The 136,751-nt window shown below is 36.3% G+C and overlaps 7 protein-coding genes and 1 long non-coding RNA gene across 15 annotated transcripts; 2 read left to right on the top strand and 6 right to left on the bottom strand.

The window, feature by feature from the left end:
* Nucleotides 1–25,693: 25,693 nt before the first annotated feature.
* Nucleotides 25,694–29,797, bottom strand: LOC108266045 (thyrotropin-releasing hormone receptor). Its single transcript, XM_017468999.3, has 2 exons — nt 28,921–29,797; nt 25,694–27,212 (listed from the first exon to the last, which is right to left on the bottom strand). Exons 1-2 carry the CDS (start codon nt 29,707–29,709, stop codon nt 26,796–26,798), a joined length of 1,206 nt encoding a protein of 401 aa, XP_017324488.1. The 5' UTR covers nt 29,710–29,797; the 3' UTR covers nt 25,694–26,795.
* A 2,980-nt stretch (nt 29,798–32,777) lies between these two features.
* On the bottom strand, nt 32,778–40,163 carry ocstamp (osteoclast stimulatory transmembrane protein). Its single transcript, XM_017468998.3, has 3 exons — nt 39,708–40,163; nt 36,049–37,057; nt 32,778–35,785 (listed from the first exon to the last, which is right to left on the bottom strand). Exons 1-3 carry the CDS (start codon nt 39,956–39,958, stop codon nt 35,318–35,320), a joined length of 1,728 nt encoding a protein of 575 aa, XP_017324487.1. The 5' UTR covers nt 39,959–40,163; the 3' UTR covers nt 32,778–35,317.
* Nucleotides 40,164–41,701: 1,538 nt separating this feature from the next.
* slc13a3 (solute carrier family 13 member 3) lies at nt 41,702–68,630 on the bottom strand. The gene is made up of 13 exons (XM_053680366.1): nt 67,988–68,630; nt 62,614–62,879; nt 59,255–59,418; nt 58,259–58,322; nt 57,327–57,506; nt 55,161–55,286; nt 54,896–54,988; nt 51,977–52,081; nt 48,852–48,949; nt 47,515–47,627; nt 46,526–46,687; nt 45,666–45,803; nt 41,702–44,969 (listed from the first exon to the last, which is right to left on the bottom strand). Exons 1-13 carry the CDS (start codon nt 68,093–68,095, stop codon nt 44,808–44,810), a joined length of 1,779 nt encoding a protein of 592 aa, XP_053536341.1. The 5' UTR covers nt 68,096–68,630; the 3' UTR covers nt 41,702–44,807.
* An 8,681-nt stretch (nt 68,631–77,311) lies between these two features.
* On the top strand, nt 77,312–78,415 carry mc3r (melanocortin 3 receptor). Its single transcript, XM_017467315.3, has one exon. The coding sequence runs from the start codon at nt 77,312–77,314 to the stop codon at nt 78,413–78,415; it is 1,104 nt and encodes a 367-aa protein (XP_017322804.3).
* Nucleotides 78,416–85,058: 6,643 nt separating this feature from the next.
* Nucleotides 85,059–100,979, bottom strand: LOC108265844 (uncharacterized). 5 transcript variants are annotated; one of them, XM_047155678.2, is made up of 8 exons: nt 100,628–100,979; nt 100,258–100,373; nt 96,701–96,923; nt 93,179–94,326; nt 92,343–92,488; nt 91,450–91,669; nt 87,247–87,428; nt 85,059–86,096 (listed from the first exon to the last, which is right to left on the bottom strand). In XM_047155678.2, exons 4-8 carry the CDS (start codon nt 93,207–93,209, stop codon nt 86,046–86,048), a joined length of 630 nt encoding a protein of 209 aa, XP_047011634.1. In that variant the 5' UTR covers nt 93,210–94,326; nt 96,701–96,923; nt 100,258–100,373; nt 100,628–100,979; the 3' UTR covers nt 85,059–86,045. The 5 variants fall into 5 exon arrangements, 4 of the variants coding, with proteins under 4 accessions (XP_047011634.1, XP_047011633.1, XP_017324081.1 ...); XM_047155677.2 differs by having other exon boundaries at nt 100,644–100,978; XR_008396469.1 differs by lacking the exon at nt 92,343–92,488 and having other exon boundaries at nt 100,644–100,977.
* Nucleotides 100,980–101,757: 778 nt separating this feature from the next.
* Nucleotides 101,758–113,415, bottom strand: LOC108265860 (uncharacterized). 4 transcript variants are annotated; one of them, XM_017468645.3, is made up of 5 exons: nt 109,203–109,996; nt 106,616–106,729; nt 106,388–106,501; nt 104,761–104,903; nt 101,758–104,400 (listed from the first exon to the last, which is right to left on the bottom strand). In XM_017468645.3, the coding sequence occupies exons 1-5, from the start codon at nt 109,219–109,221 to the stop codon at nt 104,308–104,310; spliced, it is 483 nt and encodes a 160-aa protein (XP_017324134.1). In that variant the 5' UTR covers nt 109,222–109,996; the 3' UTR covers nt 101,758–104,307. The 4 variants fall into 4 exon arrangements, with proteins under 4 accessions (XP_017324134.1, XP_017324133.1, XP_017324132.1 ...); XM_017468644.3 differs by lacking the exon at nt 109,203–109,996 and adding an exon at nt 113,323–113,415 and having other exon boundaries at nt 106,388–106,729; XM_017468643.3 differs by lacking the exon at nt 109,203–109,996 and adding an exon at nt 113,318–113,407 and having other exon boundaries at nt 106,388–106,729.
* Nucleotides 113,416–116,076: 2,661 nt separating this feature from the next.
* Nucleotides 116,077–117,762, top strand: LOC108265861 (uncharacterized). Its single transcript, XR_001812770.3, has 2 exons — nt 116,077–116,508; nt 117,658–117,762. It is a non-coding gene; the product is annotated as an uncharacterized LOC108265861 (long non-coding RNA).
* A 13,537-nt stretch (nt 117,763–131,299) lies between these two features.
* tcf15 (transcription factor 15) lies at nt 131,300–132,903 on the bottom strand. Its single transcript, XM_017467338.3, has 2 exons — nt 132,210–132,903; nt 131,300–131,684 (listed from the first exon to the last, which is right to left on the bottom strand). Exons 1-2 carry the CDS (start codon nt 132,690–132,692, stop codon nt 131,619–131,621), a joined length of 549 nt encoding a protein of 182 aa, XP_017322827.1. The 5' UTR covers nt 132,693–132,903; the 3' UTR covers nt 131,300–131,618.
* Between the last annotated feature and the right edge of the window lie 3,848 nt (nt 132,904–136,751).

The following is a 136,751-nucleotide window of genomic DNA, read 5'->3' as shown; positions in this document are numbered from 1 at the left end:
AAATGTGCATGAAAATCAATTCAGGCTGCCCAAGTGCAAAGCTGAAGCAAATGACACACTTTGTGGAAGTCTTCAACTAGCAGTTAAACAGACCGTATAACTAACGACAGTGAAAATCACCATGAGGAATTTTCTATAATATAATGACTATCACTTTCCCTTTTGACCTGAAATTAAATCCTTAATGCTTATAGTGTGGTCTAAATACCACAAATGGATTTCAATTAAATGAAATGTTTTAGTTTATAGTAAATAGACAACAAACTATGTTTGGTTTTGTGAGTATACCCCCCTCGGTCCCCCTGGGACCAATTTATTAACTCGAATGTTCTAGCTGAGGCTGAGAAACGGTTAAAAGCAGAATTCACAGATTATGCTGACAGTGTCGGCATTAAGGGGGGCACAGTAGCTTACTGGTTAGCACATTTGCCTCGCACCTTCAGGGTTTAGGGTTTGAATCCTGCCTCTGCCCTGTGTGTGTGGAGTTTGCATGTGTTCCCCGTGCTTCAGGGGGCTCCTCCTTGTACTCTAGTTTCATCCCTTAGTCCATAGACATACATTGTAGGCTGACTGACATTTCCAAATTGTCCATAGTGTGTGAATGTGTGTGAGATTGTTCCCTGTGATGATTTGGCACCCCATCCAGGGTCCCACCACCAGTTCCTTGGGATAGGCGCCAGACAGTGTATTCCAGTGTTTCCATATTTACTTAAAAACTCAACCACCAAAACAAACAAAACAACAAGAAAACAAAATAACCTACTGATTTAGGTTGCACCAATTTCAGGTTTAAATATGAATACAAAAATGGAAATTTGGAGATCTAAACAGTTAGAGATAGTGTAGTTATGTTCATTCACACATAATGTGTAATAGAAAACCACCTGGAATCCACAGTGATATGAAAGTAATTTTGATTTAACCGCCCGTCCCCAAACTTAGTCACCAAAAGTTGATTTTTAATGAAAAATAATGATTCAAGGCTATCTTTTTAAAGTTGCAGTCATATTATATTTCTCAATACAATTAAAAAAGCCACACACAAAAATCCATTTTTCTCCAGTTGATCTATTTTTGCATTGTTGATACTGTTTACTTGCTAAAGGTTCACATCTTTGCCAGCAGAGGCTGACTGATCCGGAAATAAAATGAAGGACATTCCTGTAAGACACATAGCGGTTACTTCACTGACCGAACACCTAGCTGATTTCTTTCTTTTGTCCACTGAAAGCTCACTCTGTGTTTACATTGTGGGTGGAAATGGCAAAAAACAATCGAGAATGCACTTTTTTTTTTATTGAAGCATCTCAATCATAGGAACAAAGCCATCATGGCTTGCTGTGAGAAATGAGAATTCTGTATTCAATATCAGCAAACTCACTGTACTTCATCATATTGAACACCTCGGAAAATTGTACAGCTCTTGCCAGTAATTGCAATACACTGTTTTGACAGCGATAGGATTTTCTTTTCAGATGTTTCTTTAATGTATTGTGCACTTGCTTCTAGTGTCTAATTTGCTGTGCTTTGACTTCGATCAGCTCCAGTCAAAACGCTGAACTATAACTGGGAATATTTTGACTGCTTCTTTAATTGCTGCCATCAGTTGCTAATCCTCAAGAAGGCCTATTGTGAAGTGCTTTTAAAGCTGTTTCAAAATAATGTGGTGCAATAGCTGAATTAATTATTACTGCTGACATGGTGCGAGCACATGGCAATTTTCTGGCTGGCCAAAATCTGGGAATATCTTCTTTATCAAAGCAGACATGCAGTCCATGAATCTGTAACTACAGTCATCTACAATTGTGCATGTCAAAAAAAAAAAAAACTCACTCAGCTGCAGATACAGCGTACCCCATTTCTCACAAAATAGTCTGTAATTTTCCAGATAAAATTCCTTTATAACTGCAGTGCTTTGTGCTATGCAGAGTGAGCGTAAGATTCCCTAGTGCACACATTTAGATTGGTGTTTCAAAAACTAAGTAATGCCCCCAGCTGCATCAGTATTTAGTAATATAGTGCTCCATAATTGGTTTTGAATAGGGATGTGTGGGGAACTGTTTTTTAATCCAATTTACACAGTAATTATTTTGTTGTACCTGCCAAGAATATATATATATATATATATTTTAAATTCCCAAAGCATAAACAAACTAGTAAGATAATTTAACCCACCATGACCCTGACCAGGCAGATACTAAGGATGAATGAATGAACTCTGTATATTAATGAACATGGTCTTTTTGTCCCATGATCTTCATATCTGAGAACTCACTTGCCTGAATAATAGCAAAACACTTCCTCTCATGCAACTTTTTGTTGCAACTCATTGTTGCATCCCATCCTGATGCACATGTCTAGGCTCAACTATTTGCTCTGTAGGTTTTTATGGCATGCTTTCAAAAGAAAATAAATAAATAAATAAATAAATAAATAAAATTTTGCATATATATATATATATGTTTGAATATGTTTGAATATTGTTGCCATTCTATGCTTATTGCCTTTGGTGTTCAATTACGAGCTAATGCCAACTGCTTCAAACTGTCCAGCTGAAAAAATCTGTTATGCAGAAAACAGATTTTTTGCTGTGATGTGCAAAGGTCAAAACATCTATCACTAGTGCATGAATTGAGCAAAAAATAAGCTGTCTGCATCTGTGTAACTATGGAAGTTACAATGGTAGCACAGTGATGATCAGAAGGTTGTGAGTTTAAATCCCAGCACTGCCAAGCTGCCATTGCTGGGCCTTAACCCTCAATTGCTCAGTTGTATAAAAAATTAGATAATTGTAAGTCGCTCTGGATAAGGGCGTCTGCCAATTGCCATAAATGCAGTAAATGTAAAAGTAACTAGAAAAACAAAATCCAGGAAATTTTTATATAGTAACTTGCACAAGTAGTCAGCCTCATTGAACTTTATCCATCTTAAGCCCATTTCAATTCCAGATTGTAATACTACAAAATGTGGAAAAGTTCAAAGGGGTGAACACTTGCAAGGCAATGCAAGGCACTGTACATCCCAGCCAGGCCAATATTTTAGGCCTCAAAATGACAGGACATCTGAGAAATAAGAGGACACCTCATCACCTGACTAACACATCAAGTAAGTGCTCTGTTTATTTGATATTGATCTCCATTGGTTTAGGAAGTGAGCTACGTGATGTTGATATTTTTAGCTTATCAGGGTTTTAATAAAATTTTGCTCTGATAGGAAAGTTTTTGATTAAGGAGAAGAAATGATTCGGGGAGTGACGTATCATTGCAATTCCCCTGCTCTGATGGTTAGATCCTTACCCTGGACTGTTTTTGATTTTGTTTGTAAGCAAGGAACAGGATTTGAAATCTAATGCAGGCAGCTATGAGAAGCCAGTGGAGTGATGCTGAACTCATTTTGTAGATTAGGTTGTCGGAAAGAGTCAGGCCCTTCTGACAACACAGAAGTCTTCTTCCTAATGATATCTGATGGTCCAAGGTTACGCAAAAAAAAATTCTTATAGTTAAATCCAGGGTGATCAGATAGTTCTTGAAGAAGACAGCATTATCAAAATGCGGGCTTGCATTTACAGGAAAATATAGCATTTCAATCTTATTAGGATTCATCTCCAGGTAATGTGCTGCCATATATGATGAGATGTTTGCTTGATATTCCTACTATAGATACGAGTCACAACTATCTGATGGTGGGAGAGGAAGTATCTGCAATGCACATATCCTGTTCTGTTTGTACTGTATAGTATATATATGGTGCATTGTAGCAAATGTAAAATGCACACAAAGAAATTGTACAACAAAATGGCTGCAATCCACAATATAGTGTACTATGTTGTGAGCAGGGAATGAATTCAGACATAGTTGAAAGAGCACTCATTCATGTGCTAACTGTTAAATTAAGGAAGACTTCTGTGTTGTCAGAAGGGCCTGACTCCTTCCGACAATCTAATCTATAAAATGAATTCACCATCACTCCACTGGCTTCTCATAGCTGCCTGCATTAGATTTCAAATCCTGTTCCTTGCTTACAAAATCAAAAACAGTCTGGGGTAAGAATCTGTTCTTCAGACACATAACAAATCACTTCTGTAAGTCGCTTAACTTAAAGGAGTGTTTGCCAAAATGTATGTATCAATGTTTTGTTAGTATATTGGTGAAGGTCAAGGAAGCCCAGGAAACATTCAAATGTGCCTAGAACCACTGGCATCATTAAATCAGCTTCATTTTAGGTCCTCGATTAGTTGAGTTTTCATAGAAAATTTCAAGAAAGTTGAAAATGTTTGAAAACAGCTGTACACTGAAAACAACTGGGAGAAACACTGGCTGAGCACAGTAGGCCTTAAATGGTCAGGACTGGCAGCTTTCTTCTTTTTTCCCTTTTAGAAGACACATTTAATCTCTTCTTCTGAGATGAGGACAGAGGGTGACAGAGGGGAAGTCGGAAGCCATGGGGCTAATGATGAATTTAAATTATTAAAGCATTCATAGAGCTCGTTAAGTTTAGTACTTATCAGCAGGATAAAACCCCTGAAACAGAGCACAGTATTTCTTCTAACATTTATGTTTTCTTTTCTCCTAATTGGCAGGTACCAATCTTTTTATTTCAAGCTGTTTTTCGAATCCGATTCATTTCCTTCCTCTCTATGGCTGTTCTCAATGAAACCATGTGAAAAGCCTTAGTTTAGAACACAGTATACACAGTAACTCTTCTCAGGCTCATCAGCCCTAATTCAAGAGCACGGGCATAGATTTTAATATTAATAATTAACCTCTCAACAAGCTCCGTTCTCAATTTTCCTGTTTTTTTTTTTTTTTGTAGTCAGGTTTCTTTGTATCACTGACTAATTCTACTTTATATCCTCCTCAGAAAAGAGGAGGACTTGTTCAGCTTGTTTATTAGCATCACAATGGTAAGATAATGGGGGAGCTAAAAGAGGCTGTTGCTACGAGACGGCTGACGGGGACTGTCACTGGGGCGGAGGTTTATTTCGCGTTCAACGGCCAAGGCGCGGGTGGAGAAGGACGTTCTGGCCTTCTCCAATTGGACATGAGGGAGGCACTTGGGCTATTAGTCACTGAGGACCACTACTACTCTCCTGAACCTATTTGCACACAGCAGGGTGCTGAAAAGAGATACTCGAGCACATACTGAAGTCTTTCTTTTCTTTCATATATGACACTATAATAAATATACTCTTATACACTATTGAGTCCTGTACCTCCATGAACTGCATCTACAAGAACAAAGGAATGACACATATATGCAAAACTGCTACAGCATTGCTACATAGACATATATATAAAATTACAGTCACATAATGATTATTCAGTCAAATTAAAATGCTAAACAATTAAACAATTAAAATAAACAATATAAGTTGTTATGTATGTCAATAACATCTAATGAAACAATATGTCTAAGTAGAAAAAATAGAAAGCAGTCAAGTCGTTCTTTATGTCACATCCTTAATGGGAATCTGATCTCATACAAAATGCACGGGTGAATGAAGACAAAATTATGACCACGGCCCTGACCCTAACCTTATTCTTATTCATATTCAGTATCTAGTATATGAATTATTTATTAGCTATAGTAAAAATAATTGGAACGATAAGTAGTTACAAGAGTGAATAAAGAAAGAGTATGAAAGGGGTTAATGTTGAGGTTGAGCACATGTAGCAGACAAGTTTACTTTACAGAAGTGTGCTTTAGGGTTTTGCCAAGTATCCAGTCTTTTGCTTCAGGCATGTCTGGACCAGGTCTCTCCATGGTGCCTGATGCTGGACAGATGTAATCTGCATTCCTATTTTTCCCCAGGTATGTTTGAGACAGACAGACAGACAGACAGACATTTTTACCATTTTATTACCTGTTCATTGTACCATAAATGACTCGTGCATTGTGTGTATGTGCATTAATAGTTTCAGAGGAACTGTTATTCTAGCAATATTTTTCCTAAGTTCTCTACAATATGGACACCACAATCAGAGATGACAGCATGTGTCTTGTGCTGACTTTTACACTGAATGATCAGTTTTCCATTGCTCATTAGAAGTTCACTTGCTTTATGTCCATCAGCTAACAACACAAACACAGTCCACAGATCACAGAGATTTAGTCTGATAATAAGGAATAAAACACATGTGCATGCTGGTATAGGAAAATAATCAACAACAGTGATGGTGGTGTGATGCAGCCAGATGTGAAGCACAATTTTTACTTTCCCAATATTATTTTTCTTATTCACTAACACGAGCCTATATCCTGAAGTGTTTTATTCCTCTTATACCACAGCATTTACATTTACATTTATTCATTTAGCAGACGCTTTTATCCAAAGTGCCATACAAATGAGAAAATACAAGCAAAGCGATATATCAGCAATTTGCCAATGATGACAATTTTTAATTTATTGATGGACCACACATTGTAATGCCATGTTGCCAAGAACCCAGAAAGCACTCTGCCCTCAAGACTTTCTAGTGGTAGAAAATTTTGTAACTGACTGTTACATAGCACTGACACTAGAGACTCCTTCCATAAATGCTATCATAAACATATTGTTACTATATAAATGTTTAGAAGAAGTGCGTTAATATAAACCGTGATTTGAATTACAGCAGGCACTTCTGTCCAAGCTGCTGTTATGAATTTTTTTTTTATCAACGCTTTCTGAGGAATCAGATTCAAGATTTGAACAGTGCTGTTGTATAAGAAAATATAGTGAAACAGCAAGGAATAGATAGAACATAGAAGGCTTGAAACATCTTATAGACCTGATAGAAGATGATGTTTGGTCATTATCAACAGGTTATTCTTGTATTTAACAGAACATTAACAGTAGAGAATCTTCAAAAATCAATATGCCTTTACAGGCAAGTTTGTGCTGTACATCATAAGTGTACAGAGACTCATACTCATCAGTACAGACAACAGTGTAAATAAAGGGAAAAAATGACATTTAACATAAATGTGTCATAAATGCATTGACCTTAATATAAGTTCAGTAAGTATCTGGCTGTGAATGTATGCCTACTTTTATGCTCATGATCTCAGGTGTGTCATTTGAGTCATCTGTTTATCTGTATTATGGGAAATGATAGCATGAAGTGTGTTAACACAAAGAGATAGTTGATAGGATAGATATAGAGATTGCAGCAATTGCAGCAATAGACATGCGGACACACACTGAGCTCCACACTGATTCCTGGCAACACATCACATTTGCTATTTTAATACATTTTGTCAATCCTGCTTTTTTCCCCGCTTGAAGATAGGAGAAGCGAAGAACTGGAGCAGCCACGAGCACTGTAGTGTACGCCTAAACCATGGAGCAGTTTTTTAAGCCCACTCATATGGAATACATGGAAGTAGAGCAGTTGGTGATCTTTTAGACAGAAGTGAGAACAAAACAATACTGGACCAATGGTCTATAACAATACATGATATTGATGTTGGATCTTGATTGACAAGGAGTTTGGAAAGTGTATAGACCTAATATGGTCAATATGTAAGGAATAAAACAATGTGGGGTGTGTTGTAATAGAGAAATAAGCAACAGCAGGATTATTGGATAGAGCCCAACACAAAGTGAAGTTACTGTTACCACCCTCAGATGGATTATTTTCTTACAACAGCACATCCCAATGTGCTTTATTCCTCTTATATCATTTGCTAACAATTGCAATTTGTAATTTCGTAATGAATGAAATGTCATACTTCTGCCATTTATAGTTACATTTAATGTTGTGGAGCATGGTAAATGGTCTGCACTTATATAGCGCTTTTTTAAACTTAGCGTTAAGAAATAGTTGAGACCTGAACCGTAACTGGTTCTCATTCACCCATTCACACACGCACACTCCCACACCAATGGTAGCAGAGCTTCCATGCAAGGCGCTAGCTTGCCATCAGGAGCAACATGGGGCTCAGTGTCTTGCCCGAGGACACTTCATCATGTGGAGTCATGTGGGCCAGGAATCGAACCACCAACCCATAGCATCTCCAAGACAAGTTAGTTCCTGTTATTGCTCACATTATAGCAGCATTTGCTCCCTCACCAGTGACCCCCCCCCCCACCCTTGAAGTTAATAAGACATAAAATAAATAAATCACCTTCTCATATTACTCAGAAACCAAAAATCAGAAATTTAAATAGTTTTGAAGAATTTCCTGCTGAGGAAAACTCACTAACTGTTACAAAGCGATAACACTGGAGACTCCATAAACTTCCAATACTTCTATAAATTTGTTTATTTTTAACCTTAGATTATGTGGAGCATCTGCTATACAAATTCTTCTGAATGAGCTGTTACTATAGAAATGATGACATATTAAAACTCACATTAATGTAAAGTAATCATATGATTTATAGCTGGTACTACTTTCTGAGCAATGCTGTTACAGAATATTACTCAATTCCTTCTAAACAATCAGATTTGAGGATTCAACAGTGCTGCGGTATAAAAACAACAATAGTAATACAGTCATAACATGATAATAAGTTGTGTTCTCCTATGCCAATGACTATTGTGCACAGATAGACTAGTGATGTTCTTGTGCCTCAAAAGAAAGGCACTAAAATAGGACACAAGATAAATATTTAATCAAAAGCACCCAGACACAGTACATGTATGTGACAACTTCCAACTGGATTGAAGTGTCTGTTGTACTGAAGCCTACATTGTCACGTGTCGTGACGTAACGGAGATAAGGCAGGATACAATCGCAGTAAAACAGGTTTATTTAAGAGAGAGAGACAGGCAGACAAATCCAAAACGTGATCCAAAACGTAATCCACAAACATGCAAGAGGTCGGGCGATTGGCAAACAGGCATAAAGGAGCAAGGCAGGGATCAAGGTCGCGGTCACGGAAATACAGGGTCGAGGAACAAAACAAGAAACATGAACTATAGCGCGGGACTGGTAGCGGAGGAACCAGCGTGAACTAAACTAACTAACCTGAACATGAACCTAAACGTGAACAGTGAACCAGGAAACATGACATAAACTAAGACTATGGTTATCTATCGTGAGGACTCTAAACTAAGTGACTGACTCATTCTACGATACTACAGCTTATCTATTCTAATATTCCGCGTTGTGTGCTGGGAGGCACGCCGTATGTAAGCGGACATGATCAGTGTCGTAATTGAATGTATGAATAGCATAATATTATGGAAAATATAGAAATGCTGTTAATTGTGTCTATACATTTTGCTATATTTCAGCCTACATACTTAAATATGCTACAGACTGAAACTTTTTCTTCCAAATAAATAAACAATAAATTGGAATGGATACTTAATTATAAGCATTCCTTTAACCTAAGTATTCAAGTAGCTGCAAAAGTTCACTGTATTCCTTCCTTCCTTACTTCCAAATTATTGGGTTGTAGCTACTTTCCTGTCACTCATTAGCAACTACTTGTGAAACATTTCCAGAATTGAGGTAAGCAATATTGGTATTTCTGCTGGCTCTCTTGTATTGGCAACAACCATGCTTGGCAAAGAAAAGAAGACCTGATATGAAAGTCTGCCAACAAACACGTAGGAAAACAAACAGGGGTCACTTATGCTTCAGAGCATTTCCTGTCAACATGTTCTAACTTGTCTGAGACTATGGAAGAATTTGCAACAGACTTTGCTTATAGAGAATAACTTGCATTGATTGTGATGAAGGTGATCAATAATTCCATTTGAGGTGCTCCATTTGTATTGCTTTGTTAGCTGGTTAAACTTCATATTTAACTACCTTTAGAAATATAATAAATCAAAGCCAACATGACACACTGCCATAGTACCAAAACACATATCAGTATACTGATGAACCAACATTTGCAGTGCATTTAGTAGACTATTTTGTTAAGTAACCTATGTAGATTGAGTGCCTGCTTGACTGTTATTGAAGTGGTGAGTCTTCAGTCTTTGTTTGAAGACAGCCTGTAACTCAGTTGTTTAGACAGCCTGGGGAAGTTAATTTCATCACCTGGATGCCAGCACAGAGAAGAGTCTTAATGAATGTTTCTCTTGGGTCTTGAGGGATGGTGGGTTGATTTGAGCTGTGCTTGTGACTCTAAGGAAATGTGGTACGAAGTGGGGATTGATGAGCGATTGCCGGTAGGTGGGGGCTGGATGACATGAGACTGCACAAACACTTAAGTAGCTTTTGTGGAGAGGAAAGGTCAGATCCTCTAGAGTTTATAAAGGAGAAATCTGCATGGCCAAGTCATGGTATCAACGTGAGTGGAGAATTATAGCTGGCTGTCATTTGTGATATTTATCAGACGTCCTCCTCCAGAGCAAAAAACAGAAGCGTTTTATAGTAGCTTTCAAAAACACATTATTTATACCCTGAGAGATGATGGATCCAGTCGAGCACTGATAAAGGTTTGGAGTGCATGTCATGCATATTGGGGTGTGATAAATGCTTTAGGGTAAGTGGCACTGGTCCATGGCTTTACATGTAGTTGTTTAAGTCAAGTTGTGCAGCAGTATTCTGGATTAATTAAAGAGCTTGGATGACGCCCAGAGGCAGACCTGCCAAGAGTGAGTGCAGTAGTCCACTGTCGAAAGGACAAGGGACTGAACAGAACCTGAGTGGGCTCTGTGGAAAGAAATGCCAGAATGGTGTTGAAATGAAGATACACGATTCTGTCATGAAGTTGTGTGAAAAGATATCACAATTAATTTTAGAGGGCATGTTAGACTTTGTACCATCTTACAACTTCATTTGTATAAAATTAATCATAATTTAATCCAACTGTCATCTATCATTCAAACTGGTCTAAATATATATAGCATTTCAGCAGTGAAAAGAACTGCAGAGATTCAGCCTTGGCCATTGAGAGTTAAATTCTGGGTAGTCTGGCTAATCAATGCCAACCTAGCCGCTATGATCATCAACCCTAATCATGACAAGCATTCCCACCAGGCAGTTTGTGGTTTTGTTCCCAGCCTAGTAAAAGAAAAACAGATCAGCTGTTTCAGCCCAGCTGAAGGACTCTCCATCAACAAACAGCCACAGTGAGGTTCCTCTTCACTAAACCCTTAGCATTGGCACTGTCCCTGTTTTTCATATGCGAACACTACTGGACACACTGTGAAAAAACAAGCCAATGCATATTAATGAGAGATGGTTTGGCACACTTGTCCAGCACTTCAAAAACTCTCTCCACACTCTGCACAACAGCATGATGTAAAGGGCTGTTAGTCTGAGTCTGACACACAGAGCTGCTCTCCCATAACTTAATTAGCATGCTGCCTTCTTTATATCTGTGAATTTAGCAGGGATACAGGAGTTTAACGATAATTATCTTAGGTTAGAGCAAGGTTTATGTGAAGTTATCTTTTTAGTTTAAACTTCAATGAAGAACTCAAGTGTTTTGAAAATATAAATAAAAATCTAATCTGAAAAATCAGTTCAGTTAAGTACATGTAGCAATAATAGCATTAGTAATACAATGTAAGGAGATTTGACAGGTGTAATTGACAGTTATTGCTTGTTACATTTTTAAAAACCCACATTATTCTTTGCATTTTCACCAATGTTTTCTTAGAACTCATTACGAACGAACTTCTTAGAACTCATTACGAACGAACTTCTTAGAACTCATTACGAACTAATTACTCAACTTTACTTGAACAAAAATTTATAAACCATAAATGCCTTGTCTCATGAAAAAAAAAAAAAAAATTTGAATAAGGCCACCAAAAAAGAGAGAAAAACCTAACCTTATCCCAACCACTAACCTTATGCTTTGTAATTTTAAAGGGGGGGAAAGGGTTCTAGTTTCAATTGTGGGGATCAATTCCCATGCAGAAGCAAGCACAATTTGCTGAATAACCTTGTCGTGTATCTGTCTGAATAGGAAACAAATAATTTTTTTGTGATGTTATGTTTGCGGTCATAAATAATTGTGCTGCATTTAATTAGTTGGAGTGATGCAACAGGGTGTGTAACATTCAAAATCTGCCCACACAGTTGGATTTTCAAACATATTTTGGTCCAAATATGAGCATGCACTAGGCTACCACTTCCCAAGAATCCCCCTCCACAGATGTCGTGATAAACCAGAATTTTCCTTACCTCAAGTTCTATACAATGTTTGTCCCATTTCTTACAATTAACTATTCATTATTTATGCCACCCATCTCTAATGTAAATAGGCAACTGTAATACTAGCAAAACGCAGCAGACTTAATTCACACGGTGCTATAATTAAATAACATCACTCTATTAAATCAACCAATTTATGATCACTGAAATATCCAGTAACTCTATATACTCCTAGGAATATATAGATATATAGAGAAAACTGCTGAAGCTGAACAAACAAACAAACACAAATGAAGAGAAAGATTGTATTTTGCAGAGAAACTCATCTTTACGTGTGCGGTTGTGTCTGTCTGGCTCTATGTATTTCTGGTATTTTTTCATATAGGAAGTTACTGTACATATGTCCAAATAACTTAAATTACACCATAATACTGCAGCAGTTGATCAACGTTTTTGTTTTTTCTTTTCTGTGAGGCACATGCAGGAAAAGACTATATAAAGCAAGCGCACACACAAATGGGGAAAAAATATGGACTGAGCAACTCAATGAAATGAATCACTGAAATAAGGAAAGTGAAAAAAGAGATCTCGGTTAACTTTATTCTTTTTTTATTATGTTGATTTTGCCGGGCAGCCATTTTTAATTAATGTGGTCAATAAACTGTATTCCCATATGTGCTGGGACTCTGGCCAACTCAAGTGAAAAATGCACAGTGATTACGGAGGTGAGGCCCCAGAATCGATGCGCCCTGCTCTTATCAATCTCTCATGCCATAGATTGATGGACATGGCCCTCAGAGGAGATTAGGCCTGAGGTTTGACATTTAGCTGCTCCGGTGGATCACAGAGATGTGAGAGGGGGCAGAAATATACAAAGACTTTCTTGAGTGGAGTGGATAGTAGTCATGGCAAAAAGGTGAATGTTAAATGCCATGCTGATTCTTATCATTTTTTCCTACCCTTTAGGTCATGGTAGTCATTCAGGTGGACACGGTAGTAATGTGTGTTGCTGATGCTGTAGTCAACACTGATTGGCAGCAGCAGTTTGATGAGTTTACAGAGGGAGAGAAAGGGATCATATGGGATTTAATCCATACAAGAAACATCTGTGTCCCACGTATTCCCCAAGTGTCTCGCTCTCTCTCTCTCTCTCTCTCTCTCACACGCACACATCAGCGAGATTCTGTTTGTTTGCTACTGCCATGCAGCGTTCAGATATTTGAATGTTCTCTTTGGGGGGTGGGGTGGGGTGGGGGGGTGAGGTGATGTGGTCTGCTGCTTTAGGAAAATAATCAATGCCAAGTTGGTTTGAACCTAGTTACTGGTTACTGCAACCATCCTGAAGTTCATTATTATCCTACAATAGCACATCCTGAAGTATTTTATTCTTCTTATACCACAACAGTTTGCCAAGGATTACAATTTCGAATTTATTAATGAAAAACTCATCACACATTTAAGTGTTTATAGTTACCTTTAATGTTGTGCAATATCTTTGAGACAAGTTAGTTCCTGTTATCACGTACATTAAACAGTTATAAACAGTCATTTCCACCCCAGCCTTACTTTTTTCTCACTCTTAAAGTTAATAAGACAAAAAAAAAACAGCTTGTCATGTTGAATACCTCATGTTGAATACCTACCAAATGAATACCTCCTTACAGAAATCATGACCATATAATTGATTATATGTTTTTCTTTGCTAATTAACAGCTTAATCCATAACATATCAGAACAAGTACATTAATAGAGACCTATAGCCATCATGATTGTCAGAGCCATTGTTCTAGAAAAATAATCATCACCTTCTGACCAATCAGATTTGAGAATTCAACAGTGCTGGACCAACATACGAATATAAGGAAGTGTCAACAGAGTAGACGATGCAAACAGTATATGCTGTTACAGACGGATGCTACACACGGTCCTTGTTTACATGTTTGCTTAAGCACCAGTAAATGTCATTTTCCAATCTGGCTTGTGTTTGCACAGGTTTCTGTCTAGGCAAGAGACCAGACCTCTCCATGGCCATAAATATGGTTACAAAGGTTCCAGTATCACTATAGCCTAATCAGCCGGAAAACTGTGCTTCTGTATTAAAGACAAACTTAGATTACAACAGAGGCAAAAGCAATGATATATGAAGCATATAGCATTTTAAGTACTTCATCCTTTCCACCTCAATTCATATTTGTCAGCTGCTGTCCTGTGGGATCCTAATTTCCCTACTCTAACATCTGGTTTAACTAATAAAGGCTTCATAATTAGTTGCTGAACTGAATCAGATGTCTAGAGGAAAGAAACATAACACATGGTGCATGATAGCTTAGACAGGACTGCATGAATTATTACATCTACATCAAAAATGTTTTATGGATTTTTATTACTTGAATTAGCTCGATTTAATTAATTCAAATAAATTTTGCAAATGTTTTTTTAGGGGGTTAGTTGGTAAATATGCAATGGGGGAAATTATCATATAGTCAAAAATAACACAAAATGTATGAGATAACATTTCCAATTACTGCATTTTCCAGACTATAAGTTGCAGAGTTTTTTTGGCACTAGTAAGCATGTAAAAGTTATCTTCTATAAAGGAATTACAGTTATAAAAAGCATGTGTATTTACTCAAACAAAATGCAAACATGTTCCAAACGTGTATTGAGTGAAGAATCTTTTCAATTCAATCTCTTGAATTCTTAATTCTTAATTCTTTATTTTGAAACATAAAAATGAGAAGATAATGTGCAATTGCAAAATGTCTGAAATGACAACAGTTTTTCTTACTTTGAATGTGGAAACAATTAGAAGCCTAGTGTCTTCTTTCCTATGTAGGCCTTTTCTATTCATAAATGCACATGCCACAGTTTCATTATCACATGTTGTTGCCATATGACAACACTGATATTTACGATTTAATAGAATACTCAAAATATATAAATTAATTAATTACAAAAAATAAATGCTAACTTATCTCAGATAGCATTTCAGTTTCTTCCTTTAAGTACTTTTGCAGAAATATTGAAACATTAAACAAAATTTTAAAGCCCTATGATGATGATTTTCACCATGCCATGTGATTGCAGAAAAGGAAGTGCAAACAGCACTTCATGAATATCTGACATGGCATTTTTTTGTTATGTCAAAGTTAACATTGAAGTTACACAGTTATCTTTAGTAACTACATAATCCTGGTCAGTGTCGAGGTAGATCCAATGCTTATCCTGGGAACACTGTGCTTGAAGTTGGAATACACTTGCAATGGGACACCAGTTCATTTTCTAGTGTCCTGGAAACAAATTACAACCATAAACCTTCATCAAAATATTACATTTTAAATTTTAAACCAAAATATTAAAATACATCTTATAGTATATATAATCAACAAATAATCTACAGTCTCCTCTGTAAGTATTGGAACAGCAAGGCCATTGTTTTCGCTATACATCAAAGACATTTGGGTTTGAGATCAAAAATAAATATGATTGATAGATGATAGATCAGAACTTCAGATTTAATTTCCTGATATTTATACTAGATGTGTTAAACAAATTGAAACGTGGCACCTTTGGTGGCAGATCACCCAATTTTTCAAGTGATCAAAAATATTGGAACATATTGGTGTTACTTGCTGCCTAGATGTGCCCTGTTAGATTTATTGTTTGTGAAGTGAAGACTGTGAAGACTGCATTTCTTGTTAAAAAGGATAAACCAACATGCAAATCAGAGAGCTGTCTATGGGGAAAAAGCAAGCCATTTTGAAGCTCAGAAAAGAGAAAAGAGCTGCTTTTGATCTCAAACCCAAATGTCTTTAATGTATAGCAATAACAATAAAATTGGCCTTGCTGTTTCAATACTTCCGGAGGGGACTGTGCACATTTGAGTGGTAGTTTATGAGTAATCGCTTCAGATTCCAAACAATAAATGTATGCTTTTCCACTATACTTTCTACAAACTTGCAACTAGTGGGGTAATATGGATTTTTAAGAGCACTTAAGCCTATGCATAATAGCTGTGTAAGATACACACAGATCTGTACTCAAAAACAACATGAAGCCAAAAGAGCTCTTGAGGCTTTTTAGCATCTTCATAGGAAATACAAACACTTTGAATTGTCAGTAGAGAGAACCTGAAGGCGTACTTGGCGACTGGGGATGCATACAAGGTGTTTGTTTCACAGGAAATTACTTCAAGCTGTGTTTACATTTCTCCACCCTCTCCTCTCTCTCATTCGATCTGTCCCATTCTGACCGTCTTGTTTTCTCTTCTCCTAGCTGGCAGACTTATAAATTCTGCATCTTCCTCTCTGCTCTTATTATATTCAAAACATATATCTGATGAGGAGCATGATCATCAATATTCATCCAGCGGCTATTGAGGCATTAATATTCATGGTGGTCGTGCTTCTTTGCAGATTTACCCAGCAACTAGAATTACTGTAGGAGGGAGAGCGGGTCATGCACGGGCATTCAGACCACTCTTCATTAGAGGTCCTGCGCAGGCGTGTATAAGCGAGCGAAACCTCCTGCAGTGGCAACCGGTATTTACTCTGTACTACTATTCTGACAGATGTACATAGAGAAACAAACAAAATGAGAAACAGCAAGTGGTCAGGGTTGTCGAAAAAGGGATAACACTTCAAGCAATGCAAACACTTATTGTGTGGTTATATAAAGGTTATATAAAGATGGATATGATAAGGAGCTTATGAAGTGTGTACAAGCATTTCTATGTAGATCTTCAGTCCTTATTCACTGCTATGGTCACTGCTGGCATTATGATTTCTGTTGTGGGAAATTAAATCCTTTTTTCATTTCAGTTTTTACTCACACAAGATCTGCTACATAATACACACTTATAAATAAGAGCTGTATATTTTTAACTACATATTAATTAGAGCTAATCGCAACAAAACCCTAACATTATCTGCTCAAGGGCAACTGTGTGGGTGAGGTAATGATGGCTGGTCATGATAGCTGGTCAACTGCTTGACAATTGAGCAATGCATTGTATGAAGGGATTTCATTGATGGCATAAAAATAATGATGTGAGGCAAACAATTACATGCACACACAAGGTAAATAGGCAGTTGCATTCATTATTTCTTTTTTATTTTCTTCAAGTCTGTAATGCCATACTGGTTTCCTCTGCATACCAATATGGAATGCAGAACTTGTAATGCTTTCATTTGAACCAAAACTCTAGACCACCAGTTCTGTCATCTGTCCTTTTGCATAAGTTGCTTTGATTGGACAAAGTCTTTCTGATTTTAGTTTCTCCTCCAAATGCATTTTGGGCATGAATGGATGATAGGGTAAATAATAATTTGGGTTCAAGTTCTCTGACTATATTTCACATCCTCCTTTTCAATAACTGCTCATAATGTGTTACAGATGTGTCAACACAAAATAGCCCTAATTGAGATGAAATGTAAGTAGTGCTTCATTCTCTGTAATCACCTGACATGACTGTCACAGATAGACTAGATGAATCTACAATCTGAGCTAGAAAGAAATCAGCCTTCTTTATTAGTAGTAGTATTATTGGGCTGTTGTTGTTGTTGTTGTTTTGGTGCTGTTGCACTTGCTTCCATAAAAATCCAAAATAATCCATATTTATCCATAATAATTTGTTAACAACAAACAAAATGTTTGTTAACAGCAAACAGGGGGTTAGCTGTACTAGCACATTTATGTACAGGTGCATCTAAAAAAAATGATTATCATGTAAATGTTCCTTGTTTCCATAATTTAATTAAAAAAGTGGAACATTTTAAATGATTTATTCTAATATTTTGAGATACTGGATTTTTGAATTCCATGAGCTATAAGCCGTACTCATCAAAATTAAAACAAACAAACAAAAAAAGGCTTGAAATATTTCATTTTATTTTTAATGAATCAAGAATATATGATTTTTTTTTTAGATGCACATGTATATAAGAAATATCTGGTGTAATGTTCCCAGCAGTGTAAAAAATAGATAAAAAAGAAAGATATATGAGCTGGGCTGAGTGGTACGTATACCGGTCAGCAGCAAATGAGGTAGGATTGTTAGTTTGAGCACCTACACTGATTACAATAGAACTGTATTGCAAGCTGGGCCGCAATAGAGCACAAGTGGCACATTTTATGTGACTGGCATGAAATCAGATCTACTCTGCTCCCATTTAACATCCTATTATTTTACACAGTGGATGGGTCCACTGTGGCTATAGGCAAATTAACCAGAACTAGCACTTTTTCAGTATTAGGGGTAGATGACAGTGGTTGTTACACAAGATTACTATCTTGTTGCAGTCCAGTTTCTCTGCTGATTCCTATTCATTTTCCGACTTAAAAAAAATCATCTTAGGAACAACAGTACTTGCTATGACAAAGTGTAAACTCCTACACTAAAAACCAAATGTTAATAAGTGCTGCTAGATAGAGTTTCAATTACAGCCACTGAAACACAAAGAGCTGAGTGAGCAGAAAAAGGTGGCTGACGATGTCATTTGGCTAATTATAAAGGTGTTTTCACACTTGGCCCAATCGTTCGTGTTCATATAAAATCTTTGTGGGAGGGTGTCATTATTGCATGCTCAGATAAAACCTTCAAACTGAATCTGCTTGCTTGTAGAATGTCTTCCCACACTGGACCTTACAAGCAATAATTTGATTCGCTGCCCAGTCTTGCAGGTGGATTTTTTTCACACACACCTGAGTTCATCACCATGTTCAGGTAGAGCAGAGAGCTGCTCCTGATAGCAAGCACAGCTTTCATAATTGGTGTCAAATGTAAATGTGTGAAAACATCTTAATTTGATTTTTTTTTTAAAGAGAAAAGAAAAAAAAAGCAGAAACTATGGCTTACAGTGTAGTGCAAAAGTGAATCAAAACAAGTGGACATGGGCATCAAATATCCATTTTTCACTAATCTGTAGTGAGCAAAAATACAAACACAGTCAGTGCTATGAGCAGGACTGTCATTACAACTCCAATTCCAAAAAAGTTGGGATGCTCAGTAAAATGTAAATAAAAATAGAATGCAATGATTTGCAAATATCATAAACCCTTATGTTATTCACAGAACAGAACATAGAAAATACATCAAATGTTTAAACTGAGGAAATGTACCACTTTAAGAAAAAAAAAGGTAATTTTGAATTTGATGGCCGCAACACATTTCAGAAAAATCAGCGCTCAGTTCAAAATCCTGCATCTCTGATGGTATGGGGGTGCATTAGTGCCTATGGAATGGGCAGCTTGCACATCTGGAAAGGCGCCATCAATGCTGAAAGTTATATACAGGTTTTAGAGCAACATATGCTTCCATCCAGATGCTTCCATCTTTAATTCTGAGAGACACTGCCTCACAAAGATACAATTTTTATATCCAATCATTGTACTGACCTGTTGCCAGTTAACCTAAATAGTTTTAGAATGTTTCTCCAGCTGTTTCTCTTTAGTAACACTTACTTTTTCAGCCTTTTGTTGCGCCGTTCCAACTTTCTTGAGACGTGTTGCTGGCATCAGATTCAGAATTACCTTATTATTTTCTTAAAATGATACATTTCTTCAGTCAGTTTAAACATGTGATATGTTTTCTATGTTCTATTGTGAATAACACATGGGTTTGTGACATTTGCAAATCATTGCATTCTGTTTTCATTTACATTTTTCATAGCGTCCCAACTTTTTTGGAATCGTGGTTATATTTTGCAGAAAAAAAAACAATTTGTTAGAGTGATTGTGGGCTTGAATAAAATCAATAATCTTCAACAAACTGTCCTATATAATATTGCTCTTATCTGACCACTTTACGCTACAATTATGATTCAGTACACAGAGATGGGCAACATAAGCCTGTCATAGATTATATGCAATTTCTGTCTCATATATCAGCTGTATATAGCTCTTTGCTATGTGTGATAAGCTGTCAGCTATGACCGCCAGGAGGTATACTTCTGTACAGTGTATTACCTCCTGTGTTCTCTGATAACAACCTGGAATGTCAATAAAGTAGCTGCACAGTATCCTTTTCAAGTGACTCACACATTGAAACACACAAAGTAGCATATAATACATTCATAAAAAAAAATGTACACATGAATTAGCGTCTCTATATTGTATGTAATATTCGTGTTTCATGTTATGGCGTCTTTGGCTTTTCACAGACCGTTTACTTCAGTGGGAGTATCATAAGACTCTAATGAGAAAATTCATCACCCTTTAAATAGACCTTTAAAAAGCCTCAGTGCTGGCAAATGTAGTAGGTCCCTTTTCAAAATGTACTTTAAGCTTTCATTTGTAAATGTAGTAAAGTGGCAAATCTACATTTTTAGCCTCAGTAGAACTGAGAAAATAAATGAACATTACAACAAAGCAACATGCATGCTGAAATCTTCCAACAACAGTATTTGCAATGAATAGCATCATCATACAACCATCTTTCTTTAGAACTTCTTGCCAAGCCAGTGCAGGTTCCAAAGAACATTGTTGGCATACATTATCTAAGTGTTTTAAACTGCCCTGGTAGTTTTCCAGGGTTCATAGCACCAGTTACATATATAGCATTCTGTTTTTGACCTGTGTAAAGGGCTAGTGTTGAACACAAGGATAATGTAAGACAATAATAGCATTAGGAACAGGACTCACCATAGTACTACCTTGAAAGGTTCTCAGAGATGGCTGCTTCTCTTACACTATTGTGATAGGCAATGTTAACCTTGTAGAATCTGGAGATTCTGAGAGTGCAAAATGATGCTAGCAATTAGTTGCTAATTAATGTCCCGACATAGCTAATACATCAAGGTCAAGGTAATGATGTCCACTAGTCAGTAGGACAGTCTCTGGTCCTATTGGGTACTCCTTTTGTCTGTCCTCCAAAGCTCATGAATAATTGTTCTCAGGATTGGTTGGTGGCTGTGTCTAAAATTTATTTATTTTTTCAAAGTGGGGTCCGAGGAGACATAGTATCCTCTTGCTCTTCTAATAAACTCGTTGAAATATGGCTGGCCATTGAACAGAGGGCTGTGTAAAAATACAAGCCTCTAGGGCCTATAGTCTTAGCTCCTAAATCACTGGTATCAGCTGAGACATGTCTGCCACAAAGTCATTGATTCATCTACAGGGTATCTCAGACTGTTTTCTGGGCTTCTCATGCTTATTGATTGTTGCCAGGCCTGGGCATTTGAAACGAGCAGATTGGTTGAGAAGCTTGGGCCAGATTCATCTCTATGCCAGGGTCCAAATCTATCAGCCAAGGACGCCATGATGACATCGTCTGCACGGTCAGTGTGGTGGATGTCCAAGTCGGAAACAATATCTTTGAGATGGGCAATATACTGAGGCATTAAGCACACACCTGACTCCCAACATATCTTTAGGTTCCAACAGATTAAGAGACCAGAGTTTCAGAGATTCATTGACCACATGTCTTGTAGAATGGTTATTTCTGACTATCCACTGATCCACTCAGTAACCACTTGAAAATGATTAGAATATAGTAGAAAAGAAGTAATTAGCAAACTGACGCTATGTATGTTTTGTAGTTCTTAATGAATAATAATCAGTTTGAATGGAGGCCTAATTCACACATCAACTCTAGACCTGAAAGTATTATCATTTAAGCTATTCAAAATTGTTAGAGAAAAAAAAAAACAGAACTGAAAGCCTTCTCCAATGAATAGAGCAAGTACATGTAAAGGACAGAAAGAGCAAAAAATCTTTTTGCATAAATGAACTTGAATACCCATGTTAAAGAGCAGTTTCTATCAGAAATTTAAATAATGTACGACTAAAAATGACCAATAACCATTCTTAGAATAAAATATGTTTTAAATGAAGAATCTGAGTGTGCAGCAGAGTTTTATGTTCAGTAAAAAGACCTACTCTGAAAAATTGAAAAAAAAAAAAGAATGCAAAATGCTCAGTTCAAAGTTATTTTCACAGAAAAAACAAGCCTGAATTGCATAATCATTTGCATAATCATTTGCATAATCATTTGTGGTCAATTGTCATACAGTAGGGGCTTTTCAATTATGTGGATAATAGAATATATAACTGTGGACGTTTCTGAGTTGTAGCCTTTGCACAATTTTGTATTCTTTTGTAAAAGCAAGTGACATTGCAGATAATATTAAAGACTATGGTTCCTGTTTATAGGATTCCTGAAAAAATAAATAAATAAATAAATAAAAACTTAATCCAACTTTTTTATTTTAGTTGTATTCATTTCTATTCTTATGCCAGCATCTTGTATTTGTCCTGGTTAGTTGATCGGTCATTTGAATCAGACATTTAAGTTCATTTAAGCCATTAAAGTACCAGGGTGTGATTTAGATATTCTTCTTAAACCATTTTATTCTGTAATTACAGTGAAACTAATAGGAAATATATTTTATGTAGTTATTAAAGGAAAGAATGTAAGTCTAGACCAGCTAATAAATCGTAATATCCTGTCCATAAATATCCTGCCAAATAAATACTGCTACTGTTTCTGATTTGTCTTTGTTTTTGTTTTTTCACTGATTAAAGCTATCCACACAAAATTGTCAAAAAGCTTTTATTCAATTGACACTTTCCATCAAATGAAAAGACACCAATAAAATAAACAAGACTAGAACATGACATTTCACAATTCATGTAAGATTTTAGGCTGTAACATAAACAACCTACTGTAGGCTGTAACAAAAATCCATGTCCATTCATTTTTAGCATAAAGTGTATAAGTGTACAATGGACACATTTTTTCATCATTATTCCCATTTCATTAATCCTTGTACATCTCTTTGTGCAAAAAATGTTCCGTCCTAATAGACTGTAAGTAAGATCATTTAGAGTCTTTCTATCAAAAGCAGATAGATGTTTGAGTACAACCCCAATTCCAAAAAAGTTGTGACGCTGTGTAAAATGTAAATAAACACAGAATGCAATGATTTGCAAATCTCATAAACCCATATGTCATTCACAATAAAACATAGAAAACATTTCAAATGTTTAAACTGAGAAAATGTACCATTTTAGGAAAAAATTATAAGGTGATTTTGTATTTGATGGGCGCAACATGTCTCAGAAAAGTTGGGCTGGGGGCAACAAAAGGCTGGAAAAGTAAGTGTTACTAAAAAAAAACAGTTGGAGGAACATTTTGCAACTAATTTGGCTGATTGGCAACAGGTCAGTAACATGACTCGGTATAAAAAGAGTATCTTTTTGATGGGATTTATGGCGCCTTTCCAGATGTGAAAGCTGCCTATTCCATAGGCACTAATGCACCCCCATACCATCAGAGATGCAGGCTTTTGAACTAAGCGCTGATATAAAAAAAAAGGATCCTCTTTAGTCCTCTTTAGTTTAGAGGACGTGGTATCCACTGTTTCCAAAAAGAACTGTGAATAACATATGAGTTTATGAGATTTGCAAATCATTGCATTCTGTTTTTATTTACATTTTGCACAGCGTCCCGACTTTTTTGGAATTGGGGTTGTACAACCACTTAGTTATCTGGCTTATAGGGACTCATTAGGCCTTTTAGTCCATGCAAAGATATTTTGGTGCCACTATTTCAGAGATAAACAATCAATTTTCTTACTGCACGCAACATTTCTTTTGTCATGTCACTAATATGTGCATCCTAAAATCCATGCATCTGTAGGGCATATTATTTATTATTATTAATAGTAATTGAAAATTCAGTTCAAAATGATAATCAAGGAAAATCAGAAAAATGCTGAACTAGGTAAGAATGAAGCATTCAATATCAACCACTTAGCATTGTTAAATTGCTATTGAAACATTTCCATTTGAAATTTTGTGAAGATATAAAATACATCACATCACAAAATAATATTCATGCAACATAACTTGCCACATTCTCATTTTGTTTATATTGCACAATGCAGACTGAGATATTTAATTTCACATGAATACACGTAGACATTATTAAAGAAAACAGAAAGTTCATATTGAATATATTGTGTTCAATACACAAAGTGTCCCAAGTACCGAATGTACAAAATTGATGATCCAAAAGTTTTATTTTTAATTAACATAAAACTGCAAATAGGATTTTGGATGTCTTCTGCTAATAGCTTTCCTGTTCTCGTTAGCTCTGTTTACAACAATTACATTCTGAATGCCATGTTGCATTTGTGAAATTAGGCAAGGATTTGCTATTAGATGAAAATATTGCATCAGATCACCTAATGGTCTGGGAATTTTAATGCAACCTCAAAGTAAAAGTGCCATTGATTAATATTATTATGAGCTTTGTCTTCTTTGTCAATATGATTGTGAATCTGAAAAATGTTTTTGATATTGGTCAGGTAAACTAATCTGACGATATAATTCTCTGACTGGCACTGATACTAGACATTTCACAGACAGTTTGTTAGCTCCTAAGCAATTCATAATGACAAAAAGTTCATAGTCATAAATAAAAACACATTTTCATTATAAATACTACATTATTTACACCCAGTTTGCAATTGTTACACAACTGATGAGAATCTGAACAATACCAAATAGTGGGAAAGTATTATTTTGTGATTTCCACAGAATCTACATATAATACATACAGACAGCACAGAGAAACTGCACGTAAGTAAAAGTATGGGTATTGTCTTATTAATCAGGGAAAAAAACATTTAGCAATGAATGCCAGGGCATATTAGCAATAAAAAAACTTAGCTAGCTAGCTCATTTAAGGCCAATTTACAAAACCTAACTACCTAGCTAATTTAACAACCTGAATTAAAAAACATTGCTAGCTAGCTAATTTAACTAGTTAAATTACAAATATTAACTCTCTAAATTAACTACATTAAAGTTATTTTAACATACTTATTTGGCTTTAATGGTGAATTTTAAAGGCTGATGTTTTTAAATGAGACACCTTATTCTGTATGAGTAAATAATTCCAGCAAAAGAAAACACCTTACCAAGAAAAAAAAGGTGTGTGTGTGTGAAATTGTCTCTTAAATTTTCTCTTGGAAAATTTACTTAACTATAAGTATCCAATTTCTATAATACATGAGAAAAATAAAAAATTACAACATTGTAAATGCTTCGTCATGGTTATGTGGTTATTTTCTATTTTCTTACAGCTAATTTTCATGTTGGCTTTTTTTTTTCTTAAGGTCACAAGCATGAATTACTTCATTTCAAGCTGTGCAGTCTCTTTCCACCAGTTTGAGAGCATCAGCTTATGATGATCCCATGCTGATTTTTCCTCTGTGCACTCAGGTGGAAGCTAATTTAATACAGCCAGAACAAACAGTGCAGATCAGCATAGCTCAGAACAGCAGGTGGCTTTTTTGTTGTTGGTGTTTGTTTGTTTGTTTGTTTGTTTGTTTGTTGAGCGCAGGGTTAGGACATTCGCCTCACACCACCAGGGATGGGGGTTCAACTCCTGCCTGTGTCTGAATTTGTGTGCGGAATTTGTGTGCTGTGGGGGTTTTCTCCGAGTACTCCGGTTTCCTCCCCCGGTCCAAAGACATGCATGGAAGGCTGATTGGCATCTCCAAAGTGTCCGTAATGTATGAATGGGTGTGAATGTGTATGAGATTGTGCCCTCCGATGTATTGGGACCCCATCCAGGGTGTACCCTGCCTTGCGCCCCATGCTCCCAGGGATAGGCTCCAGGTTCCCTGCGACTCAGTAGGATAAGCGGCATAGAAAATGGATGGAGGCTTGTTTGTTTGTTTTAAATGTGTACTCAGCAATTTGTAAGAAAAGGCTTAATATTGTAGAACCATTTTACATTGTTCATTTTACTTAAATGGGAATTTCAGCTTGAAAATTGCATTCAGTGTATGATCTGTCAAATTGCATAGAAATCTCTAGCTTTTTGCAGATTTCATATCTTTATTTTGTTTATGCTAGGCAGTGTTCTGTCACTGCAATACCCAGCATTCATTTTGCAAACACACTGTACCATTATTGAAAATCCTCCCTGCAGGCAACAAAGCCTATAACAGTTAGCATTAATGCTATCACTTTATAGTTCTGACCTTAAACTGAAGTATAGAAATATTGTTAGTGGCCAACTGGAAGGATGCATATGTATGCAGTAAGTGTATATAGGTATTTATAGATGAGTTGTTGTTGGATGCTAAAGACTAAGGGGCAATTGAAGTTCCATATTTCTTCCACACTAACAGATGCCACCTAAAGAAGTTTAACTGAGGTAAATTTGCTAGTAAATGTGGTATCTAGTGTCTAATTTACTTTCTGCTTTTTGTCACATTAGTAGACTTTTTTCCCAAGTAGGTTTATTTGTGTAACATATTAATTTTCCTTCATGGCTAGTTATCATTTTCCTTTTTAAATGAAAGGCCAATTGGACATTATTCACAGCGGAATAAGCAAATGGACTGAAAAAATGAGACAGCTTTTTTAAACATATAAATACTGTATGGATGCCTTGAGCAACTCCCATGCATGCACGTGTCACGCATGCATCTTAGTTTAATCAGACAGTCAGACAGCAAAAGAGCTCTTCCTAGCTGGCAAACAGCCTACTTAACAATATCTACCTTTAAAACACTTGTCAACTTAAAAAATTTTCTGCCACCTTCAAGAAGCTTGCATACAGCCAATTTTTAACTGTGACCTTTAATGTTTTGTTCCAATTTCCAAATGAATATTTGGACTAGTGAGATGCTGAAATATCAAACATTTCTTTAAATCCCCATAATGAATGCCATAATAACCTCAACTGCTGATTTGCAGAAAAACTAAGTGTCTTTTCTCATCTTTATTCAAGCAATGTTAAACATCCCCGGAGTAGTCGCTCTTCCAGTCTGGGTGGGAAAGTTCACCCTCTTGGCAGAGACATTGTATGTGCTAACATCCTCCTGCTCTGTCTCGTATTCAGGACTTGAGGAGTCTTTGATGACACTGTAGTAGACTGGGGCATTGAGCTTAGATGCCTTCTCCTTACTGGTGGGGCCCTTGCAGTGGCAGAGCTTCTTAAAAGCTGTGCGGAATTTTTGTGACATGGCGTTGTATATGATGGGGTTGATGGCACTGTTGGTGTAGATGCTCATGCGGCAGAAGAGCAGAAACCAAGTGTTGAGGTATGGAGGATCCATGAGTGAGTTCACCACCACCAGAGTGCGATAAGGCATCCAGAGCAGCGCAAACAATACCACGACCACCGCCAGCATCTTAGTTACCTACAATAAGAAAGGACAGGAATGTAACACCACCATAATATATGTGTAATACATGAAGAACTCCTGTATCAATGGCTAGCAATTATAATTGTACTTGAGACTAGAAATAAAACAGTTCTTTGTTTTGTATCTTATCTTAACCACTAAATGAGTCATTCAGGATAAGTTTTCAAAGAACAAAATCTTTCACACTTTTCTCATTTTTCATTTATTCATCTTCACTAACAGCTTTACCCTGGTCAATTTAGTGGTTGATCTAGAGCCTATCCCAGGAATACTTGCTGTGAGACAGGAATATACCCCGGATGTGATGCCAGTGCAGCGTGTGATGAGACGAGGCACCATGCGCACACACATTCACACCTAAGGGAAATTTAAAGTTGCTTGTCTACCTACTGGCATGCTTTTGGGAGATGAAAGCAAACTATCAAACCCAGAGGAAACACACAGCCAGTAAACTGAGCTCAGGATCAAACCAGGAGCTGTGAAGTGGCAATGTTACCTGCTGTGCCACCATGCTGCACAAGGTTCAATTCCATCCATCCATTCATTTTCTGTGGGTTGCAACTCATCACAGGGCACATTCGAACGCACACTCACACACCCATTCACACACTATGGACAATTTAGAGATGCCTAATCAGCCTACAACGCATGTCTTTGGACTCAGGGAGGTCACCGGAGTACCCAGAGGAAACCCAATGTTCAATTAGTCCAATAAAAAGGGAAATGCCTCAATATGTTTCATAGTACTTTAAATAAAGATATAGTTTATCTTTCAGTTTTCTATATAATGGGATCTGATGGATGTTCGTCGCACATCAATTTTTTTGGCATTTGAAGAATATAATTTTGTAGTGCTTAAGCTAATAAAAAGTCATTAGCTCCTTATGAATTTCATACCATGATGCATTTCTTTCACTCTGCCAAGCAAATCATCTGTTATTTCAGGGCAATCAATGAAGTTGATAGGTGGGTGAATCCTACAATGCATTGTAGCCTGCATAATGCCTCAGGGTGTACTGATTGAATTACTGAAAAATATCCACAATTATAAAACCTTTGGCAGGAATATTTTGGTAGTCTACCCTTAAGCAAAATTAGAAGTGTGCTGTTTGATGCAGTATAATTTTAGAGCGTGTCAGACAGTAAGCCTTTAAATCTCTTGCTAGAATGAGTGTTTCATGGTCACTTTGCAAGTGTATTATGGGTACTCCTTTAATTGGCAACAAAATGAGATCATACTTGAGATCATACTTGTCTCACACTTGCAGCTCTTGACAGAATATCATTTTTGTCCTTGCTTCTCAGCCTGCCCTGATTTCCTTCTCAGAAAATTCTGCTTTGGCTGCATTTATTAGATACAGTATTATTACAAAGAAGCAGTGGCGTTATTGAAACTCTGTATACAGCACTTGTCTTGAAATCAATATTTTTGACAGTGTATGCATTAGGCAAATATGAGATGGCACTAAAATTTCAATTGGATAATATGTGACAGGTGGATAATAATGTAAATTTAAAATTTTCCTTCACAGAAAGAAACAAAATTATTTGTGTATGTTTGTCTACTTAAGGAAATCTCAACACCTTAAAGCTATTCACGTGACAGCTGCCCATTAAGAGAGTTTGTCAATCATACCAGCTTTGTGACATTTAATGCTATAGGCTATTAGGTTCTCACTACTCATATAAAATAACAGCGCACCTGTTTTCTGGAGGACACTGCACCCTTATTTCGCTTGCAGGAGACCTTCACCGTGCTGTTCGTCCGTCCCTGGTGGACTGAGTCGTTTCCTCTTTCTGACAAGTTTGCTGGCAAAGGGTTCATGAACAATATTCTAGCAATCAACCCGTAAAGCACTGTAGCTACGACCAGCGGAATTACATAAAACAGCGTGAAGTCCAAAAAGTAAATTGGCATGTAGAGGTTCCTTGACACCCGATAACCACATCTCACAACGACACCATTGGCGTAAACCATCTCGTGTATATCGACGAGGAAAAACCACATGATGCAGTAGAGTGAGGTAAAAATCCAAACACAGGCGATGATCTTTTTGGCTCTGGATACAGTACATATGAACTGTGCCTTGATGGAGTGGCATATCGCGATGTAGCGCTCAACAGTGAAAGCTGTGATGGAGCAAGAGGAAACATTGATGCCCAGATACTGCAGGTAAGTGATACACAAGCAGCCAGCATAGCCATAGATCCAAGAAGAAACCACCTCAGAAATGTTGGGCAGTCCAGCCGCTAAGAGGACGATGAGGTCTGCAATGGCCAAGCTGACCAGATAACAGTTAGTTGGAGTCATCATGTGTTTGGTCCGGAGAACCACCAGCACGACCATGATGTTGCCAGCTATTCCCACCCCACAAATGAGCAGGGACAGGAATATGGTGATGACCTGGACTTCCACTGAGTTCTCTGGCATATTGCTCAGAGGTTCAGTATTGGTGAAGTTAGTCATAGCACTAGGAGTCACATTCTCCATTGTAACGTGACTATGTCTCCTACACTTTTGGGTTCTCTGGATAGATCAGAATAATTGCTTGGATTTATTTTTTTTCAGTATCAGTTGACACAATAGATATCCTGTAAATCATACACAACCAGAGGGAAGAAAATCATCTTATTCAAAAGTCTTGTAGTAATTTTTAGAAACTTTCAAATATTCTCATGTGTCTAGATAGTTATATGAAGACAATAAAAAATCTGTAATTTCCTACATGCATTTTCTATCAAAGTGGTAAGGAAGAAAAAAAGAGATAACTTACCATGATTACATTTTGATTCATATAACTGGATTTCCTCTGGTCTTGTAAAACAGAGTAGTGTGTGTATGTATATGTGTGCATGCAGATATTTATTTCAAAACAGTGTTCCTCAGCATCTAAAAAGGTGGCAGCACGCTACAGAGTGCCAGCACTCTCGATCAGCTTCCCTTTTTCCTTCCTCCCTCCTTCTCGTGCTATCTCTCGCACAGTCCATTGGCCAGCCCCCCTATTTTACCCCATCTCTCTTGTTCATCACCCTCACACTCCCACTCTTTTTCCTCCTGTCACCACCCTTTTTCCTTCCTCTGACTCCCTTTTTAATAGCTGTGCTAATTTTTTTTTTGCCTTATTAGAATCTCAGTATCACAAGCATACTAACTGCTCTTTGCCTATAGACACATATACCTACAGCATATTTCTAAGATTATTATCGTATTCTGCTCTATTTTTGTTCCTAAATAGAAGGTGTTTGGACTGAAAGGAGTGACAAATTAAGATAATTCAGGTAATGCATTTGACTTTGGCTCCAGCTTTAGTCTCCAGTGAGCCAAGTCTGTGACGATATGATCATCAGTCCCCAGAAAAGAACAGAAAATGCTCCCCTTGGACTGATTTGTGAGGCAAAGACCTTCAGTTCATTACTTGTTAGATAGCAAAGATGTATTACATATATTCTGTTGGTAGTAAATCCATTCCTTTGTACTCCCTCTTTGTAATCACAGTTATTACTCATAATAAGCAGATATGAATGATCCAAAATCTAGTTGCACATTTGAAACCTCGTAAATGAGAATCTGTTTATTTTGGCAAATGATGAACCGATTAGTCTGTCAGTAGCTACAGCTCCATCATCTCCACTTCTTCTTCTTCTTCTTATCTCTCTCTCTCTCTCTCTCTCTCTCTCTCTCTCTCTCTCTCTCTCTCTCTCACACACACACACACACACACACACACACACACACACATCATCATCATCATCCTCTTTGTCTTACTCTTCACTGTCTGTCTGTCTATCTTTCTATTTTACTGTAATGTCTGGTTTCCCGTGCCACCAGCCACCACTTTTGCTTGCATTTTGTGTAAGCTGATAGTGATAAGACATGACAAAAGCCTTTCAATTGTTCTGCTGGAGGAATTTGAAAAGGCCTCCCTAGCTGATTCCATTTACTGTGTGTTATCTTTTCCCTTGTCAATTACTCTGAAACGCCACACAAATCTACTTATCTCAGATGAGAGTAAGAGGGGCAGAAAATGTCAGTCCATTGTTTACAAACAATTCAAATATAAAGTCAGATAAAAAAGCCTCTTTGTGCAATTGACTGCTGGTTTATTGCACTCAGTGCTCAGAAATCTACAATTTGCAACCGAGAGTGCTCTGTAAATTACAGCAACGAATCAGATCTGAGTGAAACAGACACCTAGAAATTAGAGGGAAACCAAGAGAGATCCGGGCAGAGACACAATATGACAGACTTTGAGAGAAAGGCAATTTGTGTCAGAGAGAGAGAAACAAGGTGATAGAGAGGAATTTTAGGTGGAATAGTTTTTCCTCTGCCAAATATCGAATGTGAACAAGCACTTTTTAAATTTTTTTTTTTTTTTTTTTTACCAGTCTCTTTTTTCAACATTATGGAAAATTTGGTGATGGAGTTTCTCTTAGGAAGATCACACTTTATCCATTATACAGTTATCCAATGTAGTAGATACCTTAAATCTAGTACTTATATATTGACAACTTATGTAAGGTAGATTCGATGACAGTATGCCTTAAGCCTAGTTTTGTCCCATATTGATCTGCAAAACATATGCCATGTTAAGGGGTCAAATCTAACACCATAGAAATAATTTTAATGACTGAAACAGTTTAACAACAGCAGGGCTTGGGGTGGGTTGGTGGAGCACAACTTTCTCAAAAAACTGGGAAGTGGACCATATACAAAAAATGTTTTAATACTTCTGCCAAGGATAAAAAGTTGACAAAGTAAAGGGGTAACGTTAGGTAAAGCTAGCATGGACATAGTGATCATATTAAACCATGCTATCTTCATCACTTTATGAGTAACTTAGTATCAGAGAAACTTTGAGATGGTTGTTTATACTGAATTAATGTAATTGCTTCATGTGCCTCTGAAGAAGCATGTGTTTGTTCTCACAATCTCAGCTGTCATGTAACGAGGAGATTTAGCTGGCGGGTACATCCAAAAATAAAATCTTGCCACTGAGAAATAGAATGTATTTTGGAGCAAGATTAGAGAACTTTGTAATACTACTAGTACTGTAACCCTAAGTAAAATTTATTTTTAGGAAGTAACTAAATAAATCTATGTCTGAGAGAGGGAAATGAAATCTGGAAATAGTACCTGACAGTAACTTCTGAATTTAAGTGTTATGAGTTTTTAAATCAAATTAAATGTTGTGTGATAATGTGTACTGCTTATAAAAGTGTTTACCTAGATTTATACAAGAAATTATTGTAAATAATACAACTGTAAATCAATTAGTCTATTGTGGCATTTAACATTTATTCAGTGACAGGAGGCATACGGACATTTGAGACTTAAGCTATGACTAATAGAGTTTGAACATGATATAATATGAGTATTTTAATAATATTACTACATATCTAATACTTGTTATAAAGAAAAGTGCATTTTATTTTTGAAATTCAGTGAACTTTGTGTTGTTGTCCTATCAACGCATGTTGTTAGTAATTAAAATGTTGTTAGGGTTTGCAAATTTGTTAATTCTGTATATGTTACGAAATGAGTCTATAAACAGAAGCAAGCACAGATCAAAGTCTTTATTCTCAAACAGAAGTCAATAAATATGAAACGCGGTCTAGACTGGAAGAGATAATCAAGGTTTAAACATGAAACTAGATTCAAGGCACGAAACAAGAACAGGACACGAAAACACGACCGCTTGGCATACTTAAACATATTCACCTATACATTAATTCAATACTGCACAAAGTGCACAGCAACACGAGGGCTTTAAATAACAAACATAATCACGCTTGAATACAGACAGCTGGGACCAATAATGACACACCCTTGAACATCAACCAATACCTGAACAGGAAGAGAACCAAAACCAAAACAAAGGCACGTGTCCATAGGAAAGTCCTCTTTACATAATCTCATGCACACACGCACTCTCCAGCTGTCCATGCACGTCACAACCTCAGCACCATCTGCCGGCGAGAGCCTGACAGAATATTTGAAACAAGATGTTTAGGGTGTATGGCTTGGTAGAAGAACATGGTTCATCTTATAAATTCTTTTATATATATTTTATATTACATTTTTATATTAAGTTAAGGTACAGTAATGAGGTTTCTGAGGGGGAAAAAATCCCAAATTAATTGCGTGGACAAATAAACATCTCTATGAAGCAAAATTCACATGGCTAATCTTAGAGACTTGCCCTTGATACTCACATATATCAAGCAGGCATTATTATTCACATTCTGAAACCAAATCATTTGACTGCATTTAATAAAAGGATTTCAAAGGATGGTAAGAGCATGGACTAAACTAGCAAACCCCTGAAAGATGAATGCACATATATCCTGTATTTTTGGACAATAAAATGCTCTGCTCTCAAAAGGGTTTTTGAGCTCTGTCCAGAAGATACCGCAGTGCTTCAGTGCCATCAGAAATATGTGAGATAAGAAAAACACACTAGAGGCTTTTAGTAGATCTTCACAAAAGCGGAAGTGTATAGAGCTGAGAGATGTTTTGATAAATTTGAAAGAAGGGGCAATGCCCATGATATACAAGTACTGATGAAGGTTAAACAAGGAATAAAAAAAGTATTTTTAAAAATGAATAAATTTTTAGTCAGTTTCAAAATTTTAAAACATATATCTTGTATGTTGAATCCAACCATTCAACTAAACAAATCTGAACAAAATGTGACATATAAATAACACTTTATTACTACAAGTTAAACCATTAATACTTACCAGGAAAAAGAAATATCTAGCATGTGACTGCTGTATAGAAAGGGCTCATAATTGAAACCATTTTCCCAGTTACCTGAATAATCAGTTAAAAGGCATGGCTATCTTTTCATTAATATCCTGTTTTCACATATCCTTTTATTCTGCAGCATGTGAACAGGTAAAGTACTTTGCATAAGGCCTGAATCTCTTTCACTGTTTCACAATGACAGTAATCAGCAGTCTGAGACATAATTTGTAAAACATGACTAACAATAAGGTACAGGTCTGTCTTAAATAACACAGAGATGGTGTATTACTGAGAAATTTAAAAGTATGTTTGTGCAACGCATTTAATCAAAGCAGCATTGCTGATATCTGGTCAATCAGCCAGACACTAATATCTATATGGTTAAATAATGGAAAAGTAGATTTTCATTATTGTTCAATAACAACAAGCATTTTATCTCTTGATGATCTTAATAGACTTCTATGCAGGCTAACACTTCAGACCTCTGCAGGTCTTCCACACACATGCACAAATGTATGCATATTTAAATGTATGTAGTATATACACATGCATACATACAAACACACACACACATGCACACACCCACCCACCCACCCCCCCACACACACACACACACACACACACACACACAGAAATTTGTCACTTTAAGTCCTAGACACCATTATTCATGCACAGCCAAGCGGATTTAAATCTGTTAGGCTACTGACATCAAGTGGACATTTAGAGACATATCATCCTTTCCTTGTTCTACAGAGATGTGGAAATCATAGAGTATACAGTATTATGTGTTACAATTCTTAATCAAAACAATATTTGTAATAAATATTATTTAATAGTAATAAAACAACAATAAAATGTAAGGAATATAAATATGAATATTTATAATATTATGATTGGATCAAATTACAAGGTTTTAATGTAATAAAATTGATTTGTGCTAAGCATAAATGTGTTCTTTTCTTTTCTTTTTGTTTCTTTTCTTTTCTTTTCAAAAGCTACACTGGGCATGAGGAAGTAATACGCTCTGGATACGACACCAGTCCATTGCAAGGCACCATGCACACACACTTTCACATATTAATTCACACCTAAGGGCAATCTAGAGTAACAAATACACCTACCAGCACCTTTTAGGGAGGTGGGAGGAAACTGGAGAACCTGGAGCAACCCACACAGACACAGAGAGAACATTGCATAGAAAGTAACCCGAGTTGAAGAATGTGGAGCTGTGAACCAGCAATGTTACCCTCTGCATCACTGTACTGCCTGTTCCATAATTAAGTCTACATAAAATATTTTGCAGTATTAATTAATATTAATGGAGCCATCTTGTCAGTTTCAACCAGTACAGTCAGGGATCTGACTCCTGGTTATCATCAGTATGCTTGACCGCATTGTCTTTTCTTGCAGGAAAACATGCATATAATCTAGCAAGAGGTAAAAACTTTAATAGTCTCTTATCATTTCCCTGCATCCTGCTCTCAGTACTTTTAAGTTCTGCTTGTTTGGCTTGCTTTCTCTTCTTCTTGGTCACAATTTGATCTATAAGAAATGTGATTCTTTTCTCCTCCTGCAGCTGGTAGAAAGAAGAGGCCACTTTCCTGCGAAGGCGTCGAGCGTAGACCTCTAGGAAAGTGAGACAGTAACTGAGGAAGTAGAGCAGGAGCAATACAAGTATCACACCTGCATTCAGCTTGCTTGGCCTGGTCTTGCACTGAGTCACATCAGAACTAATGGTGGCATTGTACTTTCTGATGAAGTTCACCAATTCTGAGGGTTTGCAGCCAAATATCTCACAGGCGTTATGCTTATAATAAACCTATTAGGATTGCATGGATAGCAAGCAAAAAAAGAATGTTAAGATGGGAAAGATAAAAGATATGGAAAATGACAGTTTTTACAATAACTTCAAGGGTTAATGGTAGTTCTTGCTCAGTAAAACAAACAAACAAAAAGGTTCATAACGTCATGTTTCATGTGAAAATGTTAGGTAATTTTATGTCATGACAAGACTTGTAGCCATTAATGTAACTAGAATTAAGTCAGAAATAGGCAAGTCATAAGAAATGTTGCAAAACTTACCTTAAAATGGATGTCCATGGAAATGTCAGTTGGGGGAATGTTCAAAAGCCAAGGCCCGCCTGTTACCACAGCATAATGCACTATATGGTCAAGTACTAGAAGCATGATCGTCATCAGCAGATACAATGTGATCATGAGAATGGGAAGTAAACACTTAAGGAGTTCTTGTTTTGACATTCTGAAGCTGGTGACGTTCACTCCATTTTTCACATCTTTTGCCTCCACTTGGATTCCTCTATTGTCAGCATTTTTTTTTAACAGCCCTGTGATGTAGACATTATCAAATCTCACAGATGTCAGGTATGACTTCAGGTAAATGGATGAATCCATGAAAAGGTAGATCACCAAACCAGCAGCAAGTATTCTGCTTGAAAGGAGCTTCAGTTCCTCTAGTTGATGTATCGCCTTGGAAAAATCCTGCCCGACAAGTTTGCTTAAATTTTTCAGATTTTCTCTTAGACCAGTCACGTCAATGTCTGTGCGGTGGTTAAAACTACTTAGCTGCTCCACAAACGTCCCAATACCTGAATCCTGAATATTTTTAACTTTAGAAACCAGATCACTCTTTATGATGTTGCCTAATGCTGATGAATTTAGGACACTGTGAGCGACGTTCTCTGATGTGCACTTCATGAGGTGTGTAAGTGCAGCTATGTTAGTGGCAATGTTTGGCAGAACATAAATCAGCACAATCAGCACGCACAAATAGAGAACGATTTTGCGTCCCTGTTGGGTGCCCAGCGTTGGAAACATCAGTGTGAATGCACAACGAAAAGGATGTATAAGAAATGAGAAGATTAAGATGGCTACTGTGTAAATGCCTGTGGCAATGCCCGCAGTCTGTGGGTGATACCTTAAGAGCCCACTTAGCCAGTGGAAGAGTAGCGCACCAGTGCTTGTGGAGATAAACAAACAGAGGAGAAGGAGGGTGAATATTTGTTTGACACTCTGTGGAGTTGGAGTAGAGTAGGAGGACCAGATGAACCCCAGGGCATTCCTCAATGACATTCTGGAAGGCAAAATTTTGAGGTTAGGAGATGCAAGGAGTGGGATTGTAAACCACTGTTTCTCTTGACTGTAGAGCTGCCCCCTTCACAAAAAATCTAACAAACTGTTAGGGCAAATACCAGTAAAAACCAATAAAGCTAATTACACTTCAGTTTCCTGAACTGCTGCCTACACACTACACCAGGAAACATGTCAGGGTTATGCCAGAGTTTCCCAATTGTGGCAGTCCAGTACATACAGTTATATTGAGATTGATGCTGTGCTTCCCCTTTTTAATGAGACCATGAGACAAGTTAGGTATTTTAGGAGCAGCATAAATATTAAAATGTGCGTTGCATGGAGACTGCAAAACACTGACCTACTAGATGATGCTGATTGAGTTGCAATTCCCAATTAGACCACCAGTAGAGAATGTGAAGTTACATCAGGATGTATAGTATGTTGGGGCAACATACCCATTTTGTATGGAATACTGTATTTGTTGTTATTGTGAGCTTAGTATTATAAGGTTCTATTCAGGTGACATTTTGAGATAGGGGCATCAATAATTTGATATTTCATCTATCAAAACTTGAATGTACTCTAATCTACATGCAAAACTCAAGTTTACAACAAGCTTCCGGGACACTTTGAAAGTGGATCTTTGAACAGGCACCAAATACAGATAGAACCATATTATTCAGTAAAATGGAATATTGTTTGTATGAGGTTCCGTCTGCCTGTTAGTCATTAAACAATCATTTATCTTACTGAATAACTAATAATTGGCAGAAATTCAGTAGAGGTTGACCATTTTAAGCCAAAATTAGATTACAATAATAAACATTTCTCCAAATATAATTATTCTAAGATCTGAACTTTTCTGTAAGCAAAACTTTTCACCTGATTATTAAAATGTATTATTATTTTAAAACATTTAACAATATAGGCAGGTTAAAATACAATCAAGTGTGTATAATTCTGTCAAACCACACACAAATTCTATTAGCTGAGCTTCAGTCCCAGTTACACTGGAACATTCCATTTTGTATGCGTATTGCATGTAGCTAGCTAACATCTGTAGTATTTAACATTAATGTTATTTGATATTAATTACATATTAGCTTCCACTGCATTGAATGTGCAAGAATGTTTACACACTATAAGATCAACAAGTACTGTACAGTAGACCAAAGATTTATATACTTTATATATTTGCATGCATTATATTAAACTCATCACACAAACAAAACATTGAGAACTAAAAAATGTCTTTCTCTTCCAGCTCACAATACTGAAGCTTCAAGTCTCTTCTATCAGCGTGTAAGTAGACTATAGATATTAATTGGCTATCTCTGCTTATATTGGGTGTTCAGCCTGGATGATGATTGCCTATCAGATAGAATTTTATAATACCAAGATTTTCTGTGAAATTGAAGGTAGAATTAGGCTTAACTTTTTTTTTAATTTTATTTTATTTTATTATATATATAATAAAATATATATATATATATATATATATATATATATATAAATATATATATATATATATATATATATATATATATATATATATATATATATATATATATATATATATATATATATACTACCAAAATGCCATAGGAGAGTAATCAGTAAAGTTTATGTGGTTAAACCAAAGTAAAAAACATAATACTGTGGTCAGTGGCATAGGGGAGGGGCATGCAAGGCTCACACAAAGTCTACTACAAACAACATGAGTCAAAAACATTTTTATGCACTCCCCCAACACCCCACCCCCAAGAATTTTGCATTACACCCTGACTGAGGTCAAGTTATATTAATTAAAAAAAGGAAGGTTCATACCAATATTTAGCTATCTCTATAGGCTCCAATTGATTTTTAAGATTTACACCTATACATAATATGGGATCATTTACTATGAATAGTTATGTGTGGGAATATAGCACAGCATAACTTAAATTTAGCAATCATTTTAACCCCTGCATAAACCACACCATGAAACATTTTGTGGTATAATACAATTTAATTGAAATAATTGAAGTTAACTAAATTAAGATCAGTTTGTAACTTTAATATTGTGGTAATGGAGCACAGTGGAGTCATCACCACACACCACTCCCATCAAGTTGAAAAATAAAAAATGCCATGAGGAAACAAGTTACCAACTGTGTATAAATAAATGTACTGTAGAGTATGAACAGAAGTAAACTTCTGTTTTTAAAGAAGACTTTTTTGTCATATGACTTATTATTTTAAATATCATTTAACTTTCATAACTATCTAAAGTAGACACAAAATATGTTCAAATGTCATGAATGGTTGTAGTCAGGGTGACATTTACTGAAATACATCGACTTTTACTGTTTAAAAATTGTAAAACTTTGTAAGATTTTGACAAGCCACATACTGTATAGCCTTTTGAGACTGATCATTTCTGTACTTAAAATATTTACAAACTTACATACATTAACCAGCATGATACATGTATCCTTACTGTCCTTACCAGAATGTTCTATTAGAAAAGTTCTAATAACATCATAAAGTCAAAAATGTATGCTTGAAAGGTAGTATCTTATTCTATATTATTTTTACTAGTAACATTATATTTGACCTACATTGATAAAAACAATACTAATATATAAAAAAAAAAAAGTTAAATGACAAACCTGAATGCGTGGCAGTTACTCTTTAGGAACATTTTGCTGTGTGTAGTAAATATACAGCTAGATAGTGAAGTAAATAGAAAGATGGACTGAAGGACAAGGATCAAGATGGTAAAATAAGAACAGTACAGTTTGTCAACATCATATGGAAGTGGAAACTGTCCACACAAACATACACACACACACAGTGTGTTTAAATGCACAAAGCACTGAGTCATCATGTTGCTCAAATTCACATGATAAGCATTCAACATAAGCAGACATTGTGTCTAGTGTAATGAAACAGAATATATCATTCTCACTCCATGGACTTGTCATGAAAATAATAAAAGATATAGTTGCTGTAATGATGCTCGTTAGTGTGAGAGGTTTATATGAACAATAATGAATGAATACAGAAAACAAACCAAAAGACACTAAATAAAAAGACAAATAAACTAAATGAGAATAAAATGGTTTTTGATTACAGAACCACACACCCCTTGTATGTATGTATGTATGTATGTATATATATATATATATATATATATATATATATATATATATATATATATATATATATATATATATATACACTTTCATACTTTTATTACAAAATATTTTTTTTCGAATAGCCTTTTAGAACGCCTTTGACAAAAGAAAAACGTATTGAAATCATTCTCATGGCTGGATCGGGATGCTGTCAAAAGGTTGCAAAGGACTTGAACAAGAAACATGGCAAGCACATCACACACGACACAGCTGCCAAACTTATTAACAAATTCAAAAAGAGTGGAAGGGTTGCAGACCAGCTGAGAAGTGGACATCCACCAACATCCACTGATGAAAGCACAACCAACATGGTGCTGGTATACGTTGTCCCCTTATGTATGGAGACTTTTGGGACACCTTGTATATTATTATGATATGATATGATATGATATATGATATGATATGATCTTATATAATATAATATAATATAATATAATATAATATAATATAATATAATATAATATAATATAATATAATATAATATGAATGGGTATGTGAATGTGTATGTGAGTGTGCCCTGTGATGGATTGGCACCGTGTCCAGCGTGTACCCCGCCTTGTGCCCGATGCTTCCTGGGATAGGCTCCAGGTTCCCCATGACCCTGAAAAGATTAAGCGTATAGAAAATGGATGGATGAATGGATAATATAATATAATATAGGGCACACTGTGTCTTAGTGGTTAGCACATTCACCTCATGCCACGGCCCTGTGTGCGCAGAGTTTGCATGTTCTCCCTGTGCTGCAGGGGTTTCCTCTGGGTACTCCGGTTTCCTCCCTCAGTCCAAAGACATGCATGGTAGGCTGACTGGCATGTCCAAAGTGTCGGTGGTGTGTGAATATGTATGTGAGTGTGCCCTGTGATGGATTGGCACCCCATGCAGGGTGTACCCTACCTTGTGCCCTATGCACCCTGGGATAGGCTCCAGGTTCCCTGTGACTCTGCAGGATAAGCAGTATAGAAAATGGAGGGATGGATAATATAATAATGTGTTATTATTATTACTATTATTATTATTATTATTATTATTATTATTATTATTATTATTATTATTATTTAAAATAGCTCACACTAGACCCAGATATTCTTACATTATCTCACCTCTTTACAACTTTCTAAGTATTGTTAACTTATCATGAACGAGTTAACAACAGCAAGTGAGTTACACAACAGTTTTGCATATCAGAAAAGGGAACTATGACACATAAATGCTGCTTAAAATATTTTCCTTCTCAAATCAAAAATGGAGATTGTTGTGCTACATAATTCTGTGACGCAGTCTTATTATGGTAATGTAAGGTTAGCGAATAATAGTGGTAATGATAAATAAGAGGCATGTGTATACTTCTGTTTATACAGGTGATCAAAGTCTCATGTTTTGTTTTTGTTTTTTTTAGGAAAGTTTATGTACAATTTTACGAATGAGTAATTTGTTGTGTTTTGAAAGACAAAAAAAAAGCAACCAAACAAAGGCCCCATGATACATTTTATTCAATTCACAGTATAGATTGGTCTTTCTATAAATCTGATCGGCACATTCCATTTTCCAGTGATTAACCAGACGTGTAAACATTCACTCCATCCTTAAAAAGTTATAACGGGGTATTTTGCATGGTATGTCTGAGGAAATAGTGTTTATTTTGGCACTAAATAACTGCCTGTTCTCAGCTCATACTACCATTATACTACCATTTTCTGAATGCTTCATTTTAAGAAAATGTATAATATAGTGTGTTATAAGTATACTATATGTAACCACGGGTCCTCTATTACCATATGTATACCTTCCTCCATCAGTTTTAACAATACAGCTGAATTCTGACAGTTAAAACTGAATCCAGTGCCAACAATACACACTTTGTCCATTATGTTATTGCACAAATCATGATTTACAGGTTGCAATTACAGTTAACCCAGGGTACCTACAAAACACAAGGATAATCATATACATTCCATTACATTTACAATCAAACATACATTCCATTACATTTACAATCAAACAATACCTAAGGAAAAAGAAAGAAAGAAAGAAAGAAAATCTTATGTGATCATGTTAAGCCTATAGTACAAATGGTCAATTCCCCATAAACTAAAATATATTTCATTTTTAAAAAGTTCCTGGACTTAGATGTGTTATATATTTCTATATGTTATATATATATATGTTATATATTTTTATATGTTATGTATTTATATATTATATATTTCTGTATATACAGCTCTATACAGGTTTTACATACAGTTTGCATTCCTTGTGTGTAAAAAAGAATGTTGCACTTGTTAAAGAAGCACATCTTAAAAATTCTTCAGATTCCATTAACATATATAGGTATATAAATCAAAATAAATTATAATTATTGCTTAAGGATTGTGTTGTACATAGAGTTTAAAGAGCCTCTGTATGTATATGTGTGTGTGTGTGTGTGTGTGTGTGTGTGTGTGTGTGTGTGTGTGTGTGTGTGTGTGTGTGTGTGTGTGTGTGTGTGTGTGTGTGTGTGAGAGAGAGAGAGAGAGAGAGAGAGAGAGAGAGAGAGAGTTTGAATTCAGTAATCAGTGGTCAGTGGCTCACTGACAGGTAGATTTTGGTATACACAGTGCTTTTACTGTTGAATAGAGGATGCTATACGCTATACTACTAACAATTATGCATCCATTCCCACACAGTCCAATGACTTTACTCATGTATTACTCAAAACAGTAAGTTCCTGAATCAGCTGCTGTCACCCCCTCATTTATGCTGACTCTACAAAATATTGTTGAGGAGTCTGCATGTTGAGAAAGAGATTGTATGTAAAGGAAGTAAAACATGGAACCATATACAAGATGACCAATTTGTAAAAAAAAAAAAAAAAAAAAAAAAAGGAACATGGAATCGTTTCGGTTTTAAAATCCGATCGGCTAATTCACGTTCAACGATGTGGTAAAAGTCTTGATATACAAACACCTATAATTAATTCTGTATTAATGTGCCAGATTTTAAACCAATCAACCAGTTACACTTAAATCATTGTTCTGTCCATGGAATACTCTAATATTTGGCTGTTATATTTCTTAGCACCAAAGCTTTCTGTTAACGGACTACATTGTGTGGTGGAAGATTTGTTTATTATTATTAATAATAAATTGCATTATTTACTGAACACTGAATTTTAGTATTCTGTTTTTGCTGCCATTAGGAATAACATAACATAACATAAGTAAGGAATAACACAGGGCAAACCATGCTCTTATATGGAAATAATGTACATTGGACTGCCACTACCCCCCTTTTTTCTAGACACTAACATTTTTAAAATCATAGAATTTCTCATTTTTTATAGCCTAACATGGGATTTACATTTATATAATTTATAACAATTTGTATGAATGATTGTTCTTCTGGTTCATTTTGGGTTTATTCACTAGGGGGCACCATTCTTTTTTAAAGTTTAGGATTCAAGGCTCCCCAGTCATGTAGTGTGAGCAGAGAATATAAAGCTAAACACTTCTTTAACTCATAATCATACTATATTACAAATATAAGACAACGGGCTGTGCAATATATCATTTGTAAATTATTACAATAGTTGACATTGGAAATACTGATCACAAAGAAGGTGGCTATATGCAAATTAGCACTCTAATACATTCATAAATATTTTCTTGTATGCTTTGAGCAAACTGACTACCCTTGGATGTTCCAGATGCACATTTTTGTGTGGGGTTTGATGATTCATAGCATCCGCATAATCCAAGCAATGAATATTAACTACTGTAAAACCAAACTTTTTCTGTAACATCAAGAGTTTATCTCTGTTTTATATTGCAATATATTGCAATATTCAAACAGTGATGAACTCTTGATATAACAGAGATAAATAACACAATTTTAATATGATGGGAATAATCAAGTTTTATCCATACTGTACTGTTCCTACATTTATGGAAGTTGACATACATTCTGTTTCAAGTCTGTCAAGGTTTCTGGGATTTCAGAATTTTTAATTTTACTATTATTATTATTTTTTTTAAACTTTATATTAGAAAGTGTTCATACAATGTTCCTGCAGCATTTTAGTAAATACAGATGTATCTATATTGTTATTTTTGTTTAACAAGGAACATTATTGCCATAAATGTTTTGATAACATTGCAGAAACCTTCCCGGAAGCTTACTGAAAGTTCTAATAATGTTCTGTGTTAGCTGGGAGAATACTGATCCAGTGAAATTGCTGATAAAAATCTAAAAGTCATTTGCAGTTATGCCTTCATTTTGACCTTCTTCGTTAATAGTGATAGTTGTTGCTATGGCAGTAACATAGATAGGAAACAACAAGAAAGAGCTCTTCTACACTCTGGACATGAAAACAATGAACACTTTTCCAACATCTCATCTCACCTCAGATATTTAAATATTGTATATATATATATATATATATATATATTGCATATAATGTATATATAAATATATATATATATACATACATATATAGGGTATATTACAGAACCCATTTTGGCAGCTATAAATTTGCCCCACTTTGTGGGTATATGAGTGTTTGTTGTGTGTTTATGAGTGATTGGTGTGTGTATGTGTCTATCCAGTAATGTTAAGTGCTGGTACTGTAAATTCTGTTGAGTTTAGTGGTTTGGCCCAGTCCGGGTAGGTGTCTAAGTTGAACATTTGCAGCCCCCATGTGTTCATAGCCAGGGATACACACATAATCCCCAGAATGTTCATCATAACTCCTGTTTTTGCCTGTAAAAAGAGCAATATAAAAAGGCTGATTTCTAAAGGAGCAATGACTTTCCAAAGAATAGGAAAACAGGAAGAGAAACTATGGCAAATATGATTTCTGGATTTCTCCAAAGCTGGTTTAAAAACATTTTTACTTATTTCACCTACAATGCATGACAAAAGCTCTATTGTTAGGTTTGCATTATTTTTTTTATGAGGATCCTATGAAAATGGTTGTTTTTGTTATAATTATGAAGCTTACAATATGCATGCAAGTTCATTGAAATGTAATTTCACAGTATTACAACCTATTCTTGAGATGTTTTTTTTTACTGTGCTTTGTCAAGTTTTGAACTTCAACGCTGTTTTGAAGTTTTAGTGCTTTAGAGTGCTTTAGAGTGCTTTGTTAAGTTGTTCCAAGACCAGTTTGGATATGTGTCATTTTATGACTTGGATAAGAAGTTGTGTAGGAGAACTTGTTCTTACATTTGACTAATTTTACCCAGAAGAAAAACTCAACAGAACTCCAGAGGGGTTTGTTGCTATAATGGAAACTTGACAACTTTAGAAATCATTAAGGTCTTGCAGTTTGGAGTTTGTTTAGATACACTATAAGAGTATGATATTTCTGCATGACCAATTGAAACATGATGCCAATATGCCAATGGTTATTTGTGGATCTAATTTTCTCAATGAGTCTTTTGTTGCATTACTCACCATGTCTTTGACCATGAGGTGTCCAGAGGCAAATGCGATGGAATTGGGTGGAGTAGAAACAGGAAGCATGAAGGCATAAGAGCAACCTACAGTTGCTGGAATCATAAAGTACAGAGGGTTCACCTTCACATGGATGGCCTGTGAACAACAAATATCAGATGAATGACCGCTGCTTCTATTACAAGTGCCACAAAAAGGGCTGGATATCAAGCTGGATATAAATGAATTTATTTGGAAATCATTCATAAGAGCATTCACACAAGAAATATATGGTATGAAAGGTATTAACTTCACACACAAATTAACTTCAGATCATGTAATAAGCATGTGTTTTTGCAGTTCTAATGTACGGATTACATTCACAAGTTTAAAATGGCTTATTTATTTCAATTACACACATGCATTTTGTGAAAATGTTGTTAAAATAAATATGTAATTTCATATGAGTTACTTAGCAATCCATAAAAGAAGCCAAATAAGACTAGCTATTCAATGGCTGAGCTGCATTACTGTAAAAAATTATGGCACTCCACACTGATAGGAGGCTCTCTTAAACAGTTCAGTTATCATTTTGGAAATTATACTAGTAGCTGTCTGTAAGATTTGCTTATGTCACAGGTGATTGGCATTTTTAATATAGGTACAAGGAAAAATCTGTTTCATTGAAAAAGTTGTAAAGTTTTTTGTAAACAAAAATTTTTTGTTCGGTGTTGGCTATGAAAATGTTTACAGGTAATTTTACTAAAAAGGTTATTGTTGGAATTGTACCATTCAAACCCAATTGTCACTTCCATCTTTGAAGTACGCTGAAGTGAACTTGTTAATTGCTGTAGGTTTTAGGCAATGATGCAGTCACTCACCAGTTCAGCAATGACCGGAAGGAAGATGATGATGGTGGCGGTGTTACTGGCGAACTCCGTGAAGCAAGCAATGAAGGCAGTGATGAGCATCACAGCTACCGGAGGAGGAACCTTAACTAACGGCTGCAAATGTCTTCCGATCCACACAGCCAGACCAGATTCCTGTCAAAGAACAAACGGAAACAAACAGAACTGAGCTTGCATCAGTGAACTGGAAATGAAAAATAGATACACTACCAGTCAAAAAAAAAACTTGACTGAAATGTTTCTAATGTTTTGTAGACAAAAATATAATTGTGCCAACATATTAATTTCTTTCAGTATAATACTAACATTTTAGTTAAAAAAAAAATATTTTATTAAATGAATGACTTGGAGCAAACTATTCCGAAAAGCAGCCAATAAGAGTCCAGCCTAGGTGGGAACTCCTTTAATACTGTTTGAAATGCATCTCAGGGAAATTCCTCAAGAAATCAGCTGAAAAAATGCCAAGAATACATTTCTGGAAATTCTAGGTAAAAAGGGTGTCTAAATTATTTTGATTAATTTTGGATTTTTTATCACAACATAATTCCCATAGTTCCATTTGTGTTCTTCCAGAGTTTTGATGACTAAAATGTGGAAAAAATAATGATAAAAATAAAGAATGAGTGTGTCAAACTTTTGACCGGTAGTGTACATGACCTGACATGAATGCACTCATTGAATGCGCTCACCTGCATGTTCTTATAGGTCTAAATAATTTTCTGTTCATTACGTAGTAAGCAATGTCCTGTGTTATTTTGATTTTATAAAATTAAAAAAAAAAAAAAAAAAGTTTTCTTTTTTCATTTTTTTAAAGCCAAGTTGTTTGAAAAATCTTTTATGGACTAAACATTTTAAATTGGCCATTTGTAGCTGAAATAAAAAAGTGCTTGAGAACAGAAAACATGTTACTACTTAGTAAGTCAGTGTGACACAATGGGAGCAGGAAAGACAGGTAAATATACCTCACAGCCTTTAGCCATTGCAAAGCCTCCACCCAGCAGAAGGATAATGTTCCATGGTACACATTCTTGAACTCTTTTCCAAGACAACAGAGGCACATAAGGAGTGTTTGAGGCTGTAAACAAAAGTGGTGGGGGAAAGGATTCAGATAAAAAATCAAAATGCTGGAATAGTTTAGCTATTTTTTATGGCGCTTTTTTAAATGCCATCATTTTTATGGGCACTTTTCCAAACAATTTGGTTTGGCAGTGAAGCACACTACATCCACTGATTATTTCATACTAAACATACTCACATTATTCAAAAGAAATGGACTTTGCATTTTGCTTTGTCACAATAGTTACAATTTAAACCATACATGTTAATCTCAAAACTTTCAATGAGTAAAGAAAATAACAACAGTCACATGTTTAGTTCAGTGGTAGCTCAGTGGTTAATATGTTGGACTCATGAGTTCAAATCCCAGCCCTGCCAAGCTGCCACTGCTGGGCCCTTGAGCAAGGCCCTTAACCCTCAACTGTTCAGTTGTATAAATGAGATAAATGGATCTCGCTCTGTATAAGGGTGTCTGCCAAATGCCATGAATGTAAATGTAATTCTCAAACTGCTGCACAAAAGGTACATTTACTTGAATGTTTTAAATTCAAAGCTAACTCAGCATAATGGTGTAAAATGGTCGATTTTAAAGTATACCAAACTGGAAGAGTATTATGAAATGTATAAAGAAGTGGGCCACCTTTGTGTGAGATTACTGTAATCTGTTAGGAACAGTGGCATTACAGTGTGAGACCTTGGCAGGACATGATAAGCTAACTCATTAACATTCCACATCTTATTTACTGTGGCTCCCAATGCTGCTCTCAAACTAGCCCTCTGGAAGAACATCTAAAAACCTCGAAACTTAAATCTACTGTGCTAGATTGTCAGTCAGCATTCCACTGAGGCAAGAACAAAGCTGTGAAAGTATTGTAGCAAACCTACTTTTATTCATTCAGAAATCTGCATTAGTATAACACTGTGATTTGTACTAAAACGCACACTCCTGTCAGAATTGTGCAGTTATAGAACAAAAATCACCTTCTGGCCAGTTAGATGAGAAAATTCACTTAACTATTTATATACCACAGTACTGTTCAATTTTTTAATCTATGGGAGAACCATTGGTGTCAGAGCTGTTTATAACAGTGAGTGATAGCAAGAATTACCTTGTCTTGAGGACATTCCCTAAAAGGTGAAAGGGTTAAGAGGATCCTAACTTTACGATGCTTTTAAGAAACAAGCCTGTTTTACTCAAGCTATGGCTAAGGTTACTTGGAGCTTGTCTGGCTTATGTTCTGACCTCTAGTGTTCAGCCACCAACGCAGCGATGGACACTTGGAAGGGAAAAAGAAAAGGATGGAGATGATGATGACTCCGGTAACAGCATCCGACACATAGCTTTAACCATGAGAGAGAGAGAGAGAGAGAGAGAGAGAGAGAAGGGTGAAAAACAATTTACATAATGTTATTTTATATATATATATATATATATATATATATATATATATATATATATATATATATATATATATATATATATATATATATATATATATATATATATATATATATATATATATATATATCTCTTCAGCACACAGGCTGTTTCATAAGCACCGCACATTAATGGAAACCTGACCTGTTTGGGTCCATCTTGATTATTAAATCACCTGAAACACTTTTGGTGCCATTTCTTCTACCCTTTTCCCTCTATCTTCCTGAAGAATAGATGATGAGGCTGGTCTTTGTTTAAGGTTACAGATTTAGTAACTCATATTAGGTGCTGAAATGTTCAAAATACCCAAGATTAGCTGAAAGGATCGTAATCATCAGAGTGTGCTTTTGTCCTGAACCTTTTATTTCTAGCTAACCTCAGTACACATGCTGCGCTCCAGTGTTAATGCAGCTGATGTTCCTGTGGAGACACTTTTGTTCTCTTCCTTCACTATCATCATTCATGTCTGCGCTTCTCCACATTTTTGGCTATTTGTTTACATTTAAAAATGCACTGGTTTCGTTCATGCTGGGTTTAAATAACAACATGCCCATTTTCATAAAAATGTCTTTATACCTATGTTCTCAGACAAAAAATAGATGATACTCTACATTGTTGCTTATCACCTTAGTCTACTTGAGTCGTGCTTCTTTTATACTTCTCATTTGGATCTTTACTTGTTAATGTATTTTTCAGAACTAATTAGAATACAAACTGTTAGAAGTGCTGTAGTACACATTTTATATTATTCAAATCAAATATATAGACTTGATCTTTTGTCATAGTAGCATATATCAGTGCATATCAAAGTTAACCATTTACACTACTATTTTGTTTCCTTTTTAAGTAATAAAGCACAAGGCATGCTGTTATGGGAAAATAATCAATGATGAGGTGTTGCAAAGGTGATTATTTTCCTATAACAATATGCCCCATTGTGTTTAATTCCTCTTATACTACAGCATTTTGCCAACAATAAAATTTTTTGAAGGGCAGCACATCATATTTGTAATCCATTCTTGTGGAATGTCCACAGATCAAGTTCCTATTATCACTCACACTATAAACAAAAATTCCTTCTTGTTCTCTTGAAGTAAATAAGACAGAACTTTTGTACTTCTTTTGCATTTTTAGTGTGTATCATGACTTGGAATAGTGTATGTAATAAATCTTTAAAACTAATTAAGGTACATTTATGGTCACTGGGTCACAGTATATACTGTATATACAGTATACACACTCGCCAATGGCAGCAGAGCTACCATGTAAGGCGCTAACTTGCCATCGGGAGCAACTTCAGTGTCTTGCCAAAGGACACTTCGGCATGTGGAGACATGTGGGCCAGGAATCAACCCTATGGTTAGTGGACAATCCGCTCTAACAACTGAGCCACAACCGCATTCTTTGTGACAAATACAAGAGCAAATATAAAAGGCCTGTAAAAACATGAACGTCTAGCAATGAGGAAGTCTAGAGATGGTGTTTGCGAACATGAAAATAAATTCAAAGCCTTTGCATTATAAACTGTAACTAATATAATAGCTTTTATGTTGTGTTATACATGTAATGGATCTACATAATAAACCCATGATATTGCAGTCCCAGAAATCAATATAGTTTACAAAATTATTTACAAATAAAAAGAGTACAATTTGTGATTGCATATTGTATTCACCCCCACTGCTATGAAACCCCTAAATATGTTATGGTGCAATCATATGCCACATAATTAGTAGAATGGAGTGAGCCTGTGTGCAATTACAGTGTCATGTGATCTCAATATAAATACACCTGTACCTGGAAGACCTCCAAGTTTGTTAGCACCACAAAACCCAAGGAGCAATGAAAACAAGTTCAGGATTCTAATTTAAGGGTTTCATACCAAGGGGGTTTAATACTTATGCAAATACAACTTTTACTTTTTTTATTTGTGAATAATTTTACAGATTGATCTGTAAAATTAATATTATGGCCTATTTTGTATAGATTTTTGGCTAATATTCCCAACTAGTCCATTTCAGTTCTAGGTTTTAACACTACAAAATATTTATTCAAGGCAATGTATATAGTGAAGAGCCTGAAACTTTCTCATTCTTGTTTTCTTCTCTTTGTCTCTGCCCTGAGTCTTCTCTTTTGGTAAATCAGGCAAAGTGAGTGTGGACCGACACCCTGCTGTCAGAGAAAGGCCAGTTTATTGGAAACTATATGAGAGCTGGACCCCTGCACGTCCCTGTCTCTGTTCATTAGTGTGTTGGGGAGAAGAGAAAGTAAGGCGATGAGGTGATAGGTGATTGACACACTCTGTGAACTATTCTCAGATCCTTTCTCCATGATATCGAAATGTGGTCAATTTCCAGTCATTTTGCAACATGAAGTTTCAGCTGATTTTCCCAGGTTTAGTCATAGCAAGTTCCCAAAACAGAAGAACCATGAACTGCCTCTAATCTATCATAGATTATGTTTTTTTCTTCTTACAGCATGTTCACTCATTATCTCTTTTATATAAAATGTACCATAATAATTATAATAATTATAATTCTAAAAATCTTCCAATCTTTCTAATATGTTAATCAAAACAGCTCTGGGTAACATTAAATGTGAACTTGTGACTGGAAATACAATGATTTTAAAAAGTGGAAGCGCACAATAATATGCCATAATAAAAAAGTCATTTTGCCACTTAAAAGACATAACACATCTAAAAGATGGATGAGTTAAAAAGAAGGAAATAATTTAAATACAAAATAATTTATGTAAAATAAAATATTGCAGAGTTTTTCATGTGTTGCTTGTGACCTTTATCAATGACTATGGATATTGAAATTCACTGTGTGAGATTTGAACTTTCAAATCAAATAGCTAATTATATAGTTAATATGTTTGCAAAATAGACTTCTATTTTCAGCCCTAGCATTTAGATTCTGTCTTACTCTTTACTGAAGAATACGGACCAGCCTCTGACAAATTTCGGGTCTCTGGTGAACAGGAGGATAGCAAATAGGATGAAGAAGAAGGAGATGGATTTCTCTGCAAAACTGGGGAGGAAAAAAAGATATAACAAATCCAAAAAATGATGGGCTTGTTCTACAGCAACATCACTAAGAAACATGTAATACAATGAATGATATGATGGTATGATATTTGCACAACCACAAATAGAAATACAGGGGTCTATTCCAGAAAGAGGGCTTGAAAAAATCTAAACCTCATCTTGAGCTAATTTACCCAAATTTCAGCCTACGGAGTTTATGGTGTCAAAGAAGAAATTATAATTAGCTAACTTAATCCAGTATAGTTTGCATCAGGTTCATACATGTTCATGGACAATTTTGAAAACAGTCAATAACATAGAAAATGTGAAAATCTATAGATTGAAAGTGGAAAGAAAATATGATGAGAAGACAAAACAAGTCAATATGTAAAATTTCACATTTGCGTAGCCTAGTTAGCCAAAGTGAGGTCCTATAAACTCATGGGTGCGATGATGAATACATATTGTATTTCTGATTAAATTGGCAAAATATTCAAGTGAATTACAATACAAAAAAACACATCATAGAGGTACAGTAACTATTTATTTGCATATTACAGATTAAAAAGGATTTCTCAGTTTTACTTTGCAGCAACTGTAAGTAGCAGTGCGTTCCCACCACCATTTTTCAGCCTGAAGAGCTGGCTGTGATCCAGACATAGGCTGTTTATTTAAAACAAACTGACATGCTACTGATGTGTGAAGCTCTACATTATTAGAAAAAAGGTCATACCTACCTTTGTTTACCCTCAGTGGAAGTGGTGTAATGCCTCTCTCTGAATCTGAATCTTTAGTGCTCCAAATATCCGTATCTGTATTCAGATATAAACCCATGGGCATGGCCTAAAGCAGAAGGTTTTTGTTTTGTTTTTATAATATGAACCCTAACACTATGTCCCTGGAAATAATTAAAAACACTTTTTTACAAAAAGTAGAAATGCCAGCACTGGTGGCATGGTCTGTGAATTCTGACTTTGAGGTTGTTCCTCAACCTCACTTTCATCACTAATACATAATTGTATACTAGTACATAATTGGTCTCAACTAAAGATGTATGAGGGACTGTTTTATATATATATATATATATATATATATATATATATATATATATATATATATATATATATATATATATATATAAAATGGCACACTTATATAGCGATTTTATCCAAAGCTATTTTCTATTTAAATTCTGCTTGCAATGTCATTATTTTGTTTGTGATATAACAAAGTTAGTTAGCTTTAATTCCCAAAATATAATCTCCCTGATCCTGACCATGCAGTTACTAAGGGTCTTGTAACTGCATTGCACATTCATGTAAAAAACACAGTCTTTTTTTGTCCTGTGAGCTTTTTTTTAAAATTTTGCATGAAAGTAAAGACCTCCCACTCTTGTGAATTTTATGCTGTGTTGTAAACCTTTGAACCTTTCTGGCAAGCTTTATAAATAAATAAATAAAAAACAACACAAAAGGAGCCTACTACTGATATCTGTAATTGAATCCATTTACAACACATTACCTGTTCATTCCAAATAATGTATTTGTATTCAGTTATATGGGGAACCTGCAACAATGTTTCTCTATCACTTTCAGGACACTAACAATGGTTAATTATACAAATAGTATAAGTACCTTTACAAGTGCTTATATTAATGACATCTTTTTATGTCCCAGAGGAACAAAGAAAAATAAAGCTGCCACTGACAAAAAAACACAACATAAGATGTTCAATGAAAGGAACCATGATCGGATCTTTTTCGCCTTTTAAACTGCAGACATGGCTGGGTTCAACTCAATCTAACCTGCCATTTCTCAGGCTAGTTTCAACTGTCTAGGTAAATGAACAGGACTTCATCTAATCCTTGCATCTGCAACAGAAATATCTGCATTGTCAGGAATTTCCAGCTACTTGATTTGGTTAACTCACAAATCCTGTTTTCAGAAACAGACCCCAGAAGATTACAATACAGATAAAGCTGGTGGTATGCTCAAAAAGAATGCACTGTTCCAAAGACACCACAGTCCAACTTGTTTTCTATTGATTCAAAGGTCAAAGTTCACATAGATAAAATCAGCACAAAGGAACCACTATCAGAAGCAAATGCATTTCATGTCCTTTCTGTTTCAGTGAAATGGCATTTGTGCTGAAGGTATTTTTTATGTATTTGGTGTAACCACTACTTTGTTTGAAAAAGCAGAAAAAGCCTAGTTTTCAGGCGACTGCCATATCGTTGTAACAAGGGGTCAAAAAAATTAATTACACAACTAAACCAAAAATATTGGCACCTCTAAATATTTAGGTCAATTGCAGAGGATGGTCTCAGAACAAGAGATGCTGTGTTTGGGAGTTCTATTTGGAAGCTTGTTCACAATGTGGTGTATGAACTTGCTCAAAAGATGTCTTTTTGAGTCTAAACCTTTTTTTTTTTTAATTGTTTGAAGTATACTGCCAGCTTGAGGTACCAGTTGCTTGATATTAAAGCACTTTATAGTGTAATACAGAGTAATAACTACACTAGAAGCCAAACACTGGAAAGCAACTCCAAAAATATAATTTCAGCAAGTAATGGACTTAATTTTAACGTTGGCAGCAGCATCATACAACGGATTCTTTGTTTTTTCCTTTTATATTCAGCTAACATGGTGTAATTAACTGATCAGGGTGTGTATGAATGAATAGCTAAATAGGCAAATATTTTACAATTACTGTTAGTTTCCATGTTTTTGGCCTGTAGTGTATCCCTAAGCAAAAAAAAAAAAAAAAAAAAATCAACAGTGTCTGTATCTATTTAGAATATCCCAGCATGCATTCTTACGTCATAGGTCCCAGCTTTTTGTAGTCTTCATCAATGACCGCATTGGCCTTGGCTTCAGCAGCTGCACGGTCATTGCGTTTGTTTATACACAATCTAAATACATAAACATGCGCATGCATGCATGCACACACACATACACACACACACAGAGTGACACAATAAATATATAATTAATAATAAATGGAATACATTATTGCATTCAGCTCAGACAAACACAGAATGAGCATTCATGAATTTGTGTGTGGTCATTTGGGGTTGATTGTACCTTGTGGTAATTCCTCCATACAAGAAGGCAATCCAGATCCATGAGACGAGAAGGAAGATGAACATTAGTGGGAAAGCGAAGATGAACCACGAGCCAAAGTTGATCAAGTCACACTCTGGGAAATAACTGCAAAATGGTTCGGTTTCATTTATTGACAAATAATTCACATTAAATCGCTTACTGACTCAATTTTAAGCTGGAAAGTATTAGAATTTATGATTCTTAAAATTTAGGAATACTATCTTAAACATCAAATGTATAATGTAGAATATTAATCTAAACTGTGTACTGTGATTTAAATGAAGGTTTCATTCTATCTTTTAGCATTGTTTAGCTTATTTTCACTAAAACAGAATATAAGCTCAATCATTTTGCTTCAATGTTTATAACCCTAGATTAAGTGAATACGTATAATATAATAAAATTAATCTAAATTTAAATGTAATAAAATTAAATATAATAAATAGAGAAACTGTTATAAGCAAAGACAATTTCATTTGTGTTTTTTACGTCTCTTCCTCATCCTTTTCCATTGCTCTACAATACTAAACTGTTCCCATGCAGTTCCACTGTAAATTATGGAAGTGCAGATTTGCTAGTTTGCAATTTTGCCTTTGCAATTTTGCCTTGATTGTGCAAGCAGTTGAGAAAAATGAAAACTGTCTGCTTGTCCATGTGATAACTTTGTACTATGCTCCAAACATGTTTTTCTTAAAAGAAAATATATAAATAATTGGCTAGCAGATTCTAAATGGGGTGCAACATGCTGCCATAATCCGAAGAGTCTGGGCCACCATCTGCATTATCATTTTTCAGGAAAAAAAAAAAAAAATCATAAAACATTTATAGATTTATATTTTCTACCTCACCCACAGTATAATTTATTTTCAATATTTATACTTTTTTCTTTTTAGAATAACTGGCAATTTAATGTTCTCATGCATAATTTAAAAAAATGTATAAAAACATGGGTTTGGGAATGACACCTTTGAAATGGGCAGCTAACATTTCATTCTAAAACGCCAACATGAACTGGTTTATTTTCTGCACAGATAGGGAAAACAGTAAGCCAAGTTATTTATTGTTGGATACAAAAAAAAGCATGTTGATCATGTCAGCGCGTCCATGATTACTCACCAAAGAGGTGCTAAGGTTAATAATCTCTAGGGATGGCTTAAGAAGTTATTCAGTCTTCTTGAGCTTTTTCCAACATTGTTACTCAAGAACAAGGTAAAAGTTCTCTCTGGACTTTGTCATTTCGATAGGTGGCACTGTGAGTCAATTACAATTTCATAAAAAGCCAGCTAAATAACAGTATGAATGCTGAAATAGAACTACTCACCATTTGCTTAATGAACAATTAGAGATATCCTTCTTCCTCACAGTATTTAACATCATTTTAAACCATATATTTGTAAACCTAATATCACTAACATTAGCTAACATAGCTAGCAGACTAGATGATTGTACTTGCCAAAGGTCAGCTTGAGTGGGATTTCTGTATGATTTGCATTGCCCTGTTCTCACTGGTTTGTTTATTACAAACAGACACCATAGCAATTAAAGTGTTATTGTTCATCATTAAAATAAGCTGAATTAGCTACCTAGCCTAGCACACAGGTAAGAAATTAGGTTTTGCGTCATCCTCTAATCTTGTGACTGGTTAAAAACCATATGTGAAGAATATTTCATAACCTGTCTAAATTTGCATATTTTGTAATGCTTCCTGCTTAAGTATTATTGGAAAAGTATGCCTTTCACCATGACCTTGCTGAGCTTCTGATTTATAAATAAATTTGACCCAAACACATCTATATATTCAGAATCATCTGACCAAGATGAATCAACTGCCTCAAACTGAGTTCATAAAAAAGGTCATTCAGTAGATTGACTCAGAATTGCTTAATAAAGTGTTGATAACTGAATGAGCTGTTGTTAAATTAAAGTGTTCAATGTTAGGGACTCACATGAAGGCTTTTCCATGATGGTATTTTATATTGCAATGACTGATTCTGATTATATGACTGGTGTTTTGTTCAATTTTGGAAAAATCCTCTTTGTTGGACAGTAAATGTGGACAGTAAATGTTGTTGGGCAATAAGTGTGTTTTGTTGTATTGGTTGTTGTGTTAATGCTGCAGTCCAGTATGAGTCTTCTCACACTAACCTCTTCAGCTGTCCGATGAAAATGAGGTTGGGTGCGGTTCCAGTGAGAGTGGCCGTTCCCCCAATGCTGGCTGCATAGGGGATACAGATGAGAAATCCTTTCCACACTTTCAACTGGTATTCTGCCTCTTTCCTGGCCTCGTCCTGACTCTTCTGCTCTATCTTCTCTATTCCGTCAGCGCTATGATGTTAGCATAGAGTTAGCACAGATAGATTCATCCCCGTCCCACCACCCATTTTTCTCTCAAGGTTGGTCACCTGCCAGTTCCCACTCACTCACCAAATCTCCCTTATCATACAACAACTACCAACCGAGAAGGGTGAGGGTTAACACATGCTCCCTCCAAGACACATGAAGCCAGCAAACTGCAACTGCTGCTCATGCTGCATTACAGGGAAGAGTAACAAACTTGGAGAAAAGTGTTATCCACACTCTTCCACAAACATGACCTCTCAGACATCTGCTATTGTATATTGTCTCTGTGATTGATAGAGGACTGACAGTATATCATCCCTTCACCCAGAGACATGAACAATTTTGCTCCTTTGGCTCCTGGCCACAGATGGTTGAAGGACAGACTGATTCTTGATGTCTCATGATCAGATTTGTGTCAGAAGTGAATGAGATTTTCTAAGGCAAGGATCAAATCACTCACTAATGACTTTTGCAACCAAGTTACACTTTAGCCACAATTACTGATTACATTTCATGACTTAACATTTAGTGATGATTTGCCATCTTCATGCAAATACATCTTGACATCTTGGTCATCAATTTTTATATTATTATCTAGTCATCCTGACTTGTCTAGACTTCATGGTATTAGACTGATGAAGCTCAACTCTCAATGAGTAAACCCATCTGTTAAATTAAAGCAGGTAAACTGTTTAATATCTGTCGCAGGTTTGCAGCACTATTCTTTAGTCCGTTACCTGTCAACTGCAGTCAGAGTGTGTTTTTCAGGTAGCAGTACATGCAGCTTCACCTCAGACTGGGCTGCAGAGGAAGAAAACAGTTGTTACTATCAGAGTCATATCTGAAACACTTCAACAGCATTCAGAAAATAACTTCTGTATCCTTGTACATTCTCAAATGTGGTTTAGTTTTTTCTCAATCTTGTGTGCTTAAAGAGTGACATTATGCTGCTTGACGTAAGTCAGTGATCTTTTTGGGCAGAGATGAGACACAGCTTAAAAATTATATGACCATTTAGCTTAGGACTGCAGTGTGTTGAGTGTTGAGAGTGTCATTATGTGTATTTGTGTAAGAATGTGTATGATTAACTTTTTTTTTTTTTTTTTTTTTTTTTTTTTAATATGAAACAGTTCACCTGGAAACATTATTTTAACAGTCATTACATGTTACATTTACAATGAGATAATTATAGCTTAGCATGGGAAGAATATTGAATGGGAGAGCCTAAGTGTTTATATACTTTATAACGTTTATATACTGCATAATATACAGCAAAAAAACAAGTCTATTAAACCTGCTGTCGTCATCATCTTTATGTCAAAGTGAGTACATCCTTTGAAAAGACTTGGTTGGATTTTCAGGGTAATTACATAATGGACTGACACATCAAACTAGAATCTTTTAGCAAGGAATAAAACAGCTGTTAGGCGAAAATAATCCTCAACAATGGTGTGGTGTGATATGACCGAATGTAAAGCCAATAATAGCATGTCCTGATGTGTATTATTCTCTTATCAGGACATGCCATTATGCCATTGGTGAGGTGGTTGTGTTTACCTTCTCTCATATTAAAACTAAGACTATGCTAATACTGAAGAACTTCAAACTTTCAAATATTTTAATAAGTCAATATCTTTGTCCTAAATTGCTAGTTAAGTTATTATAGGTGATTTGTGGCAACTGATATTTGTACAAATAATTAATGATAATTAATTATTTACTCTCTTGCATACCCTCAGGGTCATCTGTGATTTTGCACCTCTCCTTAAGTGATTCCAGGTCTCCAAACAGGCTTTCCAGAATGGCATTAGCAATGGGCAGCATCATGGCAGTTGTAGCAGAGTTACTTAACCACATGGACAGGGAAGAGGACGTGATCATCATCCCCAAAATCAACCTGAAGAAAAAGACACACCTGTTTACTGGTGATTTGGCAGGGGAGGCCAACACAGCTGCACAATCTAATAGAGTTACACTGCTGACTCACTGATCAAAGATAAATCAAAGAACAAAGTTGCTGGATGCCACCTCCATAGTGACATGGACTGTTAGTAAGGTGGGATAAAAAAAAAAAAGTCTTTCTACAAAACAACCCACAAAATGTAATTTTTTGGGTATGCGCACCATCAGCATGTTTGGTGACAAAACTGGCTGCATAGAAGAGAAATCACCTGATATCATGGTGGTGGCTAGTAGTTGTGGGGCTCTTATAAAGATGGAATTATAAACCCTGGAATATTGCATGCCAAAACCTAGTTGCCTAGGGTTACCAGGAGGTTCAGACTTGGTCATAGATAGGACTTTCAACAAGATGCTGAGATAAACACACTCTTAAATCGACACAAAAATGTTTTGCAATGATGCTCTTTGAATATGAACCCTACTTAAAAACATGTAGTCTAAACTGAAGAAGGAAGTCTATATATTAAACCTCAGAATATAAAGCTACTTCTGCTTGATCATATGAGGCTAAAATCTCATTTTTGGGGCAGGCATACCATTAAAATTGGTGACAAATGACAACTACATGCAAGGACCCCCCACCACCAAAAAAAAAAAAGAAAGAAAAATCTTGTGGTGGATCATTGATATGTTAGAGGTGTTTTGTGCCTGGATTATGCTAAGTACCAGGCTATTAGACATGACACGTTCATCTTTAGCAATTAGTACCTGACCTAAATCCTTTGGGAAATGGATGACCTTCAAAAATGCTATAAAATATACAAATCACTACAATGCTATTCAAAATGATTTTACTGCGAACGTCACCATGCACAGTTATCACAATTAATACCGAGACCATCAAGGACTGCCAGGAAGTCTAAGTAAAAAGAAGTTCAGTGTAAAAAGAATGTTCAATGTAATGCTAATGCTACTGTTTATTTTTGTGCTGTGGGGCCCAGATTAGTGACAGAGAACATGGTCAATATACAAATTGCACATTAAATTCTTGGGGGTTTTTTTGTTTGTATTTTTGGAAGACTTTGCTGTTATACTCCTCATAATTGACTACATAGTTCCAGATAAACAAAAGTTTTCTGTGATAACCATAAGCCATCTTGCTGTATTTTACAGAAATCTGACTGAAAAGTGACACTCCTGGTTCACACTGAATGGATTCACTGTCTGTGCATGTACATAGAAATATAACGTCTAACTGTGTGCAGTGATAATAACATGTGAGTTGGAGGTTTTTTGTAAATGTTACATTACACAACCAGGCCACATGACTGCAAACCAGATGCAGTTCCTCTATGTTGGACTTACATCCTGTGGGACTTTTCACATGTTGTGCTGACATTACAGCCACAATGGAACTTCCACTATAACAGCACCTCAAGCCATTAGCAGAACTTGTTCACTCCACCTTGGCAGTGTTTAGACACTGAATGCTGGAGGGACTTCATCTCGCACTGGAGTATTAGCTGTCGTTTAATATCAGCAAAAAAACAAAAACAATGGAAGACTTCCCATGTGAGACACAGGGCCAGAAATCACAGAGAATGTGTAGTTCCACAGGTACATGTTCTGTAGATTCATATAAACAGTACAAGAAAGACCACTGTCAGCTCTTTTGCATAGTCTCGAGTCATTCTACAGATGGGTGACAAATTAAAAGAAAAACCAATATAAAGTGTTTTAGTAAGGCACTGGGCCTCCACATGCTGCCATTCAAACCATTCCAGAAAATCCTGCCATAGCATAACAGAGCCACAGTTTTTGCCTTTAATTTGTCATACAAATGAGCTTAACATGGATGATTGCAGACTTGCCTACTGGCTATCATCCACCCACATCTAACAAGAAGTCTGATGAATAAAACACATGTCCTAGTCATGTAAGATCCCATAAACACCCAGAAACACCATGACCAAATATTACAGTCTTTGCAACATGTTGGAAAGAAATGTGTCACAGTATGTGTTCACTTGATAATTTACCACATGATGCTACATGATCTGTCTGCTTCAGGTGGGCATTTCAATACCCCTTTCAGTGGATTAACATGGATTTGTTTATGGCAAATTCAAGTCTTGTTCTTTGTGAGGCACTCGTCTGACTGGCAAAATGTATTCATTTGCATAAAGCTGACCTTCGCAGAACACGTAGCTCCAGTCACCAGACTGCTAGATCTCCATTTCCCCTAACTGGTCAAGGAATTTGAAAGTTGCTACATTGTTCATGAACTGTTTACAATCAGAATATGCCACCTTTGATAAATATTCTGTGCTGCAGATAAGTTTGTTCCCTAAAATCGACCAAAATCACAATGGGACTGTAGGCTTCTGTTTAAACGTGTAACACTGATATATGGGGACATCACAAGTTTACAGATTCTTCTTGAAATGTTGCCATTTCAAATGCATCAAATATATCACAGCTTTGAATAACGCCACCACTGGCACATGTCGAAGGTCAATATATCTTTACATCCTAAGGTGTCTTAAGCCTGATATAGAAGCTCAAGTGGCCACCAAATGCCAGAACAGAAATTGTTCAATAGCTGTGAACAGAAATCAAACATCTAAAAATTCCAAATAATAAATGGTCAGTGGTTATAATGTTTAAATATATTCACAGATAATAACTGAATTGGCAAACATTCCACATACTGTAAGGAGATCCTTCTTGTACTAGCAATATAAAGGGAAAAACAATTCTCATTTTGTCAATGGATCTAAAAATAAATGTTTCCTGATATTTTAAGAGTTACTGAAGTGTGAACTACTTCATTTAGGATGGTTTTATTATGTTGGAATTTCTTCAGTGTATGCTGACCTCGGTTCCTTATGACCTGTTCTGCTCTCCTGCTACAGTACTGCCAAATAATCTCTGGTCATAGTGTTTCTTATATAACCATGTTAAGCACCAGCAAATTGACACCTTGCTTGCTTTTCACTTGACATATTCTTGTACTGTTCCTGTCCTGTGTAACTTACTGAAGCTATATACATAACCTGAATGTAGAATTACACTATACAGAAAATTGTATATGACTAAAGTGAGAGAATATAAAATGCTTATATAAACCACTTATTAGTAAATGACTATTATGTGTGATTATATTTTATTATTAGACTGTAATTCTTACCAGGCTGGTTTCACTCCAACAATCTTGAGCACTCTGAGGGCGATACGTCTGTGCAAGCCACACTCCTCGATTGCAGTTGCCATTACTAGGCCGCTCAGGAAGAGGAAGTTTGTCTCTAGGAAGTATTGAGGACAAACCTTCTTGGAGGGTAGAATACCCATGGTGGGGAAGAGGCAGATTGGTAGCAGGGCAGTTACAGCAAGTGGGAGAGCTTCTGTACACCAGTATACTGCCATCAAGAGCACCACATATAGACATTTACCCTCCTGTAGGGAAGAGAAAAGAGGGTCAGACAATAAGAATTTGGTCGATAAATATGGATGGGTGGATGGATTTATAGAATCAATTGATATGTTGGGTGGATGCATGAATGGGTAGATGATAGATGGATATTTGCTGTGTAGATAAGATAAAACTTTAAAAAACATTTTAGGTTGCATAACTAAATTATTTTGATAACTTGTAATGTATCATTGTAAATTGAAACAACAGGTTTTTTTAAACCTCTCTCTCTCATTCTCTCTCTCTCTATCTAACTCTAAGTTAATAAAGCTTGTTATGTTACAGAGAAACTACAAAGCCCTCCAGCATGAAGATTTAATATGTCAGAAAACTTAAAGTTACATCTTTCACTATGTTACAAAGCACTAACACTAGACATTCCTTCCAAATCTGAAAAATACACATCCCCCATGGAAAACTTCACCATATGAACAACTACACAGTTTTTGTCTTTCTATAATGATGTCTACCTTACAAGTCCCTCTGTAAGTCATTACTATTGAAAGGATTAAATATCAGAACAAGCACATTAATATAAACCTTGCAGCTGGAACTACTGTCCAATAGAAGCTGTTATGTAAGGCAGTGGTTTTCAAAGTGGGGGCCGGGCGCCTGGGGGGCCTCAACAATTTGGTGTGAAAAATAGATAAATACATGATTTTCTCTTTCTCACTCTCAGACAACCACACACACACACACACACACACACACACACACACACACACACACACACACACACACACACACACAATCAATTCCTAATGTAATGTAATGTAAATATGTAAGATGTAATTATTAATAAAAAAGGGGGATATACTCAGAAGTCTGTATTTTTAATGTGTTTTAAAGACATCTTGCAAAAGGGGGGACTCGGTTAAATGTTAATGCCATTTGGGGGGCCTTGCCCTGGAAAAGTTTGGGAACCCCTGATGTAAGGAATAATACACAACAGTGTATGCTGTTATAAGAAATTAATCAATGCTGAGGTGGTGTGATTCATTTCTAATAAAATCACATCACAACGTGTTTTATTTCACATAGCACTGTTAATGAGTCACACATCCATATTTTAACTTTTTCTTGTTAGAGTTTATTTCATGTCATGGGACATCCATAAAACAAGCTGCTTTTTTCAGGACCTTTCAAGGTACAATATATGCTTTCTCAGACACACCAAGAAAAATGATAAAAATTTTAAGTTCACTCACTCGACATTTAACAGTGTTAGATGACATGAAATACAGCTAAGATGAACAATTCTATTTGTTCAAACCTTGTGCATTCCTCTTGGGCTCATGTAGGGTCAAACTCACACCGAGTTCAATAATTCACCTCTAAACCTCCTGGACTCACATTACAGTTTTTTTTCGATTGCTTAAGCACGATTTTGAAAACAGGGCCTATTTTGTCAAAACACTACACACAATTCATACAAACACACACACAAGTAGCAGAACACCTCAGATTTTCAAAACACTTCATTCAAAACTATACAATAATTTATAAAACCCCGATTTTGACAACGTATGGCGCACACATGGTTCATATGATCTGATTCTGTTTGAACCATTTACACACTACTGTGCTCACTCTAAAACCCTTTCAACATTTCTCCTTTTCTAATGATATAGGTTAGATTTTTTCAGAGATATTGTTAGGGTAAAGTACATGAATATATTGGCCAAACACAACACACAAGATCACTGATGAAAATATTTATGCATTTCCAAAGGTTGCATTTAGCACTGAAAATCAGAATAGAACATGTTCTAAATAGAATACAGTGCATAAACACAGCACAAACATTTGTGGAGACAAAAAAAAACTAAGCATCATCTCTTCGTCTAGCTGGATCTGGCCATAGCACTTTGTCCACATCACAGGCTTTGTCCTCTCTCGCAAGACAGCGAGGGAAGAATCTTCTTGAATGGTGAATCCATCCTTGAACAGACCCTGCATCGATTAGTCGCAGGCCTCCTCCATCGCTTGAACGAGGGGTATCCTGACATAGGGCTGGAGATCGTAAACCTTCCACCGCCATGCCGAAACAAACTCCTCAGTGGGGTTAAGGAAGGGAGAGTATGGTGAGAGGTATTGGAGTGAAGATTGTGTTTGCTGATAAATCCAGTTTTGGACCAGAGCAGTGGAACGGTGGAATAATACACAAAGTCTCAGATAGAGATACACAATTGTCCAAGATAACAATGTATCTCATCTGCTCTGCATCCCATTGGTCTTCTGCTGTGACGATGTTGTGTAGTCTGTCTAAAAACGTGAGTATGTGGGCCGTGTTGTAAAACCCTAATTTGGCATGGCAGTGGAGGACCACATTCTGCATGATCAGTTCTCTCTATGTGATTTGCATCCATGGTCCAAATGTAACCTCTTAACAGAAGTTCATATCTGGTAAATGTTTGTGACCCCAGCTCTTTAAACTCTGTCTAGTGTTTCTCAGATTGTTTAGCATGCATGCAGGTCCATGGTCCTGCCAAGACCTCTCAACAGAACCCCATATCCATTGTGCTTGGGCCCGAGCATGCATAGTATGGTCTCATATCTTACTTTAATAAATGGATGGTGTATTCCGCAGTGGGCTTCCACAACTATATAAGTCTCGTCCCTCTTCCTTTTGCTGTAGGGTAATTTCACAGACATCAATTTAGTATCGATTTAGTCTCCTTTAGACCTATGGATGACTGCAGACATCCAGCTGTGATGGACACCATCAAGTCCATCACAGGGCACTATGCACACACATTGACATGTTCATTCACACACACTTATTTACACCTAGGGGTAATTTAGTGTAACCAGTACACCTACTGGCATGTTTTTGGGAGATGGGAGGAAGCCAGGGAGACCAGAGCAAACCCACATGGACACAAGAACATACAAAACTCCACACAAATAGTGACCTTAGCTCAGGGTCAAACTATAAAGCTCAATAAGAAGTCAGAAACTGTGAGTCACCATACATGAAGAATGATGATGGATACATATATGAATGTACAGTGTATTCAGTGCATCTCCATTTGGCATATAAACATCTTTTGAGCATCATTTGAGATACAGTATATTTGACTGACAAAACACAAGAGATTTCTTCACAACGTGAGTCAGTATGAATGTGTTCACATATTTGACTTCTCTCATTTGATTGACTTCAGATTTATACCTCATGTATGCATGTTGACGATTATTCTCTTTCACACAGGCAAAACATCTTACCATTATCAAATGGTGTGTGTGTGTGTGTGTGTGTGTGTGTGTGTGTGTGTGTGTGTGTGTGTGTGTGTGCATGTGTGTGTGTTAGTTAAAGGTGCAATACTATGTACTTTTCTCACTTGTCACTCATATGTCACATATTACTGATCACATATTACATATTACTAGTCACATGCTGACCTGCAACAAATCCTAGTGACATATTATCATATGGAAAAAGAGTCTAAAAATAAAAAACACAGCCAAACTGTGACATGAGTGTAAAATTCCAGAAAAAGGAATTTTGAAGAACACTCCCACCCTTACACTGTCATTACCATCAGACATAATGGCATATGATTCAAAAGATAAAATCTCTACTCAAACATGAGTTATGAAGCATCACATTTACTGCTTTGCACATGTACCAAACATCAAACATCCCAAGATCTGTTAACTTTTTATTACAAGAATATTACAAGATAAATTTTTAGTCTATTTTTGATGCAATCAAAAAGAAGGATTCAGAAGGCCATATCGGTTATTTTACTGTTTATGATAATGTGGCTGCAATAGATATTAACTGAGTGACTTCACTATACCCTGCATGAAACATCGCGGTTGTAACATGGTGTAACTTTCCTGGATACAAACATCACAAATTATCAAAAAAATAAATAAATTGTTGTTACTAAGGGAAAGCTTGTTTTTATTAAAACAGTTTTAACGTAATCTATGTAGACACTAACGGCTACATTCGCAACGTATTTTAAAAGACCTAGCACTCAAAAAGGGCTGTCACAATGAACAACCACTCCCATAGATAACTATCAAGTAGACTTTATTAGCTAAGGTAAGGAATGTCACAATTTCTGATACTAATTAATGTTCGCCTCACACCTCCAGGCTTGAGGGTTCGATTCCCAAGATGGCCTTGTGTGTGCGGCGCTTGTATGTTCTCTCCGTGCTTCAGGGGTTTCCTCCGGGTATTCCGGTTTCCTCCCCCAGTCCAAAGACATGCATTGTAGGCTGATTGGCATGTCCAAAAGTGTCCGTAGTGTATGAATGTGTGTGATTGTGCCCTGTGATGGATTGGCACCCCATCCAGTGTGTCCCCCGCTTTGTGCCCATGCTCCCTGGGACAGGCTCCAGGTTCCCTGTGACCCAGTAAGGATAAGTGGTGCAGAAAACATACTAATCACTAAGCCATCAAAAAAAGGAAAATGTGCAACATCTTGACTATTCAGTATTCCAGATTTTGCACATTTTCTAGGTCAGTATTTAAGTGTAAGCAAATGTGTGATATTGACCATGTTAACCGCTTTGAACAAAATGTCAGATTTTCGGTAAGGCTTATACCTTCTAATGAAGCTCGTTCTGATTCTGATTCAACAGTTTTTACAGAAACTTGTGACATCTGTGCCAGCTGGAGCGCATACTGTCATTAAAGCAAAAAAATAAATAATAATAAAAAAAAAATAAAATAAAAAAGAGGACCCACCATATCCTAAGGAATTCTGAAATGTATGTCAATATTTCTAAGATTCTATTTTTCACTCAAGTTATTGCTGATAATCTCATTTGTAATTAAAACCTTTGTGTTAAATTGAAAAAAATAAATAAATAGATAAATAAAAACAACCGGAAGCATTTTCCCTAGTGCTGTCAGACTTTTGGAGAAGACTTTTTTGTAATGTTCCCAACATTTGTCATAATGGGCCGTCGACTGTGCGCCTCCCCAAGGAAGCTACAAGGCCACACTGGCAAGCACGGACTCGTGATCTCTAAAAAAAAATAAAAAAAAAAAAAAAAAAAAAAACCGGTCTAAAAACCGGAGCAGTGACATCTACCGCAAGTCTGCTGTGATGGTTGAACGTGAGAGTCCTACCTTTTCTGGCAGAAGGAAGAGCAGCGGAAGCAGTAAGCCTGGTGTGATGAGGAGAACCAGCTGCTTACGGACGCACCAGAGTTTCTTGGCAAACTTCAACAAGTCCATACCGCGAGAAAGCAGTGCTTTTTTCCCCTCCTTTTCTCCAACCGACCTCTCAGTCCGTAGTCTTCACGCCACCGATGATCCTCCTCCACTTTTTATCACGCTTTCTTTGTTGATTTATTTTTTTTAGCACCGTGGGAGAAGATTAACTCTTGGATTACTCGTTAACTCCTCGCGCGTAATAAATGGTGAAGCATGCTGTCGGGATACACGCATACAAAGGTTACAGGTTCGACCCGGGGCACTTGAGTGGGATCAGCGTGGGAAACATTGATTACCGGTGAAACTAACTGTTCGTTTACACAAATAAGCTTTCTGTATGGAGCTCTATTGTTTACCTAGAGGTTGGGTCGTAGAGGAGTATTGCGGAATACGCGCTTGTAGAGATAAGAGGAACAGGGGTAAAAGGATTCGCGTCGAAACTGAAATATCAGTCTGCACCGATCCTTTGGACATCTGATCTCTACACACTGATACACTCTAGATAGCTCATCGCCTATGATATATAGGAATATATAGTTTAGGAACAGGTTCCTCCCTTTCCACGTTGACCCACACACACACACACACACGCGCGCGCGCGCCTCCAGGCATGATTGAAATTCAGAATACCAGCACAGAATTCTTAGAACGTTTATATAAGTATTCGGTTATAATAAGTTCCACACATCAAAGACATTTTGTTCCAGTTTTTAATAAAACAAAATACAAGGTCATATTTAATTGATGAACAACATCTTCATACACCCTAGTAAAAGATCAGAGTTTATTAAAAGAACACAGTGAATGTGTATGTTTGGTAATTTGGGTGGTTGAACTTTTTCTTGTTGTTCGTTATAATGGTCATTAGGTTGTTCAACCAAAAGTGGATGGAGTTCTATCAATGATTCGTAATCAGCCTTGAGGCCCTGGTCAAAAAAAAAAAAAAAAAAAAAAAAAGAGGAAAAAAAATAATCAACCAGAACAACAGAACACAGCTGTACTCATGTAATAACAAGTTTGAGCAATGTTTTTGCAGGTGCAGGTTAAGGATGGTCCTCTTCAAACTAAAAGAACCCCATGGCTGAATCCTTAAACCCAGTTATGAACATTTTTCTTTCCATAAATCCTGGTCTTTTCAAAATTATAGCCAATGAAAAGAAGGCAGGCAAATTGGTGTTTATAGTAAGTAAGTAAGTAAGTAAGTAAGTAAGTAAGTAAGTAAGTAAATAAATAAAACTCTATTTCCATGTCAAATAATGAGGCTTTTATTCTTGGTTAGCTTACATTCTCCCTCAGTGTGTTGTCCCTTAATTTTTTGAATCCATCTTTTTATTGCTCAGCCTTTCTATCTCACATTACCTCTATGAAGTATAGCCTGTCAACCCCACTGGTCTGCTTTTACATAGGAAAATATAGATTATTATTATTATTATTAATAATAATAATAATAATAATAAATAGAAAATAGTACAAGCATTGAACATGCCCATTTCCATAAGAAGTTCCAGTCAAGTGGAAATGTTATGAACCAACCTGGAATCAGACATGTGTCTATATTGTCTCAACGCACTATGAAGGGGATGGCTCGAGTGGCCAAAAAATCTCAGAGGATCACAGCTGGAGAATTGCAGAAGTTGGTTGTGTCTTAGGGTCAGAAATTCTCCAAAACTACAATCTGAAGTCACCTACATCACCACAAGCTGTTTGGAAGGGTTCAAGAAAAAAGCCTCTACTCATCCAAAAACAAATTCAAGAAATGTTAGAATGCCACAAAGCTTCAAATGGGTCATGGTTGGATCTTCAAGCAGGACAATGAACCAAAACATACATCAAAATCAACACACAAATGGTTTACTGAACACAAAATCAAGGTCCTGCCATGTCCATCCCAGTCCCCTGACTTGAAACTCATAGAAGACCTGTGGGGTGAACTGAAAAGGAGAGTCCACCAGCGTGGATCTCAAAATTTGAAGGATCTGGAGAGATTCTGTATTTAGGAATGGTGTCAGATCCCTTACCATGTGTTCAGCTATCTCATCATGCACTAGAAGACTCAGAACTGTTATCTTGGCAAAGGGAAGTAGCACAAAGGGTGCCAATAATTGTTGCACACCTATATTTAACAAAAATATATATTTTTGAATAAACCTGTGCTTTGTTTGCAATTGTTTGATATAAACAAGAGTAGAGTAGTTTTGTGATTTTTTTAAACAAAAGACCAATAGGTTAAACAATAAAGACAAATATTCACAGGCTTCTTTGCTCATATTTACCAAGGGTGCCAATATTAATGGCAATGTAGATTTTTGTGCTGACTGAAGGATCACCGATATGACATAAAGCACATTCATTCTTATTATATTACAATGTGTTTATGAGAAATCCGTTAGGGAAAACCTACTACTTATTATTGTAAATATATGGATTTATATTTTGCTCTATATATTAATACATCTACATTTCGTAAGGGGTAGAAATAAAACAATTTAAAGCACAGCACATAAAATCTATAAAAGAAAGTACAGTATGTAAACTATGTTGAAATGTTGTTCGACCTGCAAATTATTTACAGTATAACCTAGAATTGTAAGGTTTGGTGCATGGATTAAGCTGCTTTTAATTTTTTTTTATTTATACATTGATATATATATATGTATATATATATATATATATATATATATATATATATATATATATATATATATATATATATATATATATATATAACCATGTCCATATTTGGCCTAGAACTCTGTCAAGACCATGGCATTTACTTTAAATACCACAGTCACAGGGTAAATGTTGGATACCTACACAAGCTGTCATCTTGCATGTGCTATGTGGAGGAGAATAAATAAGCTGAAGGGAGCATAGACCTCTTTTCAATTAAATGTCAAGTACATGGCTAAAAGTTTACATCTTAACTACACTACACAGGTAGGAATGAATGTTGTGAACTAGCATTAATAGAAATACAATTAGGACATGCTGTAAAATTTTAACATGCTCAAACAGCACCACCTTTTGATAAATGTTTACAATTTTTTAGTTTCCTGTTAGTTGCATGATCTAGATAAACATTTTGCAAAGCAGTTATACGAAATGTATAACTGGAACTGATTTTTAACCAGGACTTTGACTAAACCTATTTGATAGCTTTCACTAATATACAGTCGGGTCTCTGAAAACAGTAATAATTTAAAAAAATATATAAATAAATTAATGATAAGAATAAGAATAAGATTAAGAATAAGAATAAGAATAAGAATAATTCCTGCCTATCCTGGGATTGGTGGCCAAACACTAAGCATTTCTGACCAGACTGGCTTATTAACCAATAAAGAAACTTTTCTGCAATAAGGAAGTTCTGTATATAATTTGGTATGTGCACAGCCTGAGAAAATTAAGTATGCTGCACAAAATAAAGCATCCAGGAAGCAACAGAACTGTGCTAGAGCCAACACAACAACTGTGTGTCTTTTCAGGGCTGAAGAAACTTGATTATTTGGCATAATTTGCTTCTTGAATTAAGTGTGCATCTGTTTGTGTGTAACAAAAGTATGTAACCAAGGATTGTAATGCTACATTATGATACCACTTGGGGATGTACTCCTTTATTGAGTGGCAGAAGGTAGTGGGAACTTTTAATATCACTTACAGCAACTCCTATAGAAATGTCTAATGTATAACTTTAATTCACACCCAATATTTAACCCAACTCTATCGCCTTGAGCTAATTGGGGTAGTGAACAGAGCAGTTTGCTGCCAACCGAAATTGCTGCTGTACATATCACACACCACACACTGTATATTGATCATAAACCGTAATGATCATTTAGAGAATTGCCATAAATTGAAAGAATATCACAAATACACACTAAAGCAAAATTTTGATTGCTTGAAAAGAATATTTTCTCAATCCTGTCCTCTAGGGCCCAGAGCAGTTCATACTGTTGTTCAATTCAGTCTTTGAACATAACTCATCCTGATAATCCAGGGATGCAGAATTGCAAAAATGTGAACTGCCTGAGGCTCACGAAGGATGGCCTTGAATTTGACTTTAAATGGATTTTATGAAAGAGAATAAAAAACATTTCATTTAAAAAAAAAATCTATCAATAACTTTAACACATTACTTTCATAACTTTCACAAAAAAATTGCCTTTCATTTTAAAAGCCATTTTAAAAATTACCTACATATAGCATATATATTAGCATATAGCACATACCTACATATAGTATATACCTTAAAAGGAGTTAGATTTACACAATTTTAATAAGTTACTTAATAAGTTCTAACCATAACGCTATGCACTTGTCATACATTAAATAACAACATTTTGATTAACCAAATATTTTATAATATTACATAAAGATGGGTGTGTTTTTACATTACAAAAAACATTTTGAGTGAAATCTATTTCTTGTGTTGTAAATTCTTATAATCATGAATATTATTATAAGAAGAAATAATCCTATTAGGATTTGTTTTTCAGCATTAATGTCTGTAAGTACAAATGTGTACTTAATAATACATTCATATGTTAATAGCAAGACATCAGTGTGTGTGAGAGAGAGAGAATGAGTGTGTGTGTGTAGCCGAGTAGACTCCAGGAGTGAAAAACAACCATTTTACTTGCATTTATATTAAATTCAACATCCTTTGGATACTGTTTCTTTAGTTGCTTGGTGATGCCAGATAGCGTTTGGATTCTCTGTCTCTATCTTGAAATGTTAAATACTTTAGATTTAGTACCATTAGATTCCTCACGAGGAATTTATATGGAAATGGAAAAACAAAATTTATATGGAAAAACAGCTGTACTGGAAGGGTAAGGTGATCAACTGTGTGTTTAGTCTATAGAAACGAGCGTTCCTGAGAAGCCTATATATATATATATATATATATATATATATATATATATATATATATATATATATATATATATTCAGCAAAAAAAGAAACGTCCTTTCACATTTAACATGTTTGAATATTTGTATTAACATAAACACATTCAACAACTGAGAAATAAACTGAACCTTTCATAGTTACAAAGTTTCACAGACATTTGACGAACAGAAATGGAATACTGTGTTCCTGGACAAAGGGGGGTCAATATTAAAAGTAACAGTCAATATCTGGTGGCCACCAGCTGCTTTAAGTACTACAGTGTATCTCATCCTCATGGACTGCACCAGATTGGTCAGTTCTTGCTGTGAGATGTTACTTCACTCTTCCACCAAGGCATTTGCAAGTTCTCAATCATGTCTGGGGGGACACACGGTTACATGTAATTTTCCACTGCAAGAACGATCAGCTGTCCTTCCTGTCATGTTTCTGTGGATGATTTTAACAATTTTCGTCCCATCTCAAATCTTCCGTTTTTGGCAAAAATACTTGAGCGTGTTGTTGACTCCCAACTCTGTACTTATGTTACAACCAATAACTTCTTTGAACCCCTTCAGTCAGGTTTTCGTAAATTTCACAGCACTGAAACGGCGTTGGTCAAAGTCACCAATGACTTGTTGATGTCCTTTGATTCTGGAGCTACCCCACTTCTTATTCTTCTTGACCTTAGAGCTGCCTTTGATACTGTGGATCATAGTCTTTTAGTTACCCGCCTTGAAAGTGTTTTTGGTGTGTCCGGGACCATTTTAAACTGGTTTAAATCCTATTTTACTGACCGTTCCGTTTATTTCAATGTGTGGCTTTAGGTCTGACACTTGCTCGGTGCTCACTGGTGTTCCTCAGGGTTCAGTTCTAGGCCCTCTACTCTTCAATATTTATCTATCTCCACTTGGGCATCTGCTGCGATCGCTTGGCCTCCATTATCACTTTTATGCTGATGATACCCAAATCTACATTCACTCTAAATCTGGTGAAAACATTGATGCTTATTATCTTTCTGACTGTATTTCTGAGATAAAAACATGGATGAACAATAACTTTCTGTGCCTGAACAGCGGGAAAACTGAGGTTATGCTTATAGGTTCCCGTCATCAAATTCGCAAAGCGGCTCCACTGTCTCTGTTTGTTGATGGCTCTGTTTTAGAGACCCAAAGTAAGATGAGGAACCTTGGTGTAATTTTTGACCCCAGCCTCACTTTTGATTTTTTTGTTCAGGGCACTGTGAAGGCATCCTTTTTTCATCTCAGAAATATAGCCATACTATGCCCAATGCTAAACTCATCTGTCACTGAAAAGTTGATAAATTCATTTGTTGTCACACGGCTGGATTACTGTAATGCCGTTTTAGCCGGAGTTTCTAAAACCGCAATAAACAAACTGCAATATTTTCAGAACTCTGCCGCCCGGATCCTGACGGGAACCAGGAAATGTGACCATATTACTCCAGTTTTGAAGTCCTTACACTGGCTCCCGGTCAGGTTCCGTGTCGATTTCAAGATCATGATGGTGACATGCAAGGCATTACATGGATTGGCTCCGCAATACTTATCTGGTTTATTAATCCCATACACCCCAAATCGCAGACTGCGCTCCTCACAGTGTAATCTGTTAACTGTTCCATAAACACACCTAAAATCTATGGGTGACAGGGCTTTTTCTGTGTATGCTCCTTCACTTTGGAACTCTCTTCCTCCTGAACTCAGGGAAGCCCAGACTTTTGGCATTTTTAAAGCTTTTCTCAAGACACACTTTTTTAAAACTTGCATTCGACTGCTGATGTCTTTTTAGATTGTTTTATAATTATTTTTATTATTAATGTTGTTGTTTTTGTTCTTGTTAACTTATTAACTTTTATTTGTTTTATTTTTCTGTGGACTGTGATTTTATGTACTGTACAGCGCTTTGAGAAGCTGCTTTAAAGGTGCTTTATAAAATAAAGTTGTTTATTATTATTATTATTATTATTATTATTATTATTATTATTATTACTGTCTTCCTGTAGCACTGTGTCAGACTGAATTTTGTGTTTTTTGGAAATTTGGGTGTTGGCACAGTAGTAATGGTGTAATTAATTTGCAGCAGAGTTGGTTAAGGTTTCAACTGTGTGTGTGTACAGTGCATCCGGAAAGTATTCACAGCGCTTCATTTTTTCCACATTTTGTTATGTTATAGCCTTATTACAAAATGGATTAAATTCATTATTTTCCTCAAAATTCTACAAACAATACCCCATAATGACAACATGAAAGAAGTTTGTTTGAAATCTTTACAAATTAAAATAAAAATAAAAAACAAAAAAACACATGTACATAAGTATTCATAGCCTCTGTTGAAGCACCTTTGGCACCAATTACAGCCTCAAGTCTTTTTGAGTATGATGCTACAAGCTTGGCACACCTATTTTTGGGTGGTTTCTCCCATTCTTCTTTGCAGGACCTCTCAAGCTCCATCAGGTTGGATGGGGAGCGTCAGTGCACGGCCAATTTCAGATCTCTCCAGAGATGTTCAATCGGGTTCAAGTCTGGGCTCTGGCTGGGCCACTCAAGGACATTCACAGAGCTGTCCTGTAGCCACTCCTTCGTTATCTTGGCTGTGTGCTTATGGTCGTTGTCCTGTTGGAAGATGAACCTTCGCCCCAGTCTGAGGTCCAGAGTGCTCTGGAGCAGGTTTTCATCAAGGATGTCTCTGTACATTGCTGCATTCATCTTTCCCTCGATCCTGTCTAGTCTCCCAGTTCCTGCCGCTGAAAAACATCCCTACAGCATGATGCTGCCACCACCATGCTTCACTGCAGGGATGGTATTTGCCAGGTGATGACTGGTGCCTGGTTTCCTCCAGACATGACGCTTGCCATTCAGGCCAAAAACTTCAATCTTTGGTCAATCTTTGGTCTAAGAGTCCTTCAGGTGCGTTTTGGCAAACTCCAGGCGGGCTGTCATGTGCCTTTTACTGAGGAGTGGCTTCTGTCTGGACACTCTACCATACAGGCCTGATTGATGGAGTTCTGCAGAGATGGTTGTTTTTCTGGAAGGTTCTCCTCTCTCCACAGAGTCACGCTGGAGCTCTGTCAGAGTGAACATCGGGTTTTTGGTCACGTCCCTGACTAAGGCCCTTCTCCCCCGATTGCTTAGTTTGGCCGGGTGGCCAGCTCTAGGAAGAGTCCTGCTGGTTCCAGACTTCTTCCATTTATGGATGATGGAGGCCACTGTGCTCGTTGGGACCTTCAATGCTGCAGAAATGTTTCTGAACCCTTCCCCAGATCTGTGCCTCGATACAATCCTGTCTCGGAGGTCTACAGACAATTCCTTGGACTTCATGGCTTGGTTTGTGCTCTGTCATGCATTGTTAACTATGGGAACTTATATAGACAGGTGTGTGCCTTTCTAAATCATGTCCAATCAACTGAATTTACCACAGGTGGACTCCAATTAAGTTGTAGAAACATCTCAAGGATGACCAGTGGAAACAGGATGCACCTGAGCTCAATTTTGAGTGTCATGGCAAAGGCTGTGAATACTTATATACATGTGCTTTTTTTGTTTTTTATTTTTAATAAATTTGCAAAGATTTCAAACAAACTTCTTTCACGTTGTCATTATGGGGTATTGTTTGTAGAATTTTGAGGAAAATAATGAATTTAATCCATTTTGGAATAAGGGTGTAACATAACAAAATGTGGAAAAAGTGAAGCGCCGTGAATACTTTCCGGATGCACTGTATGTGTGTGTGTGTGAGAGAGAGTGTGAGAGTCTATGCCCTTAACTCATAATATCTACCGTGGCTAAAGTGTCCTTACCTCATCCTGTGAGCTCTATTAAATAAGCATTAAAGATGTCTGTGTTAACCAAAATATCTCTTACTTTATCATTTTCTCTGAACCACTCACACACACACAGAACCAAGGACAGACACTTTGCTTTTCTTTGGAAAGTGTATACAACGATTTGAGCACACACATGCACAGACACGTCCATGCACACGTAGACAGAGAGAGAGAACATCAAGTGGAGGCAGTGCAAGTAGCAGAATCAGGCAGTGAGTCAGTTTGCTCTGAGCATCACTGAGAGAGCTCATATCAGACAACAGCACGAGAGGACTCTTAACTAACCTCTGCATCATTATCTGACTCATTCATTCACATTTACTTCATGCATTTTGTTCTTTTCTTTATTATTCTATTGTGTCATCTGAGTTCAATCTCCCTCTTAATCTTCTTGTGTTCTTCTCTGTTTCACTCCACATCTCTCCTTAATAATTTAAAAATCACTTTCTCTACCCCAGTCTCTTTCATTTTCTCCATTTTCCCATCCATTTTTCAGTGGATACTCATGAACGGATCTTACCATCACATGCTCCTGCGGGACAGCTCTCTGACCAACCTCACAGAAGAAACAGAATACGAGAATGGGAGCACTTCGCTGTGGCTGTCTAATGGCAGTGTTGCTCCACCTCCATCAGGGGCGCTGTGCCAACAGGTTCAGATCCAGGCTGAAGTTTTCCTTGCGCTTGGGATCGTCAGTCTGCTGGAGAACATCCTGGTCATTTCTGCAGTGGCGAAAAACAAGAACCTTCATTCGCCCATGTACTTCTTCCTCTGCAGCCTGGCAGCGGCGGACATGCTTGTGAGTGTCTCCAACTCCCTGGAGACGATTGTGATTGCCATTCTTAGAAACAATGTGCTCAAACTCAGTGATTTTTTTGTGCGTTTGATGGATAATATTTTTGATTCCATGATCTGCATTTCTCTGGTAGCATCCATTTGTAACCTCCTGGCCATTGCCATTGACCGCTATGTCACCATATTCTACGCACTACGCTACCACAGCATTGTAACAGCACGGCGTGCATTAAGTGCCATTGGCATCATTTGGCTCACCTGCATCATCTGCGGCATTGTCTTCATCATATACTCCGAGAGCAAGATGGTCATCATTTGTCTAATTACAATGTTCTTTGCAATGCTGGCACTGATGGCAACACTCTATGTTCACATGTTTTTGCTTGCCCGACTCCATGTCCAGCGCATCGCGGCGTTACCAGCCGCAGCTGTTGCCGCGGGTGATCCGGCACCACGGCAACGCAGTTGCTTGAAGGGAGCAGTGACTATCAGCATTCTCTTGGGGGTCTTTGTGTGCTGCTGGGCACCTTTCTTCCTCCACCTCATCCTCCTTGTGGCATGCCCACGCCACCCACTCTGCCTGTGTTACATGTCACACTTCACCACTTACCTGGTGCTCATCATGTGCAACTCAGTCATCGACCCCATCATCTACGCCTTCCGCAGCCTGGAGATGAGAAATACCTTTAGAGAGATCCTCTGCTGCTTTGGCACAGGCTGTCCATCTCCGGGTTGCGAGCGAGAACGAGAGATGGACCCGGAGAGAGTGAGGGAGAGACGACAGGAACGGGAGAAGGAGAGTGAGACAGAGTGAGATGGAAAGGTAGACAGCCAGGGGAAAAAAGAGAGAGAGTATTTGGGGAGGGGGGGGATGATGTTGGAAAGATGAAGAAAAAAGAGGGGAATTAGTGCTTGGATTATCAAGGATGAAGATAATTAAAACTAATTATGTTGTGTGTGTGTGTGGTGTGTGTGTGTGTGTGTGTGTGTGTGTGTGTGTGTGTTTGCTCGCGTGCGAGTGTGTGTGTGTGTGTGTGTGTGTGTGTGTGTGTGTGTGTGTGTGTGTGTTACAGGTTGTAGTAGCTTTGTAATTATGTATATGTGGGTGTTTCGGGAATTCAGGATACTTATAATTATATAAAATTATTATATGATTGTTATAAAATTTGACATTTTAAAAAACTATGATTTATAAAAGCTATTATATTTTTTTCTACTCATAGATTATACAGTACTTATTAACTTGCAGGCTTCAAAAATGGCCATCTTGCTGTCTGTACAATCTGATCTGTTCAGGAAAAAAACTGGTATTATCCAGTTCACAAATCACCACGAGTCTCACTACAATATATATATATATATATATATATATATATATATATATATATATATATATATATATATATATATATATATATATATATCCCTACTAATCTAACTAAACCCTTCGATCACATGTTTTTGAGTTACATTGTGTTCAGAATGTCTCTTAGCTGTATACTGTGCACTTTGATTGTTAACATTTTAACTAATTCTTTGAGTGAAGGAATGAAATCTGGGGTCTTGTATTTAGCTTTGTCAGATAATTTTCCCATATTTCATTATTCTTTAATTAAGGTTAATCTAGTTAAACATACCAAAAAAAAGTATTGCACAAGAGAATTACAAGCAAGTCGAATATTTCTAAATGTAAAGATATGCTTGCTAGTAATTCATGGGATGATCTATACGAAGAACAAAATGCTGATGTTGCATATCAAATACTTTTGAGAGTTATCAGCTCTAGTTTTAACAAGTATTTTCCAATTGGTAGTTCTATTAAAAATTGCAATCAAGGCTTCAATAAGACTTGGTTTACAGTTGGTCTATTGAAGGTTCTGAGGAAAAAGAACAAATTGTATAGAAAATATGTTTTAAATCCGACTCATTTCACCCATGGTGTTTATAAATCTTATAGAAACAAATATATTAATTCTATTAGACATGCAAAAAAAATTTTAAGTTAATTTAATTTTAATTAATTTCAAACGATATTAAAACCATGTGGAAAGTAACCAATCAGTTGTTGCAAAGAGAGAAGACTACTTCACAATTACCTTCTGTCTTTTTGGATGATGAAAATTGTTTTAATAATCCATTTGACATAACTCGAAAATATCATGACTTTTTTTGTTAATATTGGGTATAAATTAGATAATAAAATTTCTGTTTGTCATTGTAAACCATTGGAGTATATACCAAGAACCGTTCCCATTATCTCTACTTTTAAGCCCCCTGATATACAAGAAATAAGTGATGTAATTGATGAATTAAAAACATATTCAGCTGGTTATGATAATGCTTCTGTATTCCTTGTCAAACAGGTGAAACAATCATTATTGCAGCCACTTGTTCACATCTTTTCTCTGTCTTTGAAAACAGGTGCGGTGCCAGAGGATGTAAAAGTAGCCAAAGTCATTCCTCTGTTTTAAAGCATATAAAATTGTATATAATTAAAAATTATATACAAAAGGATTCTTTTTCATATAGATTTTAATTCAATTATTTACAAACATCAGTATGGATTGCAGAAAAATCCCTCCACTTATATGGTTCTGTTTCACCTGATTGATAAGGTTACGTTTGCACTTGGAAAAAAAAAAAAAAGAATTTGCTTGTAGTATTTTTATAGACCTGTCAAACACTTTTGATACAGTTAACCATCATATTCTACTGGAAAAGCTGTATAAATATGGTTTTCATGATACTACATATGAAATTATGTCTCCAATAGAAAACAGTTTGTTTGTGTTAAGGATTTCTATTCCAACAAAGTCAGATTACTCTGTGGGGTTCCTCAGAGGTCCATTCTTAGACTATTATTATTTCTTATTTATATAAATGATTTGTCTAATGTTTCAATATCCTTACTTCAATAATGTTTGCAGATGACACAACCCTAGTTCTCTCTCATTCAAATTTCAACTCATTAATTAAGAATGTGAATATTTATTTAACTGCGTACGCTACATGGTTTCAATTAAGTAAATTATCTTTGAATATAATTCTAATTCATATAATATCTCCATCCATCCATCCTTCTTCTACCGCTTACCCCTTCTTCAGGGTCGTGGGGGAACCTGGAGCCTATCCCAGGGAGCATCGGGCACAAGGCGGGGTACACCCTGAACAGGGTGCCAGTCCATCGCAGGGCACACTCACATACAGACTCACATTCCCACTACGGACACTTTAGACACGCCAATCAGCCTACCATGCATGTCTCTGGTACAACATATAGGGTTAGTCATCTTGTGTACCAGAAATTTTCTTCTTACTCTTTATTATAGTTTAATTTATCCCTATCTTTCATATAGTAATATAGTCTGGGCAAGTACTTTTCCTAATACTCTCCATAAAATTTAAGTTCTTCAGAAACGTTTTGTTATGATGGTAACCCGATCAGAGTCATATATTTCATCTGGTCCTTTTTCATAAATTTCAGAAATTTGTACTATTTATGATATTAATATTTTTCAAATATGTTTTTATTTATAAGATACATACGATACAAGTGAAGGGAATATTCCTGAGCAATTTAAGTCTTACTTTAAAGAAAATAAAAAGGTCCATTCATATTCAACTCGTCAGTCTTTGGATTTTCATTTTCCTAAATTTCTCACTTGTAGAGATCAATTTTCGATAAGATTTACAGGTATCAAATTATGGAATGGCTTTTCCCACTTCTTAGAAGAATGTTTGTCTGTAATATGTTATAAAAGATGTTTAAACAATCATTTAATTGCTGCCTTCTAACTGGTTTTCCTTATTTATTCTTAACTTCGTGTTCTTTATGATATTGTGAAAACTTAACATTGATTAGGTGGACGCTTTAAATAAGCCCTCACGGGTTTTCTGCCTCCCCTGCACTGTTTTTTGTAGTTTTGCTATGTCTTTGTGTATATTTTAAATAGTGCAAAACATTAAAAGAACAAAAATAAAGAAAGAAATAAAAGAACACTTCGAGCACAAGTTCATGTACTTCATCATTATACTTCACAATGACATAGATCGTGTGAATACCTTTTATTATTATTGAAGGTCAATTCAATACTTACGGATGTGACATTAGCACTCACATTGGCTGATAAAATCTCACAGCAAAGAAAGGCTTAATGAGCCAGTTTGCATATGTTGTCATTTAACCTTTTGTAGACAATGCAGACAAACCTTTAAAATAAAACCTTATGTATTCATTTGCATGTTTCAAATACATAGGAATTTATCGGCATTATGAATGTGACGTAAAATGGGCAAACCTTTGTGTGAGTCTATACACATTTTAGCGAAATGTATATGTTTATTTGATTTTTCATGAATTCTTTATTCATGTGGTGTGATTATTTGTGCTGTAATGTTCAAAATGCTGAATATGGAAATAAAGTTTGCACACTTGGATGACAGATACTCTGTGCTCAGGTGTTTCAGTGCCCAACATATTAGTTTACTGCATTCTTTTCACAGTACCCCACAGTATGTCACACTGAACGGCACACCATTTTGTTCTCTGTAAGCACACAAATGGAATATAGCTGTTAACATGGGCATGGCACTGATGTTTAGCCCATTTCAACCCATCTGACCCAAACTCTCCATGTTTGCTCCGAATTGCTCTTGAACACCATTCATTAAAAATAATTTTAATTCCGCACTGACTCAGTGAATGTTGTTTTGAAGTGACTTTCTGCAGCCGACCTATGTCACTGGATTTTTTTCTCCACGTAATTAACAATCAGACCAACTCTCTGTGCTCTGTTAGTGACTTATGACGCAGGGCACCAATTCAGCTGATTCTGGCCTAATGAATTGTGTGGATGTTCCATTTTTCATTTCTTTGCAACTTGTTTTCAAGAAACATTTGCTTGTGAGTATGAGGAAGAGCCAGAATGTGCTTTCCTCAGTAATGACATTAGAGATCAGATTTTTAATTTTTTTTAAACAAGGGAGCCGAATGAGAAATATCCATGTTTTTAACCTTAAGGAATAAAACATGATGGTGTGTGCTGTTTTAGGAAAATAATCAGCACTGCTTATTAATGCCATTACCATCCATTGATTATTTTCCTATAACAGTACATTTTGAAGTGTCCTTTTATACCACAGCAATATTGCAACATTTACATTTTTTTTTTTATTAATTACTTAATTATACATCATGCTTTTTAACCATCTATAGTTGCATGTTGTGGAGTGTCCAGGAATCAAGTTAGTCCCTGTTATCACTTATATTTTAGCAGCTATGTACAGTCTCTCTCTCACCAGCCTCTCATTTTCTCTACTTTTAGGTTAAAAAGACATAAAACTTACAGAAAATGTATTGATCATTAGAAAGTGCTGAAACTGGAGAGTCCTTAGATAGATAAACATCTCCTTACAATAAACAGCTCCTTAGAGAAAGCTTCACCAAATCAACGATTGCAGGTCTTTGTTAATATATATATATATATATATATATATATATATATATATATATATATATATATATATATATATATATATATATATATATATATATATACATATATACTGACAACATCTTTTGTCTGTTGTTAGTCTGAGATTATGTGGAGTATCTGCCTTACTATGATCGAGTTGTTACTATAGAAACAATAACATTAGAATAAGGACATTAATCTAAACCATTAACATAAATCATTTGACAGCACAACTGTCAGAACTGCTCTTACATTGTTTATTAGTCAAGATTTGTAATATGTTTATTAGTCAAGATTTGTGAAATTGATGCTTAAATTAACATATATTGTGCAATTATGAAATAAATTACATTTAATTGTACATAGGTTATGTAGATTATAAAAGCACAAACATCACGTATTTCCATGCTATTTTATTTATTTATTTATTTATTTTAAAAAAGTGTTAATATATGGTCCACAAAACAATACAGTTCTTTTCATGCCTTAAAGGGGAAGAAAATTATTTAGTCCACATCGGTTTGTTTCCATTGGGCTTGCTGAGTGCATGGTTTCTGGCAGAGACCCTGGTTACAGGAAGAAAAAAAAATTACTATAAATCTGAAATGGCAGAAGTTTTCATGAAAATTATTTTGACTTGTATTTTCGAGAACAGACTGAAAAGTTGACAATCTGAACAGCATAGAAATAACAGACTCATATGCCAGCATTTATTAAGGAGGCGCTTCCTGCAGAGATGCAATATTACTTGGTGACTCACCCAAAGCACTACAGTCGTGATTGAAATAAAACCACAGGTTGAAATTACCCGCTGAACCATTCATGCCTTTGTATTTATTTATTTTTATTTTTGGATATTTTTATGTGATCATTGCTGTCATTAAGCACACCTTAGCCCCAAGCAGTTCCTTAACTATGTAAAGCAGCTACATTAATATAATATATTGGGAGTTACTGAACCTGGAGGGAGGCTGGAATATAAAGAGGGTTGCTAGTATATACAGCTAGTACACATTTTTATTTTAGTTCAATAAAATCTTCACATCCAGTGTAATTCTTTTATCATTACAAAACCAGATAGTTCAATAACCTTTCTTATGGAGTTACAAAATTCTTTGTTAGATAAAAAAGTAACTGCACATCTTGATCTAGTAGCTATGAGCGCTTTATTTCAATCTCTAATTTTCAGAAAGAATTCCAGATCATGAAAATGTAACAAAGATCAGAATTTTTAGATTTCCAGTATAGATATAGTATGTTGTGGGTAATGAGGAATAAGATGGTTTCTCATAAGGAAGTAAGCTAAGAACCTCATAACAGTTTAAGGTTAAAATATTCAAATAGGGACTGATTAAAAAACAAAACAACAACAAAAAAAAAAAACCTCATCAGATGACTTCATAACATAGTGACAACGGACAGACATGAAAAACATTACAAATTATATATATATATATATATATATATATATATATATATATATATATATATATATATATATATATATATATATATATATATATTAATGTACTGTATTTTGTTATATATAGTTTTATAGTTATATATTTGTAAATATATAGTTTTTGACATCATAATTTTCAAATGACTTCTCATGTTTCCATGCTCCAATCAATTAGAACCTCTACAGTACATCATTTCACACATTGGTTCCGAAGTTATACTTAAGTGATAGTATAAATAAAGTGACCAAATCTTGTTCAGTTAAAACTGGAAGTATCCAGCCAAAATACATCTATGAAGTAATTATTGGAGCAAAAATACTGAACACCTGTGACGGTGGAATTTGTACTTCATTTTTCTCCCTCTCCCACAAACACAACACAACAGTTACACCTTCTCAAATTATTCTCTCAAATCCTATTCTACAAATCACAAATTAAGAAACTCATATGCTCACATTTTTGCTACAGCTGCTGCAGTGAATACTGTGCAAAATGCAATCACACACCCGTATCAAAAATGTGAAGTCATGGACAAATTTTATTCATCCCCAACTCAGTATGTAAATTCATGCAATGAGAGTTGCACTCCTGTAGAATATTTTGTCACAAATATATTTTTCTCTTGGAAATTTTCTAGCACAAACACAATTCAATAACTACAACTGCTTGAATCTGCCACTATGAGTCTGAAATGCTGATTATTCTCTCACAAATGACAAGTTCTTTGTGTCAAATTCATGTAAATATTTTAAATATGTTTCAAAGATTCTACTTTTCACTCAACTGAAATAACTGACATAATTTATAATGAAAATTGTTGTATTAAATTAGAAAAGAATGCAAAAATTATTTTCTAAAACAAGCATATATAGGGGTGGCTCAGTTGGTAGCGTGGGTTGTCCAGTAATTGTAGGGTTGGTGGTTTGATTCCTGGACCGCATGACTCCTTGGGCAAGTTGCTCCTGATGGCAAGTTAGCACCTTGCATGGCAGCTCTGCTACCATTGGTGTGTGAGTGTGTGTGAATGGGTGAATGGGACACAGTGTAAAGTGCTTTGGATAAAATTGTGCCATTTATATATATATATATATATATATATATATATATATATATATATATATATATATATATATATATATACACACACATGTTAACCTGCAAATGTAGAAATTTTCACAATTATTAAGTTATGTTACACAGACATATTGAGGAGAGTATAGTTTAGGCTACATAGGCTATAATATCCTTAAGTGTTAGCATAATAAATGTAAATATAAGTAAATGAAATTACTGACTAATTGAAATATCAGTATTTTGTACAGGATAACAAAAACACATAATTAAACTGGATTTATGATAGTCACTTCGTACTTTCTCAGTGAACAAACAAGTTATATATGATTGTGAACATCTATTATTTATTCAGAATGACCTGACTTAAATTAATAAACAGTCTTTGAACAAAATGTAGATGTTTTATTATCCTCAGGTCAGGACTTCTTTTCTCTCACTTGGCCCATAATTTTCTTCTTTGGTGTTCCTTAAAGCTTGCCATCCCCTATTAAAAGAAAGATCAGTAGTGTATCGTTAATGTCAGTCTATGAAGTTTAAATTAGTCTGAATCTTGTCATGGAAATAATTTAAGAAAACTCTTCTTGAATCGCTTAAAATGAAAACATATAATTCCACATATACTGGAAAAATTCTTTCTATTGTGGGTGTGTAAGGGTTAAAGTTACCATTAATCAGATTTTAGTCATCACAGCTACTCTGCTACTCTACTACCTACTCTGCTATGATTATGAAAAAAACTTGTGAAGACATTTCTGCACAGATGCCCCCCCCCCCCCCCCCCCACACACACACACACACACACATACACACTTATGTCACACAGGATGGAAAATAGAAGCACAGAAAGGTCAACTGAGTGTAGCACTACATAAATTGAAGTTGTTCAGACTGCTGTGAAATGAAACTTTGTGCTATGTGGTTTCCACAGCAGAGAATGTAAATCAAGCAACATTAAAACCAAAAGAGCTTATATGCAATGTACATTATTAAAATGCATCATACTGATGTATATACAGTTTATTTAAAAATATATATATTTTAACATTTTACATTTGAGGTTTTTTGCTTCTCTCCCCATTAGAAACCATCACATTAATTCTAATGTTGTCCAATAGAAATACCATTACAAATCTTCAGCTAACCATAAAAACCATTACCATTACCATTATTGGTCCTTAATGGTACCCGTTAGACATAATATGCCAGCAATAGAAGGCAACAAATTTCCATTACAGTTTCTATTAAAACAAATACAATTTTCATTATAACCATTAAACCATTACAAATTCTATGTTTTCTATTGGGGTTTTTCAGCAGGGCTGTGTGCCATAACCATAATTTAGCTTGGAAAATTCTACACTCATTTCACCAAATTATACTAAAGAGTGGATTTTGATTAGATGCACCATCTCTGCCATGTACTCATTCATGATCATGATTGATTGGCTGGGATACTGAATACAAATTTAGTACACATTCAATTCAATTAAACCATGGTCTGGTGCCTCATGTTGTCCCATGTTAATTCTAGCACCATGAATGATAATGAAAGCATACTTGACAATGAAAGCTATGAGATGTTATGAAATAAAATTGCCAGCATTATAAAAAACATATTAATACAAAACACTTACCCCCACACACACAAAACAGAGTAGAGCTTTGCTCAGACTTAGACTTAAGAATCCAATCAAGACAGACAAGGGGCTCACGTCCACTGGCAGAACCAGACCGACCATAGAAAAGTTCAACTCAGTGGAATGATGAACAAACTTGCTGGTGACATCCATGGTTGGTGTTGTCTCAGTAACACTCTCTATATTGATTTAAAAAGGACAAAATGAACAAAATGTTTAAAATTCTGATAAATTAGATTTTTTAAGGTCTTGCTGGGGGTTGGGAATGGAAAAAAAAACTGCAGAAATCCAAATGATCTGATTGAAGTTCTACTTCCTTATGTTTCGGATTGCAGGGTGGTTTCCTAACTAAATTCCAGAAGGCCATAGGCAACTTGCTATGAATGATTTGTTGTATGCACAAAACAACAACAGTAAGAACAACAACAACATTTATTTATATACCACATTTAAAAACAAAACATTTTGACCAAACCGCTTACATGCCATACAAAACAAATGCAAAACAAATAATATAGTTAAACACACCAAATACGATCAAAAGCAATAGAAAATAGATAAGTCTTCAAATAAGATTTAAAACTATCAAAAAAGTGAAAAATTTAAGCTACTGTGTTGGGATTGTGGCAGGAAAAGAAACAGCCAGAAGCTTCTGCTACTTAGACCTTGTAATGGGAAGAGTAAGTGCCTATACAATGTTGGAATGAAGAGATGCAGTGAGAGTGACTAGATCCGATCAACAAATCTGATCAATCATAAAACATGCATGTCCACATTTCAATTGCTGTAGAATAAAAGCATATTTTCCACTTCCACATCAACAGAGTGATGTACCCTTCTCTTCCGGTTAAATTTGGTAACCAGGGAGTTAGAGCCCCTTCGAGTACTTGCAATGCCATGGTTTGTGCATACTCATTTGGAGCATAGGCTGCTGGGTGAAAAGTACCAAAAACTCATTATTTCTGTATCCAACTTTTCCAGCCAGGTAACATTTGTACATCCCTGCTTGTTAAAAGTTAACCTTCTGCAAGACTAGAGAACTTTCTTCTGTATGGGACACATCTGTACGATTCTCATAGTTCTTATATAGCTGTGGTTAAAAACAACACATGTTGATCAAAGTGCTTTATATGCCAAGGACATAGCAATACGAAACAACTAATATGGTTAAACACACTAAATACAGTCAAAAGCAAGAGAAAAGAGGTAAGTCTTCAAATAAGATTTAAAAACCTCAAGGGTAGTGCAGGTTCTAATATGAAAAGGCAAACCATTCCAGAGACATGGAGCCACAACAGAGAAAGCCCTTTCTCCTTTTGATATTAAACGAGACTTAGGAATAATTAAATGTAAACTCTGCAATGACCTTAAAGATCTAGAACATATACTGCTAAAGGAGTTCTGCAATGTAGGGAGGTGCCAAGCCATTTCAACCTTAAAAACAAATAATAAAACCTTATATTCTGAACTTAACTGGGTGTTAGTGGAGAGACGCCAACACAGGTGATATACTAGCCTGTTTCCTAGTCCCAGTCAAAACTCTAGCTGCAACATTTTGGACTGACGGGATAATGAGGCATGAGAAATACTATAATACAATGAATTACAATAATCCAATCTGGAAGACATAAAAACATGTATAACAACCTCTCGAACCTTGAAAGACAAAACACGCTTCAATTTTGCAACAGCCCTTAGTTGAAAAAAATAACTTTTTACCACAGAATTTATATGAAACTTTAAATTGGAATCAAAAATCACACCAAGATTCCTTAACTGATTGTGTAATATAGATGCAAGAGTGCCTACTTGATAAATTATGGATTTGGTAGAACTGTGGGGCGGGGGGGGGGAAGCCCCCACCACGTCAGTGAAGAAAATTTGTTGCCTCCATTTTTTTATCTCATAAAAACAGTAAAAGAGTGAATGTAAAACAGAATTGCCCCTGGCTTTAAAGGAAGATAAAGCTGAGTATCATAAGCATAACAACGGTAAGATATATTGTGTTTTTGACAAATATGTGCCAAAGGAAGCATATACAAAGAAAATAAAACTGGGCCCAGTATAGAACCTTGTGGAAATCCACTGGTAATGGATGCAGAGAAGGAAGAAACATTACCCAATTCTACAGAGAACGTTCTCCCTTTAAAATAAGAGGAAAACCATTCAAGTGCAGTCCTTTGAATTCCTGCCCACTGTTTCAAACGCACTAGCAAAATTTTATGTCAAAGGCGGCATTAAGATCAAGAAGGACTATGGTTGCCCAATTTCCTGATTCAACAGCTAGCAACAGGTCGTTAGACACTGAAGGAGAGCAGACACTGTGCTATGTTGTGACATAAATCCAGGCTGCAATTTATCCAAAATACCATTTCTATTTATAAAGAGAGAGAGAGAGAGAGAGAGAGAGAGAGAGAGAGAGAGAGAGCTGATGATAAACAACCTTCTCCAGGATTTTCGATAAAAAGGACAGTTTGGAAATTGGTCGATAATTATTTAGTACTGCCGGATCCAGACTGGGCTTTTTTAAAAGAGGTTGCACCAGAGCATGTTTAAAGCAGGATGGCACAGTACCACTTAACAAACTGCAGTTCACTATCAACAGTAGACTTAAGCCAACAACATCCATAACTTGGATAAGGAGGCGAGGAGCTATAGTATCTAAAGAACATTGTGCAGGCTTCATTTGCTGGACTAAATCCACTAAGCAAGAGAATGATACAGGTTCAAACTCACATAATAAGCTAAATCATTCTAATTGAAATATAATATAGGCAAATCTACAAAATTGTGCAATACTGATGAAATAAGTCAGAATTTCCCAACCAATAACCTTCACATAAAATAATTTAGTCCACTGTCTATGAATTGCGATTTAGTTTGATGAGCCTAGCTGAGTTGCCAGTTCACAAGAAAATATAAAATCATAAAACATAAATCATGATTTCAAAAATGGCATGCAAAAAGAAGAGAGAGGCAAGAAGTAGTGAAAGGGCCAAAAGGATAACGAGCATCTTCAGTAACCACTTTATCCTGGTCTGGGTTGTATTTAGAGCACAAGGTAGGAGAATTTATACTGAATGGGACGCCAGTTTATCACAGGGCACCATTCACACACATTCACATGCTCATTCACACCTATGGGTAATTTATCTTAGCCAAGATAAATTACCCATGCATATCTTTGGACACTGGGAGGAAACCAGAGTATCTGGAAAAAACCCTTGTGAACACAGGGAGAGCATGTGAAACTCCACACAGATAGTTACCTGAGGTCAGGACTGAATGCAGAACCCTGGAACTGTGAGGCAGACTAATATTTTTTTTAATAAATTCATAAATTTATAACTTGGCTGTGAACTTTCCCAACCTCTTGTATTCTAGGTCAGGATGGTGAGCTGTTTGTTTGCCAAGCCTCCAGTGGAGTAGGCTGATGAACAATAATCAATGCCCCAATTGTCTGAGACCAAAGCATCTTTAACAAGCACTTGCAGAGCCTTTCCCTTACAGCAGCATAATAGCAATGAACAAACCTCGCAGGCTACATAAACACTGCCAACTATTTATCATCCTTCCTCTAACACTGCTGGTCAGAGCAGGAAGTGAAAAATGTAAGCTAATGTGTTGGATTTTGTAGCAGAAAAGAAATAGCCAGAAGCTTCAGCTACTTACACATTTGTAATGGGAAGAGTAAGTGCCTATACAATGTTGGACTGAAGAGTGGTAGTGAGAGTGATTAGATCTGATCAACAAATCTGATCAATCTAAAACATGCATGTCCATATTTCATTTGCTGTAGATTAAAGGCATATTTTCCACTTCCACATCAACAGAGTGATGTACTCTTCTCTTTTGGTTAAATTTGGCACCCAGGGTGTAAGAGCCCCTTTCAGTACCTACAATGCCATGGTTTGTGCATACTCATTTGGAGCATAGGCTGCTGCGTGAAAAGTACCAGCAGCAGATGATAAGCCAGAAAAAAACATCTTCGTCCCGGATAAGGATGTATTAGGATAAACAGTCAATCATGAAAAGAGCCACTTGACACTGGAACATTGAATTGAAAAAAAAAAAAACTTGTTAAGGTAACAAACAAACAGGAATACTCCACTAATTCTGAAGAAAACCACCCTGTTTTCCAATTCCTCACAGACCGACAGTTATATACATTTTCAAAAGCCATTCACATTCATAAGTTACCTGTTACATTCAGTATGACAAATGACTCATTATTTCTGTGTCCAACTTTTCCAGCCAGGTAACACTTGTACATCCCTGCTTGTGAAAAGTTAACCTTCTGCAGGACTAGAGAACCTTCCTCGGTAAGAGACACATCTGTACGATTCTCGTAGTTCTTATATAGTTGTGGTTTGCCTTCTTTGGTTGAATTTCTAATAATGCCCTCTTTGTTTGGGGAAACCTAAAGAAAAATAAATAAATAAATATTTTTAGTTGGTGAAAATCCATCTATTTTCTGTACTGCATATCCTACGCAGGGATCCTGGAGCCAGAACAGGGTGCTAATCCATCACAGGGCACAATCACACACACACACACACTCATTCATGCACTACAGACAATTTGGAAATGCCAATCAGACTACAACTTATTTGTTTGGACTGGAGGAGGAAACACAGAGAAAATATAATCCCCAACGCAAGGGGAGAACATGCAATGCGCACACAGGATGCAGGCACTTATTGAACCCCCAACTCCGGAGGTGCAAGGCAAACGTTCTAACCACTAAGCCCCCCATATGGTAAAATATCTAACATTTCCATCTGTATAAGAAAGGTTTTATTTGAAACACGCAAGCATTTCTTCTTTGATGCCTGAAACAGAAAAACATCAGGGTACATGTGTATCACTCACACAGACAACTTAAGTTATAAATTATAAGTTATTTTAATGTATACAATTATACATATATTTATTAGATTACTATATTATATTTGTATATATGTAGTATATGTTTATATATGTATAATATGTAATTTCACTTACATATACTTAGTCTATGTTAAAATAATCTGATAAAATGGGAAATGGGGTTAATAGGTCAATTCAAAACAGGTAATAATATTGCATTGTACCTTGTACCAGGTGAGGGAAATGTAATGTTTACTGTAAGACAGTGCAGGACAGGGCAAGAAGGCGTTAGTGTCGTATTCTGATTGGACTGTGACAGTTGCTTCTTCATTGGTGGTACACAGAGCTGTATATATGGCCAGACACAAGGCTGGAGAAACAGTCACAAAACTCCTTAACTATTCACTTCCATTTAGTTATCTGCAGCTAAAATAAAACTTCAATACATAAAAGCCACAAGCAAAATTAATTAATTAAATAAATAAATACCTCACACAATAGACACACTTTATATTTCACAAGCATAAATATATATCAGTTTTTGAATAACAGTGCAAGTAGGAAATTGTTGTCCACAACAAAATGCAGCTTATAAATAATGAAACCAGTCCAAATAGACACAGTTCCCTACAGAGCTATTAAAGCATCTCAGTCATGCTTTCTATTGCATGGATTCTTGTTAAAGAATTGTGATTTGTGCCATTCTATTATGAGAGCCATGAGTACACCTCAGTAACTACCTGAATCACAGACTTAGTCTGTGCAAATATTGGATTCATCTTAACATTAACAAAAGTCATGGATTTAAAAAAAACAAAAAAACAAAAACAGTGTTTAAATGTCCTTTAAATAAACACAGAATAAAAATGTCAAACCTAACAAAGAGAATCACTTTCATTGTCTTGTCCATATCTCACGTAAGCATATGAAGCTTTGATTAGACATGGTCATCAAACTTTCGTATGTCCTTAAGCTATAAATATTTTTGAAAAATTCATTGTAGCCTTCACACTTGATATAAAAGGTTAAAAAAAATAGTAGAATGAGAATATTTGCTTACCCAGTATTCTAGACAGTGTGCGATTCTTCATATTTCACCAATGGCTAATCCTACTTTGTCAAGTTCAGCTCCGACACCAAGTGAGGAAGTGAGAGGCATGTAAGGAGGGGAAAGTAAGGTATGCTGCTGTGTTAGCAATATGTATTTTGCACTGTGCAGTTCTTGTAAGAGTCGAGTAGATTTATTTCTAACATTTGAATAACAACATAAAGGAAAAAAAACATGACAAAATGTCAGTTCATGTAACAAAAACACAAACAGCTTGTTCTGGTTTTCCATCATCAAGTTTTCTGCACCTCATTTCAAACTTTAAAGCTGTCACACTGAAATAACAATTGTTAGGATGAGACCAATGTTCAGATAAGGATGATTATTATGATTGTTGTTGTTATTATTATTATTGATACTACTACTACTACTACTACTACTACTACTATTACTACTACTACTACTACTAATAATAATAATAATAATAATAATAATAATAATAATAATAATGGTACCCTAAAGTCAGTGTGCCCTTACATATCATGATAATGTTTAAATCCTTCAAATCAATTCAATTTTATTTATATAACACTTTTAACAATGGACATTGTCAGAAAGCAGCTTTACAGAAACATATAAAACTTGGATACAAATCTTTGAATATGAACTCACAGAAATTAATGTAAGAAAATAAAATTTTCTCTGACATTTTCAAAAATGAAAGAATTCCAGAAGACAGGTACAGTATAAACGCAATGTGTGTTTTTCTTTTTTTTATAGAACTATATACAGTAAACAGTATAAACCATGAAGTACACTTGATTAATAAAATAATTTGCTATTTACAATAATAATACATATATAATAACAACATATCATATTCTAGAATCTATAGACTGTAAGGTTGAGCAAATATATAATAATAAAAAGAAAATGGAAAGTTTCTTTAAACTCATTATCACATGTTTACATATAGTCCATATCCTGCTTTGCCTTTTTATTCTGCATTATCTTTTTACAGCTGAGGTAAACAATCCCCATATTACCAGCAGCAAGCAAAATTGAGATTGCAAGAATTACAGGAACATTAAACAAAGTCAGCTTGGTCTTCTCACTTGGAATGGTCTTAATTTGCTGATGAGGTCTTGAGCAACCAGAGTCTAAAATACAAAAACACAAAAACATATTAAAACATTGCATCTGCATATACTGTATTAAATTCAAAATAGCTACCACTTTAGGTTTTGTAATGTGTTTGTGTTATGATCTTAGTCCTAAAATTAGATATATGCAAAATAAGCTTCTTCTTCACAAATCCATGTTATAATAGGATGTCCTTCTTAATATAGGAATAATATATTATATCTTACAGTATCTTATCTCAAGTTAGGAAGTCGTTAACTAGTACATACAGTAATCTGGCATTACCTAGATATTTGTTACCTAATGACAAGTTGCTATTCATATTCAGTTGTTCGTATTCAGAGCTAAAACTTAAGTCCATTTTTTAGGTGTGGCATTCAGATTATTCAGACTATTCGTGTATAGTTCATGCCTCCACTGTTGCTGGATTTTTCTAATATCTACACTGCCGCCCTTATACATAAGCCTGAAGAAAAGATGGATGTAATTTATGCTATGATGTAAAATAAAAGCAAGAGGTTTTTAAAAAATAAACAGACAATGATAATCACATTCATGACTGTGAGTTTGGTTTAATTTGTCAACATGGCTTTTCACCCTCATTATTCAGAAATTTATAGATTAGCACTTGATCCAGCATATCCTATTATTTTGCTTAAGAATTATTTTATGTTGGGCACAGAAAGTTACACGTGAACACACACACTTAGGGGGACACACTTAAGGGGACGCACTTAGGGGGATAAATTGGCTTAGTGGTTAGCAAATTTTCCTCCACCTTGTGTTCATGGAGTTTGCATGTTGCTTCAGAGGTTTCCTCCAGGCACTCTGGCTGTCTCCCCCAAAGACATGCACAGTAGGCTGACTGGCATTTTCACCAAATTGGCTGTGATGTGTGAATGTGGGGATTGTGGGATTGTGGCCTGTAATGGGTTGGCACCCTGTCCAGGTTATAGGCTTCATACTCTCCCATAACTCTGTGTAGGATAAGCGTTCAGGAAAATGGATGGATGGATATTGGCCTCAAGTTGCATTTTTAAAAATGTATTTATAACCCAGAACATTAATTTCTGCATGGCACATTATGCTTACATCAAACTGTCTGACAGTGGCCCTGGACTTAATATTGCTTCTTGCTCAAACCGATACTGTTCAAGAAAAAGATTGGTTCAAGGTCATAATTGTGTGTAACTGCATACTTATTAAATAGTGCTCAAGTTCGTAGTTATGACAGTGGTACTAATATTTCAGTATTAAATCCTCAATAACTCAGCTCTGAATCCCTGTGTGTCTATTTTTACAGCTTACAATGTAAATAAATGTAACACCATTATGCTAGTTGATGCTAGCAGGCAAGCTACTCTTGTGTTAAACAGTTGTCTAACAAGTAAAGAAAACATTCTGTCTTCAAAACATTAAGCCATGTTTAGGGTAATCCTAATGTTAGAACATGTTCAGGGGATTATGGCAAGTTTGTATGCTTCTGTAATCCTAAATAGGAACTGTTATTCTCTAACAGCTATCCTCCTAAATGAGAACTGTAGTTGTCATGGTTACTAAAGAGCTATGATTTTACAGCTATTTCTGTAATATGGCCCCAGTTTTGCAGGATGTTAATTGGAGGTCATAAGGTTCCCTAACTTGTTCGCTATGTTACCCTTGTATTTTCCCTTGTACCCTCATTATTTTCAACTTCTACACATGCATCATATGACATTTTTTATGCTTCAGTCTGCAGTATCGGTGGTGGCTGTGTGGTTTAAGTTTCCTATTTGTGCATGGTTAGAGACATCACTTATTATTATTTTTTTCAGAATGAAACCTAGTTTCAGGAATGAGCAGCCAAAAAATACTTTAACATCTGAATAGAACAAGATGCCGAAGATAAAGTCCAACACCTTTAACAAGGCATCAAAATGTAAAAGAAACCACTAAATAGCTAGTTAAATGGCACTTGTGATATTTACATATTACTGTTATTTGATTTCAGATAGATCTACTGATGTGTTATAAGTGTAAATACTGTAAATATTATAATAAAGCCTCCTATTTTTTTGTCCACTAAGATTTCTGTCACTAAACTGTTGCACAGAAACCATCGAAAGGAAGCAGAAGATTTAACAGGAAGCATACTTAATTTTATTTGAATTATTTGATGAGAAGTCCTGATACTTACTGATAATGTTCCCTGACTGTAAAAAGAAAGCTGTATAATTATGTCACCTTCAGCATCAAATCATATATCACCTAGACCTAAAATTGAACTATGCTTATCTTTAGTTCAGGAGCACACGTTTGGAACGGATGTGTTCAGTTGTACTAATGATCTTTCAAAGGATAATAATGATAACAGTTTGGTGAAATGTGGAACTGAGGATAAGTAAAAATTACCTAATGGATAGTACTCGTAGTCACCATCCTGGATGTAATGGCCCACCGGAGGCCACAGAGTGCAGCGGTAACGGCCACAGTCCGTCTGCACAGCCTCCGGGAGTAGCAAAGAGTAATCATCTTCCACTTCATAGGACTGGTTAGCAAATTTATAGAGGACAGTTTCCTGCGTAAGCAGGTCTTTCATTACAAGACCAGTTAACACTTCAGACCCCAATTCTACCTGTAAAAAAATTCAATAAAATATAAAAATTAAAAAAAGAAAAAGGCTTAAGTCCTGTTCACACCAGGAGGATTTTCGCAGCATGAAAATGGTACGTTTAACGCCCCAGTGGGTGTCATTGAGAGTGTTCACACCCAGGCATGAAACGCATGGCATAAAAGCATACATACAGTTTTAACGTACAGGGGTTAGGTTTTATTTTGACACGCCGCATCAAAAACTAGCCTACCAATGAGATTCTCGCTTTTGTTCACATGCCCGGAGCCGCTGAACTTACATAAAAGTATGACTTGACGGCGCTCAGGTACAAAACTGTCTTACTGACGGTGAAGCCGAAAAAGAAGAAGATGCAAGCACCCACCATTTTAGTGAGAGTGCATCAGTGACATACGCGAAATTAAATGCTCGCTGCTAATAAATCCTTCTGCATACACACATAAACAAGGTGTCCACTGAAAGCACTGATTCAAAATTACACACTAAATATTATATAAGTGTATTTATTATGTTGTGGCTATCTTCTTGATGACACTGAAATGCAAGCATATATTCTAAATCTAAGTAGCATTGCACCTGTCATACATATGCATATAAGTATTCTTGGACTCTTATTCAAATAGCTAAGTGCCCCATTATTGAGTCATTGTATTATCATACTGACCACAAAAAAAGACTATTCATAGTCAACACTTCATCAATTTGAAGGAACATTAACATTTCACAACTCCCCAAATAAATTTGATTTAAAAAAATAACATAATCTGGGTTTTCCCATAAGTATGTGAATGACTTTGATAAAATTCACATCATTGATTATTTAAAAAGTGTATACTGTTTAAAATTAGAAATTTAAGGACTTAGCTTTAAAGAAGTATTTGTTGCAATGGCCAAATCACCAAATACCTCACAATTCCATACATAACATCCATTTTCAGTTAGCCAGTTTGCAAAAAGTGTGTAAACAGCTTTTTGCAAAAAAAAAAAAAAAAAAAAAAAAAAAAAAAAAAAAAGTGAATACTGGCTCTCTTCTTCCTCTCAGTAATAAGCAGGTGTCAGAAATGGGAAGTTGTGCAGTGCCATCTTTTGTACCGGGGTTAAATAATAAAGGGAGCTACTGTACGACAAGCACTAACAGAGGCCCACTGTGGAAAACATCATGCTGCCCCATGCTCAATTTTAAGTGAAGAAGAGGGTTGCCAAAGGTCGTTGTTTTATGCCAAACTGGACTAATTTTACAAAAAGTATTTTTAATAGAAAATAATCAGAAATAAAAGCTAATAAAAAAGACGGAAAGGTTGATTATGAAATTGAAAATTGTTTCCTACTCAAAGGCTGAAAAATAGGAAAATGTGTCTCTTTCCAATAGCTGTTGATTTTGTTTTTTTGTTTTTGTTTTTTGGCCTAGTTTCAGGTTTAGTGTGGCCTTTCAGAGAAAAACCACCAACCCTGGTTAATGATAAATCCATGCTATCAGCAGTTCTGTGTACACCTCGCACACTTGCAGCAGGAAGCACAGCTGCTGTATCAAACATAATTGAATAAAAGTGCAGCTAAAACCATTCAAAATGAGCTGCGCGTTGCTGGATTGGAATTATTGGGGAGAATCAAATAAACATACATGCTCTAGAGTTCAGTTAACTCAACTCCATTTTCTGGGTCTATGCAGAACAAAGAGTGCCATGGTGAGGATTTTTGTAAAGCTGCTTTAAAACAAAGTCTAAAATGCTATATAAACAAAATCGAATTGAATGTTGTTGTTGTTGTTGCTGTTGTTTTTTGGTTGGTCTCTGAAGCTGTTGTGAGACTTCAGTGTTTTTTCTATATTGAAAGGTGCCAGATTGCAAATGCTTAGTCAAGCTGAATCAAGTGAATGAGCTGTTCAGACTTAACAACAGGTCATGGCAGGCATGATTATGTGCAGATCATTAGAGGGAATCATTTTTATATCTAAACATTATTATCATACAGTGTAAAATATAAGAACATATTTTACAGAGTTTAAAAAATGTAAAGTATTTGCCCAAAAGTAGTATTTGTTGACTACAATAAAGAGCATTGTGCAGGTAAGCCCAATTAAATTGTAGAGTTATCCAGTGGCAAAGTTCAGTTCCATTCCTAATTTAATCCAATAAACTGCTCTATAAAGTTTTTACAGTATTTATATAATGTTGGATTATTTGTAATGTCAAATACCTATTAACAAATAAAGTTTTGTAACCTATGGCTATGTGCATGGAGCTAAAATGTTCTGTACAACACCAATTCAGTATTTATATGCTTTTCTTGCCACAAAGTAAATGTAATTATATGTGACTATGCATCTCACTTTTGTGGGCATGTGAAAAGAATATAAATTACATAAACACATTTACAATCATTTTGGCTTAAGTGCATACATTACATACAGTTGTGTATAATTACGTATATATACTAAATCATATTTATGACACATGCTGAACTTTTATCAAATCTGTTCACTGTTTTATGTGTGTAATTAGTTACGTCACATTTAAAATGATACATTAATCCGAACTGGCAAGTATAACCTGAATCAAACTTTGATTTAAAATATTACAAACAAAACGTCATGACTTTTTTTTTTTTAGCTCGGTCTGGAGTCAAGCTCTCCTCGTCAGAGGTTAAGTCCGCCTGCACCACCCTGTGGCTCGCGCATATCAGTTGTGCTGCGCTGTTCTTCAGTGGTTCTCGCGCATATCAGCTCTTTAGTGGTTCTACTCAGTGGTTCTTGCTCATATCAGCTCTTCAGTGGTTCTACTCAGTGGTTCTTGCTCATATCAGCTCTTCAGTGGTTCTACTCAGTGGTTCTTGCTCATATCAGCTCTTCAGTGGTTCTACTCAGTGGTTCTACCCAGTGGTTCTTGCTCATATCAGCTCTTCAGTGGTTCTACTCAGTGGTTCTCGCGCATATCAGCGCTTCAGTGGTTCTACCCAGTGGCTCGCGCTGGTATTTGGTCTGCTCCGCTCGGTTCTTCCGGATAGCTCAATTTTGACCAGCTTTTGGATTGTTTGGCTTCCCATAGCCGAGCAAACTCAGACTTGACGTGCACTTGCGCGCATAAAGTGTATACAGGCTTCTGTTGCAGCCTACATGAGTGTATTTAATGCAAGCATTTACATTATATCTTGTTTATAAAACTACATGCTCTCACTGATTCTTTGTAACGCGGATGATTTTTTTAAACAGTTTGTAAGTATGCTACAGGCTATGTGAACTTCCTGGTATTCCGGGTGACGTATGTTTTTGTTATGATTTGATAGGAAACCTGCCAGTTAAACTGTTGTTGTGTCTCTTTTCTACTAACATGTTTATTACCTTATACCAGGTGATTCTCCTGTACTGAACTTCTGATTCACGTTTTGCTTGGCATGGGATTGTAATGAAGCTCTGCTCATCCCGTACCGATATGGACAGCTCAAGCAGATTAACAACTGAGAATAAAGAAAGAAATACTGTCAATTCATTCAAGCGACACACTTTATTCAATGCTTTAAGTTAATTATAGCACCGATTATACGTTTCTTTGCAGTCTGAAAACTGAGTCCACATTTGGTTATTGGTTGGTTTGTGTTTATTTTATTTATTTATTTGCTCTTTTACGTTCGCTTTCATTGTTTACATTCTGTCCATAATGGAAATCCCCATTTTTTCCTTAACCCATCTCTTTAACTGGAAATGCACTTACTCATAGCAACACTTACACATAGCAATGCTCAGTCGCATCATTTTTTTCCGTTTGGTGATTGTTTTTTCGTTGTTGCCGTTCAGGGTTTGTTTTTCAGCAGCTCCAGTACTTCTGCACCACTAGTTCCTGCACGCACTTTAAATAGGCGTCTGCTGCTGAAACAGCCTACACTATATAGAAAGCCTACCAAATTAAAGGTACCAATAAAAACTATCCATCCATCCATCCATCCATCCATCCATCCATCTTCAACCACTTACTCCTTTTCAGGGTCGCAGGGAACCTGGAGCCTATCCCAGGGAGCATCAGGCACAGGGCAGGGTACACCCTGATTAGGGTGCCAGTCCATCGCAGGGCACAATCACATACACACTCACACACCCATTCATACACTACGGACACTTTAGACAAGCCAATCAGCCTACCATGCATGTCTTTGTACTGGGGGAGGAAACCGGAGTACCCGGAGGAATCCCCCACAGCACAGGGAGAACATGCAAACTCCACACACACATGACCCCGGGGGGAATCAAGCCCCGACCCTGGAGGTGTGAGGCGAACGTGCTGACCACTAAGCCACCTTGCACCCCCAATAAAAACTATATACAAATATATATAATATAGATATAAAATATTTAATACAATAGAAAATAAATATAAATAATAGGCTTATATATATATATATATATATATATATATATATATATATATATATATATATATATATATATATATATATATATATATATATATATATATATATATATATATATATAAAACATATTTCACAGCTTTGGCCAGCTTTTCACATCTGTTATGCAGCTGTGGCAGATCATATGGGGTTTCCATTCACATTCCATTGATGACAATATTGTGCGGATAACAACTAAGAAAACATTAATGTAAAGCCAGCAATTTGAAAAATGTGGGGGAATGGTAAATGAAGTGTTGCCAAAAGTTGTTGTTGTTGTTGGTGGTGGTGGTGGTGGTGTTTTCTTTTTTTTTGCCTAAGTGACAGTCAAAACTTTTGGAAAAATGTAAAAATGCCATTTGCTTTATCTATTTGTTTTTCACAAGGTTATAAAACATTACATATATAATAAAATCTATAATATTATATTACTATATATGCTGTATGTACTGCCATAACAAAATAATTATAAAGTTAGTTCAAATCATGTACAAATGTTTATAATAACCCTTATTATATTTAATTAAATATATTTAATATTTAATTGAATTAAAAAAAAGTTACACCTGGGCCCATAGATGACAAAAATGTCCATGTCCAAAAACTGTCATAGAAATATTATATATTCATTTTTTTCCACTTTCACTGACTTCAATTCTTTTCTTTTTTTTTTACCAGCATCAGATCTGATCATAATTACCAAAAATTCATTCATTTTCAGAATTTTAACCCTTTAAATGCCGGTTTCTGTACATAATGCAAAAAATCTTCAAAGCTCAGTAACCTTCTTTGACTCATATACATGGGTGGAATTTGTGATTTCCAGTACAATATCATTTCTTTCTTTCAAACTGTTCAGACACATAAAATTTTCAGTACACTCATACAAACCACAACTCTGGTATCCATACAAACACACCCACACAATTATAGCTGCATCATTTATTCAGTTGGGCTTCAGTGCTCTATAATACAGCAGAATAAACAAAAAAAAAAAAAAAAAAAAAAAAAGGGAAAGCATGTATTTTCCCCAGAGGCTAAACCTGAGAAAAGAGTACACATTTTAGAATTAAAAAAATTAATAAATCAGTGTTTTGAAACCTTGTCAACAAAGTAAAAGATTTTATGCATGATTTTATGCTTAAAAGTCACAGGGATTAAAGTTTGAATGGGTTTCAATGGGGACATTTTTGTCCTTAAGGTCATGAGTGCAACTATTTTGTGTACCTAGTTTAAAATAGATTTATGAAAGCAAATGAGGGTGAAATATTAAAATTCGAATAAAAATACATACCTTTTGCAAAATTATACCTTTTGCATTAAGACAGGCAAAATGATTTTAAACAAAAGTGAAAAAGATCAACGTGTCCATAAGGATGCACAAGGGTTAATCATTTCAAGGTTGAAATTATTCAACTTAAAAGTACAATAATGAATGGATATAATGGATGCAGCCTACTCCGCGGTATGCAGAGATTTTTACTTACTAGAATTTTCTAAGTGTATTGTGTTCACATCATTTTACCAGAGACAGAGACCGATGTTGAGAGTGATTTATTTTGTTTGTTTGTTTTAAATCCCGGGTTATGCTGCTACAGTGCAAGAAATGTCACTTACCTTTTGTGGCTTTCTTCTAGATAATCCGTTCATGCTGAATTTTTTTTTATGGAATGTGATTTACTGATGTCATGAATAAATGTATTACACTAACTGTGCTGGACAATGCTACAAGTAGTAAGCATAATGTTTTGAAAGCTGCTACTAACTCAACTTTCAGAGCTCCACAGGTGTGGTAAAGTTAAATATAAGTGTTGCTATTCCAGTTAAACACAAAACACACACACAAATGTATTTTTGCACACAGGGTGCTAGTGCTGTGACCTGAAACCTTACAACATTTAAACCACTGAGTAAAATAAAGAAGAAATTCACACATCCTCATTGACATTTGAGCAGAACACTGAACTAGGTGACTGTAAAACAAACACACACACACACATGCATGCACACACAAACTAAGTCTTGTGCAATGTAATGTGATAATTCTGCTTTAGGTATGCATTATTTTACACAAAGCTATCCAGGTAGTATTTAGTTGTCAATTATGCTGTGACATTACATGGTATTTGGCTGTTTGAGTCTTATTAAACGGTCTAATCAGGTTTCCTCCTGGCCGCCTTCTGGCATATTGCAAACAGACTGCTCAGCTCAATTGTTCACACATTATTTGGATAGTCCACTTTAGACACTTTACAGTCAACTAGCCACCTATATACTGTCAGCAACCAAATTTTCAGAAATACATAGATATCAATGAAAACTGACAAACCGAATTTTCCTCTAAATATTTTATTAATGAGAATGGATAACTGGCTACTCTGAGTACTAAAAATGAACACAACATTAGGAATAAATAACTGATTTGGAAATTAATGTTATTTAAGTTAAATGAAGTGTCACTAACTTTTCTGTATTCTGCAAAAACAGAGATGTGTCGTTTTAGCAAAAATAGTATTAACTGCTGCACACACAACATTACTTACGGTACTACCATATTGATGATATGAAGTGTTTAAAAACTACAGTGGCAACGGAAGAATTTTAAAGCTTTAGTATCGTGATACTACCGTAGTACCGGTATACCATGCAACCCTATGGTTTGAAAATATGTGGTTGGCTAGCGCTTCACAAGTCTCAGGGGAGGCATGTGTTAACCTTCACATTCTCAGGTTAGTAGTTGTCTCACTGCTTTGAGACAATGTCCATTGTTAAAAGTGCTATACAAATAAAATGTAATCGTAAATTGACGTTGTCGTATTATGGGGAGAGTTAGTTGGTGGGTGAGAATTGACAAAGGAAAATTAGAAAGAAAACAGGTGGAAAAAAAGAAGAAGCACAACCTGCCTGTCACCAGCAAGTAACAAAAGTTTAAAAAATAAAAAATAAAAAATAAAATAAAAAACGAGCAGGATGCTGCACTTTAGCAAACTCAGAGGTGTCTTTTGTCTCTGTGTTTGCAAGAATCGTTTCTCAGTTTTCCGCTTCTGCGTCTCGCTTCACTTCCTCTCTGCTTCTTGCAAACCTGTGCAAAAAAAACATCTGATCAGCATGCAAAACAAAAATTTGTGTAAAGGGTATGAATGTAAGTGGTTGCAAGCGTTTTTTTTCTTAAAATCATATTTCAGCTTGGTGTATATATAAGTATATATGATTCTTACATTTAATTAGACCATTTATTCATATTATGACTACACATGCTGAAATAGATATGACTATAGTATGTATGGAATGATTACATGTCCTACTTAGAAATAGATCAACAAACATTTCCTACTATGAAAAGCATTTCATTTATAATTATTAAGAATAATTATTACTTTACTGTGATAATAAAAGAGAAATGTCTTATTGTGAAATGAGATTAGATGTTCTCAGTACTCACTGTGACAATTATGGTGCAGAAGATGATTTTACACAGGCTGAAAAGACTAAAACCGACAAGAGACCACAGAATAGAAACTTCCACGACATTCTGAATGCACACACCTCCAGATGTAGTCCAGGTTGGACTGACAGTCACGCACTCTGGAAATGAGAGAATGCTTTAGCTGAGATATGTATTAGAAACACGGGAACTACTTACCCAGTGACCTGCAGTTTTCAACTGCATATTTTTATGCACAATATTTTTGAGTAAAGCTTATCGCATGCTATAGTCAGTGGCATGTAAATAACATTTATAACACTAACTCATTTTTGTGACAAATGTCAAATAATACCTGAAGAAGTAATAATGAAAACCAGAACCAAAGAGCTAAGCTCTATTGCACTGTTGAATTCTGGGATCTGATTAGTCAAACAGTAAAAGCAGCTCCGACAGTAGTGCAGCTGTAATTTGGTGACGTTTTCTGTGGAGGCATTTATTTAGCCTTTATGGAACAGTGGCAGTGCTTTGTAACACTCATAAGTAAAGCAACGTAGGTAACTTTTCAGAACAGAGGGCTTTATGAGATTTAGGTTTTTTGGTTACATGACAAGCTGCATTTTGTTTGTCACAGGGGTGTCCCCTGTGCCCCAAGATTCCCTGGGATAGGCTCCAGGCTCCCCTGTGACCCCTGTAGGATAAGTGGTACGGAAAGTGGATGGATGGATGGATGGATGGCTGGATTTTAATCATGGGAAAATCACTGTAGTATAATAGGAAGAACACATTGAGATACAACCCCAATTCGAAAAAAAAGTTGAGATGCTGTGTAAAATGTAAATAAAAACAGAATGCAATGATTTGCAAATCGAATAAACCCATATGATATTCACAATAGAACCTAGAAAATATGTCAAATGGTTAAACTGAGTAAATGTATCATCCATCCATCCATCCATCTTCTACCGCTTACTCCTTCTAAGGGTCACGGGGAACCTGGAGCCTATCCCAAGAAGCATCAGGCACAAGGCGGGGTACACCCTGGATAGAGTGTAAATGTACCATTTTAAGAAAAAAATGAGGTAATTTTAATCTCATGGCCGCAACACGTCTCAAAAAAGTTGGGATAGGCGCAACAAAAGGCTGGAAAATAAGTGTTCATAAAAAGAAACAGCTGGATAAAACATTTCGCAACTAATTAGGTTAACTGGCAACAGGTCAGTAACATGACTCGGTATAAAAAGTGTATCTTAGAGAGGCAGAGTCTCTCAGAAGTAAAGATGGGATGGAATCTGGATAGAAGATTCTATGTTGCTCTAAAACCTGTATATACCTTTCAGCATTGAGACGTGTTGTGGCCACGAAATAAAAAATAACCTTATTTTTTTCTTAAAATGCTACATTTCCTCAATTTAAACGTTTAATATGTTTTCTATGTTCTATTGTGAATAGCATATGTGTTTGCTATTTATAGCATAATGCATTTGCAAATCATTGCATTCTGTTTTTATTTACATTTCACACAGCGTCCCAACTTTTTTGGAATTGGGGTTGTACTGTATGACAGCTGGCCCAGTTGCATTTTATCCCTTACATAATTAATGAGTCATGAATAGAATTATATTCAGAGTGAACGTATACACACCTGAAACTGTGAGTAGGACAAATGACTCCCTGTCTTTTTGGCCAACGTCTGCAGCTAAGAAGCACTGGTAAATTCCAGAGTCAAAGGGCTGCACGTTTTGTAACACCAGTGTATCTTGAACTCCCAGAGATGCAGGAGAGGACTTGTTATAAAATGTCACATCATTGTACTTCCTTTTTATGATGGCGGTCTCATTTTTGTACCAAACCACATAACGATAAACGCTACCTTGATTGCTGACACTACATGGCAATCTAATGTCGTCGCGGCAGTTTGCTGAGATGAATGGCATACCCTGGGTCAGACCACTCCAATAGTGCAGAACAAGCACCATAATCCAGGCTGCAATAACAACAAAACTCTTATAACACAGGAAGGATGATTAAGACTGTCTTTTACTTATCAGGTCAAATTTATCAGATATGACATGTATGAACAATATGAAGCCTAACTGATGAATAACTGATTAGATTCCACCACTCCGAATATGATTAAGATGTTTAAGACAGTCCCATAATTGATCAGATATGACTAAGTAAACAATGACTAAAAGAACACTATTAAATCTAACTAATACGTGACTGATGCATACGAATGTGAATATATTCTACATGATGGCGGTGGAATCTAATTGGTGTATACTTGGTGTAGAGTTGTATATATTAAAGTCTAAAACAAAATATCTGACCTTCATGCACATTTGTACCCCATTTATTACAAAATTATTGTCTTTAAAAAAAAAAAAAAATTGTCTGGTTTAAAATGACCCTGTCATGGTCTTTTTCATATGCTTTGCATTTTCACAGGGACCATGTCAATTCTTTTGCAGCAAAAAGTTGGCAAATATGTTATGAGAGAAGTGAGATAAGGGGGAACTGCTGAAGTAAATTTTTGCTTTGATTTATACCATGGTTACCATGGTTTAGGAAAGGATGTTTTTGCAAAATCAATGCATTCAGGAGCATGGTAAATATCTGACATCAGGTCTTCTAAAATGTCAACATTATAAAAGCCTTGTACCCTAAAAACATTTTAATAGTTATGAAAGTGCCTCATAAAAGAGTGTACATCTTTTAGATTAGATATAAAATAGCAGTTTTGAACTTAACCAGTTGAACAACCAGTCCTCATTCTGCTCCAGAATGAAAATAAAGACTTAAATACCTACTTCTGGAAAATACAAGACAGAATCTAAGCACTGGAATTAAAATGAAGTAAAATGCAAATACATTTCCTAAGAATGCTGTACCACAGAATGAAAGTAGAAAAAGATTCAAGGTTCCTGAGGCCTCAGTGACCACAATCTGTTTCACATTTATTCAAGCTTTCAAGTATAGCCACTCGCATTTGTTATTGTGCATATTATGTAGGCAATGTGCTCTTTCTGCAGACCACAGCATGCTTCACCTCTGTAGCAAAACAGAAGGTAACATAGTAAGTTGCACCAATGTTATACTATTGTAATTCTCCTGGCCCGAAGCGCAAATCTCTTTTATGCATTACACATTTACCTGTGATTCAGATGAAGAACCTGTGAAACATCAGACCACCATTTTCTAGTCTAACAGAGAAAATGTCCTAAATGAGTGTTTTATCTTCACTGTAATCAAATTGACATTTATAGCAACTGCATATGTGTATAGTCATATACTATCACATTGTAGAGATTACTAGTTGCAAATAAAATTACTGCTTAATTTTAGAGTCAAAATTGAATACAGCCCACTGTGCTCCATAATAAAGACCCACTGCATCTGTTCAGTCCTCGTGTAACATGAAGTCTGTCATTCAATCTTCTGGGTTGTTTTTGTTTTTAAATATCAGGTCATTGTTTACAATAAAAACAACAATAACCACTAAATGCCACCAGATTCACTTTTTTCCTTTCCCTGGATGATACTAGCTTTAGTCAACAAGAAATTCTTGCAAATGCATCTCAAGTTGAACCAAAATGATTCTGAGGTAAACTGGCCCAACTGTTAATCATCATTACAAATCATTCATAAAAGACTATTTAAAATTTTCAAATAAAAAAGTTTTAATGGGCTACTGAATTAATTAATTAATCAAATTGATAATGCTTAGAAACAAACAATTGCCATTACTAAAATAATCATTTTAAATGATTTATTACATTTTAGTATTTAATTATTTACCTTATTAAGCAGTTACTGAAGATAATGAAGATGAAGAATTTTAGAAATAAAGTGTATTATGTGGCCATTTAGGGTTATGATAAAGCTATTCATTTTATTTACATCTTCCTCTGTTTTAAGCATATTCATTTTACCGTCATTTTATTTGTGCATGATTTTTTGATGGTAAAGGGAAAAAAGGTGTAGGTATATGAAGGCAGCTTTGTGTCATAGTGAGAAAGTTGTGAGGAATTTGTCAGTTCAAAAAAAATCTGAAAAATCCTAAACAAATACTGGGACTGGAATAGCTCAAACAGTTTAGACAACATTCCTAAAATGATTTTGGCCCTTGAATATTTTTTGTTGAGAAAGCATTATTTCTGTAAGGTGAGGCAAAATTGTTATTAAAAATTTGTTTACTTGTTTGAACCACAGCCTTCCTTATGGCTAGATAAGTTAAGTTTAAATGCATTCTTAAACACTATTGGTTCACTCATTGATTAATTGATTGTTTGTTTAAACAAATAGCAAATGCAATAATATAAAAATATGCTTAAATAATTTTATAAGCAATCAAAAAACAAATTATGAATTTAGTATTGTGCAATGTTGTAGTATATTAAATACGCACTTAAAAGAAAAGTTTCTGGTTGAATAAGTTAGTGAGTCTATAAACTTACCCCAAATCCCCTCATGCATCCTGAGCTCTTCTCATCAGTTAGACGAACTGAAAAACTTTCCAGGATAATGAAAAAAATTAAAATAACTCTATTTTGTTCATCATTCTTTATATCATTCTTTACAACCTAAGATGGAAAACTAGTTATGAGACAGGATACACAGGCATTTGCCTGCATCTGAAAGCTCTGAGGCGGTCCTTTGATTGCTGATCACCTGGTTTACATTTCAAACCACAATGTAAAGCCACTATAGTCCCTAGATGTGCCTCATTTTAAAGCACACGTATGACCAAGTTTAATAAAAAAAAAAGTCAAAATTAGCAAACAACTGTAAGCGAAAGTAATTTTATCTTTGGTTTGGCTTGGAACATAACACATTTTGACATTGGGTGAATTCAGGTATTTGGGGATTGAAATCAAACTGCGATATTTTATTATTTATAAAATGCACCCTTTCAAACATAGCATGATGCTCTCTATCACCAAAGCAGTTTGTTCTGGGAATGTGGCACAGTTAGTTTAGTAAATGAAGATTACTTTGGTACTTTCTTGGGAATTTAATGTTTGAACTATCAAAAAAAACATGAAGGATACAAAGATAAATGCTTTTGGATCATTGCATCTTTTGATATTTAATTTCCAATTTGACAAAGAAGACGAGCAATAATGTTTACCTGATTAAATAACATCAAAAAATATAAATGTCAGTGACTTCCATTCCCTATGAATGACAGTTAATCAACTATTTAAAAAAATATTGAATATTGAATATTGAAACAAGAAAACTTTAATTATGCAAAGATGTAATACACAACACTAACAGATGCAATGTTTCATTTAGTCTATTCAATAGTTCATTTCAATCACGTAGAAAGATCTAAATCTAAACGATATATTCATATTTATATATTCATATTTAGGTTATGTTTCGCAAGCACTACTTGCCAAAAAAAAAAAAAAAAAAAAAAAAAAAAACAGAAACAGATGTCATTCTCTTCAGCACAGGACTCATGATACCATTCACACACATCTAATCCATTTCTGCCTCCATTCATGATTAGCTTTGATATCTTATTTGCTTCAATTTGCCATCATGCAGACACGGCATGTGTTTTTTTTTTTTTTTTTAATTGCCCCATTATGCTTTTTCAGACATTACCTTTCATTTAGTGTTATAGAGCTGTTTGCGAATGTAAAAAGTCTGGAATGTTTAAAAAATCAAAGTGCACTACAAATGGTGTTATTGACTACCAAAAGAAAGAACCGATTCTGAATAACTAACACGAGTCGTCAGTAATTCCAGACTTACTTCCTGTACAAACCTATGTATAAATGGCTCCTCATGGTTTTCTCTTAAAATTAAAGCCTTCCTTGCGAGACAAGAATCTTCACCATCTGAATTATGAGTAAATTATATTTTCCTGTATTTCTAGTTTATAATTTATTTTCATATTTGCTCTATATCTCTATTTTATATATAGTTATGCTGCTCGAAAAACGGTTTACTGTACTTCCTACTTCATAATATCATTTCAGTTCTACTGTCCTACATATCCTATTATTCTGTACTTTATAAAGAGTTTTCTATTATTATAAGATATTACCCTTATAATATCTTAATACTCCTTTTTATTATTCTTATAAAGTTATAATGTTATGTGTGTGAAAGAGAGAGAGAGAGAGAGTGTGTGTGTGTGTGTGTGTGCGTTATGTCTACTTGCCCGCCCTTGACTGTACGAGAGTGTGTGTGTGTGTGTGTGTGTGTGTGTGTGTGTGTGTGTGTTAGCACTCCTCAGCTCGTATACTTCTTTTTGACTTTTTGACTAATAAACCATAGTGTAGTACTCTTAAAGATCTTTAAAGTGTAAATCCAATTTGTCAAGATCCGCCTAATACCGCTTTTGTGTGTCTAGGTGCCCATCGTCAGTCCTTCTTCTCCCCTTTACTGAATCTGGATCTGGATCTGGATCTGGACACTCATTATCAGCTTGCGCATCTCACTGCTGATATCATGGTGCTACTTAACTTTCTTCGCAGCACCCCCTCTGGAAATGGAAATGCGGGGTCCCCCCCCTCTCCGATACAGAATCTGCCCCGTGAACGTGTGTATTGACGCCTCTACACAGCCAAAACCCCCCTCCAGCTTTCAGTCTGAGGAAGATGTCACCTTCTCTAACCTGGGCCCCGACCATTCTTCCCTCTTCTCACCTGCCAGTCCGCCCCACTCTCAGTGGTCCTCTCACTTCACCCTTGCTGACTTTCCCATGTCCCCAGGACGCACCCCATTTTCTTCCCCCTACCGCTCTCCTCCAGACTACGCACCCACCAGTCCTGTGAATTACCAATAAAATTACATTTTACTCATACTAAGTCTCCCTCATGTTTATTTCATGTCATTTTTATCCACAACACACACCCTCAAACACTACACTAGTTGCATCCTGAAAGAGTTAGTTTCATGTCTAGAAGACGTTGTTTTCTGCACTGGAAAAGCAAAACCAATTTGCATGGACTCCCAAAGGATGAGGATGTAAAGAGTCAGTGGTTAGAATTCATTTTAAAATGATACCACAGCATACCACACCACCTTCGTTTGTGTTCCCGACATTTCACAACTGCTTCTCAAATCTAGCTGAAGTCAGCGCAGGATTTGCGAAACAATTATTCATTAAAGATGGGGCCGTACCCACTTTATTTGGACAATCTTGCACCTCTGGATCACAACCTGTAAGTATGATTAATTATTTATGTATATATTTTCTACCGAGTGTTCCAAATGCATAGTTTTATGGTGTATACGTGTACAGCCAGTGCACAGCTGTAGGCCTCTGTTAACTGGCTAACTCACGTTATTGTCAAACTACATATAAACTTACCACTGAGAAACATCCTGTTCTTGTCATGCATACGGTGGTGGTTCGGGTTGATTTTCCGATGTATCACAATCAGACTCGGGCTCAAATTCATAAGGTAAAACTAACAACATTATTACTGAGCTGAAATTTAGATATGGTAATGGACGATACACGCGCTGTAAGCGGTAGACCAATCACAACAGACAGGGACACCTGACCAATCAGAGCAGATTAGGATCTCTGTAAGGAGTAGTTTAGAGTGAACAGATCCCTTAGTGAGACATTTGTGACACAGAATAAGAGATGATGCTAAAATGTAAATTATGAGAAAATTAAGGTGTTTCATGACCTTGGATGCATGTAAACCTATTGTATGAGATCTCTCAAACAAAATTAAGTTAAGTGCTTTTGTATACCCTAATAGTGGCACTTTAACATTATGTTTTTGTTGTTGTTATTACATCTTTTTCTTTGTTTTTTGTAAACTCTAAATACATTAAATGCACCAGCTGATTAAATGGTATGATGATAGCTAACACAGGCTCGGGCTTCCTTATGGTCATATATTTATTTCACAGTATGAACCTTTGGAACAAATAATATTCAGAATGTTTGTTTTGTTTCAGAAACGCCTTAAATGTTGTTTGTTCTTGTGTAATTACAAAATTATTCTGATATCACAGTTTCAGAGGGGAGAAATTCTTTGTGATAACATCATCAGGATGTCTGAGTTCCTTTTATCCTTTGCCTTTACCAAACACGTAGATGAATTAGAAAAGGCGCAAGGGCGCTTAGAAATAAAACTGAAACCGACCAAGTAAAAGCATACATCCTGTTTTCTGCACACGGCTTCAAAATTAGAGCTCTATACCACAATCTCCTGTCCATTGTGTCTCTCTGTTAAGCCCAAGTAAGGGCATGCATCATGTACAGGTACCTTTACAGTTAACTTCAATGCCAGAACATGTAACCCCATTCTGTGATGTCAAAGAAGGCATGGTGGTTTTGTGTGCTAGCCTGGACCCTAGTGCACAGGACCACACTCAAAAAACGTACAAATATCGAGGAAAGGCAAGTGTTTAGTTGCCATTTCCTCGGGTGAAGACTTACTCGTTTTAATTTCTTCTAAAAAGAAAACCATTATCAGACTCTGCGTAGTCTACAGTTGTTCTATATTTTTCTTTATATTCTGAGCTAAGATATTTGTAATCCTTTTGTTCTTTAATAAACCGAAGTCCATAAAAAGGACGAATCGTATACCTTACTTCAAGAGTGAATTCCTTTGTTACCAACTTCTTCAGAGAAAGAGAAAGGACTTCAAGCGTTCTCGAGCCCAGCGGCAAGAAGACTCCACCTCCTGAGAAGGTAAGAGGAAGTAATTCTACAAGCTCTATCAGTTGTATGACAGAGTAGCGGGTAGAAGGGTAAAAACTGGGAAACGGAATTTCCAGGAAAACTCAACACAGTTTATCTAAAATGCCCAAGTAGTGTGTTTTGACAGAAGATATGTAACTGAATCTGAAGATGCTCCTAATGATCAGTCTGTTTGGCATACAAACTTGCAGGCTTCAAGCAGTACTTGGTCAGGATGCAGACATACCCACTTGCCAGAAAAGTCCCTTTTAATAAGATGTTATGAAACTATATCAAATGGTTGCCTTTGTGCTGCAGAATCCATCCTAAATTACACATTCTGTGCTGTTTTTCACTTGACAAAAAAAATCCCATGTATAAACAATCAACATATGAATTATTTATGAATTGCTTTAATATCCAAATATGTCTCCTCTTCCAACATACACTGGTACACATACAAAGGTAAACAACATTGGCCAAAGTCTTGGCCTATATCAGATAAGCCAAGGACTGCACAATTATATTTATATATGCAGTTCTTGTGTTAAGCATTGGCACCCTCTAAACTAATGCAAATAATTTCATTATCTTACAAATACAGCAACTACAACCTTACTGGTTTAATATATCCTTACAAATATTTCAAATGGATACAAATAATGGGACTTTGGTGTGTGTTTTTCTCTGTTTGCATAGACATACAACCGCTGTTACAGATAAAATAACCAAAAGCAAGACTCCGGCTATGATGCATTGAAACTGAATGGACAGGGCCACATTTGTACCTTGTAACTGAAAAGATAATTCTGTCATTCCAACATCATTGCTCTGGCAACCTGCAGACAAATAAATGCAGAGAAATAAAAACAAATAAACAAACAAACAAACAGAAAACTATCATGTAAATATAACTCCAAAAGTGTGAAACTTGAAGCGGTGATATATGGACCATTACCTTGTGGTAGGCTGTAGTCACTCTGCAGAATGCGATGTCCAACAGGTGGCCACACACAGCAGCGGTACATCTCACACTCATCCTGGCTGCGCTCAGGCACATGCAGCAGTGAAAGATCGTTCCCGACTTTATATGAGTGATTGGCGAACTTGTAAAGGTGTGTTATGTTAGTGTGGATGTCTTTCATTACAAGACCCATCAATGAGCCTGAACTGACTGACACCTGGACAAACAAAAACGATTCAACAGGGGTGATGTTTAATGTACTTATGTTGTTGCCATTTTATTACTGATTGTTGAAATTATTAGCCCTACCTTATACCAGGTTATTTTACGATACTCGACACCCTCTTCCAGGTTTACTGTACATGGGACTTGCAATGACAACACATCAGGCATTGGAAAGATGAGAAACAGCACTGTAAAAAAGGAGGAAAATACACAGGGATACAGTTTCAGCCATGTTGGGAAAAACAGGTGGTGGCCTAGGAAAACACTGTACAATATTCAATTTTGTCATTTTCTACTATAGCCTATATAGACAAATAGAACCAAAATATCCCCTTTGCACGTATAGCACCTCAACCAGAAGTGTAGTTATAGTCTGCTTATCCCCAGTGAAAACTGAGAAAAATTGCATTTAACATTTCATTCCAATTCCACTAAAAGACAACCTAATCTGCTTGTGGAGAAACAACATAATTGGCTAAACCTAACCCATGGTGGCTTAGTGGTTAGCATGACTGCCCCATAACCCCATCATTGGGGGTTCAAATCCCACCTCTGTCATGTGTGCATGGAGCTTGCAAGTTCTCCCTATGCCTCGGGGGGCCCCCTCTGGGCACTCCGGCCTCCTCCCCCGGTCCAAGACTTGTACTAGGACTTCCAAATTGTCCATAGTGTGTGAATCGGTATGTGAATGTGAGTGCCCTGTGATGGGTTAACACCCTGCCCTAAAACGAGGTCACTGGGATAGTCTCCAGGCTCCCTTGCGACAATGTTTAGGATAAGCAATATTGAAAATTTATGGATGGATGCAAGTTTATAATGAGATTTATCACCCTTTGATTATCAGCTTCACCCACATCAATCAATGTCTCATCACCTGAGGTAAAAGTCAGTCATGGGATTTAAACAATAGCCTCATTGCCGTCTCTTCAGTCAGCTGAACTCTGTTCACAGTAGGGTTGCATGGTAGTATCGCGATACTAAAGCTTCAAAATACTGCCGACGCCATTGTATTTTTTTAATCGGTAGTATAGTCAATACGGTAGTACCGTAAGTAATGTTGCATGTGCAGTTAATACTATTTCACAAAACGACACGTCTCACTGTTCTTGCAGAATACACAAAGGTTAGTGACACTTCATTTAACCTAAATCCTTTACCTTAATCATTAAAGATTTCCTGTTTGCTACCACGTGAGTTAATGTTATGATAACCACTGTGTGTAAATATTAAAATTAGCCATGTTTGCTAATAAGTGAGCTAATGTCATGCTAACCGCTGTGTGTAAATAATAAAACTAGGGTTCCTACAAGGTGCTTTAAAGTGTTGAATTTGGCTTTTTGAAATTTAAGTACTGGAAACCCTTGTAAATTGCCAGTTTCTATCTACTGGTGTGCTATAAAGTGCCTGAATTATAAAAAGTAAATAAATACGAAATAGCTAAATAACCATAAAGTGTTTATTTTCAATAGAACATTAATACAATCCTTTCACTTAAACTATGGCTGTATCCGAAATCACGTACTATGTCTATACGTACTGCCTCGCCGTTGAAACAGTGCGTACTAATCAGTGTGTGTGTATTATGACTACAATTCCGGATATACTACATCCACCATGTTAGCATTGTCATGTGACCTTCGACGTCATCATAAACACAAAAGTCTTAAACAAGTTAACAATTTATTCGGGTATTGTTAAACAAGTCCTGTTTAACCAACGTTTAATACATAAAAAGAGTCGACGCGGTCTTCCGCACTAGTCCTGTTGCATCATGGGATTGTTTGACTCGCATAGGTTTCATACTGCAAAATCTCGCCGGAAGAAGTATACCATCCGGGTATTTCTCACATACTTAGAATTCGGACATATTACCCCTCCGGCGTACTGCTTTTCGCCTACTGTGTAGTAGGTAAGTATGCGGTTTCGGACGCAGCCTATGACTCCCCACTATAGCCCCTTCCTCTCCTCCCGCTATTCCAGACAGCTCGGGTCCACTTTACAGACCCCTTTAGCGCCTCAAAAAAGCACCTTACGACAAATTTAGTGCCTTTGTAGGCAAACCTTAGATACTTTCCATGGAAGGGCCCCCGGAACCCCCACCGGAAGAGACACCGTTCTTTAAAATAAATAAATAAAAATTAGCTGCTGTTACTGAGTGTGTAAGCCCCCTTCTTTGTTTGTTTTTGTGGTGTACAACAACGGGAGCATGGCAGCCATTCTGAGAGTCGGTATCTGATTACAAGCGGGATGAATCACACTTCTGTGTACTTTAGTATGTCGATATCCAGCTTGAGCTAGCAAGGTTTTAGACATTTTTAGCAGATTGGTTGCACATAGTGCTGCTTGTTAAACTGACTCTTTACATGTTAGCATGTAGGCCAAATTTTAAAAAATGAATAAATAAATCATGTTACTTTGATAAAATATATTTATTTATTTTTTGTGTGTAAGTATTATATTGTCACCAAAGCTAATTTTTGGTCGAAACAACACAATCTCAGGGAAAAGATGCCCCTGTCACTTGATATTCTGGTTAGGCCTGTTGTGTACCTTTTATAATGATTTACAATACATAAATGAACCCTAAGTAATTTTTAGCTTTAAGAGGTAAGCTTTAAGGGGACACTGTATGAAAGGGTTTTTTTTAAAAGTAAAAGACGTGGAGTAAATGACAGCGTGTGTATATCTGAGAGCTCTACCTCAGTGAAAAATATATATATATATATATTTTTTCAGAGTGCTTTATTTTCTGTTTGCACACTGTAGCCGCAACGACACGCAGAATATAGACCTACTGTTGATGGTTTTAAAAAGAGACCTAGTTACTAACTAAGCTAAATGTTAAAAGTTAGTCAGTCTGTGTATGTGTATGTGTGTGTGTGTCTCTCTCTCTCTCTCTCTCTCTCTCTCTCTCTCTCTTTTAATTTGTCTGTAGGTGAAAAGATTAACTGGACACAGAGACACAGTTTGCTACCTACTTACTTATAAACACAGTGTAATGAATATTCTACTTACTTAAGTACTGACGCATTTTTGTCTTCATGTGTTTTTTCTTCAGTTCTTGGAATCAACTTTTAGACAAAGCGAAACTGAAAACTGGGTTTAAAAAAGCAGAAGCGGTTGGTGGTTGGTAACCACAGGAAGAGTCTGCGCCTTCAAACGGGAGAGCTAGATGTTTATATTATTGCTGTACAACCTGGAATGCTCGACTGACATTATCTAAATAATGGCGTTTTGTATTTGAAAATAACAAGGAAATTGGAATAAAATGCTTGATAAACGGTCGCTTTTATATTTGAAATAGTGTTGCTAGTTTGGCGACTTTGTTGCTAGATTTGGTAACAGTACTTAGACCCTTTTAGTGATTTTATTAGAGAAAATTAGTCTAGCAACCTGTTGAGCAGACTTTCCCAACTGTCCACCTGATACTGCTCTCCAGCTCACAGCTGCTGGCTGTACGAGGTGAGTGAGGTTCGGTCCAAAGCTGCTGGACACATACAAGGACCAATCACTGATCAATATTTTCCCCCGTGACCAATCACTTATCACCAATCTGTTGGCGATATTTACACATAATAAACAGGAATACATTGCTCTGGTATTGGATTTTGTTCATATAATACGTAATTTAATTAGCTTACGTACATAGTTTTAAACTTTCTCCATTTTTATAGAAAATTTCCAACTTTTTTTTTTTTTTTAACCAGGGAATTTGGTCATTTATCTGATTTAAACAATTATATAACCAGTAAGGAAACTAATTTTATTCGATACTGTTTAGAGCAGGTAATAGATCTCTTTTACTTGCATTGATAGGCACACAGACTAACCACTAGATGGCAGTGTTGTGTTGTGTTTCTATTGACCGCTCGTTACATTTAAATCGACATCATTCCTGAGAGCATGTCATAAAATGCAGCTTCATCGAGCATCATTTGATTTACAGTTAGCGTGGAGACCATGCCAAGTTTGAGAAGTCAAACTTTTTGCACATGCACAAAGCATACTTGATGACAAAAGGGGACAGCATACAAGGAGAAAGCACCTGATATCCCCAACTACAGTATGGAGATGGATTAGTGATGCTTTGGGGCTGATTTGTGACTGGTGACTCAGGAGCTCTTGTGAAGATTGATAGCATCATGAATTCTGCTAAGTACCAGGATATTTCAGTACAAATCCTGTTTTTTTCTGCCAGGAGGTTCAGACTTGGCTATAGATATTCATCCATACATTTTCCAAACTGCTTATCCTACAGAGCTTATCCTAGGGAACTTGAGGCACAAGGCGGGGGAACACTCTGGATGGGGTGCCAGTCCATCGCAGGGCACAATCACACACACATTCACACACTACGGACAATTGGAAATGCCAATCAGCCTACAACGCACCTCTATTGTGCTGGGAGGGAACTGGAGTACCCAGAGGGAAAGTATGCGAGCTCTGCGGACACAGGGCGGAGGCAGGATTTGAACCTCGAACTCCAGAGGTGTGAGGCTAACCACTAAGCCACCATACCAACCAACAAAAACAAAATAATATGCATATTATACCTTTGTAGAAGTCAATAAAGACACTGATGTATGCATAACATACTTGGTAAATGATATAAGGATCAACAAAATTATTAAAAATGTTTTGAATGTGATACTTGATTTTTTATTTTTAATGCTTTGAAGTTTTGGTTTTGCTGTTTTCAAATCATAGCTAAAGGTATACATAGGTGCCACTGGTCTACGGACATATCCAAACATCTGCACTCTTCTTCCCTTCTCTATATCTCTTACTCCTGATCTTCTATCTTGTTTCTAACCCCCTTCTCTCTCTCTGAAGTTCTTGGTTTCCTCTGAGGCCCATTTGTAGGTCACAAATGGTTGAAGCACGCAGCCGTAAACCTGTGTTTCCTCAGCAGTAAATTACACTGCTGTTGGAGCCTCTGCTAGCGGAACTCTCTCCTCTCCTCCAGCGAAGGAGAAATTCCCTCCTGTGTGTTTAACCTACTGCAAGACATCCTCACTTCCATCCTGTTGTTGGCCGTTTAGGGGATCCCCTGCTCCCCCCAATCTCCATTTCTCCCCTGATTGCTCATGCTGGGACTGGATGTTTTGCACTTGTCAGTCTTGTCAATAGAGAATCGGGGGATAAGAGTTATTAATAGGAGGCTGAGCAAATGGAAAAAGGAAGACAGAGAGCACCAAGATCACACCATCTGGATGAAACAATGCCTGAGTTACTTCAGGATGGAGCGACACAATGGAGGAGAAGGGGATAGACGGATAGGATAGAAATGGGGAGAGGAGATCAAGAGACAGAGATCTTTACTTCAATAAATACTCCTTAATTTTTGTTTTAGGATATTTGCACACTTAAGACTTTAAAGAATAAAATCAACACTCATTAATTACATACTATGTATTATTCCATTGTTCTTCTTAACACTGATTATAAGATAAACAATAGTAGTTGGTCACTATTACTTTACATATTCTAATAACAATGCATACATCAAATAGTATTTTCAATTCAGATATGCAAGAGAATCCTTGTTTTATTTCCAAATCCATGGATTTGTTTACCACTAATCATAAAACAAAAAAAATATCAATAAGATGCAAGATTTGTGCTTGTAGTCTGTGATTTGTTGGTTGTTATTCACTAAATTGGTTAATTAAACACAGTTATTATGATAATCATAATGAGTCTTTATTGGTCACATATACAGTAGAGCACAGTGAAATTGTTTTCTTCGCATACCCCAGCCTGTCAGGAAGCCGGGGTCAGGGTGCAGGGTCAGCTATGATGCGGCGCCCTTGGAGCAGAGAGGGTTAAGGGCCTTGCTCAAGGGCCCAAAAGTGGCAGTTTGGCAGTGCTGGGGCTTGAACCAGCACAATCAGTAACCCAAAGCCTTAACCGCTAAGCCACCACTGCCTTCCCCCTTGGTAATTGTGTTGTATTGGTATGGTTTGACATCTCAAAGCTTCAGGGCCATGGTTCGATCCTGAGCTCAGGTTCCTGTCTGTACTGAGTTTCACATGATTGGCCTGTATCTGTGTGTGGTTTCTTCCCATCTCCCAAAAACATACCTGTAAGTGGACTGGATATGCCAAATTGTCTTCAGGTGTGAATGTATGTGCACGGTGCCCTGTGATCAACTGCTATCCCATCCAGGGTGTATCCCCATCTTGCACCCAGTGTTCCTCTTGGTATGATAGGCTCTAGATCTACCATAACCCAGACCAGGATAAAGTGGCTAGTGAAGATGAATGGATGAATGAATAATGTTGTCTTGTGTCATGGCACTGTTGTTTATTTCTTTAAGCTTGCAATTCTTTGATACCAACCACAATCCCAGGTGCTGCTGATAATAACTCATGGATTGTTTATGAGTAACAGATACAGGTCTCAGAATGCACATGTCAAATCAAAACTGGACAGCAGAAGGTTACTTCAGATGTCTGTTCTTGGCAGACAGGAATGGAAGCTGATGTGGACTTCTGCTGCTGTCGCCCCTCTGTCTCATGATTTTTCCACGTGTTGTGTGTTTTGAGATGCTTTTCTGCTCACCACAGTTGCAAAGAGTGTTTGTTTGTATTACCATCATCCTCCTGTCAGCTCAAATCAGTCTGCACATTCTCCTGTGACCTCTCTCATTTACAAGACCACTGCACTGTGGCTTAGTGGCTAACATGTTTACCTAACACCTCCAGGTTGGAGGTGTTAGGTTGGGGGTTCAATTCCCACCTCTGCTCTGTGTATGTGGAGTTTAAATGTTCTCCCTGGGTTTCAGCGGATACCTTCGGGTACTCTGGTTTCCTCCCCCAGTTCAAAGACAAGGCTGATTGGCACCTCTAAATTGTGTGTGTGTGCGTACTTGTTCCCTGTGAGGGGTTGCCACCTTGCTTAATAAGTGGTAAGTGGTATTGCTCATTCCTAGAGTATGGGTATTAATTAAAATGCTCAAGTGCAAGAGTGTGTGAGGGTAAAAGAGGTTAGTTCATAGTAGTATGAAAGTTTTCAAAGATGTGTGTGTGTGTTTGTGTGTGTGTCCTGCATTAGGTTCCCAAGCTTGTTAGTAGACTCAACTGTGTGTGTGTGTGTGTGTGTATGAGGGTCTATGTTTCTGTCAGTGAGCTTGTTCAGAGTGCACTCTCTGGCCTTGATTGAGGATATCCTCTGGATGATCGTTCCCGCTACACACACACTACAGAGGAACGCCCTGATCAGTTCCTTCAGCGTGCTCATACAGCCCTTCCACAGCTGGGAGACTTTCCCATGTGAAAACATAGTAACTAGGATGAACACACACTAACATAAGCTCACACACGCAAGTTTCACAAATGTGTGTGTGTGTGTGTGTGTGTTTTCACTGCAGAATGTTCCTAGTGACTGAACTTGTGTTATTTTATAGTTTGGAGCAAGGCATGATGCGTATTAAATGGATGAAAAGTGATGAGGATGATGGCTGTTCGTCTTTCTCCACCCTCTTGCTGCGTGTCTCAATTGTTCGATTGTTTTCTTTCGGAAGCTTTGTCCGCACGACACCATGGCTGACTCCTCACCTCATGGACATAACTGCTGGTGTTTAATGTCTGGGTGGGTCACGTCTCCACGCCGACGGCTTTCGGGGCTGATCACGGTGCAGAGTTCGCATTGTACCGCAATTCCCAAAGCAGGGAATTCCTCTACCACTTCCCCACCCCAACACATAGCACAAACAATGTCTGTGTGTGTGTGTGTGTGTGTGTGTGTGTGTGTGTGTGTGTGTGTGTGTGTGTGTGTGTGTGTGTGCAGTACATGCGAGAGACGGCAATAGCAGAGTTTAGTGCTTTTCTCTCAAATCTCCTTCCTCCTCTTTATGTCTCAAAGGAAATAAAGAATACCCTGGAAAAAAACGGAAACCAAAATATCCAAAACTATTTTTTTGGAAGAACGAGAAGTACAGTAAGCGTCTGTAAGTCATTAGTATCTATGACGTGCAGGTTGACTGAATGGCCATCTCCCTGGTCACTGGGTGTCTGAAATATGCATGTGTATATGTGTGTGTCTGCATGTTTCATGCATTGGGAGTATATGATTAAAATATTATTCCCTCGCCTGCAATTTGTCCAGAATCTTTTTAGCAAACTCAGCTCTGAAGCTGGTCTTCTCTTGAAGAAAACATTCATTCAGGGGTTATAGCTCTGTGTGTCTGTGTATGTACAGTATGTGTGTGTTGCACTGTACAACCTCGCTCCCCAATTAGAAGTAGAACAAAGTCTTTTACATCAAGTCTAACAAATCTTTCTTTTACCTTTTTCTCACCCAAGACCAAATGAACATTCATAATGAAAATTAGGTTCATGATAATACATGAAAATAGATTGAACCATAGAGTAGGAGATTCTGTTTTTGCACCCTGTTTTTAATAAAGGACTGAAAATTGGTCTGTATCCAAACACAGAATTTATAAAGGATTTCCCCCTCCAAGTCTTAGCTGCAGCTGTTGCTTGTCCAGCCAACACACACATCTTATAATTTTGGTCAGATTCTAGATGATAAGCTAAGGTTCTCTGATCACATTACATCAACCAATAGATCATGCAGATTTCTTGACTACAGAAACTGCTTATATTCTCATATACACTATGATTATTTCTAAACTTGGTTAAACCTTTCTAGAAGTTCACTGGCGTTCTATTCTGCCGACAGAATGAAAAATCAACTTATCAGACATTTTCAATCAGCATAAACAAATGGATTATTTTATCACTGCAAGTCTGTTATAAGATTAGTCAGGACACTGTTGGGTTTCTGTGTGTATTGTATTATGAGTTTAGTTGCTGGTGAGCAGAGCAATGGGAAATGGGAGGAGTTAAGCCCCCTGCTAGGGAAAGCCCAGAGTGTCTACTTTTATATGAGCCATTACCCTCTACTGTAGATTGTGACATCACAAGTAAATTCAGTGCTGAACATGGGCACCCCCAAAACAGATGCAAATTCCCATTTTTGGCCTCTGTTAAAAAGCAGCTCTCCACTTGTCTTGCTTCATATGTGACCAGCTTACTGAGGTCACTCTACTGGCCTGCTGTTGCTGTTGCAGCAAGTCAACTCCAACACTCCAGTCCTTACATTTCAGACCACAAAGCATTCTGCACAATATTGTCAATGTAGCTTGCTTCAGCAACTCAACTCATGATTTCAGTTTCCTGACTGTTGGTACGGTATGTTCTTCTCTGAGATCCAAGCATGCTCATCGCCTTCTTTGGTGTCCATGTCCTTGTTTATGGAGTGAGATTCCCTCTTCATCCAAACAGCTTAGAGTTTCCACTCCTTCTACTCCTTCTCACCTTTTCAGACGATAATTAGGATAACACTAGTTACTGAGTAGACCACTCTAGCACTTGTAAGAACTATAACTTGTCTCTTTACGTAATGAATCTCCAAGTACTTCTCAGGTTTAGGATTAGAGCATCTCCCAAATGACTAAATGTGGCTCTCAAATGAAAGCAAGTGTCCGTTTAGAAACGTATATTTGTTCATTTTTATGCAGTATTAGACAGTATGTTACACAGTGACAGACAATGGTAAAATGTGATTGTGAGATGACAGGTGAGTGATGATACAAGTATGCAGTCTGCATGATGCTAATCATACATTAAGATAATAAATGAGGCTAATGTTAGCCTCTTGCTCCAGCTAGACATTTTTACTGAGGCCCCTCAAATCCTTGTCCAATGATGTTGAATTTATTGGTCTTAGTTGCACACATCCTAAATGTGAGCCTTAGAGGAATACAACTGTGGTCCTTATACAGTAATATGTTTTTTTCTAGACATACTCTATTGTTTTCCTATGTACAGGGCAATTCCCACTATGCACTATTTTAGAAAAAAAAAAAAAAGGGGGGGGGGGGGGGGGGGTAAATGTAGTGAAAAGCCCAAAAGTATTGGGTCTAATTTGTCTGGAATTCTCTCTCTATCTCTCTCCAGTGTCTCTATTCATTTCTTCCTGTGCCATCAACCTGTCTAGTGAATTTGTTGTTCAAATAACCGGATGCTTGTCTTCGTTCACCCCCCTTCGCTTCTTTTTTTCATTCGCTCGTTTGCCTGGTTTTGGCTTCTGGGAGCTATCCATCTGGTGAGTCTGCCGGATGATGTCAAGACTGGAGTTGACCCACAGCAAGGTGTGCGTGTGTGTGTGTCTGTCTATGTATGTGATGGTGGTGAGGGAGATGTCCATGGTGGGGTTGCACATGTCTGTTTTGTTTTCCGGTGTGTCTCAGACATCTTCCTGCAGAACAGCAACCTCTGGGAGCCATCTAGGATCAGATGCCTGGGCCAGCATTACACCCACACACATGCACACAGACACACACACACACAACACTCATGCCCCCACATACACCAGGGAAACCGAAAGAACGAAGACCCTCAATATTTTTCTCCATTATATAGTAATGAAGTTTCCATGCGCACTAGGGAGTTGCCTTCATTTCGTCCACAATCATTTAATCTGGTTTAGGACTGTTAGGATGAAAACAGGACCTGTGTGTGTGTGTGCGCGTGTGTGTGTGTGTCCAACCTGGCTGGGACCATTTCCTGTCGGAACTTATTGAAGGACGTTCTCCTCAGAGATGGGCATAATTAAACAACAGTTGGTTAGTAAATGATCAGAAGTGGGTGGGACTGGAGTGTGTGCTGTTAATTTATGCCTGTTTACACCTTAATAAACAATAAAAAATAAATATAACACTTAAGGTGTATTATGTTTGCTTGTAGTATCAAAAAGTATGATTTAGGCTAGGAGACTGGAAGACCTTTGTCCAGATGAGGATGGCTATTTCGGTGGACCGACCTGAGTACATGAAAATATACTGTAGCAGAACTACATACTGTATTATACAGATGAAATAACTGTCCATAGTTCAATAATTCTGGCTTTCTAAACATGAACCAAGCAGATGAATGAATGAAAAAAGAGAATAGCTACAGGGCAAGAGACATTAGGTCAGAAAGGGGAGAGTTTTCACAGACTTTCATAGATTTTTCATTTTATTTTCCCTCTTTGGTCTGCTTAACTGAGGTGGATAAAATGAATGGATAAAGAAGTATGTGTTTATCTCCACATGTCAGTTCAAAACATATACTGTATGTCTCATCTGATCGGACACTTTGCCACTTGTCAAAAGTGGTAACATGAAAGCTCCACTACAAAACAAACCATAATCATTTCAAATTGTCTCATATATAGCTATAAACTAATTATTAATGGATAAGCATTAAAAATTATCCCTCGTTGGTTGCTTGGCCAGACTTCTGTAAGCAAGGACTTTTATGTAACTGGACCATTACATATTTTTGTTAAATACCCCTGATTTAGGCTATTAGATATAAAGTATGATTTTAGGTTCTTTTCACAAAAGTAATGGTACAAAATTCTTCCCCATCTTTTGCTAAATTGATTAATTGATTACTATTATTACCTGCTATATCGATCCTAGTAAAGCTAAGAGAGTGGTGACTCTGCAGTTAAGGCTCTGTGCAGCTGATCAGAAGGTTGAGAGTTCAAATCTGAATATGTCCATCTGAAGCTACCACTGATGCAACACTTGTAACTGTCTCTGCTACAGGCATGTAGTTTCATGGCTGACTCTGTGTTAAGCTGGGTTTAGTTACTCATCTTCAGTAAAAACTTTATCTTGGTCAGAGTCACAGTGGATCTGAAGCCTAGTTCAGGAACATTAGGCATGAGGGAGGAATACCCCGTGGATGGGACACCAGTCCATCGGAAGGCCTATTTTTCTGTCTTTTTATGCGTAGACCCGAATATGCTGCTGAATATATACAACAGTTTCCTTCATTGCTGCATATGCATCCAGGGTAGAGGTCTTATTAGAATTCCACCTACACTCAGGCAAGTGTGAGTTCATGAAAAAAAGTGATTGCCCTTGGGTCCTTCTAGACCTTCAGAGAAGGTCCTAGGCCTTTGGATGACCAGAAATTATTATTGTAATTATCAGTTCATTTTTATTTCATAAACTCAACATCCATCCATCCATATTCTGTACCACTTATCCTACACAGGGTTGCAGGGAGCTTGAAGCCTATCCCAGGGTACTTGGGGCACAAGGCAGGGGTATCTTTGATGGGGTGCCAACCCATTGCAGGGCACAATTGCACACACTTACACAATTTAGAGATGCCAATCAGCCTACAACGCATGTCTTTGGACTAGGGGAGGAAACCAGAGCAAACCAAAAGCACAGTGAGAACATGCAAGCTCCATGCACACAGGGCATGGAGAGGCACACCAGAGGTGCGAGGTAAATGTGCTAACCACTAAGCCACCGTGCCCCCCATAAACTCAACATGCTTATTTTATTTAATCTTTCTGACAGTTGTAGTAATAGTTTCATTATGTTGGAAAGAAAAGGGTTAAAATCTTGAAATAACAAAAGGAAAATTATCAGGACTATTTTCTCTGTGTTGTTTCGGTACATACAGCCAAGTTCGTTCATCCTAGGTTGGGTGGAAAGACTTTTCCACATTTAATTAAGCATAAGTATAATTATAAAGTAACAGTGGAATCAACTAAGTTTTGATTTTCGAGTGCAACCATTTTGTGGGAACCAGGGTACCAAACACTCATTCACACACTCATTCACACATGCTTTTGAACAATGGGAGGAATCCAGAGAACCCTGAGGAAACCCAAGCAGACATGGGGAGAACATCCACCCAAACAGTAGCCTGCGCTTAGGATCACACCCTGGAATCTAGAGCTGTAAGAAGGCAACGCTACCTGCTTCCCTCCAGGATTCCAGCTTAAGCATAACTCAAGTTGAAACAGCACCATGCTGTCGAATTGTTTTCTTTAACGCCTGCTTGTATGTCATTGTTGAAAGGCAGTGTTTTTCATGAGCAACTTAATCGTCATATTGCCAAAAGTGCATGTCTTGGGGGGAAAAGCATGTACCCTGTTTACTCTAGTCGAGCCAAGTTGCTGTCCAAATCCTCAATGACATCTCATAACTTTTCGGCATCCTTTAATTACATCAAAGTTTGCACTTAACCATGTTCCGCCTTCTGTCCGAGCTTTACCTCCTTCCTTTAAGTCTGATAAATGTGGAATAATTATTGAAGACAATGGGCACTAAACATATGTCAAGGGACATTGGGTTGAACTTATCTGACCTCTAAGAATTATCAGGAATTTTTGGAAAAGTGCCATGACCACCCCAGGGCTGCTGCATGCAACAATCAAAAAATAAACATACACAGAGATTGCATACCAATACCCATCTGCCACATGTAACACTTCCTGGTAGAGGTTTTATGTACAAAAGCTGGAACGTGATATTTCTAACTCAACTATGTAACCTAGTCCTGACCTTAATTTTTAAGTAATGATTAACACATGATGGGATATGCTGTTATAGGAAATGAATCCAAGACGGGATGGTGAAATGTGGCCCAATAATATTTTCCATTAATTAAGTGTTTTATTCCACTTTACACCACAGCAGTTTGCCAAGAATTACAATTTTAATTTATTAATGAATGGCACCTCATGCTTTTGAATCATTTATACTTAAATATTGTGGAATGTCAGCGAGACAAGTTATCATTGTGGAGTGTCATTGAGACTGTTATCACTTGCATTATAGCTTATAAAAACAGTTGTTCTCTCACCAACATCTTTTTTTCCCTCTCTTGAAGTTAACAAGACAAAAACTCAGCTTGTCATGTTTTTGAGAAACTCGAAAGGGCAAAGTCGTCTGTCCTGAAGACGTTCAGACTTTCCCGTGTCTGAAATGTTACTGACTCTTTCATTGTGCAGACACTGGAGTCTCCTTCCCTAAATGTTTAATAAATAACTGTACAGAAATCTTCACCATATCAATGATTATATGTTTTTCTTTGTTAGTTAAGAACACTTTTATTTTTAAGCTTAGATTATGTGGCGCATCTACCATACAAGTCCCTGTGAATGAATTGATAATACAGAAACATTAATATATGATTATTTGAATTACTGCCGGAACTACTGTCAGAGCCATGCTGTTATAGAAAATGAATCCACAACTACTGAGCAATCAGATTTGAGAATCTAATAGCACTGTGGTGTAATATGCTACATATTTTAGACTGCACTGGAAACAAATAAAAGAAATTAAAACATATTTAATCATTATTAATTAAAGTTTGAAGAAAACCATTGTTATTTTTAATGACTTCGATGAAGTGGTGTGGCAAAAGAAGGGAAAGCCTCGGATACAGGATGGAGGATGTGTTGTGGACGTTCTGTCTACTCATTTAAAGGCTTTTTAGTCGCTATTTTCAAGATATTGTTTTTATTTTATAGGAATTATAGGAACGTTATCACTGTGGATTTCTATAACCCTATACTAGGTAGAAACTTCTATAAATATTTTCTAACTCTTAGAAAAATGTCTTTATGTTCTACGCTTAATTTGGGAACTTTCCTGTTCCTGTGCTGGGGTGAAACACTTGATGATTCAGTAATGTGAAAAGTGCAACACTGGCATTTATCATGGTGGCATTATTGAACAACAGTTTTCTGGCAAAGGTTGTTTTTGTTTTTTTTCGGGAACCTGCAGTTGATGCGGTAAATATGTCATGAGTCAGAGGATGCTGAGAAGTTTTTTTGTCTGAGTCAGACGAGTGAAAGGGTCAGTGTGGATAAGAGTTACTGAAGGTGTGTGTGTGTGTGTGTGTGTGTGTGTGTGTGTGTGTGTGTGTGTGTGTGTGTGTGTGTGTGTGTGTGTGTGTAGTTTTGACTTTGTGGGGACATTTGGCTTTTTTATGCAGATTTTATTTATTTTTTGTTTGTTTGTTTGTTTGTTTTATCTTTTAAAAAAGTTGATAGGTTTCCATGTGGTTATTGGAGTTAAAGGAAGATCTATGTGTATGTAAAGTAATTAGGTGCATTAATGGAAGGAATGTGGATTAATGGAAGGCCGTCGAGGATAGTAAGACAATCTGTATGTGTTTACATGTATATATGTACAGTGATTATGAAAAGCCATTTCCAGCTACACTTTCTAAAGATTTCTGTAGCTTTGTGAGAATCAACTGATAAAAGTAAACACAAAATAAAACAAAACTAATTATAACTCATCGTAAAAGTAAAATATTAGTTCAGAAAGAGTATATCAGTTTTCTGCATTATCAGGGTTTTTTTTTTTGTCCATGATGTTTTAGAATTGAGTTCTATCTATTTATGATTTCACTATTTTTAAATTCGCATCAAACACAGCAGTTCAGTGACCTTGTCAGTCATCCAAAATCTCCCATTTTCAGTCTTGCCTTATGGAATGGTTCACAGAGCTGCACCAAGAACTCTCAGTCTTTTTGGGTACACTAATATTCCCCCTTTCACACACCCCCTTTTTCTCTCCACCCCTTTGTGGTTTCTCTGCTCCCTCCTTCACTCCTTCTGACCCCACTGGTGATTTATACAACTTGCAGACACACAGCTGTGTCAAGGTCCCTACACTAACCAAGGGGTACTATTCACCATGACTAATCCATCCCAGACTTCAAAAAGCAAAGAGAAAGAGAGAAGGAAAGCATCAAAGCATGAATATGCACTAAAATACACTGGTGCTTAGGAGCCTATACTTCCGCTGTATTATAGACTATAGTTTACAAAACTTTACAAACCTGGAAAGGACATGATGAAAAACGGGGAGAGGGGGATACTAATGAAGAAAAGGTAGGGCAAAAAGGATTGTTAAATCAATACAGATGATTAAAGCCAAATTCACCTTGCTATTTAATGACTTTACGGATTTATTCATTCACTCACTGAAGTCATATTTATTATATATAAACTAGAACATCTTTAGGTTTATTTTTACAGGTAGCCTGAGCATTTTTATATATTAATATTTACTTTTGTTGGTTCACTGAAGTGCAGTGTCCATTTGTTTGCTGCCTTCCTCACCAAAGCCTGTGTGTGTTTTGCTGGATCAGGCAGGCGGTTTTCGAGCTGCCAGTCTTAGTGCCCCATACAAAGGGAGTCTAACTGTTCATTTCCTGTTTTTCACCTTTGTGCCCACTGTTATTGAAAAGATAAAAGGAGCTTGGACTCTTCCAAAGCCGCCGCTGGCGCACTAAACAGCCCCTTCCGTGTCAAGACAGCGGGCATCAGAGGAAATCCCTTTAGTTGTTTTAATGAGAGCAAGAAAAATGAAACCTCACGATACCTTTGTTTATGTAGGCTATGCATTCCTATACAGGTGGAAAGAGGAATACTGTAGCTATGTTTAGCAAGGATACATATTGAACTTTTAAAAATGTTTCAATGTGCAGATATATCATAAAGACAGGCTCTTTTATGGGTAAATTGGTAGATATTTTTTTTTATATACTGCTATAGGGTAATTTGATCATATTTACAAAAACTGTACCTTTTAATGTCAGGGAAATGCACAAAAAAACTGTTGCCAGCAAACTGTAATCTTTTAAATTATATTCAATAATTACCTACTGTACAGTACTTGAATTGTATAATTGAAAAATGTCCACAGAAATATCATAGCAGAATGAATGTATGCCATGGACGAATAAATACGAAAACAAAGCTGTTTTGAATACCACACAAGTTGAATTATTAATAAACTTGTTGCAGTGTCATGTTACAGTGTCACGTCTATGCATGGCTTTAATCATGCAATAAAACCATGCAAGCTGAAATCTGATCAAAAATATATTTTATTCATTGTGAGATTCACACAATATTTGTAGAAAAATCTATAAATTCTCTTTAGAACAACAACAAAAAAAAGGTTTATGCACTGCATTAAAATGTTCAAATACATGAAAGAAATCAATAAAGAGCTGTCTTTTGAATCTCTTACGAGTCCTTGAGTCTCTGCGTGCTCCAGCGCAAGCTCTCAGTGCGCCTCTCCTCGTGCGCCTCTCTCTCTCTCTCTCTCTCTCTCCTTCTTCTCTTTTCTCTCTCTCTCATTTTTTATTCATGCTCCCTGAGTTTGGCCACCTTCAGCTCTACCAGCTACCGTCGGCTCATGCGCAGGGAACTGATTCCCCTCATCCTGAGACAATCTTTACTGTCTTTTACCTGCAAATAACACAAGTATGGTTTTAGAATGCGTTGCATGACGTGTGTATTCATGCAGAAGAAGAAGAAGAAGAAGAAGAAGAAGAAGAAGAAGACTTGTTATCGCAAAACTAATTGTATCTTTCTCTTTAACTGACAACTATGAATGACTTGATGTGTTTCAGTAATATTTAACCTTGTGACCTACGTATTATAATAAGGGTCTAAATGAAACTTTATACCAAGAACAGAGGTATCAAATGTTATGGTGCCTGGCATAGCATGGCATATTAATTTGTTCAAAATAAATGTCTATATTACATACTGAACGTGTGCATATTTTTGCCCATGATAAAATAACAAATTAGTTTTGCTAGAGTGTCCAAGGATTTAAAATTACACCCAGATTGTCTTCGATCTAGTGAGAATGTTTCGAATAATTTACATAGTACAACAATGTGGTGTAAATAAACAAAGCCAGATTTTTTTTTAGCTCTTCTGTGAGTAAACATGTTAAGAGTGCACTTCAACATCCTGTTTCCTTACCCCTTTTCTCTGGTTGCTGAGGCAGAAGGTGCAGATGGTGCGTGGTTGTTTGCCTCCGGTTTCTCCCTGCGCGCTGCAAACGGCGCTTAAACACGGCTGCGCGTCCTCGCCGCCGTCCCCTATGAGCAGCACGTTGGCCAGGTGGGAGATGTAGCTGGACGCAAGGCGCAGGGTCTCGATCTTGGAGAGCTTCCTGTCCACCGGCTCCGTGGGTATGAGAGTCCGTAATGCCGTGAAGGCGGTGTTGACGCTCTGTGTGCGGTCGCGTTCCCGCGCGTTAGCCGCGTTCCTCTGTTTGACGATGAGCACGCTGCTGACGGCCGGTTTGCGCACCATGCGCCGCCGCTTCTCCGCACAGCAGCCGTAGCTCTGCTCCGAGCTGCCGTCGCTCTCACTGCGCGTCTCCTCGTCCTCAGACAGCATGCTGTGGTCCGGGTACGCGAGGTGAGTCGCCATCGGCCGCAGCATGGCAAACGCCATCATCAAAACAGATTCTCTCCTATTATAACTTCTAATGAAAAGTATCCAGGGTGTCCAGTAAATAAAAGCCACAGACTGCTTTTCATGCACTAGCTACACAAACATTGTGCAGACTCGGAGCTCGGTGTGTTTTCAGCTGGTCAGGAACATTTATCCGTTTAATCAGCTTCTTCTAGGACATTCCATGTAACCCGCAGCTGCTGTCAGTGTGTCACAGCTCACAGTCTTATAGCCAGAGGGGAGGAGCCGGGGAAGAGCATGCAAATGAAGATACTGCCGAAGTAACACACGAAATAATAATTATCATTTACAAAGTATTATTTTGAATTAAACTTTGGCTGAATTATTGTGACTAGGTTATTATTATTATTATTATTATTATTATTATTAGGCTATTATTGTTGTTGTTCTTGCTGCTGCTGCTGCTGCTGCTGCTATTGTGTTATAGGCCTTATTATTGTTGTTATTATTGTTGTTGTTGTTGTTATTTATTGTTGTTGCTGCTGCTGTTATGTTATAGTCCTTAATTATTGTTATTATTATTTTTGTTGTTGTTATTATTATTATTATTATTATTATTATTATTATTATTATTATTAGGCTGTTGTTGTTGTTGTTGTTGATATTTATTGTTGTTGTTGCTGCTATTGTGTTATACGCCTTATTATTGTTATTATTTTTTGTTGTTGTTGTTATTATTATTATTGTAGTTGTTATTATTATTGTTATTTATTGTTGTTGATGTTGCTATTGTGTTATAGGCCTTATTATTATTATTATTATTATTATTATTATTATTATTATTATTATTGTTGTTGTTGTTGTTGTTGTTGTTGTTCTTGTTGTTATAATCTTGTCGTCACTGCCACGCAGGCTATATTAAGATTCTGCCTAAGCTTAATTATGTTCTCCCAAATTGCTTGGAGAAATCAGGTATCGAATGAAAAAAGTAAATGTTCATGTATTTTCATCAACTTTTGTTCTTAGTGAGTTTATCATAGCCTACATTTTTTAAAATAAATAAATAAATAAATAAAATAACCATTTGCTTGTATTTTCTCATTTGTAAGTCGCTTTGGATAAAAGTGTCTGCTAAATGAATAAATGTAAATGTAAATGTAAAAAAAAAATATTGTCCGAAACGTTTTATAGCCTAGGAAATATTGATAAAATAAAATAAAACATGCATGAAACATATTTTAAAAAATGCATTGAATAATAAGAAAGGAATTCTGCACAAAAGACGAGGACAGAGTGGGTAGACAAACCGGCTGACTAGAAAACGTTTGGTATCCATTTGGAAAAACTAACTTTTGGTGTGACGCTGTAGCTGTGAATGTTTAGCGCTTCATTGTGTGGAGCCATTTGACGCATTACTGTCACCTCCAAAAGTGTGGATCCTCACTGTGTGCTCTTCAAATCAGCACCTATCATTTCTTCCTGGTTGTAGTTCATATTCTCATTATTTTCCCGATGCTCTGAAACCATTGTCTAGGCTATATACAGGCATGACAATTAAGCCACATTTAATTGAACTGAATTTAATTGAACTGGAGATAGATAGATAGATAGATAGATTGATAGATAGATAGATAGATAGATAGATAGATAGATAGATAGATAGATAGATAGATAGATAGATTTACAGCTTACTATCCTGTTTACAGGATATCTAACATTTATAGAAGATGTTATGAGCTGGAAGTGTCACACGCTTATCATGCTGCAGCATGATAAGCTCCAGCCCGAGAGCATCTCTACATCTACCTGTCTGATTTACACATAGAAAAACACACACTGACCGATGTGATTCCAGATTTTTCACATTTATTGTAATATATTTTAGATTCAAAAATATTCTTTTTTTTTTCTTTTTTTTTTTTTTTATAAACATAGCGGCTCTGCAGACATGTCTTGCTGCTGCAGCCCCGCCGTGCGGTTTGCTTTCCCTCAGTGACAGCAACGTGGAGAAGCCTGCAGGAGGGTATCTCTTTCTTTCTCTCTCTCTGTCTCTCTCTCTCTCTCTCTCTCTCACTCACTCACTCGCGCACACACACACACACACACACACACACACACACACACACACACACTTAATTACTTACTTGTCTTGTTTTAGTACTGTACTATTAACCCAGAACAAGTCTTTCACCCAGTCACTGCTGTGCCAGTTCTCAAACTTTCCATGGACCCCCTCAATACAGATCTATTTCATGAACATGATTTGAATTTGTACAATAATAATATGGTTATTTTATTGGAGCCATAAAATATTCTATTCCTGAACTTTCCACAACAACAGGTCCAAAGTGACATTTATAGGAACTTATTGACGTTTGGATTAAACTCCTTCAGTTAAAGGGACCAGTTAAACATGGTGATAACTATATAAAGTCTGTAATAAATTTAATAACTTCGGTAATGATGGGTTGAGAGTTACACTACTATAGCATTTTTCTTTAAATCATAGACCCCCTGGATTTGCTTCATGGACCCCTGGGGGTCTTCTGACTCAATTGAGTTAGAGGTCTGCTGTATGATTCCACCCCCCACCCACCCCAACCACGACACTGTAGAGTCATGAGAGAGAGGATGGATGAGGGAAAGCTGTCTGAACCCCATGAGGAATGAATGTGCTGGTATGACTAGGCTATGTGACGTGATTGTAGGCTCACATGCTGTTTCTCAATGGAAATGAATGACTAAATGCCCTGACCTATGCCTTTTCAACTTTGCCCTCTCTCAGCTTGTGTGCTTCAGTTGTGAGGTCATTTGTTCAGGCCACATTTTTAACTATATTACTGTGTTTTTATCATATTTAATGTATTACATTTATACTGACATTGCATCATTAAACTATCCGTATACACAACATTGTGTTACAGTGAATAAAATAATTCATGGTAAACAAATTAATCAGATTCCAATAGTCCATTTCTACACTGTAAAGATTAATACTTAGTGAGCCTTTATAAGTAGTGGACTTAATTTTATTGATATTAAAACTTTTTTATTTTTATAATTTTATTAATGAGCCCCTAGTTAATTAAATTGTAAAATACAGTATACTGAAAATTACACTGCCAGTCAAAAAATGTTTTAATTTATGCTTATATTTTATTAGAGTCTAGTTATTATTGTTGCCATAGACCAAACAATAATAGTCATTAAATAATTAAAGCTAAATATAAGCTTTGTGTAGCTTATTATACAATTCCTAAATGACTCAGATCCTAAATGGACTCTAAATGAGCGGTATATTAAAGGTAAGCACACTTGCCTATAGATATATATTTTTTTAAATCATACACAAATAAATGTGATGTGCTTCAAGCACCTCATTAGAATGATAACGATTTTAACGTTTTCCTATGACATTTTCTCTGTTCAAATGAAGTAATTTAAAGCATTTATAAACATTTATTGATTCACAAACATACGGCATATTAGAGTATTTAAGGTGAGGTCATTTAAACGAAAACACTTTAGCTGGTATTAAATTACATTAGTAATCAAAGTCATCTTTTACCATAAAAGAAATAAAGCAACTACACTAGCTGAGGTGAGGTGTACGGGGAGAGTTATATATTGCAAAAGCCAGTTGTTTCACTTAATTTGAGAATATGAGGAAAGCAATTTGCTTGAGTCATTTGAATGATTACATTATTCTAATTAGTAGTTAGTAGTTACTTGTTAACTGAGTAATTATTAAAGCAACTAATGGTTTCTTAAACAAAACTGCAGTGTTGTTTTATGACCATTTGAATCACAATTTTACAGTGTTAATGTAAAAAAGAGCACTCATTGTCCAGAATTTTCTCATAAACTTTATAGGAATGTTAAACAGGTCCCAGTGTAGTGAATTTAAAGTATTTGTGTCTTTACCATAAACCATTATGTAATTTTGCAGCTCAATTAGGCCCAATTATAAGCATTAAGACCTATAATAGTTGATCTATTTAACTGGGTAATTTTAATTGTACTACTAATGTAGCAGTCTACACATAAGAGCTACGAGCAGTAGACTGGTGATGAGCGTAAAATTATAACTTTATTATGCAC

The sequence above is a fragment of the Ictalurus punctatus genome, chromosome 5 (genome assembly GCF_001660625.3).
Source record: "Ictalurus punctatus breed USDA103 chromosome 5, Coco_2.0, whole genome shotgun sequence".
In the NCBI taxonomy this organism is placed as follows: Eukaryota; Metazoa; Chordata; class Actinopteri; order Siluriformes; family Ictaluridae; genus Ictalurus; species Ictalurus punctatus.
The sequence above is the reverse complement of the archived record's forward strand: the minus strand, read 5'-3'. Positions and strand labels throughout refer to the sequence as shown.

Bases quoted from the DNA above. Each gene is read 5' to 3' on its own strand.
- ocstamp (XM_017468998.3), bottom strand. From the start codon at position 39,958: ATGTTGAATGCTTATCATGTGAATTTGAGCAACATGATGACTCAGTGC. The intron at 37,058-39,707 runs GTTTGTCATTTA...TTTGCCTTCCAG, and splicing joins AGTAACTGCCACGCATTCAG to AATGTCATTGAGGAATGCCC. The intron at 35,786-36,048 runs GTAAGTTTTGCA...CAATCCTAATAG, and splicing joins CCATGGACATCCATTTTAAG to GTTTATTATAAGCATAACGC.
- LOC108265844 (XM_047155678.2), bottom strand. From the start codon at position 93,209: ATGAAGAATCGCACACTGTCTAGAATACTGG. The intron at 92,489-93,178 runs GTAAGCAAATAT...CTGTTTCTCCAG, and splicing joins CACACTGTCTAGAATACTGG to CCTTGTGTCTGGCCATATAT. The intron at 91,670-92,342 runs GTACAATGCAAT...ATTTTTCTTTAG, and splicing joins TTTCCCTCACCTGGTACAAG to GTTTCCCCAAACAAAGAGGG.
- slc13a3 (XM_053680366.1), bottom strand. From the start codon at position 68,095: ATGGACTTGTTGAAGTTTGCCAAGAAACTCTGGTGCGTCCGTAAGCAG. The intron at 54,989-55,160 runs GTACAATCAACC...TTATGTATTTAG, and splicing joins TATGGAGGAATTACCACAAG to ATTGTGTATAAACAAACGCA. The intron at 48,950-51,976 runs GTAAGACAGAAT...TCATGGTTAAAG, and splicing joins TCCGTATTCTTCAGTAAAGA to CTATGTGTCGGATGCTGTTA.
- LOC108265860 (XM_017468642.3), bottom strand. The intron at 104,904-106,387 runs GTGTGTATACGT...TCTCATTTCCAG, and splicing joins TGTCCTACTCACAGTTTCAG to AGTGCGTGACTGTCAGTCCA. The intron at 104,401-104,760 runs GTGAGTACTGAG...TTTTTTGCACAG, and splicing joins TCTGCACCATAATTGTCACA to GTTTGCAAGAAGCAGAGAGG.
- mc3r (XM_017467315.3), top strand. From the start codon at position 77,312: ATGAACGGATCTTACCATCACATGCTCCTGCGGGACAGCTCTCTGACC.
- tcf15 (XM_017467338.3), bottom strand. From the start codon at position 132,692: ATGATGGCGTTTGCCATGCTGCGGCCGATGGCGACTCACCTCGCGTAC. The intron at 131,685-132,209 runs GTAAGGAAACAG...TGTTATTTGCAG, and splicing joins TCAGCAACCAGAGAAAAGGG to GTAAAAGACAGTAAAGATTG.
- LOC108266045 (XM_017468999.3), bottom strand. From the start codon at position 29,709: ATGGAGAATGTGACTCCTAGTGCTATGACTAACTTCACCAATACTGAA. The intron at 27,213-28,920 runs GTGCGCTGTTAT...TTCTTATTGTAG, and splicing joins CAGTGTCCTCCAGAAAACAG to GTAACTAAGATGCTGGCGGT.